Here is a 112,030-nt window from a genome sequence, read left to right as displayed (position 1 = left end):
TGTAGCAAGAGCTTTTTTTTGGTTAAGAAATAAAATAATGCTTGATCAAAATACTGAAAAAATTCCTACATTTGTTGAAATAAAGACATTGTTAGTACAAAATATCATTCAGTTGTGGGGAAAAGCTGGTCTGCCACATGTTAACATTGATCGTGTAACTCAAATGACAAAAGAACTTTTTGATCAGGTGAAAAAACATCAAACTCAGCCATTATCTCGTCTAAACTCCCCAGCATATTTAATGAAAGTAGCTGCATTTCAGAGTAAACTTGAGAACTTATTTGATGTGAGTTCCTGTAAGTGCAAAATAACAGTTGAGCAGCAATGGCACAAGAAAACAGTATGCAAATGTGATTTTGAAAGGCGCATTCCAGTGCTAGAAGCAGGGTTTTTAATTGATCAGATAAATAGGAGAATACAAGTGATTGGTGGTTTAGATATTCAGGAAACTGAAGCTAATATGAGAAGAATTAGCAAATACAGCTGTAGAAACAATAGACCAGAACCATGTAGAATTCTTTATGGACAATCAATACAGGCAAGCAGTTCAGCAATTGATGAAACCTAGTCAAATAGTGATGATAATTATGAAATGGAAAGTGCAGAAATCCAAGTTGAAGAAGATGAGGCTGGGCCATCTAAGCGTACAAAAAGGTTAAGTATTGTTAGCACAGATAACTGTATTATGGCGGATAAAAAACTGGCTTCAAACCGTTTATCATCATCACTATTGAACTCAGCTGCTGAAATATTTGGACATCCAGAAGCAAAACGATCCCATGTTACAGTTTATCGGCATAAGTTGGCGCTGAGGAACACGTTGCTTGGTGAAGTAGAAGAAAAAATGATTAATGCTGTATACTATCAGCTATGCTTTGATGGAAAGCGAATATTCAACAGAGAAAGACTAGTATGTTTGGCCAATTTCACTGATGAAGAAATCTTCATAGCTCTTAAAACTTTTAGAAGAAATAAGAGTGTTACCGGGCAAGCTTGCTTTTTGGCAATAAAGGAGTTGATCCAACCCAGCTTTTTCAAGAAGATTCTATGTGTTATTACAGATACAACATCTCTTAACACAGGACACAGGCGTGAAATTTGTGCAAGAATTTTACAGCATGTTAATACAGAGTATGAGCATGATGTGCTGTTATTGGAATGCTTATTTCACATAGTCGAATTGTATTTGGGAGATGTTATTAAAGCTCTTGATGGCGATACAACATCACCGGAGTTATTGCAGCATGGATCGGTTTTTAACTTTATTTCGAAGATTTCAAAACATCATCTTCTAGCTAATAATTTGACCACCCCTAATTTAAAACCAACTACAAAAAGTCAACAGATTTTATCTGACTTTTTGGATGCTGAGTCCACTAAACCTGCTTGCAAGAAATCAATTCGAGATGATCAAGCAGTTTTACTAGCATTGGCTTGCAATACATTCAGACAAGTTCCAAGTTCTTTCCAAAAATATTTATTTTACAAGCAGGAGACAGTGGGACATGCAAGATGGCAAACAACTGCAAATGGGTATTTGGGCATTTTATCATTTTGTCCATTTCAGTTGAATTCCTCGCAACATGTTGTTCTGAACCAAATTTCCCAATTTATTGTTGATGTCTACACTCCAATGTCTTGTTCCATTTTTAAAAGACCCAGTGCGGTTGAAGGACCAGCCTTAATGCTTCTGGCAAGAGATTTAATGCGAGTCGGATGCTAATATTGTTAAATATGCGAAATCTTGCTTCATTCGCCATTCGGTTCTTTGGCTTTCTCCTAAAAATGTTGCCATCTCTTGCCATTCAACAAAACCACCACTCACTTTAAATCAAATTAAAGACATATATATCAGTGCCAGCTGTTGATACAAGAAAACTTGTATGGTCAGCTAGACCCCTCAAAGCTTTCTTTGATATCACCAGTAAATGTTCTCCTTGTATTTCATTGGGTGACGGAGGAATATGGCAAAGTTTCAAAAATAACCAAATGCCAAATGAAAGACTGATTGGGAATGTTAAGAAATGCTTGGAGGAAAAGAAAATCAAGGATAGCAATGATGACATGAGTGACGAAAAACTGAAAAAGATTGATACAGCGATCAGAGGATATGTTACTTGCATGACCACCAGTCTCGAATATCTGTAGAACACTTGATTTTTTTGTAATATTTTGTATATATATTTAAAATATACAGATACACTAGTGAATTGTGGACTATGAGAGTTTGATATTATTTAGTAATACAGTGCACGTATTTTTAGTTGGCAGGAGGCGGACAAGGGGGGGGGGGGGCGTGGCCCCCCCTGGAATTTGAATAATCAATATGATTGTGAAACGTACTATTTCAATAAGAAATGCCCCAAATTTTCCACTTAGCCATGACCAGAGGTGTAAAGTAACAAAAGTAATTCTACTTATGTAGCTTACCCAAGTGGCGCCCCCCTAAAAAATGTCAAAATTACAAAAACGCCCCCCCCCCTTAAAAAAATTCTGCTGACGTCCTTGCATGTATTAGCCCATGTCTATGTTTCTTACCAGGACAGATTCAATAACATTACTTATACTGTTACTGTGTTGTTCATATGATAAAATCGCCAATATCGGGTGAATCGTTAATGCAAGTGTGGAACCTCAAAATATTATTTTAAGTGAAAAATAGTTTGACATAGTTTGTTTGAGTGCATTTCCCACCAAACAAACACTATATTGTAGTAGGTTTGAAAAAATGTAACACCCTAATATGTATGTTTAGTGTTAAATAACAGCCTAATAGAAAGTGTTGTGGATTGAATTTGCTAGTTCAAATATATTGGTTCCGGTGCCCAAAGCCTCAAATGAATTCACAAATAGCGCAGTTGTTAACGATGAAATATTAAATATTGAGGAAGTTAATGTAGACAAATGCCAGGTCTCATCTACTGTAGGCAACGAGAGGAGAGACACATGGATGATGATCTGGCCTAACAATAGTGGAAGTACCACAGTGTATTGAATATTTACACAACGTACAGGTACAAAAAGTTGAGCCAGGATTTAGACCTGGAGTTTCCAACCTTTTTACGATCTCGTACCACTTGATCGCTCTGTACTGCCAAGCGTACCACTTCTTGCAGAACAACTAATTTAATCGAGATTTTTGTTTACTGTCCACCAATTACTCAATGCCCGGTGTAAATTTGCTAACAGCGCATCGAAAGTCATTTCCGGGCGCACCTAGTCGGTTTCGTTTTTTTGACTTGGATGTTCATCATAACTGAAAATCGCTGCTCGCATTCCCACGTGGAAGCGAAAATCAGTAGCTGTGGAACAGCATGGGAAGCTAGCGTTGAATATGAAGAGGCCATACTGAGTCAGAAGTTCATTGGAGAACATTCCTTGTACCGTAACTGTTATTGAACATTTTATTCCGATCTATCTTTAGCTTACAACTAGCATTATTCCACGCTATTTGTAGCTTAAGCAATAAAACAGTAGATGATATTTATCAAAAGCAATCATTTGACCTAATTAATGCTCACTGTCCCACCGCGTTGCACGGCTTTTCGAAGCAACTGTGCTCCTATAGTTGACAATTGATATGACCTGTATTTTGAAGATGGTAATGATACGTAACAATAAGAATAGGCTTCGAGAATTTTTTTTGTGAAAAAAAACGGAAGCTACCCGCGTGCCACCTGAAAAACCTTCGCGTACCACACGTTGGCAACCCCTGATTTAGACAAAGGCAGTTGGAGTTAATTGAGCTAAACTGTTAAATCTTGCCGCAGACTAACACTTTTTAGCTCGAAATATGTTTGATTAAAGTAATTGCATAAAGTTATTGGTATTTGTAGTACCGAACATGCAGTTTCAGTGTTTAAATTTGACCTATAGCCAGTAGCGGTCTCAGGGTATTTCGGGCCCTGTGCGGAATATGCTTTGCGGGCCCAATATCAATTATCCAAATCATCCAATTCAGTAGCGTAGCTAGGTATTTTGAAAGGGGAGGGGGTTTGACGGCCGGCTGGCAAAGCTTGACGGCGTGTTCGCAGAAGGCGACCCTCAACAACGGGGGGTGTGAGGGGCCCCCCCAGAAATTTTTGAGAAATTACTTTAAATTTGGTGCAGAGCATGTTCAACAAAGATTTGGGTATGAATATTACTGTAAGTGTGAAATGATGCTGTCCGGTGGCATAGCAAAAGGATAAGATCATGTTTTCTTTGGCATTTTTCGGAAATAAAACTGAGTCTATGTTTTCTGCATTTTCTAAGTAAATTGCAGGCCCCCTAATTTGCGGGCCCTGTGCGATCGCACGGTTTGCACACCTCAAAGACCGGCACTGCCTATAGCGATGCAAATGCGACGCAATTTGACATAATAGCGACGATTTTAACCTCAAGTCTGTACAATGCGGATTTGACCATGCGTTGTGATTCCCAGTGACATTTTAGAAACATTTTTTGCGACTTGACACATAAAAATACAAACCTGATGTGCTATACAAAAAACGAAGGCATATTCAGAATCAGCGAAGCAAATCGATCTCAAAAAGTTTATTTGTGTTATTGGTACGATATGTAGCAGTTTTGGAACAACCCTACTGCTGAAATTGTGTCATTCAACATTATTGTTGTTCAGCAATTGATCTGTGAATGATCAGCTGTGAATCAAGCGCACTCGCGCAGACATTTTGTTCACGTAATGACGTCACAGGCAACGTAGCTTATGATTGGTTGGCGATTTCATTCTAGTCAATTTCAGTGGCAGAATTTCGACTTGTTAAAGTGGCTACCGTCACAAGCGGTAGGCACTTTAACATAGGACAGTTTTCCGTGCAAACCAGCTATACCACTATTGCGCCGCATTGGATAAGAAAGGTAGGACAATTTTCCTTATAAACTCAATTGATTACCGGTACAGTCATTAAGATCCTTCTTGCACTCAGTTCAGTTGCAGAAGAAAAAAGAACATTAGCAGAGGGTGGGAATCGAACCCACACAATCGAAATGACTATTCCCTTGCCCTAACCTTAACCCATTAGGCCACGCTGCTTGAGGCGATAGATTCACTTAATTTTCTTTGTATCAAAAATCTTTCGAGTAGATCGATCAGAATATCACGTGCTGAGTCGCATGACTGAAATCAGCTGATTCGCAAGGAAAACTGTTCTATGTCAAAGTGCCTACCGTCACAAGCTTACTGCGAAACAATATAGGCCTACTAAGTATGAGTCGTAGGCCAATTTTTTGTGCTTGTTCCACATCCACATCCAGGGGCTCCGAGAGGGGGGAAAGTCGGGCAACTTTCCCCCCTAGCATAATATTGTAAACGAAAAACGAGTAGTTTTTTGTGCTTTAACTTTTGAAGAGGGCTCATTTTTACTGCTAAAATGAAAATGTACCAACTTTATAATAATATAAATAAACGAAACAAGTGCTCTTTCATTTTCTCCTAATATAACTTACAGTAGACTATACATAAAATATGATATATTTTAACTTACCCTATTGTAGGCTAAATAACCTAGTTGTCCGCACCGATAGCTCAGTGGTTACGCGCCCTGCTCAAGATCACGCGGCGCTGGTTCGACTCTCGGGGGTGTGCGCTTGAGCAACGCATTCTAAGGCCTGCTCTTCATTCAGCGGCACCTAATGGATGGAATAATTTTCCGGCAACAACACTTCAACAATCGGAAAACTTCACTCTGCCAATCTCGGTAAATAACCCTGTGTCAAGAGCCTCTACAAGTATGCGAAACTACTAGGAATAACCTACCAATGCTTTGTGAGTCCGAGGATAAAGATTCAAAACCAACTAACTAACCTTGTTGCCAACAATTAGTGGAGTGGTTTTGGCACATCAAAACTCGTGAAAAACTGTTTGCGCTTCACCATGACCCACAACCCATTGAACAGCATATGCAACATGCATGTTGTGCATCAACTCAGGCGTTGAAGATCTATAGCCTATTATTTGATGCTACGATCCGTAACTTTACATTGCAAAAGATCCGGAAAAGAATGAATTGCGTTCGTTGCCTGTAGTCTAGGCCAGTGGTTAACAGCCGGTCCACTTTTCGCTTCGTTGTTTTGCCATTTTCCTTACCCAGCAAACATTGTACCTCGGCCCAACGTAGTGTGACAGTTGGTAAAATAGTGCTCCTCTGTTGACCTAACGTATCTTGCACCACTCGTCGCAGTTGGGACAACTTATTTTAAAATTTTTGGGCCAACGTAAAAAAATTAAGGGGTTACCGTAGTTCGCCCGCAAATAATGACTTTGGCCCAACGTTGTATTTTCATTGTCCCATTACAATAATTGTAAAAGGAATACCATGAAGCAAACTTAAACAATTCTTTGAAGGTATCTTCAATTAAAATATTTCAAAAGCTGGCAAAGTTGGCAAAACTATACTACCCTCAGCCAACCCGAATAACCGTCAGCCAACGTTGGGCCAAGGAAAAATGTTTACTGGGTAGGTAGCCTATGCATAATTTTATGCCATTTTTACTGTAATGTTCTTCTGTGAAGTTAGCAGTCGTGTTGTTCAACTGATCGTGGGCCCAGTGGGCCCAGTACTCGGAAGGGGGTCCGATACTTTACCTTCTGACGGCTGAAGTGGCTGTTTTAACCTCTGATGGCGATTCCTTTAGATCTGATTATATTAAGGTCTTGATAATGTTTGAAGTTGGGGGGAATCTTTTAAATCCGGGCCTGTCATATTCTGTCTGTTTACTGGTGTATTATATACAGAAATAACATGCATTTCCACTGTAATTAATTACTGACAACAGAATGAACTTCCGGGATACTTGCCAGGGTTGCCAAAAGATATTCTGGTAACCGGTCATAAGCATAACATAATAATCACATTTCAATACACTACATTCCTTCCTTCTCGGTTTAAAACGTAGTTTTCAAAGGCATTACTTCTTTTGATAAAAACAATTTTACATTAAATGATTATAACAGGTGATAACCATGAGCACTTGAACCAAAAGACGCGTCATCATTAGGTTTCGATTACGTAAGCATCATTCATGCAATCTATGGTATACACAGATTAACTTATAAGTACCAACATTTACTGTCAAAAGCAATATAGCCATACACTAAAGATCATGATTTACACGTTTGCTTCTACTTTTTACACTTTGAACTTGAAATTGTAATGGAGAACAATTAAATAGATTACCACTCAATTGACGTGACGTTTAAACAAATATACATGCATTCCAAAGCTAGTCTTTATAACGAAAGAACAAAAGGAATCATAGGCATACAAGTCTGCATTCTTAATAGTCACTTCAGGTTACATAATCATTAAAGCGGGCAGGTTTACTGACATTACGTGTCGGACGAGTACGTACAGGTATTGAGGACTCATTCAAATCAGCGTTCACGGTCATGTCAGCAGGAGGTGAGTTTACATTTTCATCACTGGTGTTCAATTTCTTAAAAAAAAAACGACGAATTTCGTGTCAATTGAACCCGTTCATTGTTTTGTACTGTCACTTCCCCCCTTTCCTTCCTAACTACCTGTTGGGTAGCGCTATCAAAATTTGGAGAAAGTTTATTTGATTTTTGACTTTTAACCAAAACTTCATCTCCAACCCGAATATCTGAGTCGACAGCACGTCGCTTAAAGTCAATAGTTTACCGTCTATTTTACCCTTCCAGTCTCTGTCTCGAATTCCTTCATCAAAAATCTGAGGTTCTCGGCACAGTTCAGGTAATTTAGATTTCATTTCTCTGCGAAACATCTATTATATTATAATAAGAAGTAGAACTGTAGAAACTTGCGGAGTTGAACGATATGCCATTAGAAATTTGTTGATCTCATAGCGCCAATCTTTCTTTTCAACTTGAGCAACTTTGATTGCCTTTAACAATGTTCGATTTTGTCGTTCCACCTCACCGTTTGCTTGAGGCCATAATGGTGTTGTTTTGCGGTGTATTACTCCATAATCTTCTAGAAAATTCTCAAATTCATTCGATACAAATTGTGGACCATTATCAGTTCGCAATGAGTAAGGTAGGCTACTCCAAACCTTGAAAACATGGGCAGAATCGCTTGAATCAATTTTTCGCTTGTGATTGATTTCAAGATTGCAATTTCGTAAAAACGACTAAAGTAATCTACCACTACCAAAATGTTCTCACCACTTGGCAATGGACCAAGAATATCTGCCGCACAATCTTGCCAAGGCCCACTTGGTGGCAATACCCGAGCGATTGGTTCTGGTCTGCAAAAGTCACTGGTGACTTGACATCCGTGACAAAGTTTACACATCTTTTCTGCATCAGCATCGATCTTTGGCCACCACACCTTTGTGCGTAATCGATTCTTTGTCTTGACAATGCCTTGGTGACCCTCTTGTGCCAAATTGAGCACCTTTTCACGCAATGTAGCAGGTATAACGAGTCTTGTCCCTCTGAGCAACAAGTTTCCACATGTACACAGTTCATTTTTTACATGCAAAAAGCTTGTGTCTGTACACTTGGACCAATTTCTTGAATTAATATAGTCCCTAATTTCTGACAACTGTGGATCAGCAGCTGATTCTTGTTCAAGTTCTTTTGTAGATAAAGCGACTGGCATACTTTGCAGAACAATAGATCTCACATAATCATAAGGTTCTTTCAAATCTTTGCTTTCTTCGTAGGGCTCTTTATTTAGCCTTGACAATGCATCAGCAATGTTAGTTTTCCCTGGACGATAAATAACACTAAAATCAAACGATTGTAAACGCAATACCCAGCGTTCTATTCTTGCTGATGGTCTTGATTTCTTCGTGTAAATGTATTGCAGGGGCTTATGATCTGTTTTAAGTTCAAAATGTCTTCCAAATACATACAAATTGAATCTTTCACAAGACCAAACCAACCCTAGAGCTTCTTTTTCCGTTTGGCTGTACTTCTTTTCCACATCAGACAAACTTCGAGATACATAAGAAATGACTCTCCACACTCCATCTTGTAACTGTGTCAACACAGCACCTAGACCAACTGGAGATGCATCTGTCACAATTCTTGTCTTACAGTCATTCCGATAATATGCCAATGTATCAGCTTTTGTGATCGCTGCTTTTAATTTCAAAAATGCATCTTGGTGTGCTTTATGCCATGCAAACTTTGCAGTCTTTTTGGTCAAGTCTAGTATAGGCCTTGCAATGGTTGCTAAATTTGGGATAAACTTAGCTGAAAACTGAACAAGACCCATGAATGATCTGACTTCACTAGCTGAAGTTGGAGGTTGTGCTTTTTGAATAGCTGCAATTTTCTCTGCACTGGGACCTACCCCTTGTTGGTGCAAGTCATGTCCAAAAAATGTAAGCTTTGACATTCTAAACTGACATTTTGTTTTATTCAAAGTCAATCCAGATTTTAAGAACTTTTCCAGTACAACATGTAATCGACTGTCATGTTCTGTCCTATCTTTTCCATAAATGACAATGTCATCTGCAATGTTAGCAACACCATCGCAGTTCTTCAATAAATCCCAAATAATTTTCTGGTATTTTTCAAGAGCAGAACTCAGTCCAAACATTAGCCTTTTGTATCTGTATAGACCTCGATGTGTAACAAATGTTGTAATATGGCGGCTCGTTTCATCCAACATTATCTGATGAAAACCCCATTTTAAATCCAACTTACTGAAAACAGTACTACCATTGAGTTGATACAACAGTGCTTCAACAGTGGGAATTGGATGTCTCTCTCTAACAATAGCCTGATTGGCTTGTCGCATATCAACACAAATGCGAATGTCACCATCACTCTTAGGTATGACTACCAATGGAGAGATCCAACTTGATGGTCCTTCTGGGACTTCTTCTATAATATCAGCGTCAAGCGATTCATTTAACTTTACATCTACCTTTTCTCTTAGCGGAAATGGTACTCTTCGAACAGGTTGAGCTACTGGCTTAAGAGAATCATCAATATGCAATTTTAACTGATAATCTTTTAACAAGCCAACACCAGTAAATAAACCATCATATTTAGACTCAATGTCATTATCAACTTGAGGCTCAACATTATTAGCACCAGATTTAACACTATTTACGTGTATTGGACCAACATGCAACAAACCTAAAGTCTCTAAAGTCTCAAACAAACCTAAAGTCTCAACCGGGCGTAATGCCAAGTGAAAAATCAAGAAAGTCTGGTACTTCTGTAAGAGAGGGCAATTCGGACAGCTCTAGTCAAGACAGTTTGGATAAAATGGTTGAAAAATGCATGCCTAGAATTGAAGAATTGATAAACAAAGCAATGGAAAGACTGGTAAAAAAGCACGAAGAAGAGATTTTACCACTTAAAACTGAAATTGAGCAGCTAAAAGACAGCCAAAACTTTATATGCAACAAATATGAAGAGATGAAGAAACAATACGAGACCGTGGTTAAATCAAACAAGGTACAGGAAACAGAAATTGAAAAACTAAATACTAGTGCAAAGAAATTAGAAACCAAAACAAACGAAGAATGTATCAAATTAGATAATCTAGAACAATATGAAAGACGACAAAATCTTGAGTTTGTCGGAATACCAGTGAAGAAAAATGAAGACATTTGCAATATCGTTGTTCAACTGGCCAGCAAGCACGATGTTGAAGTAAAAGAAGATGAAATTATAGCAGCACATCGACTACAACAGAAGGATGATGCGAAACCACCTGCGGTCATTGTGCGCTTCAGCAATCGCAACGTGCGCAACCGCATCTATAAAAATCGCAAAGCTGCTCGAGACCAAGTATTCCCAATAGAAGGAATAAGAGAACTGTACATCAACGAAAATTTAACACAGCAACGAAAGAGGCTTTTCTGGCTCTGCAAACAAAAAGCAAAAAGCAAAGAATACCGATATGTTTGGACTACAAATGGACGGATATATGTGAGAAAGAGTGATGGTTTCGATTCAATTATAATTAACAAAGAAGACGATCTAAAAAAGCTGTGATGGTGGGTGTATTTGTTATTCTTCTTGTCTTTTCTTTACTTATTACTTTTACCTGTTTTTAACTGTTTTGGAAATACCACAACGGTATGCTTATGGAATTAATAGATGAAGACTTTAGTAGTAACTATCGAAATGTATGTGAAAAACACACAACCACCAGTGTCATAAAAGAATTACTTACTAACACGACATCAGATCTAACTGTTTGTCATGTTAACATAGTGAGTCTAAATAAAAACATAGAAAAACTAGATCAACTCCTTTCTGACATTTTAAAACCAATAGATATACTCTGCTTGACTGAAACACGACTAACCACTAGCACTGAAAGTCTCGTTCGGCTTCCTGGGTACGAATTAATTAACGTGAATTTCAGCACAAAAGCAGGAGGAGCTGGTATCTACTTATCAAATAAATTAACTTTCAATAACTTAGACACTCTCCGCCTTAATTTAAAAAACTGCGAAGACGTCTGGGCTGAAATCTCGTTGCCTAACAATGAGTTCCTTATCGTCGGATCGATTTACCGCCATCCTTCTAGCGACATAGGCTCCTTTCAGGAAAGCTTTATTAATTTGATTAAATCATTCAAACCTAAACAGAAGTATCTGATCCTAGGTGATTTCAACATCGACTTTGGAAAGTATAAAGAAAACAATAAATTAAAATTTTACTTTGATGAAGTTACCGCTGCGGGTGCGTTGCAACTAATAAACATACCAACTAGAATAACTACAACTACCAGCACAATTATTGATCACATTTACACCAACTGTTTACACGCCCATAAAATGAAATCCTTTGTAATTTCAAGTGACGTATCGGATCACTTGCCCATTATGGTCAAAACAAACTTTACGGCATGACATAAAGAGCAGTCGAGGCCATTGATTAGAAAAATCACCGCACAAAGGCTTGAAAAATATCTAGCTGATCTTGACTCTAACCTTCAAACTTCAACCGCAATAAGCAGTAATGGTATTGAATGGCTTATTGCTAAAATGATCTTCTTAACAAACTTACATTTTCCTAAAGTTAAACAAACACGTAAACATTCCTCATCAGGTAAACCTTGGATTTCTAATCGTATCTTGAAGCTTATCAAAAAACAAAATAAACTTTTTCGAAAATTTCTCAAAAATAAGGATCCCACAATACACAATGAATATAAGCAATTTCGTAACAAACTAACTCGCATAAAAACCAAAGCGAAAAAGGCTTATTACAAAGAAATATTCAAACTAGGTAGAAGTTCCTCAGATACTTGGAAGACTATCAACAAAATAATACGTAAACAAAACAAAACTAATGAATTACCATCCAAAATCTCGCTTAACAATCACACAACTACAGAAAAACCAGAAGAAATCTGCGAGGAAATGAATAACTATTTTGTGAATATTGGTCATAAACTAGCCAAAGGTAAACAAATAAGCACAAATTACAGAAATACTCTAAAAAATGGACGGTCTAGCCCTGTTACTTCCGTCAGCCTGCAACCAACAGATAATAACGAAGTAATAAATATAATTGATGACCTCAAGCATAACAAGTCCCCAGGATACGACGACATTCCCTTGACTATTATAAAGAGCTCCAAGTTCCTAATAGCTCCTTATCTTACCCGAGTCTTTAATAACTGTATGATTAGGGGACACTATTCTGAAGCTTTGAAAATAGCCAAAGTCATACCTATCTATAAATCAGGCTCCAAGCAGGAACCTCAGAATTACAGACCGATATCGATTTTATCGCCTTTCAACAAAATATTTGAGACAATCATTCACAAACGCTTGGCTAATTTCTGGGACAAATATAAACTCTTCTCCCCTTTGCAATTTGGATTTCGCAAAAACTACTCAACCAACTTAGCAATTACTCACTTCCATGAAGATATCATAAATGAACTAAACAACAATCACATTGTGTGCTCAGTATTTATAGATCTCAAAAAAGCATTTGATACAGTTAATCACGAAATTTTAATCCACAAGTTGAATCATTATGGCGTAAGGAGAAACGTTAAAAACCTTATTCATTCCTATCTAACCAATAGGCAGCAATATGTACATGGCGGGGAAATCAACTCTTCTCGCTCAAATATTACTATTGGAGTTCCTCAGGGCAGTGTACTTGGCCCCTTTTTGTTTTCAGTTTACATAAACGATCTTCCCGATGCAACTAATTTGAAAACTCTACTCTATGCTGATGACACAGTTCTCTATTTGGCTCAAAAAACTACCAGCAACCTCCAGCCGATAATGAATAAAGAATTATGTAAACTCTACACTTGGCTTGATAACAATCAGTTGACACTCAACTTGAGTAAAACTAACTACATACTCTTTAACAATAAAAAGACTACACTCTCCGATATGCAAATAAAATTAAGTGATACAATAATTAAAGAAGTTGACCACACGCGCTACTTAGGAATCACAATAGATAACAAACTCAACTGGAATAAACACATTGATAGCCTCTCGAAAAAACTATCCTCTTCTTCAGGCGTACTCAGCAAACTTAGAAAATTCACTACTAGAAAAGTTCTAATCAATATTTATTATAGCATTGTACACTCGCACCTACAATATGGAATTATCAACTGGGGATGCGCACCCACAAAATACTTGAATAGAATTCAGGTTAGACAAAATAAGATAATTAAAATCGTTACAGGAGCATTTGAAATGAAAACTAAATTACTGCCACTCTATCAAGAAAATAAAATACTAACTGTTAATTCTACTTATAAACTAGAAATAAGCAAATTTATGTACAAATTTTATAATAATAAACTACCGAAAAACTTCAAAACTTTCTTTACACATGTATCATCTATTCATTCGTATAACACCCGACGTTCAAGTTCCAATTCACTTTATACTAAACTGGCAAATACCCAATTATTTCAAAAAAGTTTAAAATGCATGGGAATCAAGGTATGGGACTGTTTACCTCAAAATATGAAAAAAAACATGAACAAAGGCTTCAAATATTTCAGTAAAATGTGCAAAAAACACTTCTTCAATAATCAAGAGCTATAAAAACGACATCCACTACCTGACTATGTTAATTGTTATTATTGTTTGTAGTATCTGTATTTGTTTTGTTTTTTTCTGTTCTTCCTTCCTTCTTCTTTTTTGTGTCAATTTGCAACAATATTAACAACGCAATACTTTCTTTTGTATAACTATTTGAATGAGAGAGTGCAGACTCGACGACCTCCTACGCCTTCAGGGCTACGGTCTTTCGCACTCTCTCATTGGATGCACACTGTCAGTTTTTGTTTTATGTATGTTTCTGCGTTTCGCATCCAAACAAAAATAAAATGACCATCCATCCTCTGCAGTGTCTTTGCCCAATAGTCTGTGTCCATCGGTATCTGCTACAACAAAGTCAGCAACACATACTTTTTGTGTAACTTTTGATTCAACCTTTGCCGTAAATGTTCCTAATGTTGGAATTGGCTTCTTACTTCCATACGCGTACAATGTTTTAGCAGATTTCCTTGTAGTTGCATTAATATTACATGTCTTCAACCATTCCCAAGTTCGCTTGTTCACAATGTTGCATGATGCACCGGAATCAACTAACATGTCTCCCACAGACACACCACCAATGTTTAAATTTACACTGCACAGCCCATGTGCTGAACTTTTCATTGAAAAGACATTACTTGATGCACCAAATTCATTTTCACCCAATCCTGAATTATCTATTTGATTGGTATTAGATTTTAAAAAGGTCTTAGATTTTGCATTTCTTTGTTGATAAAACTGTGTTGTATTCCTTACTTTTGATCTGCATTTCTTTTGAAAATGTCCCAGATTTCCACATTTGTGGCACTTCTTCCATCTTGCAGGGCACTGTCTGTCAAGTTTGAAATGACCAAATAATCCACATGCAAAACACTCTTCTGTGTCTTTGCCATGTTTTGACTTAACGTGACTCTTTCTTTGTATAGGAACTGAATTTACTTCATGCTGCATGCTAGGTTCTAATGATTTTCTTTCCATCATCTTAACCTGTGAATTAACTGCTTCATGTGCTCTAGCAATAGCTAATATATCAGTTAACTGCACATCTCCTTTTTCCAAAAACTTTCGTCGTAAATGATTGGAATGACACTTATCAATTACTTGATCACGAAGTTGGGTATCCAATGAATCACCAAATTCACACATAGCTGCCTGTTGTCGCAGTCTGCAAACAAATTTATTCACCGGCTCATCATGTTTTTGCATCAATTGCCTAAAAACATGGCGTTCAAAAGGTACATTAGCCTTAGGAAGAAAATGACCATCCAACAATGTTAAAGTCTCTTGAAGAGTTTTACCTTCATTGTCTGGAACCAAAGAAAAATAAATTTCTTGCACATCCAAACCAGCAGTATGCAGCAGCAGAGCCTGTTTCTGCTCATCACTGGTGACCAGTGACGTTCGGTGGCTTAAACCGTTGGGAAAGCAACTTGGAAATATGCTGCAGCAAGGTAGTAGGCACGAAGGGCGTAACCGTCGGGCGAAGCCCGAAGGCGTGTTGCCGAAGGCAACACTTCCAGCGGGGGGTCTGGGGAGCCTCCCCCAGAAATGTTTGAAAAACACTTCCAATTTGGTGCGCTCTGAGAGCATTTCCAAAACAAATCAAAAATAAAAATCTGTCAAATTGTACTTCGCCTATGTCGTGATCATACATCCATTTAATGTTTAGAAGTCATGAACAATCTTAATTTTAACGTTGCAGGACCAAAATCCTGTGTTAGACATGGAATAATAGTTGTCTAAATGTTTAATTCGTCTTGAATGTTCATTCTCAGATATTCAGTTAAGCCTACACTACAAAAACTAACACTTAGGCCTAAACATTACAACCGCAAGCAATTTGTACAAAAAACTGGATAAGTTTGCCTGCTGCGTATAGAAGCTTAACAAACTAAATATTGCATCTGCACCTGAACGTTCATTGGCGAAGAAACGTTATATCAACGCTGTAAAAAGGGCAAAGGCATGACTATGAAAGCTAGTACAGTAGGCTAAAGTACATGGCGAAGAGACATCAAAAAACAGCAACAAGCTTTTTGGCATTATGATGCTGTGCGTGTACCGTGACGAGATACCATTCTGACGAGTTAGTCTAGTCGCTATAGCGAATGCACGCATTGACGTCACTGGGAAAGCACAACTAACCTACCATAACCATAACACATCTGATTGGCTAAGCTGCTGGTGACGTTTTGCAAAACGGGTGAGGATTGGTTAAAACGAAGGCGTTTTTTGACATTTTTGAATCTGGGAAAGCAAGTTTGATAGTTGCTTACCTGGAGCCTCAGTGATTGCTTCTGACAGAAGCGTTTGCGTCAATTGGCATTTATAGGCAAGACATGCGGTTTGGTGAGGACTTAGACTACTCACAAGCGTTACGAGTAATTCTAGTCACGAATACAGTAATTTTCAAGTTAAAATAGACGTGATAAAAATAATAAGTTAAACCTAGAATTCAGTCATTATATTTTGCATAGTTTTTGCTAAGGTAAGCACTGCTTTCCTTGCTTTCCCTCACCGATCGTCACTGCTGGTGACACCTTTTCCAGTGATATACAATGAGAACACCCGTTTCCATCGCTGCCAACGTTGTCCCTGGCTTTGTGCATCACCATTTACATCAAAGGGTAATACAGCTGACACCTCGCAGGTAACTGCAGCTCCATTCATGATGCTCACTAGTAGTTCGGACAACACGATAAGAACAATTCACTGTCTGCTCGGACCTCTTGAACGAATAGACCACAAATTTAAATATTTTTCTCGTCGCCAAATGTCATATTCTGTCTGTTTACTGGTGTATTATATACAGAAATAACATGCACTTCCACTGTGATTAATTACTGACAACAGAATGTACTTCCGGGATACTTGCCAGGGTTGCCAAAAGATATTCTGGTAACCGGTCATAAGCATAACATAATAATCACATTTCAATACACTACAGGGCCCCTTAAATATTCCGGGCCCGGGTCCAAAAGTACCACCTAGACCCCCCTGTCAACGCCCCTGTATACAATGCATTGTTTTACTTTTCATTTACTCTGCTTGTTTGTTTATATGTGGCGCTATTGAAACAAAATGAATTGACTTGACTTGGTGAGAGCACTGATCTCTTTCTATAAATTTGAGTTTCGACTTAACAGTTCGGTTAAGAAAAAAGGCTAGCATTGATGAGTTACAGAAGTTTTCACCTCATCTACAATATCTACAAATACAAGCAGGACCAAAGACGATATTGTATCCGCGGCGTTGGTTTGACTATTGGGGTGTACGCTTGAGCAACGCATATTTAAAACCAACCAAACCAATCCACTCCAGCAGAATTTATTGGCCACAGAAAGCAAAGTGACGTTTCAGAATATAAAAATGCTGTGCACAAACAAACTAAGTCTCTAAAAACACGAAAGTAAAGTGAAATCATTTATTTGTTTATCTGTTTTCATTTCTTATTTGATCGCACAGTATAACACAATGTGTCCGTCCCGCAACAGGCAGTTAAAAGTGAAAGTATGTATATATTTTTAGTGCAGGTAAGCTGGGTATATCCTCACAAAAATTAAAAGTGAATACTGTAGGCTATGTTAAAATATTGACAATGTTAGGCCTACTTGAGACTACAAATTCAAATCTATACATAGTTTCATAAAACAAAGTAGGGTTGTATTTTTAAGTATGTAAAAAGAAATTCTAAACTCAACATTGCTAAAAAATTGTTATCACTTCTCCTATAGTCCAAACCTAAACATCGGTATCCTAACTTGACTTTTTTTCAGTCATTTCAAACGCTGATTTAATAATGCATTTAAGATAATTTTTATTGAGTTTAACCATACAAACAGTGATATAATTAGTAAAACAGTGTTGTATGCGGAGTAGATTGCTTATCCAAAGTTAAAATCCACTTTTCTTTTCTCGGTCGATTTCTAGTAAAAAGAAAACAATAGTGATGTTAACTTTAGTCTTGCGTAGCTTCAGAAAACTGCAATTTATTTTAATAAGCGATGCGTCTGAGTGAAAAAAGTGAACCATATTTCGTCTTGAATTGCTTTAGTCTACGGCCTCCAGGCTTCGTGAAAATAAACTTTTTGTTTGAAATTATTCTTCGTTCCCAGATTTTTCAATATTGTCAGTAAGGAAGTTGTCAGGCGGGTAACGAATTTATACAACTACGTTTTGTTGAGGATTATGGGTAAGCTAGTTATCATGATTGCCATACAAACCAGGCTTTCTTGCCTGTTTTGCATCTGAGCATTTCGTTTTGCCGCTTTCTTTTTATTGTTCATGTAGTAGCAGATCTAAAAAAATGGATAGGGCACTGGAGTTATAACGAAGGAAAATTTGTGAATGAAAATGGGTAATGTAAAGGCTAATTTAAAAAAAATAAAACAGTTTTATATGGTGGAGGTAAGGGCGAAGCCAACACAAATTTGTTAGGGGGAAGAAAATTGAGTATTGTTGTACATGTCACTGTCAGTGAGTTTGGTGGGGCAAAACCGGCGACACACCCAGAAGGGTCTGGGAGTCTTACCCAGAAAAAATAAAATAAACCATAAAAATGCGCAATTTGAGAGCACTTTCAGCTTGAAGTAATAGTAATACTTTGCTAAACAGTGCTTTAACAGTGGATAAAATTTTATTTAAGGCCTTAGTTTACATAAACCCAAAATAGCTGTAAGAATAAATAGAGTAGGCCTGTAATGGTTGGTTCAATGATAGGCTTCCATTTGTTGATGGAAACCTTTCGCACAAAATGCAACCCAGTAGCCTACTTATCTAATGTTAGTATTAGATATGAGGTAAACAGACATAGGCGTAGCCAGGGGGGCAAAAGGGGCCATGCCCCCCCCCCAAATTTACCAACTTTGGATTCTGACGTTGAGCCCTTTGTTGAAAATGTAATAAAATTTGTATAAATTTATAACGTTTTCCAAAACATCTGGCTATTAACACCCCCAAGGACTTGTTTTAGACACACAGAAAGAGACCAATAAATTTTGCAAATTGTAAATCGCGCAAAATTTACGCGATTTACGTTTCTTTAAACTAATTTGTAGAAGCAATTTCAGAATGGCCTACTCTGTTGGATTTCTGTGTAGTTATTGAGGTTTTGTGTAGCTGAGTTTTTGGTGTTCTCTAATTTTAGCCGCAGTTTTTGCCCTTTCGTGTGTAAGAGCTACCTTTAATAAGTTAATAGCTGTTTATCTGCTAATAAATTTCATACAAATATTACCCTAAAAGTGTTCCAGAAGCGCTATAATCCATTATTTGAGTGTAATTTTTCAAAAAATTTCCAGGGAGCATGCCCCCGGACCCCCTAGAATACGCGTGCCTTCGGCACGCTCTAACCTCCGCCAATTTTATTGCTCCCTTGCTCAACCCACCAGGATACGCCACTGCACATCAAGTGGCGACGGCTTAAATCAAACACTTTGATCTTCGCTTTATCAAATATTTGGCCCCCCCAAATTTGTTTTCTGGCTACGCCACTGTAAACAGATTAGGCTACCTCTTACGTAGAAAAAAACATTCGACATTACAGTAGGCCATAATCTAACCAACGGTTGCACAATGCATTGTTTTGACAATTTCATTTACGACGGATCACCAATGGATCTCGGAGTGGAAGACCTTCTCAAGACTCCAAAGTTTCATCTCCGACACCGGCCCCCACCTAACCGGAATGCTATTGCCAATGGAGGCCTGGATGCGGGTCAACCACTTATGCAATGGCGTCGGACTATTCCGTTTCAACATGCACAAATGGGGGTGGTTCCATCGGTGCTTTATGAATGTACTAAGGAGGAGCAAACCACAGATCACACCATCTGCAACTGCGCCATTTATCATGCACTAAGTCAGGGGTTCTTAACCTTTTCTGTCTTGTTTACCCCTTGCCGAATGAAAAAAGTAAAATTTACCCCCACCGTTTTGGTGGCCCCTTGTGATGTCCGTGTCCAGACTTCGAGGTCAGAAATCTCGATGCGACTTCTACTGACCTTTCAATCGTCAAATGTTGGAAAGTTCGCGTAATTTTTTTTTTGTACTCTTCTACTCCACAGCTCTAATTTTGTCTAAAAGCCCTGAATTTTATCATGTAGGCTACATCTATAATGGTACCACTTTTTCCTTGCATTTGCATATTGAGCTGATTCAAACTTGAAAAAATGACTGTCAAGTAAGCCAATGCACCAATAAATTCGTGGTCGCCAAAGTGCTTACTCAACGGGGCTTTGCGTTCTCGAAGAAAAATCTCGATTTCACCATGTAGTTCGAAAACTCGAGACAAAACAAGACCCTCAGAGAGCCACCGAACTTCGGTGTAATAAAGGAAAACAGAGTGTTCTGATCCCATCTGATTACAAACCCCTTTCAAACGACGATGATTAAGAGCACGTGCCCTTATAAAATTCACACATTCAACCACATGCTTCAAAGCCTTCAATACTGCTTTCAAATATTCTGGAATTTTTTTCACCGCGTTTTTTCACCAGAGTTGTAAAGTCAGACTTAGCACGGAGCATAGAAGAGGCAGCGTCTGTGCAAAGTGAACCCACATGATTCCAGGATATATTATTTTGTTGAAAAAAATTATCCATTTTTTTTCCAGAACATTAACCGCTTTGGTAGTCGTCTCTAAACTTTCGCACATCAAGAATTCCTCTTTCAACTCACCAGCATGCACATATCGACAGTAAACCAACAAATATACACAGTTCGACACGTCAGTTGACTTGTCTAGCTGAAGACTACTTCTTTTTGCCGTACTAGCTCGAATTTCGTCTTTGTGGTCGAAGTCCTAATTAGGTTGTGTACTGTGAAAATGTAGCACACATAAGCTGCTGAAATGAAACTGGTAGTCTACTTGCGTGGAGATAAAAGAAAAAGACGAAAACTTACATTAAGCATAAATTTGAATCAAAATCGAGTGCAACACTACCAGTTTTTTTAATAACTGAAAAAGTAAAGTTTGCTTTAATTTATGATTCAGTAAATTTACCCCCTCGGTAGGTGAAATTTACCCCCAGGGGGTAAATTTACCCCCGGTTAAGAACCCCTGCACTAAGTGGTGTGCTTGGTCTGCTTGAACTGGATGCCAAATCATTTCAGTGGCTGCTAGACACCTGCCCAAACATCCATGGGCGCCGATCCCTATAGGACAGCGGGACATGTCCCCACCATCTTTTTATATGTCCCCACCATCTATTTACATGTCTCCGCCATCTTTTTACATGTCCCCACCATCTTTTTATATGTCTCCACCATCTTTTTACATGTCTCCGGCATCTGTTTACATTACTTTTATAACGTAAAAGGGAAAATATTAAACGAATGTCACAATTTTATTAGTCAGACATTTAAAATCTATTAAAAGAAGGGGACAACATTTTGAGGGGACTTCAGCATAAACATGGCCAGTGGCGTACGCAGGGGGGGGCATTGGGCCATGGCCCCCCCCCCCCTTAAAAATGGTTTAGTAGTTAACGACGTAGATTAAGGCATTTAATATGTTTTGCATTGCTTTGTCAAAGCAATCACTGTAACAATGTTGTTTTATAGACTAAGCCAATGCGAAATACATGGCCCAATCCACCTACCCCACCCTAGGTATGCCAATGTAGCATAGTGTTCTGTAAGCCTATTATAGTGATTAGTGAGAGAGAAATGGATAAAGTCTAAACTAAAACCATACTGGGGTATCATGAAGACATCTGGGGTTCAATGGCCAGTGGCGTAGCCAAAGGGGGGGGGGGGTTGGGGGTTACAACCCCACTTTGGCACGCGTGTGACGTCACGATATTGAGAATGATGCTTCCAGTCTCTTTATGCTTGGGAATGATGCTTTCAGTCTAAAAAAAACTTGCCTAATTTTAAACAAAACTGCATTAAAAGAGCGAGTTTTGCCAATACCAAACATTCAAACATCTCAGCCAGGAATTAACAACAAGAAAACATTGAGACTTAGCTTTATTTCCGAAAAATGCCGAAGAAAACAGGATCTTATCCTTTTGCTATGCCACCGGACAGCACCATTTTACAGGAATATTCATACCCACATTTTTGTTGAAAATGCTCTCAGAATGCACCAAATTCAAAGTAATTTTTCAAAATTTTCTGGGGGAGACCCCCAGACCCCCCGCCGCTGGGTGTTCTCTTAAGAGAAAGCGCTGACGGGCTTCGCCCGCCAGTCGTCAAAAACCCCCCTTTCAAAATTCCTAGCTACGCTACTCTTAATGGCCCCCCCCTTGAGAAAATCCTGCGTACGCCACTGAACATGGCCATGGTCAACCTCCTCAACTTCAAACACCAGAAACGAAATATCGGTCAGAGTATTTTGCACAATTTGCAGTCATTGGCAGCGCGCAGCACAATCTTACTGACAATTTCAAGTCGACTGATCTTGAGCACTGCAAAATTCTACAATAATAATAGCTCTTTAGTGAAAAGCTACAATCACATGTCCTGAGTCCTGAGTTCTCTGACACAGAGTCCCTTGCACAAGAACTATGCTTCTTTCGAAAGCACTTCAATGGAAAGTTGGTGGAATATTTTTTAATGATGTTTAAGAAGATGCTATCCGCTGTTCGGCAAAATGTTTCCGCAAGTGGAACTTTTTGTGCGACTTTTACTCATTTCACCAGCCAGCTCGTGTTCAGCTGAACGGTCATTTTCAACTTTCCGACATGTCATTGGTTACGATCTACCATGACATAGAAACGGCTAAATCATGCAATATAGACTGCCATGTGCACAATAAAGTTTTGAATTCGATCAACTTCCATAACCTCTACAAGGACTTCGTTTTTAATTCGCCGGAGACTCGTTGCCGAGTGTTTGGACGTCTGCTGTCCAATGCTGACACTGACAATTAAAATATATATATAAACTATATACATACACCGCATTAGACTTGTTCCTACCGTACTGTATTTATTTATTTTTCAGAACAGACCCCGATCTTTCTAGCTCGTCGCCCCTTCCTACCTTTCCTAGTAGCCTAAATGTCTCCACCAATTTTAGAGAGCGATCGGCGCCCATGCAAACATCTAGACTAGAGTCTAGCTAGACCACCGAGTAGCCGCTACTGTTCAAAGGTGGCAAAAAAAGAGTCTCTCGACCTTTGGAGTGGCCAAGAGGATAAAGTTTCATGCGAAGAAGAAGTTTAAATTTTCAGAGACTTCACATTTTGTCTTCGTAGCAATAATTCCTATGGAACAATTTTTTCCGAAACTTTAGCGGAACTGTACCTTAAAAGATTCTCTAAGGGAGGAGGGGGTCGCAAAGGGTTAGGCTGTTGCACTAGTACGCTACTGTATTGTACTAATCGTGATTATAAATGGTAGTAACAGCTTAACTTGTGTCACGATTATTGACTGGTAAGCTACTGACCTAGTTTTGACTTTAGTTCCTAGCGGTTGCTGTTTAGTCCACTGTTGTGTAAATATGGCTGTTTGTGACGTTATTGTGTGTGAAAGTGGTGTTCCCGACAATTTTCACCAAATCAAACGTCATATAAAAACCGTTATGGTCTACTTAACCTAGCTGGCATCTTACGTCATGGAAATTGCTAGAAAATGTCCAAATATTGCACCATCGGTCGTAAGACTTGATGAAATATTGCATCACTACCTTTGAACACCGGTTTGAATTGCGTGACAATGTCTTTCATTATTGCGTCACAGTTACTGTCTACGTGCATTTGAGATATCGCAAATTATTCTGATCATTCGTGAAATGGTTGCTTGAGAGATAGTCGCACATTTAACTGTTTGCTTAGTGCTTGCCAGCTGGATAAAATTTCCGTCTTTTATCCAAGTAATCTGTTCTGTAGTGACAGTTTTAGAGGCGTACGGTGTTGCGTCCCATTTTCGATAACCGCGGGCTAATTTTACAGGAATACACTTTTTGAATAGACGTTTCGAGGAGTGTTTCTTTTTCGGTCATTACATGCAGACGAACGGATCCGGGAACTTTATGTTACAATTTTCCCACGAAGAAATTATGGTTTACCGCTGTGACCATAAAAAATAAAAGACGTCGCTTGTTAGCTGGTAGGCCAAGAAGAACTTGAAGCAAGAAACAATAAAAGACGAAGTTGTTGGTTGGTAGTCTACAGAAGCAAAAGAAAATTAAAAACATTTCTTCTCAGTTGGTACTGAAGAAAAAACAACATTGACATTCATTTGAAGAAAAAAGATTAAAGACAATCGATCTGTGCTTGAAGATTCAAGTGAACGAATCCAAGCAAGTTTTGTGGAACTTTAGGACTTCATATACTCCTACATCTACGGTATCGTGCATTTAAATTCTTTTTGTATTTTACGGTCTTTGCAGTTAAGTTTTTTATAACTTAATTTTGTGTGTTTGTGTAACTTAATTTTTTAATTGTTAAATTTAGCCCCAACATTTAATATGTCTACACTCGGTGTCGACAGGGACTCGACCGCCGTCGACTCGACTGAGTTTAAGCCTGATGGTGTTCTTTGCGGTCGGGCAGGCCATTCTGGGGAGGGACCCAGTAACGATGAGGCTAAGTCAGTTCGAGAGGCCCGGCATCTTAGACGGGATATTTTGACTCAAATTGGGGAACTTTTTGTAGCCCTAGGTTCTTTGAGTGATAAGCAGGAACTGTTAATTTTTAGATCTAAGTTCTCTACTTTGGAAGAGGAATTACGGCATTTCCATGCTCTTTTGACTAAAATTTTTAACTCTGCAATCTTGGCAGAACTTCGTGATAAGGTAGATCCCGAATATAACTCGTTAAAAAATAACTTCGAACAAAAAGTAAGTGAGTTCTCAGATATGTTGGATGCTGACATACATCCTGAGGATAGCGCCTCAAATGTAAGCACTGGGATGTCTAGGAGCTCGTCACGAATAGTTGCACAAATTAACCTGCAGCTAAGACGAGAGGAGCTACAGATACAAGCTGAGGCTGAAGCAAGAGCTGCTGAGGCCATGGCGAGAGCTGAGGCCATACGAGCTGAGGCTGCCGCGAGAGCTGAGGCCGACGCGAGAGCTGCCGAGGCCGCCGCGAGAGCTGAAGCCGTACGAGCAGAGGCCATCGCGAGAGCTGAGGCCGAAGCGAGAGCTGCTGAGGCCGCCGCGAGAGCCGAAGCTAGAGCTGCTGAGTTCGCACTCAAAGACGCTCAGTTGAGGGCTGAACAACGTAAAGAGGTAGTTTTAGCTGAATATCGTTCAGAGTTGGGCTCCCGGCGTAGCTCTAAGAAGGGATCTTCTAGCCATTCCAGAAATGAACATCAATCGCAGTTTAATTTACATAACCTTTTCCAGACGCCTGTTCAATCTGTAAGTGGACCAGTGCAATCCACACGTTTTCAAGCTGTTTCAGGAGGTCTCGGGGCCGCGGCTAAGGGTCTTCCGAAGGACCTAGAGCCAAGGCCTGCGAATTATAGCCGAACTCCTCCCCCAGAGCGTGCAGGTCACGGGGCCGCCATTAGTAGTAATGCTTTGCCCCCTTCACAGTTTTCTGCGCCGCAAGTTTTTGATCGCCCAGCTACACGTAATTTGCGTGATTGTGAGAGGCGTAACGCGTCTCCTGATTTTAACGTGTGTGAGGATCGTGATCGGGCTGTGCATGTGACTGAGCCCCCTCAGCCCCTTAAGGGATATAGTTTGTCTTACCCCGCTAAATCGAGCTCTCAACAACAGGATTGCTTTTTTGAATACCAAAATAGTAGGACGTTTTTCGATAAGGCGGCCTTGATTGGTTATAATATGCCATTTATCTTCTTTACGATGGTAATAATATGCCATTTATCTTCTTTAAAAATCGTGTTACGGCCTTAATGGCAGCTTCACCCTTTAAAGGAACTCGTTTGACTTTGTTACAAGCAGCTTGTGTTAGAACAGCTGCGCAAACGATTGCTAATTTGGTTTCCGACACTCCTGGCTTGTCAGAGGAAGACAGGATAGAAATGTCATTAGCTCGCTTGTCTCAACGTTTTGGAGTTCGTGGAGGTCTTTTCGCCGAACCGGAAATTAGAAAGTATCGCTATGGTAGCAAATTGACTTCGATCTCTTCCAGTGATTTGAAAGAGTTTAAAGATGAATTGTCGCAGTGTCTGCTTTACGCGCAAGCTTATGGTCAGCGAGACAAATTGGAAGGACGTTTTGTTTTGGATTTGGCTAAGCGACTCCCGTTTGACGCTAAGCAGCGTTATCTTGACTTTTTAGGTGATCAGTATGGTGGTACTGATGAGCCTACTTTTCAGAGTTTGTTTGAATTTGTAGTACGGGAGGAAACGCGCAAGTCGACTGATTTTAGCATTATGCTAATGGGCGATTCTGGTGAGTCGCAGCATTTTAAAAAGTTTGGCAAAGGAAAATTGCCTTCTTGTCCGGTTAGGCAGACGTCGGTAAAACCCCATGATAATGTGATTTCAGGGAGTTCGCAGTACTCAACTGCTGTTGGCGCACCGCGCGGTGGTGTGGCCAGACGTAGAGACATACCGGCATGTTTTTATTGTTCGTCACGTGGTCAAGTTGAATATCATTTTTTGTCTAATTGTAAAGAAATTTTGCGCTTGACACCTAAAGATCGGAGAGATGTCATTGTGAAAGCTGGCAAATGCTTGAATTGTTTGCGCCAGCATATGGTTAGGGATTGCGTTCATGCAAACAACTGTCGTCAGTGTGGCCCTAACAACGATAGGAAACACTATTTTCTTCTGCATGATTTTTATGTGACGTCACGTGATTCTCTGGATTCGGTCGGTAAAGATGATGCTGGTGCCAGAGTTCCTGTGCGTAATGTTAAGATTGGAAATATTAAAGCAGCCTTTAACCGCGTTGCTGCTGCTCGTGTTTTGAATCCAATGACTGGCAAATCGAAGTTGGTGTATTGTCAGCATGATCCTGGTTCGCAGTTGACGTTTGTTTCAAGTGATTTGGTCTGCGAACTTGACGTTAAACCGTATGACAAAGCGTCGTTTAAAATGGATACTCCAGCTGGTCAGAAACGTACTTGTGCTGACCTTGTTAAACTCAACATTCAGTCGTTAGAGACGAATGAACTGTTTTGTGATATAACTTCGGTGGTTAACCCAGCTTGGGCTGACGATGTTAAAACTTTACCACATAAGCAGGATTTAAGTAGTTTTCGTCATTTTCATGACGTGAAAATATTTCATTTGAATGATTGTAGTACTGTAGATGTACTGATTGGAAACGACAACGCTTATTTGATGTGTGCTAAAGAAGAACGTGTTGGTGAGAATCGTAGTGAACCACATGCTTTGCTCACTCCTCTCGGTTGGTTGGCTTGTGGTGGTAAGTCACCCTTAGATGAAAGCGTTGCTAACGTGTGCAGAGTGCAAACGTCTTCAGAGTCGGATGTCATCTCTAGCTTTCAGAGTAAAATTGAGTCTCGTGATATGGAAATAGCAGACCTGAATAAAGTCATTCAGGATTTGACCTTGCAAAATGAAACCTGTGAATTGTCTCGCAATGATATTTTGGCTAGAGAACTTGTTGAACCGAATATTGAGTTGAAAGATGGTCGATTTGAGATACCTGTACCGTTGAAGGAAGATATTGATTTACCTAACAATTTTGTGCTGGCGTCAGATAGAGCTGCTGCTTTAAGGAAGAAGGCTTTAAAACAACCTGAACTTCGTGATTTCCTTACCGACACCATGAAAGATCTTAAATCTACTGGCTATATTGAGCGTGCTGGTGAAGCAGAAAATGTAAAAGGATTTCAGTGATATTTACCATACTTTGTGACGTCACAATTAAAAAAGCGTATTGTTTACGATGGCAAGTCTGAATTTCGAGGAACTTGTGTTAATGATGTAATGTTTTCGGTTCCTGACTTGTTAAACCCTCTTGTAGATGTCTTGGCTAGATTTCGGCTTGGTAGATTTGGTCTCATGGCTGATGTGACTAAATGCTTCTTTCAAATAAAGTTACCTGAGTCGCAGAGGGATTTGTTTCGTATATTGTGGTTTGAAGATGATGACCTTGAAAATGGTAGAATGGTACCCTTTCGTTTTTGTGTACACCCTTGGGGAATAAAGAGTAGCCCATATATCGCTTGCTTGGCCATAAAGAAAATGATCGAGCAGAATCCCAGCAGTGCTGGTGAACTAACTCTCTGCAATATTGCAAATAATATGTACATGGATGATTTTATATTTTCGGCTGATAGCTTAGAGGAAGCTCAGCAAATCACTCATGAATCAATTGCTTTGTTTGATAGCCGTGGGTTTAAGCTTGTTAAGTGGAGTGCTAACAAGGAGGCTATGATTGTCTTGTCAAATTTGGATAATGAGATGCTTTCACCTTTGATTCGTGACATTGACTTTCAGACTGAAAATATGACTTTGCCATCAGCGAAGACATTGGGTTGTGTGTGGCAAACCGAGTCTGACGAGATGCGTATCGCATGTTCCTTAAAGCCCTTAGCTAAACACACGCGCAGAAGTATGCTCAGTCAGCTTGGACAAAATTTTGATCCGCTAGGCTTTGGAGCGCCATTTTTTCTAAAAGCACGTCTGATACTTCAGCAATTGGCGATAGACAAGTTTGATTGGGACACCGAGGTCCCTGATAGCTTTGTTAAAGAGTGGGAGTCGTGGCTTCGCTCTTTGGACCTGCTTAAGGATTTTTCGTTACCGAGATGGTATTTTGCAAACTCTGGTGTGTGTAGTCCGGATGATATTGTTTCATATCAATTGCATGGGTTTAGTGATGCTTCGAATCAAGCTTTCTCTTCGGTTGTTTACTTGCGTAGATTGGTTAATGGAGTTTCTAGTGTGTCTTTCGTTCTGGGTAAATCTACCATTGTTGTAAAAAATCAGTTTTCTTGGCCGATAGCTAGGAAAGAGCTTGTTGCCGCTTTGAATACAGCAAGACTCGTGAAGCAGGCCTACGAGGCATTGAAGATGCCTGACTGCATTAAATATTTTTGGTGTGATTCTCGGACCGTGTTGCAGTGGGTTAAAAACCCTGATTTACGTTTGAATAAGTTTATCACGCGTCGAGTTGAGCATATTTTATTGTTGTCTGGAGTCCAGGGTTGGCGTTTTTGCCCTATCGATATGAACCCAGCTGATGTTGGCACACGGCCAAATCTTATTACTAAGAAAGAATTTCGAGAGTTGTGGTTGAACGGTTCTAGTTTTTTCTATCGGTGTGAAGAAATTCCATCTGTAGAAAATGCCAGTTCAGTACCTGTCCATAGCCTATATCTTCGTAACGAAGAGGAGTCGCTCGACGTTGGACAGGATGGCCTTCACAGATTGATCGAGGCCGCACTTTCTTTGTATGTTATGAAAAAGAGAATCGCTTATTTGGTTGCTTTTGTTGAATTTTTGTACTGTAAAACGAAAAAGCGTAGCTTTGTGAAGCCAAAATTGGACGCGTCTTATCTTAATAATGCTTTGGAGTTGACTGTGAAGTATGTTCAGAAGAGCGTGTATGGTGATGTGGTACATTTAATGGCCAAGCGATCGCCGGATGCCCTTGAAGAAGTGATAAAGCGGGGTAGTGTTGGCGCTTCGCAACGTGAGAAGGAACGCTTGAAAGAATTGCGTTCACTTAAAAAGTATAGACCTTGTGTAGATGATGCTGGTGTAATCCGCATTGAAGGGCGCTTAAGTAATTCTCCCGAGATCTCTCTTGAAGCAAAGCATCCGATTGTTTTGCCTTCGAAACACCCCTTCACTAGGCTTGTTGTACTGTCGCATCATAATGGAAATGCGCACTGTGGAGTACAGCACACTTTGTTGTCTACGCGACAGAAGTTTTGGATCGCTAATGGTAATGCCTCCGTGAAGAGGTATCTTAATGACTGTGGTGTATGTGCAATTGAGAAAGCTCGACCTATAAGGCAGCTCATGTCTGATTTACCTTTGTCTTGCACAACTGCGCATAGGAAACCCTTTTTTGATTGCGGCTTAGACTATCTTGGACCATTGACCTTTGTTGAAGGTAGAAGTCACAAAAAAGCTTGGGGACTCTTGTTCACATTTATGGCATCTCGCGCTATTCATGTCGAGCTGGTTAAGTCATTGTCGCTGAGTGATTTTTTACTTGCCTTTACTAGGTTTACAGATTTACGTGGGCAGGTTTTTGCTATCTATTCCGATAATGGAAGCACCTTTCAGGCAGCATCTAAGAAGTTACCCGAGTTGATAAAATCAACTGAATTGCACAACGCCCTGAGACAGAAGCAGATAAACTGGGAATTTATACCTCCGTATGCTCCGGCGCAAGGTGGCGCTTGGGAAGCAATGGTAAAACAATTTAAAATTGCATTTTTTCACATTTTAGACTCTTCAATACGTAAGCCCAATTTTATTGAACTGCTTACGTACACCAGCAGTGCCGTTCGGATCGTGAACGAACGCCCCTTGGTACCTTTGAGTGACGACTCTAGGGGTTTTACTGTCATCACCCCTGCCTCACTTTTGACCCCATACTTGGACCCATACTGTGCTGTTGGGCAACCACATGATCGTGACCAACTAAGAAGGGATTATCGGTTCAATTTGTCACTTTCTCAGCAGTTTTGGAGCAAATGGATAGATTTTTACTTGCCAGGGCTTCAGGGCCGGAAAAAATGGTTAAAAATGGCCGAGAATTTGGAGCCTGGTCAACTTGTAGTGGTGGGTTCTCTCCAAGACATTGGTAAACGTGGGAAGTATCAACTTAGGAGGGTGCATGAGGTAGTTCCACAAATTAGGAAAGGGAAGCCTGTGGTTCGTAGAGCTAAAGTTGGCGTCTGCAACTATGATGAGAGTACAGGGAAAGTGAAAGTAGACTACGTGTTGAGGGATATTTCGTGCCTCGCCCCCGTAAAGAACACCTAAGTGTTAGGGTTTGAGCCTGGTTCTGTCTGCGGTGGCCGATACTTGTCTGAGCCCAGAACAGTCGGTTATTATCGCAACCATTGTACATAGCGTCATTTTAGCGTGTACCTATGGTACCAATTTCATGTATCGTCGTGTATTATTCGTATTGCTGTTCATTCTTTGCATGCCCTTTGTATTTACGTATTAACTTAAACGTGAGTGATTCAAAAAATTTGTGTATCGTGTGTTTTTATTCATTGGCTCACAATTGTCGTCAATTCTTTTTAGTTATGCCATGTCAGACTGTCATAACTAGGGGCCGCTATGTTCCCGACAATTTTCACCAAATCAAACGTCATATAAAAACCGTTATGGTCTACTTAACCTAGCTGGCATCTTACGTCATGGAAATTGCTAGAAAATGTCCAAATATTGCACCATCGGTCGTAAGACTTGATGAAATATTGCATCACTACCTTTGAACACCGGTTTGAATTGCGTGACAATGTCTTTCATTATTGCGTCACAGTTACTGTCTACGTGCATTTCAGATATCGCAAATTATTCTGATCATTCGTGAAATGGTTGCTTGAGAGTTAGTCGCACATTTAACTGTTTGCTTAGTGCTTGCCAGCTGGATAAAATTTCCGTCTTTTATCCAAGTAATCTGTTCTGTAATGACAGTTTTAGAGGCGTACGGTGTTGCGTCCCATTTTCGATAGCCGCGGGCTAATTTTACAGGAATACACTTTTTGAATAGACGTTTCGAGGAGTGTTTCTTTTTCGGTCATTACATGCAGACGAACGGATCCGGGAACTTTATGTTACAATTTTCCCACGAAGAGATTATGGTTTACCGCTGTGACCAAGTGGCTTTGCACTTGCAAGTGTAAAAAAACAAGCTCACAACAGACTTAGCTGTAAACCTGACATGCGATGTGCATTGTCTTCAACTAAGCCACGAATTAAACTGCTGGCTTCAAAAACGCAGCTACATCCTTCTCATCAATGGGTGAAAAAGTATTTTATGTTCCACTTAATCTTTGATTGATGCATTATGAAAATAGAAAATAAACTTTTTTTTATTTGAAAATGTAAAAACACGTAAAGTTATTTTTTAGTTTGACTTTCATTCATAAGTCAAAGTGACGTCAAGGGGGCGCAGCCCAAAAAGTGTAAAATCCCTGGCCTAAACCCCTAAAAACTGAATAATTTAATAAACAGCAGTATTTCAATTGCAGTCCCACCTAGAATCCGTGCAAAACGCTTTCTTATTAACAAAAAAAGCACTTTTATGGCTCAACGGACAACAGTTTTTAATCAATTAGTGCAAATACCATAGCAGATAACTAATATATTTTATCGTTCTTATAATTTTTACTACGTCCTGGTTGAATACACACATTAGCCTACTGCGTGAATTAGACATGTACATGTTCATTCAAAACTGTTCAATTGTTTTACCCTTTCGCATTGTTTCCCATGGTTTTGACTATAACAAATCTGAAAATGACAACTATTTTGCTCTCAGAAAATTGGGTACCCTGCCTCAAGAGCATAACCGTACGAGACCAAACCATTTTGGGGGGGGGCGGCAGAACGTAAATTTGCCTAAATGTGCACGCTTTTATAGGAATTGCCCAAATATAATGTATGTGGTGCATGATAACAGCAAAAAATTAACATAACAAGATCACCAGCAGTGGCGTGGCCAGGAATTTTTAAAGGGGGGGTTTGATGGCGTGTTTCGCTTATGACGACACCCATCGGCGGGGGGTCTGGGGGCCCCCCAGAAAATTTTGAAAAATTACTTTGAATTTGGTGCATTCTGAGAATATTTTCAACAAAAATGTGGGTATGAATATTCCTGTAAAATGGTGCTGTCCGATGGCATAGCAAAAGGATAAGATCATGTTTTCTTCGGCATTTTTCGGAAATAAAGCTACAAGTCTCAATGTTTTCTTGTTGCTATTTCCTGGCTGAGATATTTGAATGTTTGGTAATGGCAAAACTCGCTCTTTGCATGTTTCATTTAAAATTAGGCAAACTTTGTTTTAGAGGCATAGACTGAAAGCACCATTCTTAATATCGTGACGTCACACACGTGCCAAAGGGGGAGGGGGGTGCAACCCCCCCCCCTTGGCTACGCCACTGATCACCAGCTAGCTAGAATTTCTTACCAAAGGAATCAAGATAGAAGAACTGAATTCATCTTTGAAGATACCTTGCTTGTGCATTGCTCGATGCTTCTGCACTTTGGCATGGTAGGCAGGAGCAACAAATATTGTTTTACACACCACAAATAAAAAACAACTTCACTTAAATATTCAGTTGTGATGTCATAAAAGACTCAGAAAATAAACATTGCAGGAAACCGGCTGAGTGTGACCATGCAGATTCAGAAAAAAAGTACATAACAATAGAGAAATTATAATTAAATGTAATAAAACACAGACATACTACTTCTGTTCAAATAAACTTTGTTCAATCAATTAAAGTAGTTTTGATAATACGAATTTTAGTACAAAAAATAAAAAGGTCTGGCAGCACTACTTCGAAAAATATAGTTAGGCTAGGTAATTTGATGACAAAAATAACTAATATATTCTAAGGTTGCATACAGACGGTGACGTAGGATTCAAAGAACCCAATTAGCCTAACAGTTCGTATTTACATTGATTCAATGTCTGAATATTAAATAATATTCAATCGTCGGATTTATTTGCAGAAGGCGTCGTTGGATTTTCAAAAAATCGCCGAATAAGGAACTCGCCGAATAGTAGCAGACCCTTTTATAAAAGTAACCAAACAAAGCTAAGCAACACCTTAACGTTACTTTTAACAGGTAGGCTATAACATTTTTTTGTTAAATGTTATGATGTTGCTTAGCTATGTCTGTTTATGATTGAAAAAATACTGTAACCTCTCCACCCGAACTGTTTTATAAAAGTATTCACCAGATTTATATAAATTCATATTTTGTAGTTGCCCAAATCAAGATGATGCATTTATGGATATTATAAAAAAAATTAAAGACTTTGTAAATTTTGATGCGAGGCAACTGTATCATGCCAATTTGGGCAGTTTTATAAATAGACTATGATCAGATAATTTAATATTTTTTTGTTGCCCAAATCTAAACGATACAGTTATGTAAATGGGAAAAAGTAATGAATTTGTTCATTTTGGGGAAACTGCCTCACGCTAATTTGGGAAGTTGCATAAACAGACTAATCAGTTTCATAAAATAATTTCATGTTTTCAGCTGCCCAAATCAACACGATGCATTTTCGAAAATTAATAGAATTAGCTATATAGCAAATTTTGCGTTTTGATTTGGGCAGTTTCACAAAAGTATTAGAGACATATTTTGGTGGCTGCCCAAATTGGCATGATGCTGTTGGTTAAATGCATTTCGTACTACAGTTTGATCACCATGCAATACAATACATCAATACGGGTGTGCCAAATGAAAATTTTGCGGCACATTTCTTGTGCAAATAAGAGAGAGAGAGAGAGAGAGATATTGCTTTTATTTGCCTTTCTAATACGACTCGATATAAAGAAACACAATTACATACAAATCAAAATATGGCAATAGAAAGGTCTGGCAGCACCGAACAACCTTGCGGTTCACCAGTCAAGGTGCTGCCTGTCATCAGTCATCTTACATTGCAGCATCAGACATTATAACTGTATCAATAAAACATAATGATGGATGGAACAGTAGCTTCGAAATCGAATTGAATATATAAGGTTTTGTAGAATATTGAATCAAGACCAGCTGGGAAAACATGAGCATATAATGAATCATATCGTTTTAGAACACAAATACGAGGTTACATGAGATAAAATAATTTAACTGAACGATTTTAACGATTTAATAAGAACTTAACAAGGTAATTTTATAAAGTTTTTTAAACAAAGCAAGGTGTTTGCTTTTAATACATTCATCCAATTCACTCCACAATTTAGTACCCCGATGTGTCAGAAGATTGTGTGCCACGGATTTGTTTATTTGTGGAAGAAAATACTTCATTTTATTTAGTTGTCGAGTGTTGTGCGAGTGAATATTATCAAGTTTTATAAAACGATCTTGCAATACAGGCGGTAGATTATTATTGGAAACTTTATGCATAAATTTTGCAATTTCGAGTTTGTAAATATCTTCACGTTGTAAAATATTCAAAGATTTGTATAAGCTAGTGACGTGACTGAATTTTGTACTTCTAGTGATTGCGCGAATAATATTATTGTGTCTTACGTCAACTTCCTTGATTAGTGTTTTACCTGCAGTACCCCATATAGTAATACCGTATTGAACACGACTATATACTAGACTATAATATAACATAAGCAATGTTTCCTCTAACACATAGTTACGAAGGCGATAAAAAATTCCGGAATATCGAGCCAACTGCAGCGACAAATGTTTAATGTGTGACGACCAGGTTAGATTTTCATCGACATGGATTCCCAGGTACTTAACTGTTTTCATTCTTTCAATCACTGTTTGGTTTATACACAACCTGAAATTAGTTTCAACAGTACGCTTTGGTACTTTGTTTATTAAAATGTAGCTTGTTTTAGAGTAGTTTAAAGAGAGTTTGTTTCTTCGTAGCCAAGCATCAATTTTTTGTAGTTCAGTATTGGTTTCTGTTTGTGAAGATTCTTAGTCTTCACCACGTAAAGCTAGATATGTGTCATCCGCAAAAAGCACGGTAGAAAATTTAGACATTAAAGGAAGATCGTTAATATACATTAGGAAGAGAAGGGGTCCCAATGTTGAACCCTGAGGGACTCCACAAAGGATTTTTTGCATGCTTGAAGCAGAATTAGACACTTTGGTATATTGGTATCGATTAGTAAGATAACTTTTCATCAGCTCAAGAGCAGTGCCACGTATTCCGTAGCAATGTTGAAGTTTATTTGTCAGTATGTTGTGGTCAACTGTATCAAATGCCTTTGACAAGTCAAGGAATATGCAACAGGTATAGAAATTTTTGTTCACATTGTTTAACAGATCGTCATACAGCGTGCTTATTGCCATTGCAGTGGATGTATTTTGACGAAATCCAAATTGTTGAGCACTCAAAAGGTGGAATTTTTCTAGATATGTGTAAATTCTAGTGTGAAGAAGCTTTTCAAATATTTTACTAAATGGAGATAGCAGTGATATTGGTCGATAGTTGGTGGAATTATGAGGATCACCTTTTTTATAAACCGGAATAACCTCAGCAATTTTTAAGGCATCAGGGAACACTCCAGTAGTGACGCACAAATTAAATAGTTTACTTAGGAAGAAAGAGATCACAGGGCTGGCATATTTTATAAATTTAGTTTCACAGTCAGATTTCCTTGTTGACTTTTTGTCTTTCAAATTAGAGATTAACTTATATATTTCTTCTGGACTTGCGGGATCAAGAAAAAGAGAGTTTTTGACACTGTCTGGAGACGAAGTTATATTACGCTGGTCTTTTGATTGTTTAATTGTTTTTGCCATGTTTGGCCCGATGTTAACAAAATAATTATTTAGTTCCTCTGCTATATCTTTTGGAGACGACAGAGGTTTGCCATTTGTAGTAATTACTTTAGAGGGCATTGTTGTTTTTTTCTTTTTGATACTGGATAATTCATAAATACTTTTCCATATTTTGTTGGAATCGTTTTTGTTTTCTGTTAGGGTGTTGTGATAATATTTACGTTTAGCAGCCTCGATAGTACGGTTTAGTAGATTACGGTAAGTTTTATATCGTTCATGCATTGCATGCTCAAATTTTTTATGTAGACGCTTAAACATGGAATTTTTCGTTTTAATTGATTTTAGCAGTCCCCGACTGATCCACGGTTTAAGCTTGAGGCGCTTTTCTTTACGGGTAGCTTTTCTGTAAGGGGCATGATTGTTTACTACTTCAGAGAAAATGCTTTCAAATTTATCAAAGCATTCATGCACTGAAAGATCGTTGAGATTATTATTATAATTGAGTTTACGGTCTAATTCGTCAATGTAAAGTTCAAGATTAAAGTTATGCATGTCACGAACATAGTATACATAGTCATTATTCATTGTTTTTATTGGAGTCTGTATCAGGGTAAATACAGGAAAATGATAAGAGGCTGTATTTAGTTTGATAGGTAAAAGATGTTAATTTATAGTTTTTCTTAATTTATGCAATTTTATAGCTTTTCATATAGCAATTTTTGCCCTAATAATTGCAAGATTTTGCCCGAATTTGCGACGTTTTGAAACAACAGGGGGGCGGCTGCCCCCCTGCCCCCCTGGCTCGTACGGCTATGCTCAAGAGCCCTAAACATTTCATTCTTGCCAAAATCAACCATTTTTGACTTCTTTAGCCTGACGGTTGAACTCTTTATTTCAGGGATGTCCAAAGTCTGGCCGGCTGGCCAAATCCGCCCTGCAAGACGTTTTCGTATGGCCGCGTCTGTTGTTGCACAATAGCTTATGTTATTTTTGGCACGCAGATACACAGAAATCATGCAGATTCAAATAGCATTTTGTGGAAAAATAATGGAGACAGTATTTTCTCAGACATTGAAGCGATAAAAGAAAGAATCATTGTTGCGTCATAATTGTAAAATCAACTATTATTGCCTGGAGAGAATGGTAGTGATTGGTAGAGACGGGCATTGTTCATTCATTTTCTTGGGAGCAAATTTAACAACTGCTTTCGCAATTTTGTCGCAAATGTAAAAGACTTATAGCTATTCACTTCTTTCTACTTGAACCCTGATGACGCTCCAGCTCACACGCAGCTAGTCGAGCTTCTCTGCGAAACCGACAGCTACACTTTTCCCTGGAGCTTTTTTTTACCAGCAGCTGAAATCTAATTCATCTAATTCTAATGCCTTACACCAGGGATTGGGCCATCGTACTGTAGTTATGTTGAGCTATCGTAGGGTACCAACGACTAACTAAGTTGGGTGTAGAGTTAGGATAACGTTGGCCCAAAGATTTTAAAACAAGTTGTCCCAACTGCGACGAATGGTGCAAGATACGTTGGGTCAACTTCGGCCACAACGTAGTGCCAACGGAGGTTTTACCAACTGTCACACTAACGAGTAGTTTTTCGTTTTGTCACTTTTGAAGGTGTTCCCGACCAGTGTTTTTTTTAAGGTTTGGTTTGGGTGACCGCTAAGTAGTTTTAAGAGACCGCAAGTGTTTCATTTAAATACCAAAAAATAGCCATATTTGCTTAAACGAATTATTTATTAGGCTACTGGCAGTGCACAATCACAGAACAAATTTTTCAGGTTCTATCTCATGCAACAAAACAGATTCGCAATCCCATTCCCATCCGCCAGCTTCTATTTCTTCGTTGTTTGCAGATTCCAACGCCTTCAATGCTCGCACTGTCACTGTTCGTCGGTCCTTTGTTTTTTGCCACTTCTCAGCTATCTTTTGTGCATCCTCGTCAGTGAGCTGCTCCGGACCGTTCATCGAAATGTTGATTAGAGCATTCAGGGTGATATCTAGTAGCCTATTTCGTTGCTTGGTTTTAACACGACATAGAGTCGAAAATCCTCGCTCTGGCCAGGCGGTTGCTAGAGGAATTGACAATGCAATGCAGCAAAGTCGATGCAGCTCTGGAAACATTTGCTGGAATACGTTGTCTCGAGCAATTTTGCTGCAGACATCACCGGGATCTTGGCAGAACTCAAATTCTGGCATTGTCATTCTATCTTTCAACGTTTGATAGTCATTTAGTACTTTCAAGGTTTGTTCAGCAGGAACAATGTCAAATCTTCTGATAAGCAGCGAGAGATCATCATTCCCATAAAGCTGGCGCTGAGGGGTATCAAGAGGAATCTCATTAGCATCAAAGATTCGAAAAGCAGAGAGTACCTCAGGCTCAGGGAAACGTTCTTTGAGATTACAGAGCAGTGCCTCACAGTATGTTTCTGTGGTCAATCGCAGCAGTTTAAAATCATCTTCAAGAAGTGTATTTTGAGATCTTGGTAAAATTTTTGAAATCTTCTCCCAGTCAAGTTTTATGCTGTTTAAAACCTGATCTGAATTGGCAATGCTCCTAATCTCTTTTTTGCATATTGAAAGTGCCGACTGCATGTGAGAAAAGTGAAAACTACCTTTTTGAAACAACAATGATAACTTGTTGAGATGGACCAAAGCAGCATTCAGCAAGTAAAGGGCGAAAAGAAAGCGTTTGGAGCAAATTAAATGAAGAATACCAACTGCTGTGCAATCTTTCTTCTCGGTAGCAAAATATTGGAGCGTAGCGTGTACAGCAGGCAGTTCTGCTTTCATTGCGATTACAGCCTGACCATGAGATAGCCAGCGAGTACGGCAGGCTTTAACTAATTTTCGCGCAGACGAATCAACATCAATAGTTTGCATTTCTTGTAGTTTTGCGGTCTTGAGCGGCGAAATTGAAAAGTACTTCCACGTTTGGACTAAGCCACGTTCGCAATCCTGGATGTGTTGTAGCTCCTTTACCGTGTCTGTACATGCCAAGGCTAAGCGATGCGCATGGCAGTGCACTGTGTAGGTAATCGGATTTTGTGCAGTCAATTTCTGTGAGAGGGAATTTCGGCGGCCTATCATTGCAGCAGCTCCATCGCATGCATAGCGACATGTTTACCCACATCAAGACTGTGGTCAGCAGCGACCTCTTTCCAGAGTCGGAATAGGTTGGCAGCAGTTGCCCCGCGAGCGTCTATCCGACGGATATCCAAAAATACAGTTGCCTGGCGTCCCTTTTTATTGACGTACTGAACAAATGTAATATATTGCTGCAAAGTAGCAATATCGGTTGTCTCGTCGACCATGGTAGCCCAGCATAGGCTTTGCTTGACATCAGCAACGATGCGATCAGTCAGATGGTCGGAGATGAGCAAAATAAACTCCGTCACTACTGTTGAACTGGTATGTCGCAGGTCACGAAGCCGGTCATTGTGACCAATGCGGTCAAGCAGTGTTTGCAAGGAAGCAACTTTTCGATTTGCTACTTCCTCTTTCAGTACCCAGTAAATTAGGTGTACTCTCTCAGCCACAGTTTTGGTTTTATTTAATACACGATCTTTATACTGTGTGTGAAATAGCGAGACACGTTGGTTCTGTTCCAGTTTAACTGCTTGCTGGTGTTGCTCCGAGCTCAGATGCATATCCAGACGAGAGGGGCGCTGAGGTCTGGCTGGTACACTGGTGTAAACATCAGCAAACTTGCCTCGGCCAGTGATAGCTACTGGATGCTTAGAGCAAAGCAAACAGATTATGCCTCCGTCAGCATGGAGTTCTCCGTCAGATTATGCCTCCGTCAGCATGGAGTTCTCCGTCAGGAGTGCCTCCGTCAGCATGGAGCACACGTTCATTCGTAGAGCATCATCAAAACCTTTCAGTTTAATCCACGATTGAAATATCTTGTTGGATGGTGCAGCTGGAGCAGTCGTCGACGATGCAACAGGAAGAGTCGACTGCTCTTGAACATTTTCAGCAGAATTGCGGTCATTCAGTAAAACACAATCAGAACTTGTGGTGCTGTTGGCAGATGCGGTTTCGGGGGTTAGAGCAGCAGTACGTGTTTTCGGTTTACCAGAAAAGAACTGCTTTATACTTCGATTGTTAGGTTTATCAGAGGATAAGCGTTTACGCTGCGACATTTTCACCTGAAATAACTCACAAAAACTTAAAATTTTTAAGCTAAAAAATAGAAAGAGTATTTAAGAAATAGCCTATTCTAAATTTTATTGCAAAAACAATCTTTCTATTTCAAAAATGCTCAAGATAGCGACTGTCACCACGTCTTCCTTTTCTTTTACCAGAAAAGAGACGTTGAAAGAACGTGAACTAATTTAATGGAAGAAAAATCAACGCACAGCAATCAATTAACGACTGAATAGCCTAGTTCTACTTCTGAGATCGCTGATCAACATCTTCAGAGAACTGGCAAAAAGGGCGATGCAATCTACAATAGCACTTGCAAATAACGCACTAAAACTTGATAGCAACTGTCAGCACTTCAACGTATTTCTTAATTTCTGTCCTTCCTCTCTTTTACACTCAAAATATGCCGCCTTGCACAATGCCAAAAATATTCTCCCACCTACGAGAAGCTTCGGTTAAGTTACGTCACAAACAATTGTTAAAACTAAACGTCAGGTTGAGTAAATACGTTTATGACATCATAAGCTTCATAATATTCAGTTTAAGTCAGAGAAGAGTCCAGAAGGAATAGAATTACCTCGAATCTAGGTTTCGCAAGAAAAGCAATTATTACGTTATTTCTGATTTCAAAGGTTACTTTAGGACAAACAATCATCTCTAAAGATGCGGTACAAACCTAGGCATTTAAACTACATACAATCAACGCAACATAAAATGAATGATTGTGACAACTGACAAGGCACTGTAGTTGCAAGTCCAAATTTTGGGAAACCGCTGGAGAAATTTGGGGGGCCGTTTCGGTCACCCAAAACACCTTAAAAAAAACACTGTTCCCGACAATTATTCACCAAATCAAACGTCATATAAAACTGTTATGGTGTACTTAACCTAGCTGGCATCTTACGTCATGAAAATTGCTAGAAAATGTCCAAATATTGCACCATCGTTCGTAAGACCTGATGAAACATTGCATCACCACCTTTGAACACCTGTTTGAATTGCGTGACAATGTCCTTCATTATTGCGTCACAGTTACTGTTTACGTGAGTTTGAGATATCGCAAATTATTCTAGTCATTCGTGAAATGGTTGCTTGAAAGTTGGAGGCATATTTAACTGTTTGCTTAGTGCTTGCCAGCTGGACGAAAATTCCGTCTTTTATCTAAGTAATTTGGATTATAGTGACAAGTTTTTAGTGGTGTATCGCGTTGCACCCCATTTTCGACAGCCAGGTGGCTAATTTTACAGCAATAAAATTTTGAATAGACGTTTCAAAAGAGTGTTTCTTCGGTCATTACATACAGACGAACGGATCCGAGAATCTTATGTTACAATTTTCCCACGAAGAGATTATGGTTTACCGCTGTGACCATAAATAATAAAAGACAAAGTTGTTGGTTGGTAGTCTACAGAAGCAAAATAAAATTAAAAACATTTCTTCTCAGTTGGTACTGAAGAACTTCAAGCTAAAAATTAAAGGCATTTCTTTGTTGGTTCTGAAGGAAAACAACTTTGACATTCATTGGCAAAAAAAAAGATTAAAGACAATCCATCTGTGCTTGAAGATTCAAGTGGACGAATCCAAGCAAGTTTTGTGGAACTTTAGGACTTCATATACCCGTACAACTACGGTATTGTGCATTAAATTCTTTTTGTATTTTTACGGTCTTTGGAGTTAAGTTTTTTATAACTTAATTTTGTGTGTTTGTGTAACGTAATTTTTTAATTGTTAAATTTAGCCCCAACAGTTAATATGTCTACACTCGGTGTCGACAGGGACTCGACCGCCGTCGACTCGACTGAGTTTAAGCCTAATGATGTTCTTTGCAGTTGGGCAGGCTATTCCAGGGAGGGACCCAGTAACGATGAGGCTAAGTCTGTTCGAGAGGCCCGCCATCTTAGAAGGGATATTTTGACTCAAATTGGGGAACTTTCTGTAACCCTAGGTTCTTTGAGTGATAAGCAGGAACTGTTAATTTTTAGATACAGGTTCTCTACTTTGGAAGAGGATTTACGGCATTTCCATGCTCTTTTGATTAAAATTTTTAACTCTGCAATCTTAGCAGAACTTCGTGATAGGGTAGATCCCGAATTTAGCTCGTTAAAAAATAACTTCGAACAAAAAGAAAGTGAGTTCTCAGATATGTTGGATGCTGACATACATCCTGAGGATAGCGCCTCAAATGTAAGTACTAGGATGTCCAAGAGTTCGTCTCGGATAGTGGCACAAATTAACCTACAGCTAAGACGAGAGGAGCTCCAGATACAAGCCGAAGCCGAAGCGAGAGCTGCTGAGGCCATGGCGAGAGCGGAGGTCATACGAGCTGAGGCCGCCGCAAGAGCTGAGGCTATACGAGCTGAGGCTGCCGCGAGAGCTGAGGTCATACGAGCTGAGGCTGCCGCGAGAGCTGAGGCCGAAGCGAGAGCTGCTGAGGCCGCCGCGAGAGCTGAGGCCATACGAACTGAGGCTGCCGCGAAAGCCGAAGCGAGAGCTGCTGAGTTCCCACTCAAAGACGCACAGTTAAGGGCTGAACAACGTAAGGAGGGTAGCTTTAGCTGAATATCGATCAGAGGTGGCTCCCGGCGTAGCTCTAAGAAGGGATCTTCTAGCCATTCCAGAAGTGAACATCAATCACAGTTTAATTTACATAACCTTTTCCAGACGCCTGTTCAATCTGTAAGTGGACCAGTGCAATCCACACGTTTTCAAGCTGTTTTAGGAGGTCTCGGGGCCGCAGCTAAGGATCTTCCGAAGGACCTAGAGCCAAGGCCTGCGAATTATAGCCGAACTCCTGCCCCAGAGCGTACAGGTCACGAGGCCACTATCAGAAGTAATGTTTTGCCCCTTTCACAGTTTTCTGCGCCGCTAGTTTTTGATCGTCCAGCTACACGTAATTTGGGTGGTTGTGAGAGGCGTATCGCGTCTCCTGATTTTAACGTGTGTGAGGATCGTGATCGGGCTGTGCATGTGACTGAGCCCACTCAGCCCCTTAAGGGATATAGCTTGTCTTCTCCCGCTAAATCGAGTTCTCAACAACAGGATTGCTTTTTTGAATACCAAAATAGTAGGACGTTTTTCGATAAGGCGGCCTTGATTTGTTACGAATTACGATGGTAATAATATGCCATTTATCTTTTTTTAAAATCGTGTTACGGCCTTAATGGCAGCTTCGCCCTTTAATGGGAACTCGTTTGACTTTGTTACAAGCAGCTTGTGTTAGAACAGCTGCGCAAACGATTGCTAATTTGGTTTCCGACACTCCTGGCTTGTCAGAGGAAGACAGGATAGAAATGTCATTAGCTCGCTTGTCCCAGCGTTTTGGGGTTCGTGGAGGTCTTTTCGCCGAACCAGAAATTAGAAAGTATCACTATGGTAGCAAATTGACTTCGATCTCTTCCAGTGATTTGAAAGAGTTTAAAGATGAATTGTCGCAGTGTCTGCTTTACGCGCAAGCTTGTGGTTAGCGCGATAAATTGGAAGGACGTTTTGTTTTGGATTTGGCTAAGCGACTCCCGTTTGACGCTAAGCAGCGTTATCTTGACTTTTTAGGTGATCAGTATGGTGGTACTGATGAGCCTACTTTTCAGAGTTTGTTTGAATTTGTAGTACGGGAGGAAACGTGCAAGTCGACTGATTTTAGCATTATGCTAATGGGCGATTCTGGTGAGTCGCAGCATTTTAAAAAGTTTGGCAAAGGAAAATTGCCTTCATGTCCGGTTAGGCAGACGTCGGTAAAACCCCATGATAATGTGATTTCAGGAAGTTCGCAGTACTCGACTGCTGTTGGCGCACCGCGCGGTGGTGTGGCCAGACGAAGAGACATACCGGCATGTTTTTATTGTTCGTCACGTGGTCAAGTTGAATATCATTTTTTGTCTAATGGTAAAGAATTTTTGCACTTGACACCTAAAGATCGGAGAGATGTCATTGTGAAAGCTGGCAAATGCTTGAATTGTTTGCGCCAGCATATGGTTAGGGATTGCGTTCATGCAAATAACTGTCGTAAGTGTGGCCCTAACAACGATAGGAAACACTATTTTCTTCTGCATGATTTTTATGTGACGTCACGTGATTCTCTGGATTCGATCGGTAAAGATGATGCTGATGCCAGAGTTTCTGTGCGTAATGTTAAGATTGGAAATGTTAAAGTAGCCTTTAACCGCGTTACTGCTGCTCGTGTTTTGAATCCAATAACTGGCAAATCGAAGTTGGTGTATTGTCAGCATGATCCTGGTTCGCAGTTGACGTTTGTTTCGAGTGATTTGGTCTGCGAACTTGACGTTAAACCGTATGACAAAGCGTCGTTTAAAATGGATACTCTGGCTGGTCAGAAACCTACTTGTGCTAACCTTGTTAAACTCAACATCCAGTCGTTAGAGACGGATGAACTGTTTTGTGATATAACTTCGGTGGTTAACCCAGCTTGGGCTGACGATGTTAAAAATTTACCGCATAAGCGTCTGGTTATGATAATATATCGCCATATTTTATCCGACCTGTAACAAGCATTATCGCACCTCCTTTGACAGCTTTGATCAACTATTCATTCTCATATGGCATTTTTCCAGACAAGTTAAAAGTTGCCAAAGTTATACCAGTTTATAAGTCAGGTAACAAACAAGATGTATCTAACTATCGACCTATCTCGTTGTTATCGTGCTTCTCAAAAGTATTCGAAAAGATAATATTTAAACGGATTTCCTGTTTTATTGGTAAAAATTCTGTACTCATTCCTACGCAATATGGATTCCGTACTAATCGCTCTACAACACATGCCGCTCTCGATATCATCAGCACTTCCTATGATCAAATGAAGACCAAAGATTTTACAGGGCTTGCTTTCTTGGATCTAAAAAAGGCTTTCGATACTGTTTGCCATAAACGACTCTTGCGCAAACTTGACCACTATGGCATCCGGGGAGTAGCAAACGACCTTGTCGCATCCTATTTGAATGACCGTCAACAATATGTTGAGATTAACAATTACTCTTCCACTCATCAGCTTATTGAGTACGGCGTTCCACAGGGATCCACACTAGGCCCACTGCTCTTCTTGTTATATATAAATGATTTGTCCAATAGCATATCATCAATACCAAGATTGTTTGCGGATGACACTTGTCTCATTGTCAAAGCTGAAAACTTACGTCTGTTAGAAAACAAGCTCAACTCGGATCTAGTCGAAATTAATAGCTGGATAAATGCCAACAAGTTAACTATCAATGCTTCCAAATCAAACTTATTAGTAATTCCGCCAAAAAAAAACTACAGTAATCTTGATAAAATCAATGTTCTCTACAACGGTGATAAATTAGAAATAGTTGACCACGCTAAATATCTTGGAATAACTATTGACAATCAACTTTCATTTAAACCCCACATTGATGATATAAAATTGAAACTTGCTCGGTCCGTCGGCATCTTGTATAAATTGAAATCTTTCATTCCTCCGAAAACAAGACTTCAATTATATCACTCGCTTGTGCATCCTCATATACAATATGCAATATCAATATGGGGTTCCACTTTTAAGACGCATGTCGACAAACTCCAAACATTCCAAAACAAAGCAATAAAAATAGTCGCGGGAGGTCGATGGTCCGATCACGTGACTCCATATTTTAAACAACTAAATGTTCTTAAAATAAAAGATTTGTTCAAACTCGAAACTTCAAAATTAATGCACAAATATGAAAACAATTCACTACCATGTACTTTTTCTAATTATTTTAAAAAAGCAAAAAATGTACATTCTCGCAATACCAGAAATGCAATTGACAAGGATAATTTTTATGTTCCTCAATATTCATCTTCAATACTTCAACGTAGTTTCAAGTATACAGGAGTGGAAATTTGGAATTCAATCCCATTGGAAATAAGAAAAAAATCACCTAATTCATTTAAAAAAATTTATAAAAGTTTACTACTATCATTTTACCAATGATGATCTTCAGGACTATGTAGAACTTATATTACATGATGTATTTTGTGTTCATTCAAGCAATTATACCGTAAATTTATGTTTTAGATTCTTTTGCCTCGCTTCATTGATGTTTAATTTGTTACTTTTTCTTTTGTTGAGGGTGGCTGCTCGACTAGAAGACCTTCCAGGTCACTTCGCAGCCACCCGTTGCAGTATCCACACATAACACATTTTACGTTATCGTTTGTTTTATCCGATTTTGTTGAATATGTGTGTTTATACTCGCAACAAATAAAATGTCAATCAATCAATAAGCAGGATTTAAGTGGTTTCTGTCATTTTCATGACGTGAATATGTTTCATTTGAACGATTGTAGTACTGTAGATGTACTGATTGGCAACGACAACGCTTATTTGATGTGGGCTAAAGAAGAGCGTGTTGGTGAGAATCGTAGTGAACCACATGCTTTGCTCACTCCGCTTGGTTGGTTGGCTTGTGGTGGTAAGTCACCCTTAGATGAAAGCGTTGCTAATGTGTGCAGAGTGCAGACGTCTTCAGAGTCGGATGTCATCTCTGGCTTTCAGCGTAAAATTGAGTCTCGTGATATGGAGATAGCAGACCTGAACAAAGTCATTCAGGATTTGACGTTGCAAAATGAAACCTGTGAATTGTCTCGCAATGACATTTTGGCTAGAGAACTTGTTGAACCGAATATTGAGTTGAAAGATGGTCGTATTGAGATACCTGTACCGTTGAAGGAAGATATTGATTTACCTAACAATTTTGTGTTGGCGTCAGATAGAGCTGCTGCTTTAAGAAAGAAGGCTTTAAAACAACCTGAACTTTGTGATTTCCTTACTGACACCATGAAAGATCTTAAATCTAATGGTTATATTGAGCGTGCTGGTGAAGCAGGAAATGTAAACGGATTTGAGTGGTATTTACCATACTTTGTGACGTCACAATTAAAAAAGCGTATTGTTTACGATGGCAAGTCTGAATTTCGAGGAACTTGTGTTAATGATGTAATGTTTTTGGGTCCTGACTTGTTAAACCCTCTGGTAGATGTCTTGGCTAGATTTCGGCTTGGTAGATTTGGTTTTGTGGCCGATATGACTAAGTACATTTACACATTTTGGACACTTCAATACGCAAGCCCAATTTTATTGAACTGCTTACGTACACGAGCAGTGCCGTTCGGATCGTGAACGAACGCCCTTTGGTACATTTGAGTGACGACCCTAGGGATTCTACTGTTATCACCTCTGCCTCACTGTTGACCCCATACTTATTACTTACACCCATACTGTTCTGTTGGGCAATCACATGATCGTGACCAATTAAGAAAAGATTATCGGTTCAATTTGTCACTTTCTCAGCAGGTTTGGAGCAAATGGATCGATTTTTACTTGCCAGGGCTTCAGGGCCGGAAAAAATCGTTAAAAATGGCCGAGAATTTGGAGCCTGGTCAACTTTTAGTGGTGGGTTCTCTCCAAGACATTGGTAAACTTGGGAAGTATCAACTTGGGAGGGTGCATGAGGAAGTCCCACAAATTAGGAAAGGGAAGCCTGTGGTTCGTAGAGCTAAAGTTGTCGTCTGCAACTATGATGAGAGTACAGGGAAAGTGAAAGTAGACTACGTGTTGAGGGATATTTCGTGCCTCGCCCCCGTAAAGAACACTTAAGTGTTAGGGTTTGAGCCTAGTTCTGTCTGCGGTGGTCGACCCTTGTCTGAGCCCAGAACAGTCGGTTATTATCGCAACCATTGTATATAGCGTCATTTTAGCGTGTACCTATGGTACCAATTTCATGTATCGTCGTGTATTATTCTTATTGCTGTTCATTCTTTGCATGCCCTTTTGTATTTGCGTATTAACTTAAACGTGAGAGATTCAAACAATTTGTGTATCGTGTGTTTTTATTCATTGGCTCACAATTGTCCTTAAATTCTTTTTTAGTTATGCCATGTCAGACTGTCATAACTAGGGGCCGCTATGTTCCCGACAATTATTCACAAAATCAAACGTCATATAAAACCGTTCAGGTCAACTGAATCTTAGCGTATTACGTAATGGAATATTTCTAAAAAATGAGCAGATTGCACCACCGTTTGCAAGACCTGTAAAACATTGCAGCTGCAGCATAACATTACATCATCGTTAAATCTTTAATTACTTGAACAGGTGTAAGCCAAACTTGAACAGGTGTAAGCCAAACTTGAACAGGTGCTTAAATAGCTTATCATTGCTTATGGATTATTACGTCACAGTAGCTGCCTACGTGCGTTTGAGATATAGCAAGCTATTCTCGTCATTCTTAAAATTGTTGCTTGAAAGTTGGTCGCATATTTAACTGTTTTGCTTAGTGCTTGCCAGCTGGACAAAATTTCCGTCTTTTATCTCAGTAATTTGTATTGTAGTGACAAGTTTTTAGTGGCGTACGGTGTTGCGTCGCAATTTCGACAGCCTTGGGGCTATTTTTACAGAAATACAGTTCTTGAATAGACGTTTCAGAAGAGTGTTTCTTTTCGGTCATTGCATACAGACGAACGGATCCGGAAATCTTATGTTACAATTTTCCCACGAAGAGATTATGGTTTACCGCTGTGACCAATGTTACAAATATAACAAGCATAACTATGAAGCAATATGGTGTTTCAAACCAAAATCTACAACCACTCTCCTCCATTAAAATATTGACTAATCCAGAAAACAAATTTCAATACATGTGAATGCATAAAATAATGACGGATTCACTTCAATCGCGCCACTATGCAGTTTTAAACATTATTTGCAAATTTTCTACAAATAATGAATAGGTTTGAGCTGGTATAGCCTTCACTAGTGAGCAAGTTAAGACCTGCAAAAACAGATGTCGATACAAACAAAAAGACTACTTTATGAAATCATGACGTATTTGCATTTCATTAGCATCGCCTTCTACAAAACAAGACATAAAAAACATAGGATGTAAACAATGAAATTAATTTTGAAATTAGTTAAACAATGAAATTAGTTTCCCTAAAATATGGCGTAAAACTTCAGTGATGACTATTCTCAAACCAAAAAAGCCTTGCCGATGACACCAAGAGCTATAGACCAATATCTCTCCTTTGTGTTCTATTTAAACTTCTAGAACGACTGCTTCTTTCACGTCTTGAACTTATCATTGATACCGAAGGAACAAGCTGGTTTCCGTCATGGACGATCTGCAGTTGATCAAGTTGTAAAACTGACTGACGACATTGAAGATGCTTTCGAACATCGAGAGAAAGCTGGCCTGGTACTGGTTGACCTAACTGCAGCCTATGATACGGTATGGCATCGTGGACTGACTCTCCAGCTTCTTCGTTTTATCCCTAGCCGCCACACAGTTCGATTCATTTTGGAGATGATCTCTAATAGACGCTTCACACTTTACACCAGCGATGGATGAGTAGCCGACCTCGTTCTTTGAAAAACGGCGTGCCTCAAGGATCAACCTTGGCACCATTGCTATTCAATATTTACATCAGCGACCTCCCCTGCACAAAGTCAAAGCAATACGGTTATGCCGACGATTTAGCCTTACTAGCCACTAATAGAATCTGGGCCAATGTAGAGCACTCACTGGAGTCAGATATGAAAAGAATTTCGAAATACTTAAATACGTGGAGACTGCAACTCAGTGCTACAAAGACTACCGTCAGTACTTTTCATCTCAATAATCACCAAGTCGACAGGAAATTGAAGGTCGAAGTCAATGGTTGTCAGCTACCGTTCAAAAGTCAACCAACTTATCTCGGGGTGAAACTGGATAGACAACTGCCGGCAGCAGTGGCCGAGTGGTTAGCGCGTTGGGCTCGCAGTCGAGAGCCTGCATGTTCGACTCCAGCCACCCGCACTTGCTGTTGTTTCTCTGGGCAAGAAACTTTACGATAATTGCCTATACCCAGTGATCGATTTCGAGTAATGGGTAGTACCAAATTTAAGTCATAAGTAGAGTAGACAACCGGAAACTGACATTGCCGTCGGCTGCAGCGTGGGTCAGGTGTATGTCGGAAGGCGTACACCGATGCATAGCGCTCAAGTCCGCTTTCCCGCAATGCAGGATAAAGATAAAAAAAAAAAAAAAAAAACTGACATACAAGCAGCACATCCAAGGCCTACGTGCAAAAGTAACCGCACGCAATGGATTTTTGAGGTGCTTGGCCGGAATTACATGGGGGGAAAAACCATCTACCCTTCGCATAGGTGGCCTGGCGCTCGCCTACAGTGCCGCGGAATACGCAGCTCCGGCATGGTGTCGCAGCAAGCATACCAAAAAATTAGACGCCTGCCTGAACGAGACAATGCGCATTGTTACTGGATGCTTAAAACCAACACCACAACAATACCTATACCAGTGCTGTCAGGTATCCTACCCGCTAATGTACGCAGAAAAGCGCTGGTGTCTTCATTAGTAAGTAAAGTCTGTGTTGATCCGAACCACATACTACACGATCGCGTATCCACTCTCAATGTCCCAATCATACAACGCCTACCATCACGGCGCCCTTTTGTAAGGCATGCTGCAAAACTCCACCTCGCTGATTTCAGCACGTCAGATGCCTGGTCCGAGGAATTGAGCACTGTACCAAAAATAAAGTCCCGCCTCTTTGTATTCAATGTCTCTCCTGCCTCTTCACTCCCACTTGGTTCTGAGCTTCAGAGACGGGAGTAGGTGACACTGAACCAAATAAGAACGGGAGTTGGCCGCTTCAATGCTTGCTTGACACGCTGGGGCGTAAGGGACTCTGCTGCGTGTCAGTGCAGTGCGACGGAGCAAACAGCCAACCACACAATCTTTGGGTGTCCCATCTATTCCCCTCCCAATGGAATAACAGGCCTCGCACACTTGATGATCTGACGAAAAGTTGGCTCCAAGTCCTTCCATTCGGCTGACCACAAACTTTCTGCTTCATACGAACGACGACGACGACGAATGAAATTAGTGTTAGCCTAGGTTTTTTTAGATCTACCACAGACGGTCTTAGCAAGTTTTGCTTAGCATTCAAGTTCTTCTACTGTACACAGATCTACCATTTTCATTGCGCGTCCTTATTACAAAAAAAGTTACTTTCTTGACAGCGCGTAAAGTCCCTTCCTTGTCTCTTTTAGACTACCTACGAGCGCCTTGTTTATTTCCTTCAAAGGTCTGTTTACAGGCGGAGGATCGGTCCTCTGGATCTCTAAACCTCCGAGGACTTCTTTTAGTTAATCTAGTATGCATAAATTACTGCTAAGGTTTTAATAAATGGATAAAAGTCACACCAGAGCTCTTAGTTTTGTAGCAGCTGAAGAGGCTTACGCGTGGAAAGTCGTTCACAAACTGAGATTACTGTGCGTATATAAAAGAATAGTTCTTAGATGAGAAACTGTGTGTTGATCTATTTTTACAGAACTACCACGAAATACAAAGGCTATATTGTAATTTATGGCTCTTTGCTGATCATATCAGTTGAAGGATATGGCAAAATGGCCTTTTTGTTAAAAACGGTTGCTGACCCCTGGTCAAAATCTGATAGAAGGAAACAGATTTAATTCTGACGATGAATAAATCTGATGTATTTTTCTGTCAGACTAGACCCATTAGGAAAGTTCAAAAATGTGTATTGGTTGTCTAAAATAAGAATATGCGTTTTCATCACTGGTAGCGCTAAGTGCTGCTTCCTAATTTCCCCACCTCTCAAGATCCGTGCACGGACATTTTGTCGAAAGGACATGTTGCCGAAAGACATTTTGCAGAAAGACATATTGCCGATGGCCAAATTGCCGAAAGGACTAAGGTTGTGAACGATAGACTAAAACACACTGTGGAGAATATCGATACATATAACACAAAAAGGAGTTTCGGTAAAATGTCCATTCAGCAAAATGTCTTTCGGCAAAATGTCCTTTCGGCAAAATGTCCGGGTACCCTCAAGATCATACCAACTAGCTAAAAATTGATTTTTCATTTGAACTGAACATTATCAGTAAGGCATTTATTATATAAAAGTTTTCGGTTGAAATATAGACTTCAAAAGTCAAGCTTAAGAGATCCAAAATGAGAGATTTTGACAAAAATGAAATGGTTGGGCTCTTGAGGCAGAGGACCTCATCATCTGAGAGCAAAATGGTTATCATTTTCGGATTTGTCGTAATCAAAACCATGGGAAACAATGAAAAAGGCAAAAAATTTGAAAATTTTTGCATTTGGAACAGGTCTATTAAGTGATAATAGACCTATCTGGTAGCACCCTTGATTGCTTTAAGTAACGCATTACCAGTATTGCAGATGTTAAACCCAGATATAGAGCAACGTACAGCAATTTGTCCTCCCGATAGCTCAGTTGGTTAGCGCGTGACTTCTGGAACGAAGAAGCTTCAAGATCAAGTGGCGCTGGTTCGACTCTCGGGGTGTGCGCTTGAGCAACGCATGTTAAGGATTGGTCTCCATTCAGCGGCATCTAATAGATGGAATAATTCCCCTGCAACAAGACTTCAACAATCGGAAACTTCACTCTGTTAATCTCGGTGACCGGGCCTGCGTCAGTGATTCAAAACCTCTACAAGTATGCTAAACTGCCAGGATTAAGCTCTGCAAGAAGCTTTCCCAGTCCGAAGATAAAGATTCAATCAATCAATTAATATATTGGAAAAACTTGAAATCCTACCATCTTGTGTGGGAAGTCTATTCTTCTCGTCTATGTCAACGTGGTTTAAAGTGTCTTTTTCGAAGCTCGTCAGTTTTTCAAGCGTTTTTTCTTGAGCATAACCTAAATATATCATCAATAAATATTTTCAATTTTGTTGGTTACTGATTTCAATACTCCAAAATGAATACAGTAGTCCGTACCATAGAGAGAAGAGGGTGTTCCTCACGAAAAAAACGGGTTTAAAACTACAGTGTTGAAGATAACTACTCCTTGTTTTCGAGGATGATGGTCTTTGCTTAAACGTTATGAGTTCTTGAATGACTAATGAGTCCAATCTCAGCTTTAAAAGTTCGGTTGCATTTGACATTTTAGATATCTTGGAAGAGCTGGGTGTGGGTGCAGTTGACGTTATTTTCTGTGTTTTCTTTTAACTTTTGAGATCTTCTTTTTTGAAACGAGGCAGCACCTTTATGAATGGCAGATGTTCAACATCGGCCTATCCTCTTCCGCTTTCTTCCAGTTTGTGTGGTCGATATTGCACTTTTTGAGATTACTATGAAATGTCTTGTTCAGTAGAATAGACATCTACTGTAGTAGAAAAAACATCTATCGAATAGAATCGGGGAACACTTGTCCAGGGAAAGGTTTGTGTATCAAACCAAAATTTTGGAAGCACTGCAAATAAAACGCTATAATCCACCTTTAAAATGACAATTGATGCTTACGGCTAGTCTTTTTCTCTCTCTGTGTATTTTAAGATTACTTTTTCGCAGTAGGCCTATCTATACATAGCACATCATATAATCTGTTCAACGCTGTTTAATGCAGTGACCTTTGAGATTCTCGTGCTTATTGTTGAGTGTTGGTCGTCATTTTGTGATCCTCTGGGGGCGAAGGTTTATCTTTTTACCACTCCATTAGGTGGCTTGAAGGTGGTACAATTGTTGATGATGTGGTCTGCGGTCTGTTTCTCAGCACCACACCACATCCGCCCCGTTAGCTCATTGGTTACGCGCCAGGCTCAAGATCACGCGGCGCTGGTTCGACTCTCGGGGTGTGCACTTGAACAACGCACGTTAAAGACTGCTCTCCATTCAGCGGCGTCCAGTGAATGGAATAATTCCTCGGCAACAACACTTTAACAATCGGAAAGCTTCACTCTGCCAATCTCGGTAACCGGCCCTGTGTCAAGAGCCTTTACAAATATGCGAAACTACCAGGAATAACCTATCAAGGCTTTGTCAGTCCGAGGATAAAGATTCAAAACCAAACCAACAGGAGGAAGAAGAGCCCAGTCCCCACTAGTCCACCGTTGATCGGAAAAGCTTGATGCCCGTGCGGAAATTGTTGAAGTGCACCCATGCTTGTCTTTGTAGTGTTAGGCCGATAGGACGTGTGTCGGTGTCGGAAATAAACGAATGGAGTCTGGTGGTGATTGACTTCCATTGAGAGTTCCATTTATAATCCGCCCAATTAGTCGCAGAGATTTCTTGTTCATCAGCTTCGTTAATCAAGAGTTGAACGGCTGACACGAATGGGTGTCTTGATTTTAGTCGACGGGATGCTCGTTTAAGGGAGCAGAAATCTTGGAATGGAGAATATGGTTGGGCTGTAGGGCCTGTTGACCGAGGGACAGACTGACGACGAAGCTCAGCAAGTTAAATATCAGCGAAAATGGGAAAATTATCCAATGCTGTGATACGCAGGCATCCGGCCACTGTGCGCAGAGCTCTGTTAATGGCAGTGTCGATATTGTGACTGCGAGCACTGCGGCACCAAACATGTGCCCAGTACACTTCTGAGGAATAAATAAGGCCTGGGGCTGCTATATAAAAAGTGTTAGTCTTCGTTCCCCAGCTGGAGCCTGTCAGGCGCTTGAGCAGCAGCGTGCGATGACAGTTTCTTGCGCAGTGACATAAAATGGTGGCGGTACGAGAGCGATCTGTCAGAAGGACAATGATTTTTCGTTATACTGGACATTCAGCTCATAATTAGCTTCCCGGTTGCGTAGATGGAAAGCTGCTACAGTTTTGGTTTCGCTGAATTTCAGTCGCTATTTCTGGAGGTAAGCTGAGAGGGTTTTTGAGTCCTGGGTCAGGTTGTTTTCTAGGTTTTTCCACGACTTTGTGGAGTGGAGAATTGCCAGGTCGTCCGCATATGCGTATTTTGCGAAGATTGTGCTTGGAAGGTCGTGGGTGTAGAATGTAGATGTTAAAGAGAAGTGGAGCAAGGACTGATTTATGTGAGACGCTATTTTTCAGGCGTCTCAATCTGCTATGCCGTGAGTTTCCGGTGGTGAGGGTGAAGCTTCGATTCCTGATAAGTTCCATAATCATATGAACCACATATCGGTCTGCAAGCAGACGAAGCAGCCTGCAAGTATAGCCGTGATGCCACACGGTGTCTTAGGCAGCTCCATCTAAAAAGACAGCGCCGGTCTTCTGTTTTACCTCAAAGCAATCCTCGATGTCTTGGGTCAAAAGTGTGACATGGCCCACAGTGGATTTTCCGATCCGGAATCCAGCTTGCTTCTTTGGAAGGAGCGGGTCGATAATTGGGTTGACACGGGCATAGATCCGCCTTTCAAGAATTTTTAAAGGAACACTGGACACCTGTACGATTCTGCGACTGGGAAACTTCTGTAGTGCCAGTTCGCAAGGCTTCTACTGAAAGTAAGAAACCCAAATTAAGAGTTTGTGGTGACTATTCCTCGACGGTTAATCCACAACTTAGAACTCTCAGGCACCCTTTGCCTCTTCCAGAGGATTTAATGCGTAAACTAGGGGGTGGCCACGGGTTCACTAAGATTGACCTGGCAGATGCTTATAACCAGATTAAGCTAGGTCCAAGGAGTCGTAAAGTCTTGGCATCAAGTACCCATAGAGGGGTTTTACTACAAAATGCTATGTCGTTTGGCATCTCTTCTGCCCCAGGCAATTTCCAAAAGATAATGGATGATCTAACTAGTGACTTTCCAGGTGTAGCACTCATGTAGCAGTCTACCTGGATGACATTTTGATAAGTGGAGCTACAGCAGAAGAACATTTCCAGAACCTTAAACGACTACTTGATCGTTTATCTTCGAAAGGTCTTAGATGTAGGAAGGAAAAATGTAGATTTGCCCAGGCAAATGTCGAAAACCTAGGCCATGGTACTTCTAAACAGGGGACTCCTAAGCCGACAGCCGACGAGGTTCCTAATCCATCCACGCCGATTTCAATCGAAAATTCTTCCACGCCGATCGCAACCGAGGAATCATCATCGTCATCGGTCTCGAACCAAGGACATATATTGAGGCGGTCACAGAGAAGACGCCAACCACCCCTTCGTTATGGGCGGTCATAAATTTTATTGGGGAGGTGTGTATTTTGTTTGTTTTTGTTGAAACAATGTACCTTGCTTTCGTTCCCCTTAGGTCTTCCCTTTTGCGTTTTTGTTGATCAGCGCATCTCGTTTTGTTTCACCATATTTTTTGGTTGCACAGTATGCACACCTTTTTGATGGGTAGTTTCATTCTTGCGATTTTGAATACAAGTAGCAAACTTTTATATGACTCTTGTTGAATGAGTTAAAAAGACTACAGAAACGTTAGCAACACTGGAGAGAAACGGAGTCAGATTTAATGGACAAATAGTAAACAACATATTAAGATATGCACGCAGATGACACTGTCATTCTGGCTGACACAAAGGAAAAATTGCAGAAAAGTATGGACAAAATCAATGAAATCAGTAAAAAGTACAAAATGAAACTATTTAAACAAAACAAAGACAATGCTGATCGAAAAAAGCAATGGAAACAAAAAATAAAGATTAAGCTGGAAGGAGAACAATTGGATCAGGTCACCAAGTACACATACCTAGGGTCCCTCATTACACAAGATGGAAGATGCACCAATGAAGTAAAAAGAAGAATCGGTCAAGCAAATGCGTCATTTTGGAAATGCAAGGAATTTTTAAGAAGAGGTATAGATTTGCAATTAAAACTGAAACTATTGTCATGATATCAAACCAGTTAAAGTCACATGGAAGTGAAAGTTGAACCTACAACAAAAAATTCACAAAAAGTAATGCTTTTCAACTCTGGTGTTGCAGAAGAATATTAAAATTATCATATAAAAACACATTACAAATAAATTAATTGAAAAAGATACGAAGTGCAAGATAGATGGGCCGACGATTTAACAAAACAGAACATAAAATTCGCCGGACACATTTCGAGAGGATCGACGCTGATCATGATCAAAAAAAAATCAAAATTGAACAGCTGTCGAAGAGAAATCCAAAATAGTAAGCTTTGCTTGTCTGATGTGAAGCCTCGAATCAAGATTATATTTGTGCACAAAAACAGGCCAATTTTCATATTGCAGTAGATGTAAATAATTTTATTGTTGTGCGTTAATTAAAATAAAGCTAACTTAGCTAGAATGAAGTTGGTGAAAATCAAAATTTGAAAAGAAGCACAGAGGCACATTACTAAACTAATGTGCGCAGTAGATCCCAACATTTTCTATTGTGTCGCGAGGTATGTGACAACCAATAGATAAAAAATATTTTTTTTTATTTCTAAGGTGGTCTTTTGTACGCTTTTAAAAATTCGTTTGCCGCTGCTGGAATGCTAAGTATTTCATCTATGTGAGCAAAAATGTAAAACAAATTTTATTGTTTTGGCAGGAAATACGTGCAGTGTCTTGCCTGCAAAATCTGAGAAGGAAATGGTAGACGGCGAATGTATAGAATGCGTATTGACGTCATTCTTCAAAACACATGCAGGTTAGGTTTTTTTTTGTGGTAGGCACACAGATCACTTTTATAACAACACTAGGTGCGTCTCTAAACAGTAATACTCGTGGACAGTAGCTTATGGCATTAATATTTCGTGACGCCTTCCATCAACAAACGTATTACTGGTAAACTGTGTACAGTAAAATAATTTGGTCAAGTGATATATTTCATCGTGTCTGCTGCTCGAGACTCATGCCAGGTGAATGTGCTGCACGAAAAACAACTTGTCTTGCCAACAGGATGTTCCTCAATAAATTCATTAGGTTCGCACACGATTGCAAGATTTTTGGTCACTCTTCGTGATCAGGATTGGGGATTTTTGGCGGTACTTCCGTTCTACACTACCATACCTCTTTAGTATTGAATTCAAGGACGGCTCTTATTGGGTGTTTGAGCAAGATGCACGGCCAAGAGCCATAGCCGTAGGAGACAGGGGGCAAGGGGGGCGGTCGCTCCTCTGCTGGAAAAAAGTCGCAAATTTGGGCAAAAATGTCCAGTTATATGGGCAAATCAATCTTACCATGATGTTTCGACATCTTACCAGTTTACAAACTTTACACAATTGTTATAATTTAATGAGATACGTTGATATTTTCCAATAAACGTAAAATGTATTATCATCTACTGTATTTTGGAAACTAATTGCATGTGGTATTGCAATTTGAGCAGAATAAGTTTCGATTCAACATTTGCAAAAAGTAAGTGTAAAAGAGCACAATTGGTGAGCAGAAGTAGGCCTAAGCTTATTCACTAAATAAGGTGCATTTCTTCACAGGTAGGATTCAAAAGCCTGCTCCATATCCTACTATAATGCAGTTACTAATAGAATCATTTGGTCGAAAATGTTTAGTTATTTGGACAAATAAATTTTTGTTATCAGTTTTCAACATTTTACCAGTTTAGGAACTTTGTATAGTGTTGTATTTTGAAGTACATTAACGTTTTAAAATGTAAAATGTAGCATCATCAATTTTTGAAGCGTTTGTATTGCAGTTTGGGCTGAAGCTTCGATTCAGTATCTGCAAAGATTAAATTTAAAAGAATGCAATTGGGGAGCACATGTAAGCTTATTTCAGATTCATTAAAATACTAGCCTACCGGTACCTTTCTTCATCCGTACTATTTTGAAAGCCTGCTGGGTACTGGTAACGTTATGAGGCTTTTGTTTTAGCATAGTAAACCTGTTTTGGTTTTATGATTTTTGTCAATATCCTATTAATGAAGTTATTTGTAAAAATATTTGGGCAAAAATGTCCAGTTATTAACGTAATGATGGTAGGCTACTGAAAGTAGATATTAAAAGCAGTTTTGTTCAAAGGTGCAGGTTTGATGCAAGAAAGATACAACTTGATGGTTTGTGTACGGCAGTGGTTCTTAACCGGGGGTGAATTTACCTCCTGGGGGTAAATTTTACCCAGGGCCTGATTAAGGCTTACGGGGGCCCGAGGCACAGCTAATTTTAGCGGCCCCTATTGGCAATCGCTTTCGATGCAGAGTAGCAGTGTTCAACTTTTGCCTAGCATTGCCAATAACTTCGCCCAGGGACTTCGCCAAAGCGTGACGATTCGGAATCGTTATTCCATTTAGCAATCGTTACAAAATTTGAAATCGTTTCTCAAAAATAACAACTGGTTTGGTTTGGTTTTGAATCTTTATCCTCGGACTGACAAAGCCTTGATAGGTTATTCTTGGTAATTTCGCATACGTGTAGACTCACTGTAGAGGCTTTTGACGCAGGGCCGGTTACCCAGATTGGCAGAGTGAAATTTTCGATTGTTGAAGTGTTGTTGCCGAGGAATTATTCCATTCACTAGGTGCCGCTGAATGGAGAGCAGACCTGAAATGCGTTGCGCAAGCGCACACCCCGAGAGTCGAACCAGGCACAACAACTTTGCTCACTGCAATAACAACTGTGGTCACACTGACACAACAACTTTCACTACCTACGCCTACGGTACTAAAGTAAAAAAAATGGGGGCCCTCAAAACCAGGGGGCCTGAGGCCTGTGCCTCGTGTGCCTCATGGTTAATCGGGCCCTGATTTTACCTACCGAGGAGGTAAATTTACTGAATCATAAATTAAAGCAAACTTCATTTTTTCAGATTAAAAAGCTGGTAGTGTTGTACTTAATTTTGATTCAAATTTATGCTTAATGTAAGTTTTCGTCTTTTTCTTTTATCTCCACGCAAATATACAACCAGTTTCATTTCAGCAGCGTATGTGTGCTACAGTTTTACTGTACACAACCGAATCAGAAGTTTGACCACAAAGTGGGTTGCGACTCTGGATGGCAAATAAACAACTTGTTTTTGATATTTGCCATATTTTGCCATAAAACAATTTTACTCGTAAGCAACCTGGTTAAAGGCAGTTGGTGTTTTCTAACTTTTGCTTTTAATTGGCACTGGCCTAAGAATTGTGGTAAGTTAGTCATTGTTAATCTAACAAAAAATAAAGAGCCCAAAATGTAGCCTAGATACTAAACTCATGTTCAGCAAACAAACGTTTCGAAAACTATACTGTTTTCATCTTCAGTGCTATAGTGATTTTTGTTTAGTTTTTATTATTATTATTATTAGTTTATTAGTATTATTAATAAGAAAAGATTGGCATCACCTGGATGAGAACAGCAATAGACAGAATGGTGTGGAAACATATGTGGAGGCCATCTGCCAGCAGTGGTATGACCGGCTGATGATTATTATTATTATTAAGTTATTATTTATGAGTTTTTTTTAATTTTATTTGGTTTAGCTTGTTGTTGTTTAATAATTAGGGATTGTTGATGTTTGTAAATGTTTGGTGTAATAGATATTTTAGTGATTATTGCTATTTAATTGTCAATCGTTGTCGTAATTTGAATGGAACTGCAGCGTCATGCCCAAGGCGAATGTTATGTTTGACCACCTCGATCATGCATAACCCGACTGGATGTCTGAGCCTAATGTGGGGTGCCATGCAATTATATCTTCATCAAGGATTTTTGACCATGCAGCTTGGATGGAGGTAGGCACAAATGGTTTTCTTAATTTGCGTTGCTGTCTTTTTCCATTCGCTGGAATTCCATTTATTTATGAATCAAGTAAATTTTTTAATGTTGTTGATTCACTGAGTAGATTGCAACAAATCATAAACCGGTTTTTATGCTTTGAAGTAGTTTTTTTTTTTTAAGAAAAGTTATTTTTGTCTTATTTTTTTATTACTCCACCTGTCGTGTGTTTTCGCTACGTTTCGAAATTGATAAAAAAAAAACTGCGCGAAGACTCGACATAGCCTAATTAAAGAGAATCCATTTGTAAAGCAAGAGGACAGCATTACTCTTTCTTGGCAATGAGCATTCTGAAAAAATCGCTCGCCTCGCTGTAAGCATGATAAACAAGTGCCTTCGTTTGTTTAGCATTATTAAAGAAGTCAAAAGTGTTGAAGAGTTTGGTCTGGCAGTAGTGTTGCTCAATTATTTTTGCTGTTGCGGTTTTCTAAGTTAAATAGCCTACTAACAACATGCTGCTCTGAATACAACGCACGAAAATTTGTTCTTTTTTAGAATAAGAGTCAGTTTAAAATTTTATTATTGCGGCCCGCTACAGTTTTCCTAATACCCAGTTGGCCCACATGCAAAAAAGGTTGACAACTCCTGAACTACCGGTACATCAATTTTTACCAGATTTTTGTTTGGTCCATATTCTAAGATCTTTGTTACTAAGCAGTTTTAACTTTGACTGGATTATATCACCATTTACCTATCTGGTTGCCGTGGTACTGCTGTCTGCCAACAAAAAAGTTCAAAAGGCTGAGATGAGACAAACAGCTTCAAACAAAAAAAGCTATACAAAAAAGGAAGCAGCGCATATTTTCATGGTTAGGCTAATGTTATTGTTTATATCCAGATCTTAAATAGTTTTTGATCCGGTGGATTTACGGCAAAAGCCACTTTGCACGACCAAAGTCGATTAGAGCCAGGTTTTTGTTACATTGCACTTTAAATTTTGAAACATCAAAGATTGAATAAAAAAAATCAAACATTTTTTAGAATTCACAAAATAAAAATGTGAAGAAATTTGAGTAACTTTTTATCGTACGTCAGCATAAAGTATATTCGTCAGTTCACTTTTGTAGCCTATGACTAACACAAAGCTTTTCAATTTTGAAATGGCAACACTGGCCAAACTAGATTGAGACTCAATCCATTTTTGGCACACACACATCATTAGCAGTGGCTTAGTCTTAATAGTTACCGCTAATTACTTTGCACAGTAGTCTACAAGTTCAAAAAATGCCTCAATCAAGTAACTTAACTTAATTTCCAAAGTGATCTCGATCTTATTGATTTTCAAGATCAAGATCACACAAAGAGTGATCTAGATTCTAGTCTAGAAGATCAAGATCACGCCCTCTGCACCTATGCAGATATACAACTTGCTACGTAAACTATAGTTTCAAAATAGTTGTTTCAACTTGTCTAAGAAAAATTATTAAAAACTTGAATCTTTGCCTATAGCTTAAAAAGTTTAATCTTAGGGCTTCGCTATATTTCTTACCTTCAACAACTCCTGACTTTTCCATGGTTTCTGTTTTTTTGAGTCCTCCTTTGTCAAAGGCTGTAAGCTCTTCAAGGTTTGGTCTTACTTCAACCATGATAAACAAGTCCTGTATAACTAAGTCCTAGCTACGTACATAGAATATCAAAATTTTTGAAAATGTTCAAATGAAGGTAGTTCATATGACAACTCACTGCGAGCGATACAGCTGACAAAAGAAGCCCTAATATATAAGGTTAAAGTTGAAAGGCATTGTATAAATACAAAACAAATTTGACATTAATTAGTGACAAGGGGCAAAGGCAAATGCGTCAAGCATTCTTGTTTGCTTGTGAGGATATTACGTTTCAGACAATATAAAAGCTACTATCAGTGATAGATGACTCTGATATAACTCATCCGGCACTGGCGCCTCGATTGCTATACACAGGAAGTGACGTAAAGCAGGCTTGTCAAGAAACCGCGTTATGTGGTTAACTTCTGGCGCGATGCCTCAGGTGAGATTCGTTTGCTAAGGAAGCCAGTTATGAAATTTTACGTTTCGCTTCTGTTGGATTACATAAAATAATGATAGCAAAATCCATTTGCATTGCTCTCCAAGAGACGGTCAACTGTTTCGATAAATAGTTCGTGACTGAATAGTGCAGTGGTTCCCGTGTTTCCTTGTTAGCACCTCTTTGAAATTACCAACAGTTCTCGTACTCTTTCCCAGAATGATTCAAAAGGAATGTTGTTTGCGTGTGTAAATAACGAAGCCTTTATGTTCCTTTAATTTTTTTTTCATGCACAGTAGCCCAACTGACAAGGAAATAACACAATATGTAGCCTACAAATATAATCTATATAGGCTACATGTACAAAAATAAATCTGTACAAACATTTGCCACAAGTTTGTACAGATTTATTGCCTTGAAGTTTAACGTTAAGATTTTTCCCGTCTATAAAACATTTAAAGGTGGTTGATATTTTCAGTTGAAGCCTTAAACTCCTTTCCGCTTATGTTCAAACGTCGTGTTCACTTGCTCGCATGATGCGAGTTCGACATACATTGTGTATGACCACGTGACATTTGGCGACGAGAGTGGGAAAGCATTTGAATTTAGCTAATTTTAATAAAAACAATGCAATTAAAAATCATATTAGAAACTGTCAATCGTGTTCAAACAATAAACCCTCATTGGAGTCCTTCGAAATTGTTCGTAAATATTTGTCCGAGTTCGACAACAAGATTCACGACGCATTAATCATCAAATCTTTCAACCCAGGGCTCAACAGGCAATTATTCGCTGGCGGAGCCTCCTACCTTTTAACAGTTTTTGATTGAATTGTCACGTCTTGTGCTTCTCGTATTTTTACTTTGTTTGTGCCACTATCTTGTGCTGTGCTTCTGTCCATCTTGCATAATCTGCTTGCAGTGGCGTAGCTAGGGGGGGGGAGCGGACCGCCCCGGGCAGCACGTCTGGGGGGCGGCACTTTCAGACAGGACGTTTTTTTTTGTTGTAGTTGATAATGCAAAAATACACGGAAAATAATACAAAGTCAAGGAAGCAAGACACTATCATGCAACCCACCCTTAAATATTCGAAAAAACAACATAGAACAAGTTGCCTCAATAAAGTTTCTGGGAATAATTGTAAACGAGCATTTGTCATGGAAATCTCATATGGAAATCTTGCTTCAAACAATAGGATCAACACTCTGCGTGACAAAAAAAAATTAAGCCTTTCCTAAACAAACAAGCACTTCTCTCCATTTACCATTCTCTAGTTGAGAGTCAGATATTATATTGTATCTCAACATGGTGTCATGAAAACAAAACTACATTGCAAAAGCTGCAACGTACATGCAATAACTTTCTTCGTATTATATTTGACATTGACCGCAGAGAAAGCATAAAAGGTGTAGCCTAATGGAACTCAATAATTTGAAATCAATTAACCACATGAAAAATACAGAGATTGCAACTTTCATGTTTAAATATTCAAAAAAGCTACTTCCCACAGTAGTAATAACTATATTTGATTCAATGATATAATTATGTGTAAACAATCAAGTAGCCTAACAACAAGCCCAAATTGTATAACAACAAGAAGTACCCAAACAAGAAGAACTACCCAAATTGTATAACAACAAGAAGTAATTCTCCTTATATTCCGATATATTGCAGAATTAACACTTGCAAACAATCAATACGGTACATGGGGACAACAGTTTGGAACAAGCTTCCCCCTACTATAAGAAATGAATGCAAAACTGTAAAAGGCTTTAAATCAAAAATGAACAAGCTAAATCTTCCTTGAAATAATCCTATCTAAGTATAACATGCACCAAACTTACTGATATATATACTTTTTTTTTTGCCCAGCAATGATAGGCCAATGTGTGTAGATTTATTAGCAAAATAGTAAGTTTGTAAGTACTCCTACTGGCCTTCTGGTTCTTGTGTTTTTTTGTCCACAGAATTTCGACAGAGTCTGCAGAAGTTTTTCCATCCTCTTCGACCAATCACCATCTTTCGGTGAAGCGGTGGCCATGTGCTCCAACCAGTTGTTTTATATCAATATCTTGGACTGGATCGTCATGCTATTGTCTGATTGTTTATCTATTTTTCTAACATGCCAAATTTAATTTTTTTTTCACTTTTGTTATGGTTTAACGTGTAAAACATACGGTAACCCAAATTTATCATATTACTGTGACATGCCACTACTACATCCCAGCTGGCGATGCCTGTCGTTTTTGCATTAATGCAACGTTTGCTAACGTTGGATCAGTGTGGAGGTGACGAGTTTAGCTGACTGGGGTCTAAAATTATCGCTTTATCAACGCAACTTTTATCAAAGCACGCTTGATATCTTCAAGACATAACTTCCCTGGGTATAATTGAATTTCCGCAAGATGATGATGTTGTTTTTGTTAGTTTGTTTTATTTGTTTTTGTCATTGTTTTCATGTCGTCAAGTTATAGCCTATCTATTTTGTGAGTCGTGCAAGGCCTATGGTGCGTTGCGCTTGAAATGGCTTTGCCCGTGGTAGGATTTCTTTGTGGGGTTTTCTTTGCCTGCCTTGCTCTTCTTTGCTATGAGCTAAACGCATCAAGACGTGTTCCCCTTACGACCATCAGCACTCTTGATAACGCACCATGGCCGATCTTCATAGCAACTGTCCATACAAATCTTAAATATATCAGCTAAAGCTATGTGGGCTAATAGTCTGGGAGCCTACGACAGAAGATTTCACCCCATAAGGTACAAAAGGTTTGACCCCTTGAAGTTACTGGGGTCAACCATGTCACTCACAAAAAGTATGGAAGATTGACCGCGCCGGGTGGATCTGGTCCCTAGAGCCCCGTAAAAAGCCCAAAAAGGGGGTTAATTTCACCCCATAAGGTACATGGACCAAACTTGGTGAAAACGAAGTTCTATGTCAGGACATCACAAAAATATCAAATCTAACAATATTTTCGAGTGGAAAGGTGATGTAAGACCCCCCCGAAAGTGACCCCCCGGGGGGTTAATTTCACCCCATAAGGTACATGGACCAAACTTGGTCAAAACGAAGTCTTATGTCTGGACATCACAAAAATATCAAATCTAACAATATTTTCGGGTGGAAAGGTGATGTAAGATGCCTTCAAAGTGACTTCCCTTAATGTGACCCCCTCGGAAGGTTTATTTCACCCCATAAAGTACATGGACCAAACTTGGTCAAAATGAAGTCTTATGTCAGGACATCACAAAAATATCAAATTTAACAATATTTTCGGGTGGAAAGGTGATGTAAGATGACTTCAAAGTGACTTCCCTTAATGTGACCCCCTCGGAAGGTGTATTTCACCCCATAAAGTACATGGACCAAACTTGGTCAAAACGAAGTCTTATGTCAGGACATCAAAAAAATATCAAATCTAACAATAGTTTTGGGAGGAAAGGTGATGTAAGACTCCCTTAAAGTGACCCCCCAGGGGATTAATTGCACCCCATTAGGTAGGCTACATGGACTAAAGTAGGTTAAATCGAAGTCTTACTTCACGGCATAACAAAAATATCAAATCTAACAATATTTTCGGGTGGAAAGGTGATGTAAGATGTCATCAAAGTAACCCTAAGAGGGTTTATTTCACCATAGAGTACATGGACCAAACGTGGTCAAAACGAAGTCTTATAGGACATCGCAAAATATCAAATCTAACAATACTCTCAGTTGGGAAGATGATAAAAGACCTACCCAAAAGTGAATCTCCTCCTATAGTTCAATTTACTTCATTCCTTACTCGAACCAACCTTGGTGTAACGGAAGTGCTATGCCAGGACAGTACCAATGGATTAAATCTAAAAATATTTTTATTTAGGTTTTGGTGAAATACATTTACAAGCTGTCCCATGATGCATGAAATGGAACTATAGCCTATTTTACAAAAAGTTTTTGTATAAATCATGTTCAGTCAATCGAAAAAAAGCAACAGGACATGACAATACATGGCTTTGTAACACCAAAAACAGAAAGTACATGAGAAGCATATAGGCTACAGTAGCCAGAAAATTGATCGAAGATCTTGATACGATCACTAAATGTTGAATTAATCGAACAACTGACTATCCAAAGCAAAACGTTTCGAAGTGAATCATTTGGAACGTTAATTCAGGCAGTAATGAACATTTTCCAGCTGCTACAATAAATAACCCAATAAACCCAATGTAGTAATTTTTTGTTTAATGCCATTTGCTTCATGTCTCTAATCAGTTATTGTAACTGTTCATTCATAAACAGAGATTGTTTGTGTAAACGTAAACGGTCGTTTCTTTATTCTTCATTGTCACTGCTGTCGCTTTCACTTTCTTCGTCTTATTCTTCGTCTTATTTGGATAGTCAGTTGTTCAATTAAGTCAACATTTAGTGGTCGTATCAAGACCTTGGATCAATTTTCTGGCTACTGTAGCCACGGGCGCCGATCCCTATAGGACAGTGGGGACATGTCCCCACCATCTTTTTACATGTCCCCATCATCTTTTTACATTATTTTTGTAACGTAAAAGGGAAAATATTACCCGAATGTCACAATTTTACCAGTCAAACGTTTAAAATATATTGAAAGGGGGGGACAATATTTTTGTTTTATGCGAGGAAGCCCCAACCGTAGTAGAAATGTTTTATTAGGCAGAGAAACCCTGGTGTAACTCGCAAATTGTATTTAATTTGGTTACGCCAGGGCCACACAGTGCAGAGTTTTAGAATTACTTTGAAAGAGTCGTACAAGCATGTAGTGCAGTAAGTGTAGCTTGTGTTACTTTTGTATAAGAAAAAAGCTATTTTTTCAGTTATTATTACATTGAGGTGAAGAGCTGTTGAAATGTCTTTACCGGTTTGGCAAAAAATTGTATATAGGAAAATCAGCAGTTGGAAGGCTGGCAGGCAGCTTTTTTTCAATTGAAAAAACTCTTACCCTACCCAATTTTTAAAAGACTTGTCACGTTCCAAATCGTCTTCAGTATGGACATTGGACATGGCCATGGTCAACCTCCTAAACTTCAAGATCGATCGGTCAGAGTATTTTGCAGTCATTGACAGCTCGCAGCAAAATCTTACTGACTATTTCAAGTCGACCGATCTTGAGCACTACAAAATTCTACAAGAATCACTCTTTAGTGGAAAGCTACAATCACATTTGGTAGACGATTATCTTCAGTTCTTTGACACAGAGTCCCTTGCACAAGATTTTCGAATGATATTCAAGAAGATACCATCCGCTGTTTGGCAAATGTTTCTACAAGTGGAACTTTTGCTCATATCACCAGCCCGCTCGTGTTCAGCTGAACGCTCATTTTCAACTTTGCGACGTATCAAAACTTTGTTACCATCTACCATGACACAGAAACGGCCAAATCATGCAATGGTCTGCTATGTGCACAATAAAGTTTTGAATTCGATCAACCTTCATTACAAGCCAAGGATCAACCAAGGACTTCGTTTTTAATTCGCCGGAGACTCGTTGGCGAGTTGCAGTGTTTGGACTTCTGCTGTCCAATGCTGACACTGACAATTAAAATACATCGCATTAGACTTGTAGCCTATATCTACTGTAGGCCTATTTGTTTGTTTGTTGAACAGACCCCAATCTTTCAGCTCGCTTCGCTCGTCTGCCCTTTCTTTCCTAGTAAATGTCCCCACCAATCTTAGAGAGCGATCGGCGCCCATGACTGTAGCCTATATGCTTCTTATGTACTTTCTGTTTTTGGTGTTACAAAGCCATGTATTGTCATGTCCTGTTGCCTTTTTTCGATTGACTGAGTATGATTTATACAAAAACTTTTTGTAAAGTAGGCTATAGTTCCATTTCATGCATATGCATCATGGGACAGCTTGTGAATGTATTTCACCAAAACCTATATAAAAATATTTTTAGATTTCATCCATTGGTACTGTCCTGGCATAGCACTTCCGTTACACCAAGGTTGGTTCGAGTAAGGAATGAAGTAAATTAAACTGTAGGAGGAGATTCACTTTTGGGTAGGTCTTTTATCATCTTCCCAACTGAGAGTATTGTTAGATTTGATATTTTGTGGTGTCCTATAAGACTTCGTTTTGACCACGTTTGGTCCATGTACTCTATGGTGAAATAAACCCTCTTAGGGTTACTTTGATGACATCTTACATCACCTTTCCACCCGAAAATATTGTTAGATTTGATATTTTTGTTATGCCGTGAAGTAAGACTTCGATTTAACCTACTTTAGTCCATGTAGCCTACCTTATGGTGTGCAATTAACCCCCTGGGGGGTCACTTTAGGGGGGTCTTACATCACCTTTCCTCCCAAAACTATTGTTAGATTTGATATTTTTGTGATGTCCTGACATAAGACTTCGTTTTAACCAAGTTTGGTCCATGTACTCTATGGGGTGAAATACACCTTCCGAGAGGGTCACATTATGGGAAGTCACTTTGAAGTCATCTTACATCACCTTTCCACCCGAAAATATTGTTAGATTTGATATTTTTGTGATGTCCAGACATAAGACTTCGTTTTGACCAAGTTTGGTCCATGTACTTTATGGGGTGAAATAAACCTTCCGAGGGGGTCACATTAAGGGAAGTCACTTTGAAGTCATCTTACATCACCTTTCCACCCGAAAATATTGTTAGATTTGATATTTTTGTGATGTCCAGACATAAGACTTCATTTTGACCAAGTTTGGTTCATGTACTTTATGGGGTGAAATAAACCTTCCGAGGGGGTCACATTAAGGGAAGTCACTTTGAAGGCATCTTACATCACCTTTCCACCCGAAAATATTGTTAGATTTGATATTTTTGTGATGTCCTGACATAAGACTTCGTTTTGACCAAGTTTGGTCCATGTACCTTATGGGGTGAAATTAACCCCCCGGGGGGTCACTTTCGGGGGGGTCTTACATCACCTTTCCACTCGAAAATATTGTTAGATTTGATATTTTTGTGATGTCCTGACATAAAACTTCGTATTCACCAAGTTTGGTGCATGTACCTTATGGGGTGAAATTAACCCCCTTTTTGGGCTTTTTAGGGGGCTCTAGGGTCCAGATCCACCCGGTGCGGTCAATCTTCCATACTTTTTGTGAGTGACATGGTTGACCCCAGTAACTTCAAGGGGTCAAACCTTTTGTACCTTATGGGGTGAAATCTTCTGTCGTAGGCTCTCGGTCTATAATAAAGCTATAGCCTAAATATATGCTGTTTTTGTAACATTTTCTTTTTTTATTTTCCCTTTATATCTTAAATTTTTCTGAAGGTGTTGCGACCGTGTTAAATTTCTTTCAACTCAATAACTTACTTCGGTCTCAAGCACGTTTTAACGTTCGCGTTTTGTCGCTTCTACCATTTTCTCGACCTTTGCTATGCTGACGTGTATTGTTTTGATATGATGGTCAGAAATAAAAACAACTGAACTAAAGTTACCGAAAAATTCCCAAGAAAACATGGTCTTATCCTTTTGCTATGCCACCGGACAGCACCATTTTACAGGAATATTTATACTAGGGGATTTATACCCACATTTTTCTTGAAAATGCTCTCAGAATGCACCAAATTCAAAGTAATTTTTCAAAATTTTCTGGGGGAGGTCCCCCAGACCTCCCGCCGCTGGATGTCGTTTTTGGCGAAGCCCGCCCTTAAAACCCCCCCTTTCAAAATTACTGGCTACGCTACTAATTCAAAACATACAATAATTCCACTTTAAGTCAATTAAAACAATTTTATTTTCACATGCTTTTTCTTGAAGAGGCGGCAAAATCTGAATCCGCCCCGGGCGGCACATTCCCTAGCTACGCCACTGTCTGCTTGAGTCCTTTTCTGAACAATTAATTAATTTTACCTTTCAACTAGGCTACTCGTCCCGTTGTGCTGCGTAATTTTTTCAGTTATCAGTTATTCGGCAGCAGGTTCCACGGAAAATTACAGAATCATTAGGAAATAACATAGGCTATTATAGGTTAAACTGGTTGACTATAGTTAAAGAAAGGGAAACTTATTTGACGCAATAATGGATCGCTATAGCATCAACTACACAATGAACGATTTTCTTGAATTTCTGTTCGCAGATGGGGTTTCAGTTTGCTACAGAATAATGGAAAAATTTCGATTTCAGTAATGTGTTTGGGAAAATCGTTCCAGACTTTAACTCCACTGAATTGGATGGATTGTTAACTTTTGGGAGTAAAAAGGAAGAAAAAATCGATTGCTGTTTCTAGTTGAGGTGTAGCCTAATGGTATGGGGGATCGTCGTCGTGTGAGCCTCTGGGGCCGAGGGTCTATCCTTTTACCACCCCGGATTCACGATGCTCCCGGACTACACTGGAAGGCTACTACAGAGCAGCCAGTCTTTGGTTTCATCATCTATAACACGCAGACCTTCCACTCCGTTAGGTGACTTGAAGATGGAACAGTCATTAATGATGTGGTCTGCGGTCTGTTCCTCGGCACCACATTCACAGGAGGAGGAAGAGGCCATTCTCCATTGGTGCATGGTTGAGCGGAAAAGCCCGACGCCCGTACAAAGACGGTTGAGGCGCACCCATGCTTGTCTAGGTAGTGCTAGGCCGATGGGGCGTGTGTCGGCGTCGGGGATAAACAAATGGAGTCTGGTGGCGCTTGACTTCCATTCAGAACTCCATTTATGGTCCGCCCAAGTAGCCTCAGAGATGTCTTGTACATCAGCTTCGTTGATAAGAAGTTGAGCGGCTGGCACAAATGGGTGTCTTGATTTCAGTCGACGAGGGTGCTCTTTGGGAGAGCAGAGATCTTGTGGTGGAGAAGGTGGTTAGGCTCCAGAAGGACAGAGTGGTTTCTTCGCGACGAAGCTCAGCGGGTTGGATGCCAGCGAGAATGGGGAGATTGTCCAATGGTGTGGGACGCAGGCATCCGGTCACTGTGCGCAGGGCGCTGTTTATGGCAGTGTCGATATTGTGGCAGTGAGCACTGCGGCACCAAACAGGTGCACAGTACTCTGCTGAAGAGTAGACAAGGGCTAAGGCTGCTTTACGCAAAGTGTCAGCCCTCGCCCCCCAGCTAGAGCCTGCCAGGCGCTAGAGTAGCACAGCGCGGGATGTGAGTTTCTTGCGCAGTGCCACTAAATGGTGGCGGTATGTGAGCGATCTGTCCAGTGTTACCCCCAAGATATCTTGGTTCGGGGCAGAAGGACAGAGATTTTCCGTTGTTGTGGACGTGTAGCACACGATCAGCTTCCCGATTGTGGAGGTGGAAAACTGCTGCCATAGTTTTGGTTTCGCTGAGTTTCAGTCGCCAGTTCTGGAGATAGGCTGAGAGAGTTTTTATGTCCTGGCTCAAGGTGTCTTCTAGATTTTCCCACGACTTTGTGGAGTGAAGAATTGCCAGGTCGTCCGCATAAGCGTATTTTGCGGAGACCGTAGTTGGCAGGTCGTGGGTGTAGATGTTGAAAAGAAGTGGAGCCAGGACCGATCCCTGTGGGACGCCGTTTTTCAGGCGTCTCAGTATGGGGAATGATATGTGAAGTATGTAGGTTGTAGCAGACGTCGAGTAGCTCAAAGCATCTGTGTAAGAAACGCCACTTTTTGTGCGTTATTTTTCTGGTGAGAAGCGCCTCTTTTGTTTATTTATTGTTTTACCCACAATGCCTTTCGTGTGTCGAAACCAGTTAGCTACTATAAGGACCTCGTTCTAAAATATTGGAGTTGAGAAAAAGAAGTAATCTTGGCTGGAACTAGGATTCTATATTGTTTTACATCTTGACCTGTAGCTACTTGACTGAATTAGTTTAAACTTGATCTGCAATCTTGCTTAGTGCCAGATTCGACTAATGTAACGTAGGCTACTTGAATTGATTAATCGAAGACAACAAAATACAGTTATACTAGTTTCTAGTGCTGTTTGGTCTGTAGCGGAAAGTCAGTGTACATCTTAACGTTAGACTTGCCCGCTGTTCTAAACTCCTGACAATACAGGTGTGCCTGTCAGAGTGCCAGCGACGCATAGTTTACAATCTGCTTATACCTAGCTCTAAATCATTGCAGCAACATCCCGAGCACATCGGTGGTGGGGACGAGAATGATGTTTACCGTACATGTATGAGATTATTGCGGAAAACAAATCTTTAAACCATCAGGACGCATTAACTCAAAAGGTTGCAACCGAAAAATGCCTAACTAACAGAACGTGATGAACTGAATCAAATCATGACTTGTAACATAAATTAAACTGATACCACAACTAAACTGGTAGCATGACGGCAAACAAAGCGTGGTGGACTGAAAGATGCCACGACTTAATGACTAAAAAAAATCATAATTATGAAATTCAACGCTAGACGCGTCACGCGTTGGTTTAAGAGAAAACCCAGTGTGGTTGGAATGCTCCAAGCGATGCACTTAATCACGACACACAAACGCACTGTGGCATGCAGCAGGTGCACAACGCTAAAAAGATGTAAAACTATGTATATGTGTATCAAACTGCCGATTGCAAGAATGCACTCAAATAATTAGTTAGCGTTTCAAATTCCTAATGATGACGCACTTGACTTATAGCGAAACTACAGGGAGGCCTCCAGGTTTTCACGACATCAATACGGCACAAGAGAACACAATAATGCCGCAAAGAAAAAGCCACAGCGGTCACCAGTCGCTTAAATGGCGCAATTCATGCACTTTTCTGTTTTGAAAACTCGAATGCAAGACAAACAAAAGGAATAGTAAGTTTTAAAATATTTTCCAATAAATGTAAAATGTCAATTTTGAAAACTATTGCATGTGGTATTGTAATTTGGGTAGAATGATAAGTCTCGATTGCACATTTGCAAAACATAAGGGTTAAAGAACACAGTTGGTGAGCAGAGGTAAGCTTATTTACTAGCATGTAAGCTACATTTCTTCGCCAGTAGGATTCAAAAGCCTGCTAGGTGCTTGTAACCTTATGATTTTTTTCTATACTCTACTAATGCAGTTGATATTAAATGATTTGGGCAAAAATGTCTATTTATTTGGACAAATCAATTTTTACCATTAGTTTTTAACATTTTACCAGTTTACGAACTTTCTATAGTGTTGTATTTTGAAGTACATTAACATTTTTCTTAGAATGTAAAATGTAGCATCATCAATTTCGGAAGCGTTTGTATTGCAGTTTGGGCTGAATGTTAAGTTCCGCCAGGTTATCTCAGTTGGTTACGCGCCAGGCTCACGGGGCGCTGGTTCGACTTTCTGAGTGTGCGCTTGAGCAACGCATTTCAGGTCTGCTCTCCATTCAGCGGCACCTAGTGAATGGAATAATTCCCCGGCAACAACACTTCAACAATCGAAAACTTCACTCTGCCAATCTCGGTAACCGGCCCTACGCCAAGAGCCTCAACAACAGGGCTTCCCGATTCGTTTATCACCTCACACCCCATGGGATTGATGAAGCCAATCTCGCACTCCCTGTTTTGTAGCGGAGTGGTGCTGAGAAAAAATTCAATATACGTACGAAAACAACGCAGAAAAGCAGCTCACCGGCCTTTATATGGGTAACGAATAGGAAAAAGGGCAGCCTTCAACAACGCAATCACACAAAATGCAAAACGAATAAATAAAGAAATAACACAAACTGATAATATAATGGCGTTAATCAAGATCTTTGACTTTTCTCCTGCCTATTTGCAATTATCTGTTCGAAACGCGGAGCCTTGTGGGACAATGCAATGCGCAGATCATTTTTGGCGTCCAGGGCGTTGCGGTATTTATTCTTTATGTAAAGTAGAGATGAAAATCCCGATTCACACAGCCAAGTGGTGGCAAATGGAACCAAAACTTGCAATGCTTTCTTAGCCAGAGTTGGATTCCCAGTTTGAACGCTGCACCAGAAAGTTTCAAGCCACTGCAAGCCAATTGTAAAGACAATAGAAACAATGCCCATTATCAACAACAAACAGACTGAACCGACGGATTTCTGACTTCGTTAGCACGGTACCCGGACATTTTGCCGAAAGACATTTTGCCGAATGGACATTTTGCCGAAACTCATTTTGCCGAAAGGACTAATTGCCGAAAGGACTAAATGCCGAATGGACAAATTGCCGAAATTATACAAATGCATTTTATGTATTATCATAACCTAATAACACATAAATGTCATTCACAAACAGATTTCACTCACAAATTATGTGCGACAGCGCGTAAGTATCCGACAGAAGTGTTATATGTATATAAGCAAACGTCTAATAGCCTACTGATCTCCAAAACCTGTGGAGACTGCATATATACTTATAGATGAGACTTGGTATCACTTCAAACTAATACTGATTTCCAAAAACTGTGGAGACTGTATATAAAGCAATTTTTAGGCAAACAACAGCAGCAAAGTAATTACTATTTCAAAGCCACTGCTTACATGGTAACGAGACTTGGTATCACTTCAAAATAATTAGCCTAATAGTTCAAAGGCACTATACTTGCATAGCAATGAGACTTGCGACTTGGTGTCACTTCAAAATAATTACCAGTTCAAAGGCACTGCTTGCATAGTAACGAGACTTGGTGTTGCTTCAAAGTAATTTTTAGGCAAACAACAGTAGAAAAGTAATTATTCTATTTCAAAAGCATTGCTTGCATAGTAACGAGACTTTGTGTCACTTCAAAGTAATTTTTTTCCAAATTGTTTCGGCAATTTGTCCATTCGGCAATTAGTCCTTTCGGCAATTAGTCCGTTCGGCAATTAGTCCTTTAGGCAATTTGTCCATTCGGCAAAATGTCCTTCGGCATAATGTCCTTTCGGCAGAATGTCTTTCGGCAAAATGGGTTTCGGCAAATTGTCTTTCGGCAAAATGTCCGCGCACGGTTAGCACCTCCAAAAACGTCAGTCAACTATTCGTAAAAATCGTTCCTTTATTGCAAGGGCCACCGGCGTGTAATGCCAATGGCCAATCAGCTCAACTTAGCTCACTCAAATCGATAGAAAAACCAATCCAGTTGCTAGTCAGGCCAATAGCAGTTCTGTTTTTAGCCTGACCTGTTGCTGACACTTTCCTTTTCGTACGTCAATCCACAGTCTACAACGTAAAACTTCGTTCTCGCTTAAAACGCGTTCTTTCCCAATGTGTGCGATAAGAAATCGCCAACAATGAGCAAATTGCTGACACAACATTTGTGCATTATCTCCCCACCAATCACACGACGTTCGGACCACAGCCTTATTATTATCAGCAACTTGTGGGGTGGTATTTTCTTGTTGTTGTGCATTGTGCTGTATAGGCCAACATAGAATGCTCAAAATGATAATCACCACCTCCCACGTTAAACAAAATCCATCTCTATATACACTATACAATATAGCTCTTCTTCCTTGGTGGATTCTCGCACTCCCAATCGAGAAGCCCTGCTCTACAAGTAGAAGTAGGCTATGCGAAACTACCAGGAACACCTATCAAGGCTTTGTCAGTCCGAGGATAAAGATTCAAAACCAAAACCAACCAAGTTTCGATTCAGTGTCTGCAGAAATTAAGTGTAAAAAATGCACTTGGTAAGCAGATGTAGCCTAGACAGATGTAGCCTATCAAAAACTAAAATTAGTTTTGTTCAAAGGTGCAATTTGATGATTTATTGGGACTACACACACGTTTGAGCGGTAATTAGGACACATAGCCTACATGTCTATGAATGTAGATTAAAGTTAAGTCAGCCTTGAGTTCTTTAACTAGCCTGCAAGTTGAATGTTTTGTTGCCTGTGTTTTCGTACACTATCAAATTGATGACTGTGGAATTATTCGTGCGCGGACATTTTGCCGAAAGACATTTTGCCGAAACCCATTTTGCCGAAAGACATTTTGCCGAAAGGACACAGGGACCTCAGAATACCGGGACCGCTCACTGGAGAATTTTCGGTGCTTTAGTGGCCACTAGTAGGGTAAAAAAAACACACACGTTTTTGAGAATTATGAATGTGATTCTTTGAGGTCGATAGTGGTCTGTTTTTTGCAAGCAAGTGATGAATCCTCATGATGTGTAATTTTATTATAACAGATGGTATTCCTAACATATGAGTACAAGCAATAACGTGGTGGTTCTTGGTTTAAGAGATTTAGCTGAAGACTAATTGCTACCCTACTGACTGAGAGATGACTTTTAAGCTTATGATTTTCAAGCTAACTTAAATCTGTTTCTAGCTGTTTCAGTGGCAAGTACTATTATTACTTCACTAGCTGGTACAAACAGGTTATTTTAAGCATAGATTGTAGTCATGGTCATCCCTTTTACATCAGCAATAAACATGTGTTGGGGTGGGTACCGTACTGTTTCTCCAGTTCTGATAAACTTCCTAATAATTTTGTAAACTTTTGATCAGCAATGTTGCCTTTCACCTATCAGGCTACATACCTTAGAAGTTTTACTCCAGTAGACTATACTTTTTTTTGCAGGTTCTCGTAATGGTAAAGTGATTTTTTTTTGTACTGTAGTCAACTTATATTTAATTGCAAGGTTTTAGCTGTTTTTTTGGTTGAACTATCAATGTCGCTGTGCAACAATAGCAATATCAAGTGAATTTAAGCATTACAGTTAGGCTACACACTACAGGATAAAAACAGTGCACTTTTTTCTTCTCCTCTCGTCCTTTGCTTTAAAAGAGAAAAAGAATACGTCATAACCAGTCAAATAGTGTTTCAGATTAAAAGACCGGAGCCGGTCAAATAGCCACTGCCTTCAATATGCGTTATATCACTAGCCTATCAGTTACTTTACATGATTTTATTAGGTTAATAATTTGGAAGTGGCTATTTTTCCACAATCAGGTGTTGCCAGAGTTAGGATTAAAGTTAGGAAGAGTTAAGGTAAGGATTAGAGTTAGGAATAAGATTAGGGTTTTGATCTTCCCAGGACTAAAAAAATTTCCAAAATACAAGTACAGTAGAACTCGGTTAATCCGGATTCGGTTAATCCGGATCTTCGCCTAGTCCGGATGAAACTGGAAGTACAAATGATTTGTAATCTTTTTCTTAAGAAACAGCTTCGGATTATCAGGATTATTTAATCCGGATCTTCGCCTATTCCGGACAAAAGTTGTGCTTTCTCTATCGCTTTATCCGGATTTTCCCGACAGTTTTGCCATTTTATGCAAAAACGTAACGTGGCTTATTGCGAGAAATTTCTTATCTATTGTTCCGTTAATGTGACGCAATAAATTATTGCGGATTTCTTCTTTTCATGAACAGTAATCCCTCCTAACGCAAAATTCGTGCGCAAATGCCTGTTCCAGACGGTTGTTCGCCTGGTCAAACGTCATGTAGAAACCGTTCGGGTCTACTGAATATTACGTCATGGAAATTCCTAAAACATGTGCCAAAATTGCACCAGCGTTCATAAGAATTGTGTCAAACCTGTTTGGGCCTGTTTGGGCCTGTTTAAACAGGAAATATTACATCAGCTTTAAACACCTGTTGGAATGACTTCATAATTGTCTTTCATTATTGCGTCACAGTACTGCATACGTGAATTTGAGATATTGCTATCTATTCTGGTCATTCGTAAAATGATTGTTTGAAAGTTGGCCGCACATTTAACTGTTGGCTTAGTGCTTGCTAGCTGGACAAAGGTTCCGTCCTTTATCCAAGTAATCTGTTCTGTAGTGACAGTTTTTCAGTGGTGTAAGGCGTTGCACCCCCTCGTTTTCGGTAGCCGCGGGCTAATTTTACAGAAATACACAGTTTGAAAAGAAGTTCAAGTGTGTGTTTCTTCGGTCATTATATACAGACGAACGGATTCGGGAACTTTATGTTAAAATTTTCCCAAGAAGAGATTATGGTTTACCGCTGTGACCATAAAAAAAAAGGGACGATTCTCTGTCTAGTGTTTGGCACAGAAGCACTTAGAAGCAAAAAAAAATAAAAGACGAAGTTGTTGGTTGGTAGGCTACAAAAGCAAAGAAATAATAAAAGAAGATCTTGTTAGTTGGTAGTCTACAGAAGCAAAGAAACTTGGAGACATTTCTTCTCGGTTGGTACTGAAGAAAAATAACTTTGACATTCATTGGCAAGAAAGAAGATTAAAGGCAATCCATCTGTGCTTGAAGATTCAAGTGGAAGAATCCAAGCAAGTTTTGTGGACTTTAGGACTTCATACTCGTACAGATACGGTATCGTGCATTTAAATTCTTTTTTGTATTTTTGCTGTCTTTGCAGTTAAGTTTTTTATAACTTAATTTTGTGTGTTTGTGTAACTTAATTTTTTAATTGTTAAATTTAGCCCCAACATTTAATATGTCTACACTCGGTGGCGACAAGGACTCGACCGCCGTAGACTCGACTGAGTTTAAGCCTGATGATGTTCTTTGCGGTCGGGCAGGCCATTCTGGGGAGGGACCCAATAACGATGAGGCTAAGTCAGTTCGAGAGGCCCGGCATCTTAGAAGGGATATTTTGACTGAAATTGGGGAACTTTCTGTAGCCCTAGGTTCTTTGAGTGATAAGCAGGAACTGTTAATTTTTAGATCTAAGTTATCTAGTTTAGAAGAGGAATTACGGCATTTCCATGCTCTTTTGACTAAAATCTTTAACTCTGCAATCTTGGCAGAACTTCGTGATAGGGTAGATCCCGAATTTAACTCGTTAAAAAATAACTTTGAACAAAAAGAAAGTGAGTTCTCAGATATGTTGGATGCTGACATACATCCTGAGGATAGCGCCTCAAATGTAAGCACTAGGATGTCTAAGACTTCGTCTCGGATAGTGGCACAAATTAACCTGCAGCTAAGACGAGAGGAGCTCCAGATCCAAGCTGAGGCCGAAGCAAGAGCTGCTGAGGCCATCGCGAGAGCTGAGGCCATTCGAGCTGAGGCTGCCGCGAGAGCTGAGGCCGAAGCGAGAGCGGCTGAGGCCGCCGCGAGAGCTGCTGAGTTCGCACTCAAAGACGCTCAGTTGAGGGCTGAACAACGTAAAGAGGTAGTTTTAGCTGAATATCGATCAGAGGTGGGCTCTCGGCGTAGCTCTAGGAAGGGCTCTTCTAGGCATTCCAGAAGTGAACATCAATCGCAGTTTAATTTACATAACCTTTTCCAGACACCTGTTCAATCTGTAAGTGGACCTGTACAATCCACATGTTTTCCAGCTGTTTCAGGAGGTCTCGGGGCCGCGGCTAAGGGTCTTCCGAAGGCTGTAGAGCCAAGGTCTGCAAATTACAACCGAACTCCTCCCCCAGAGCGTACAGGTCACGGGACCGCCATTAGCAGTAATGCTTTGCCCCCTTCAAAGTTTTCTGCGCCGCTAGTTGCTGATCGCCCAGCTACACGTAATTTGGGTGGTTGTGAGAGGCGTATCGTGTCTCCTGATTTTAACGTGTTTGAGGATCGTGATCGGGCTGTGCATGTGACTGAGCCCACTCAGCCCCTTAAGGGATATAGCTTGTCTTCTCCCGCTAAATCGAGTTCTCAACAGCAGGATTGCTTTTTTGAATACCAAAATAGTAGGACGTTCTTCGATAAGGCGGCCTTGATTGGTTACGATGGTAATAATATGCCATTTGTCTTCTTTAAAAATCGTGTTATGGCCTTGATGGCAGCTTCGCCCTTTAAGGGAACTCGTTTGACTTTGTTGCAAGCAGCTTGTGTTAGAACAGCTGCACAAACGATTGCTAATTTGGTTTCCGACACTCCTGGCTTGTCAGAGGAAGACAGGATAGAAATGTCGTTAGCTCGCTTGTCCCAACGTTTTGGAGTTCGTGGAGGTCTTTTCGCAGAACCAGAAATTAGAAAGTATCGCTATGGTAGCAAATTGACTTCTATCTCTTCCAGTGATTTGAAAGAGTTTAAAGATGAATTGTCGCAGTGTTTGCTTTACGCGAAAGCTTATGGTCAGCGTGATAAATTAGAAGGACGTTTTGTTTTGGATTTGGCTAAGCGACTCCCGTTTGACGCTAAGCAGCGTTATCTTGACTTTTTAGGTGATCAGTATGGTAGCACTGAGGAACCTACCTTTCAGAGTTTGTTTGATTTTGTAGTACGGGAGGAAACGCGCAAGTCGACTGATTTTAGCATTATGCTAATGGGCGATTCTGGTGAGTCGCAGCATTTTAAAAAGTTTGGCAAAGGAAAATTGCCTTCATGTCCGGTTAGGCAGACGTCGGTAAAACCCCATGATAATGTGATTTCAGGGAGTTCGCAGTACTCGATTGCTGTTGGCGCACCGCGCGGCGGTGTGGCCAGACGTAGTGACATACCGGCATGTTTTTGTTGTTCGTCACGTGGTCAAGTTGAATATCATTTTTTGTCTAATTGTAAAGAATTTTTGCGCTTGACACCTAAAGATCGGAGAGATGTCATTGTGAAAGCTGGCAAATGCTTGAATTGTTTGCGCCAGCATATGGTTAGGGATTGCGTTCATGCAAATAACTGTCGTAAGTGTGGGCCTAACAACGATAGGAAACACTATTTTCTTCTGCATGATTTTTATGTGACGTCACGTGATTCTCTGGATTCGGTTGGGAAAGATGATGCTCGTGCCAGAGTTCCTGTGCGTCATGTTAAGATTGGAAATGTTAAAGCAGCCTTTAACCGCGTTACTGCTGCTCGTGTTTTGAATCCAATGACTGGCAAATCGAAGTTGGTGTATTGTCAGCATGATCCTGGTTCGCAGTTGACGTTTGTTTCGAGTGATTTGGTGTGCGAACTTGGTCTTAAACCGTATGATAAAGCATCGTTTAAAATGGATACTCTGGCTGGTCAGAAACCTACTTGTGCTGAACTTGTTAAACTCAACATTCAGTCGTTAGAGACGAATGAACTGTTTTGTGATATAACTTCGGTGGTTAACCCAGCTTGGGCTGACGATGTTAAGACTTTACCACATAAGCAGGATTTAAGTAGTTTCCGTCATTTTCATGACGTGAATATGTTTCATTTGAATGATTGTAGTACTGTAGATGTACTGATTGGAAACGACAACGCTTATTTGATGTGGGCAAAAGAAGAACGTGTTGGTGAAAATCGCAGTGAACCGCATGCTTTACTCACTCCTCTCGGTTGGTTGGCTTGTGGTGGTAAGTCACCCTTAGTTGAAAGCGTTGCTAAAGTGTGCAGAGTGCAGACGTCTTCAGAGTCGGATGTCATCTCTGGCTTTCAGCGTAAAATTGAGTCTCGTGATATGGAAATAGCAGACCTGAATAAAGTCATTCAGGATTTGACTTTGCAAAATGAAACCTGTGAATTGTCTCGCAATGATATTTTGGCTAGAGAACTTGTCGAACCGAATATTGAGTTGAAAGATGGTCGATTTGAGATACCTGTTCCGTTGAAGGAAGATATTGATCTACCTAACAATTTTGTGTTGGCGTCAGATAGAGCTGCTGCTTTAAGAAAGAAAGCTTTAAAACAACCTGAACTTCGTGATTTCCTTACTGACACCATGAAAGATCTTAAATCTAATGGCTATATTGAGCGTGCTGGTGAAGCAGGAAATGTCAAGGGATTTGAATGGTATTTACCATACTTTGTGACGTCACAATTAAAAAAGCGCATTGTTTACGATGGCAAGTCTGAATTTCGAGGAACTTGTGTTAATGATGTAATGTTTTCGGGTCCTGACTTGTTAAACCCTCTGGTAGATGTCTTGGCTAGATTTCGGCTTGGTAGATTTGGTCTCATGGCTGATGTGACTAAATTCTTCTTTCAAATAATGTTACCTGAGTCGCAAAGGGATTTGTTTCGTATATTGTGGTTTGAAGATGATGACCTTGAAAGTGGAAAGATTGTACCATTTCGTTTTTGTGTACACCCTTGGGGAATAAAGAGTAGCCCATATATCGCTTGCTTGGCTATAAAGAAAATGGTCGAGCAGAACCCCATCGGTGCTGGTGAACTAACTCTCTGCAATATTGCAAATAATATGTACATGGATGATTTTATATTTTCGGCTGATAGCTTAAAGGAAGCTCAGCAAATCACTCATGAATCAATTGCTTTGTTTGATAGCCGTGGGTTTAAACTTGTTAAGTGGAGTGCTAACAAGGAGGCTATGATTGTCTTGTCAAATTTGGATAATGAGATGCTTTCACCTTTGATTCGTGACATTGACTTTCAGACTGAAAATATGACTTTGCCATCAGCGAAGACATTGGGTTGTGTGTGGCAAACCGAGTCTGACGAGATGCGTATCGCATGTTCCTTAAAGCCCTTAGCTAAACACACGCGCTGAAGTATGCTCAGTCAGCTTGGACAAAATTTTGATCCGCTAGGCTTTGGAGCGCCATTTTTTCTAAAAGCACGCCTTATACTTCAGCAATTGGCGATAGACAAGTTTGATTGGGACACCGAGGTCCCTGATAGCTTTGTTAAAGAGTGGGAGTCGTGGCTTCGCTCTTTGGACCTGCTTAAGGATTTTTCGTTACCGAGATGGTATTTTGCAAACTCTGGTGTGTGCAGTCCTGATGATATTGTTTCATATCAATTGCATGGGTTTAGTGATGCTTCGAATCAAGCTTTCTCTTCTGTTGTTTACTTACGTAGACTGGTTAACGGAGTTCCGAATGTGTCTTTCGTTCTGGGTAAATCTACCATTGTTGTAAAAAATCAGTTTTCTTGGCCGATAGCTAGGAAAGAGCTTGTTGCCGCTTTAAATACAGCAAGACTCGTGAAGCAGGCCTACGAGGCATTGAAGATGCCCGACTGCAGTAAGTATTTTTGGTGTGATTCTCGGATTGTGTTGCAGTGGGTTAAGAACCCTGATTTACGTTTGAATAAGTTTATTACGCGTCGAGTTGAGCATATTTTATTGTTGTCTGGAGCCCAGGATTGGCGTTTTTGCCCTACCGATATGAACCCAGCTGATGTTGGCACAAGGCCAAATCTTATTACAAAGAAAGAGTTTCGAGAGTTGTGGTTAAATGGTTCTAGTCTTCTCTATCAGTGTGAAGAAATTCCATCTGTAGAAAACCCCACTCCAGTACCTGTCCATAGCCTATATCTTCGTGACGAAGAGGGGTCGCTTGACGTTGGACAGGGTGGCCTTCACAGATTGATCGAGGCCGCACCTTCTTTGTATGTTATGAAAAAGAGAATCGCTTATTTGGTTGCTTTTGTTGAATTTTTGTGCTGTAAAACGAAAAAGCGTAGCTTTATGAAGCCAAAACTGGACGCCTCATATCTTAATAGAGCCTTAGACTTAACTGTGAAGTTTGTTCAGAAAAGCGTGTATGGCGATGTGTTACATTTAATGACCAAACGATCGCCGGATGCACTTGAGGAAGTGATAAAGCGGGGTAGTGTTGGCGCTTCGCAACGTGAGAAGGAACGCTTGAAAGGATTGCGTTCACTTAAAAAGTACAGACCTTGTGTAGATGATGCTGGTGTAATCCGCATTGAAGGGCGCTTAAGTAATTCTCCCGAGATTTCTCTAGAAGCAAAGCATCCGATTGTTTTGCCTTCGAAGCACCCCTTCACTAGGCTTGTTGTACTGTCGCATCATAATGGAAATGCGCACTGTGGAGTACAGCACACTTTGTTGTCTACGCGACAGAAGTTTTGGATCGCTAATGGTAATGCTTCCGTGAAGAGGTATCTTAATGATTGTGGTGTATGTGCGATTGAGAAAGCTCGGCCTATAAGGCAGCTCATGTCTGATTTACCTTTGTCTCGCACAACTGCCCATAGGAAACCCTTTTTTGATTGCGGCTTAGACTATCTTGGACCATTGACCTTTGTTGAAGGTAGGAGTCACAAAAAAGCTTGGGGACTCTTATTCACATGTATGGCATCTCGCGCTATTCATGTTGAGCTGGTTACGTCATTGTCGCTGAGTGATTTTTTACTTGCCTTTACAAGGTTTACAGATTTACGTGGGCAGGTTAATGCTATCTATTCCGATAATGGAAGTACCTTTCAGGCAGCATCTAAGAAGTTACCCGAGTTGATAGAATCAGCTGAATTTCACAACGCCCTGAGACAGAGAGAAATAAACTGGGAATTTATACCTCCGTATGCTCCGGCGCAAGGTGTCGCCTGGGAGGCAATGGTTAAACAATTTAAAATTGCATTTTTTCACATTTTGGACTCTTCAATTCGTAAGCCCAATTTTATTGAACTGCTTACGTACACAGGCAGTGCTGTTCGGATCGTGAACGAACGCCCTTTGGTACCTTTGAGTGACGACCCTAGGGATTTTACTGTCATCACCCCTGCCTCACTTTTGACCCCATACTTAGACCCATACTGTGCTGTTGGGCAACCACATGATCGTGACCAATTAAGAAGGGATTATCGGTTCAATTTGTCACTTTCTCAGCAGTTTTGGAGTAAATGGATCGATTTTTACTTGCCAGGTCTTCAGGGCCGGAAAAAATGGCTAAAAATGGCCGAGAATTTGGAGCCTGGTCATCTTGTAGTGGTGGGTTCTCTCCAAGACATTGGTAAACGTGGGAAGTATCAACTTGGGAGGGTGCATGAGGTAGTTCCACAAATTAGGAAAGGGAAGCCTGTGGTTCGTAGAGCCAAAGTTGCCGTCTGCAACTATGATGAGAGTACGGGGAAAGTGAAAGTAGACTACGTGTTGAGGGATATTTCGTGCCTCGCCCCCGTAAAGAACACCTAAGTGTTAGGGTTTGAGCCTGGTTTTGTCTGCGGTGGCCGACCCTTGTCTGAGCCCAGAACAGTCGGTTATTATCGCAACCATGGTATATAGCGTCATTTTTTGCGTGTACCTAATACCTATGGTACCAATTTCATGTATCATCGTGTTTATTCTTATTGCTGTTCATTCTTTGCAAGCCCTTTGTATTTGCGTATTAACTTAAACGTGAGTGATTCAAACAATTTGTGTATCATGTGTTTTTATTCATTGGCTCACAATTGTCGTCAATTCTTTTTTAGTTATGCCATGTCAGACTGTCATAACTAGGGGCCGCTATGTTCCAGACGGTTGTTCGCCTGGTCAAACGTCATGTAGAAACCGTTCGGGTCTACTGAATATTACGTCATGGAAATTCCTAAAACATGTGCCAAAATTGCACCAGCGTTCATAAGAATTGTGTCAAACCTGTTTGGGCCTGTTTGGGCCTGTTTAAACAGGAAATATTACATCAGCTTTAAACACCTGTTGGAATGACTTCATAATTGTCTTTCATTATTGCGTCACAGTACTGCATACGTGAATTTGAGATATTGCTATCTATTCTGGTCATTCGTAAAATGATTGTTTGAAAGTTGGCCGCATATTTAACTGTTGGCTTAGTGCTTGCTAGCTGGACAAAGGTTCCGTCCTTTATCCAAGTAATCTGTTCTGTAGTGACAGTTTTTCAGTGGTGTAAGGCGTTGCACCCCCTCGTTTTCGGTAGCCGCGGGCTAATTTTACAGAAATACACAGTTTGAAAAGAAGTTCAAGTGTGTGTTTCTTCGGTTATTATATACAGACGAACGGATTCGGGAACTTTATGTTAAAATTTTCCCAAGAAGAGATTATGGTTTACCGCTGTGACCAATGCCCAAACTCGTACTGTTAAACTTGAAAAGATGTCGGTGGAATTTTCGGCAGGATGTCGGTGATGTTTTTCCAATAGAAGACTTTGTTTGATTTTTTGTAAGTTTTCCAAAGAAACTCGTCTTCCGTACCGTAACTGTTTTCAAAAGTTTTGAGTGACTACAGATTATTCCGACACGCATGTCTGAAGATATAACTTTTGCCAGTGTGTTCTTGCGTTAGACGCAGAGTCTACAAATACAATCGTTTTACATGCATTGGCTACTGCATTTCAAAAGAATTCTATCGCTAATATGGTGATCGCGCGTCTCGGAATTGACAGATGACCACACTAATGCGTTCAATTTCGGTGGTTTTTACCGATACCCTTCTATCTAGGTAACGTCAGGCTTGATAAAAACCGTCATCGGTTAATCCGGATCTTCGCCTAATCCGGATGGAATCGCCGGTCAAATCGAATCCGGATTAACCGAGTTCTACTGTAGCCTATTTGTTTTCAACAGCTTTAAACTTTTCTCAAATTAGGGCAGAATTCCTTATCTGGCAACACTATTGAGGCTATTATTACACTATATAGTGTAAATATAGCCACAGCCTAATAATTTTTGCTTAATGTCTAAATAAATATATATATACAACTAAGGATAGTGCTGTTATGCCAGTGTTTAGATACCATGGTGTTTACTTGCTGTATTCCGAAATGTAAAACTGGATGTAAAACAAATAAACCAACCACCACTGAAAAAATCACATTGTTCAAATTTCCAGCTGGTAAAATTCTACAACGAAAGTGGATTAGAGCAATTCCTCGTCAAGATTGGAATCCAACAGAAAAACATAGAGTGTGTGCAAAACATTTCAATAATCATGATTTCATTACCACTTCTCATGATACAAAAAAGAGTCGAAAGATTACTCGCAAATCTGATAAACTGCAACGGATACGTTTTTAACCTACGGCTGTTCCACATGTTTTTCTGTGTCTTCCTAAGTATTTATCTACGCCTGGGATCCCATCTCAACCTGCATCTGCAAGACTTAACTTAGGAAATGCAGCAATAACAAAAATGAGTGAAGATCTGTTACAACAGGAAACATTTAATGATTTTGCATCATTCCAGCAGAAAGTAAAGGATGAACCATTGATAAGTGGGTACATTACAATAAAGAAAGACAATTGTATGCAATTTCATTACATGAAATGCTCAGGGAACTTCGTTGATGCTCCACAGTTGCTGGCATCAGTAATTATTACTGATAGTATGGAAATTAAAGCATGTAGCTGTATGTGCAGATAACCATGTTTGCAACAGGTAAGCTAAAATATGTTCTTATATTGATACATGTGCAGCACAGGAAATTGTTGTTTAGGCAATTGACATTTTTCGTGTGCAAGAAATTAGCTTGCTTTGGCAGCTAATGACAGTTAGTTGTCGCTAATCTCACCACACTCTTTGTCTTTAATCTCAATGTAGAGTTTGAAATTTTTTGATAAAAATGATTTAACTTAGTGACATTTTTTCTTTACAAAAACCTATGAGCAACTCACATTTGTTTCCGGCTTTGTGCAAAAGTGACACTGCACTTATATATTATATATATACATAATGTATATACAGTATGTGAAAAGATTTGGAGTTTTAAATAGCAAATGTGGAGTTAAAAAGTTTAATTGCATCTAGAATTTCTATCCTCTAGAGTGTGGTGTTCATATGGTATGATTCCAGTGTGGTTTGGCATTTTGGTTTTGTCAAAGCAGTGTGTTGCACTGCTTTTAATATTTGGTGCATACATAGCATCATCCGATGATAACAGTTATAAGCATAATTTTAATGCTCTTTTTCTCTGTGTGGGTTAGTTTGTTGTGTTATGGTAATTTATAAACTGTACTAACTACTGGTACTGGTGTATGTATATTATATATATACAGTATTTTTAGGAAGCTTTTTGTGGACCTTTGTGATGGGAAGTTGTCACACAGCATTGACCACCCAACACGGAATGGAGAACGTTTGTTTATTTTATTCGACTTTACACACAACTTCAAAAACATGTACAACAACTTTCTTAACAGGAAAATAATGTATCTTCCCACTGTTGGCCATGAACAAATATTGGGTGAAGCCTGTTGTGCTGAATTCTCAAACACCAAGAAGCTGTAGGCCTATGCTCTGGAAGAAAATAAGACTCTGAAAATAGCCCACAGCTTGAAGAAAGTATCATTAAATCCAAGCAGTATAGCACGAACTTCTCAACATGCTCTGGGTAAGTAGATATGTTTGTTATACCTTGGTTACCTGTTTATTTTACTAATAATTATGGATATATTTATTATTATTATTTATTTGCTTCAAACAAAGTTGTCCATATCCAAAACAAAAACAACGAAATAATACACAAACTGCAAATGAACAATACATAGACATAATTTAATGTATTGTTAGTTAAAATAGCGGTTACTGTGTTATACAGTACCAGTGCTGTATTTCCATAAAAACAACAAATTTTTGTAAGATAGCAGCTTGATGTCAAGCCTTCTTGGTAAATGACAACCTCTGGTTATATGAACAGGTTTGTGCTCTTTTTACTGCATGATTAATTATTGAATGACTATATAATTATTAATTAGTTAATCATTAAATTCCTTATCCATTAAGTTTGTTGTGAACAATTCAAAAGAGCTTCATGAATATATGAAAGTATGAAAGTATATTATACCACAATGTACTTTCCAGATGTATTCAGTGAATCCACTGCCAGAGGTTTGGAATACTATCCCAGCACCTACCCTCCATTCATGCAGACTGCTCGGTACGTGAAATTTGTGCACAACATAATTATGGAAAATCATGTCAGTAAAAGCACCATATGAAGATAAGTCTTGTTTCTGAATTAAATAGGTACTGTCGCTAAGAACAGTCACACAATAGTTATGGTTTTTAAGCATTTTTTTAATCTGGCCAGAACTCAAAATCCAGGTCTGGTATATCCCTAATAGTGTCTACTAAAGTATATTATACACAAAATAATTCTGGCTATGTTTTGGTAGATTTAAGAAAAAGAGACCAAATGCATATGGAGATGAAGGTAGTAGATGGTGAAAATGATGCAGCAATGGCATACTTGCAAGAAGCAACACAACTCTTAAAAGAATTGCAAGCATGACTTACAACCGAAACATTCACAGCGTGCATACAAACTATGGGGGCACTCCCTGAATTAACTCGGCATTTGCAAGATAAACACAGTTTCCAGTATGTTCTGTCTGGCAAACTTTGCAATCATCAGTTTAAGCAGAGCCACAATAGTGGGTAGATTGCTTGACCTACGTGCTCCGTTGAATTCTGTTGTTTGTACTTTGTATGCTTGTGATATTTGATGCTTTGGATGCTTGTGATATTTGTATGCTTTGCTACCGCTTATTGGTAATATAGGCTACTTGTGATAATCTCTAAAATGTGGTCTGACGAAGTGAGTTAAGTTGCCCTCAAAACATCAAAAAATAAATGTGGTGGATCAGCGTTATGTATTGACCTCTTAAAACATCAATTTAAGAGAACATTAACAAGTTTGCTGGGTTTCGAAAATCTACCCTACTAGTGTCCGGGGCAAAAACAAGTGAGCCATCCCGTACTTCAGAGATCCCTGAAAGGACATTATGCCGAAGGACATTTTGCCGAATGGACAAATTGCCTAAAGGACTAATTGCCGAACGGACTAATTGCCGAAAGGACTAATTGCCGAATGGACAAATTGCCGAAACAATTTGGAAAAAAATTACTTTGAAGTGACACAAAGTCTCGTTACTATGCAAGCAGTACTTTTGAAATAGAATCACTTTGCTACTGTTTGTTTGCCTAAAAATTACTTTGAAGCAACACCAAGTCTCGTTACTATGCAAGCAGTGCTTTTGAACTGGTAATTATTTTGAAGTGACACCAAGTCGCAAGTCTCATTGCTATGCAAGCAATGCCTTTGAACTGATAATTATTTTGAAGTGACACCAAGTCTCGTTACCATGCAAGCAGTGGCTTTGAAATAGTAATTACTTTGCTACTGTTGTTTGCCTAAAAATTGCTTTATATACAGTATCCACAGTTTTTGGAAATCAGTATTAGTTTGAAGTGACACCAAGTCTCATCTATAAGTATAGGCTATAGGCTATGCAGTCTCCACAGGTTTTGGAGATCAGTATTAGACGTTCGCTTATACATATAACACTTCTGTCGGATACTTACGCGCTGTCGCACATAATTTGTGAGTGAAATCTGTTTGTGAATGACATTTATGTGTTATTAGGTTATGATAATACATGTAATGCATTTGTATAATTTCGGCAATTTGTCCATTCGGCATTTAGTCCTTTCGGCAATTAATCCTTTCGGCAAAATGAGTTTCGGCAAAATGTCCATTCGGCAAAATGTCTTTCGGCAAAATGGGTTTCGGCAAAATGTCTTTCGGCAAAATGTCCGGGTACCGAATTATTAAACCAGGGTTGGGGAACCCATGGCTCTTTGTGACAGCATCTGGATCACAGAGAGTCTTATTGCAACTTTTCATTGCAACTACGCTGGAACTTTGACACTGCACCGCACGGTGTCCGACGTTTTCTTCGTAAACAGTTTTTCGTAAAACAATTGTTCGTAAGCAATTCTTCGTAAAAGCAATTCTTCGTAAAGCAATTCTTCGGGCATGCAATTGACCGTAATACTTGTTCGTAAACAAATGTTCATAAAAGTTAGGCTACAGCTTTTTTTTTAAAAAACAGTTACAATTGTTTACGAACAATCAATTAGGGTAGCCTATATGCTAGAGATGTGCTAATTGTGCTTAAACACATAATTGTGCCACTGAAAGAAATCTGCAGCTCCTTGCCCGTTCAAAGCACTGGTATGCTGACGGCACCTTCAAGACAGTGCCTTCACTGTTTGAACAGCTTTACACAATACACGGACTGACGGAAAACACTTCAGTGCCTCTGGTGTATGCCCTGCTGGGGGACAAAAGGAGAGGGACATACATTCATGGAGTTGTTACCTGCTGTTGCTGTTCCAGAGACAATCATGACTGACTTTGAGATGGCCATGGTCAATGCAGTAAGCAGAGAGTACCCACTTTTAACTCACCGTGGCTGGTTCTTCCATTTGTGCCAGTGCATTTGGAGAAAAACGATGGGAATGTATTACCAGATGTTGCTCAGCCAGTAATTGACTACTTTGAAGACGCTTGGGTTGGGCGCCCAGATCGTCGTCAAGGGCGCCGTCCTCCAATGTTTGCAATTCAAATGTGGAACTGCTATGATGGCGTCCTCAGTGGCCTTCCCAAAACTAATAATAGCATTGAAGGATGGCACAGAGGGTTCATGTTCCAGGTATCTGCAAATCATCCAGATATTTGGAAGTTCATATCTGCAATCAAGCGAGAGCAAAACCTAAATGAGGTTCGCATTGAACAGTATGTCAGTGGCCAGGCAGGACTCCCTCCAAAGAAGAAGTACAAGGACAGTGCAGAAAGACTAACTAGAGTCGTCCGAACCTGGCGTCAAGACTTTCAAGATGATGAAATTTGTGATTAGCCTACTTGCGTGGAATTGCACACAATACTTCATACTAAACTTGGCTTGTGGACAATTTGTACGAAGTTACTTAAAGTAGTATTGGTAGTGTAAGCAAAGAATTGCTAAACACAGACAATTGTTGTATTCCAAGAAATAACAAAAAATGCGCTTTTTCATTGCGCTTATTTGTTTATGTCTTGTAACTTGGTTATTCAGGAAAATTTGCATTATGCACCTTCATCGGAAATTGCAAGACAAACCTTGCTGTTGCGAAAAATTGTTCACGAACAATTGACCTATCACCTGTTTACGAACAATTCACCTATACGAAGAATTGATGTATACGAAGAATTGCTTTACGAAGAATTGCTTTACGAAGAATTGCTTTTACGAACAATTGTTTACGAACAATTGTTTTACGAAAAACTATTTACAAACAATTCACCTATAACCGCACCGCACACCGCAAATTACAAAATTTTAAAAAAATACTTAACGCATTATTTTTTTAGAAAGTCGATTGTGGCAAAAAGCACCCATGGCGTATAATTGGTAACCTACCACTACCAGTAGCCTACAGTTGTGCACTAATTGACTAGGCTATTAGGCTAACCAGATCATATTCTCTTATCAGCAATGCATCTAAGTTTTAAGACATCATACTTTTTCAAATAGAATGTTCCTGGATCCAGTATCACGACTTTTGAACACTTTTTGTAAGCATTAATGCAATTTTAATGTCAGTGGCTGTATGAACTACACACACAAGAGTAAAACTTATAGCCTGAACTCACTGTTATAGTAACTAATGCGGTAGTTGCGCTAGGCCTATAGCCTGGTAACTGAGCTGATCAGCTAGGCTATTACCCAAAAATACTCGTACAGCTTCCCTCACTTGTACGCCAGCCCCAAAACCCTGTCAACTGCAAGCCATTTGCATAGCTTTCCAGACCACCGTCATTCTGGCAGAATAGTTTCTCCGCTTTCCGCCTAAAAAGTTATCCGTGAAAAAGTGCGTGACATAAAATGCGACCTGACATACCTTCGAAAAAACTTAAATAAAACTATAATCCGCAACACGTGCCACTTAAATTTTACATGCATCGGATTCAGCATTGAATTACCTTTCCGGGTATGTGCATTAATAGGTCGGCATTTGGGAGGGACTCCCAGCAGAACGGTTCAAAGATGGAAGGTATTTTAATAATATTCAAGAAAATAATACGATTTTTGCATAAAAAACTCTCTCCAAACATCTTCGAATAGAAGTATAATCCGCAACACATGCCACTTAAATTTTATATGCATCGGATTCAGTATTGAATTACCTTTCCAGGGATGTGCATCAATAGGTCAGCGTTTGGGAGAAACTCCCAGCAGAACGGTTCAAAGATGAAGAATTTATTTTCGACAGTCAAGAAAATAATACGATTTTTGCATAAAAAACCCTCTCCAAACATCTTCAAATAAAACTATAATCCGCAACACATGCCACTTAAATTTTATATGCATCGGATTCAGTATTGAATTACCTTTCCAGGGATGTGCATCAATAGGTCGGCATTTAGGAGGAACTCTCAGCAGAACGGTTCAAGATGAAGAATTTATTTTCGACAGTCAAGAAAATAATACGATTTTTGCATAAAAAACCCTCTCCAAACATCTTCAAATAAAACTATAATCCGCAACACATGCCACTTAAATTTTATATGCATCGGATTCAGTATTGAATTACCTTTCCAGGGATGTGCATCAATAGGTCGGCATTTAGGAGGAACTCTCAGCAGAACGGTTCAAGATGAAGAATTTATTTTCGACAGTCAAGAAAATAATACGATTTTTGCATAAAAAACCCTCTCCAAACATCTTCAAATAAAACTATAATCCGCAACACATGCCACTTAAATTTTATATGCATCGGATTCAGTATTGAATTACCTTTCCAGGGATGTGCATCAATAGGTCGGCATTTGGGAGGAACTCCCAGCAGAACGGTTCAAAAATGAAGAATTTATTTTCGACAGTCAAGAAAATAATACGATTTTTGCATAAAAAACCCTCTCCAAACATCTTCGAATAGAACTATAATCCGCAACCAGAGATAGGCAAGATCACCAGTATTGGTGATCTTGAAGATCAAGATCACCAAGAATAGGTGATCTTGAAGATCAAGATCACCAAACTATGTGATCTTGAAGATCAAGATCACTTTTTGTGTACTTGAAAAAAAAATGAAGTTTTTGATCAATGATGTTGCAAAAAATAATAACTATAAGCAATCTGGGTAAAGGTATATAGTTGGTACAGGGATACCTAGACACTAACGGGATGCGAAACTCAAAATCCGTCCGTCCAACTGAAGGGCTAACCATGTTGCCTACAATGAATTGCACAATGCGGTGTTACTACACGAGAAAATGTTTGTTTTGCACTGGCTGTTTTATTCGTCGTTTCACAAAAGTTGTATCTGTACATTATTGTCAATCTTATGTTGATGACAAAATTATTAATATTGTAAGTTATAACCAATTCATTAAGCTACATGTAGAATCCACAAAAGAAAAAAACGACCAATGGCTTATTGTTCATAAACTTGGCTACTAGGCTATGTACACAAACAAAAATAATACCAATAAATATCACTGGACAATCAGATATCATAATTTCACACTGTAACCACAATCAGGCAATGACACAAATTCAAGTATTTGCAGTCTTGCGTGAACCACCACTCGTACGCTTGCGTACTGTTCAAGCCATCTTCGCGGGTTCCTCGCGCCTGGAAGCGTTCAAACGTTTTAGTTCATTTTTGGCAAAACAATTAAACGAAGTTTTTCCAATCAACACGAAATTGCAGTGGCCTTTTGAACAAGCCACATCAGCCTGCAAACCCAATGACGTCTCTGCTGCATTTTTAACGGCTCGAATAAAAGCAGAGCGTGAGTTTGGTAGGGTGAGCATTTTTTTTTTAGCAGAAGGATTGCTGAGTACGACATCGTAATACTGAACAGCCATTGTCGTTACAGCAAAGCACAACTCTGTTGGCACTGAAGAATGTACATCAATCCCAAACTGTCATGCAAATACTGAGCAAGTTCGGGCACTGCCGTCATCGTTTGAATGTATGCCAAGAATGTTTGGTTGATCCTCTCCTTCTTTAGGAAATTTCCTTGGCATGCACATGTCATCCTTTTTTGCTACACCTTCAAAACACACAATGCAGTGAGTTAAGTGAGCATTTCACAAACAAAAAATAAAAAATGTCATCAATAACATTGCTTTAATATGTAAACATTTATAAGAGAGTGCGACGCCTGGAAAGTAACATGTCGAATCGCTATCAGTAGCAAATGTTTCCTCGTGTAGTCTACAAGTCCTGAATTTGGCTATTAATGTGTTGGAATAGTTGCTGGTGATAGTGATTCAACCACTTGCTCATGATCTAATTTGATTGAAAAAAAACAGAAAATTTTCACAAGTAATGTTGTGGACAGGAAGCATAATAAACTTTAGAACAGCTTTAGGGTCGTATGCAGTATGCACCAATAAGATTGATCCAAATATGCTGGTTCACTGTTTTTAACTTCTTCCACTGACTTCTGTAAACTTTGCAGAAAAGCTGTTGTTGTTGGTAGTACGAAGTCTGCTTTATATATATGTAAAATTTGCGATATCAGTATAGTGACATGACATACCCTTAAATGCTGATTTAACGGACATGATTTTCCAAATGTTCTATATGAATTTCACAAATCTTGATGTTTCCAGGAACCCAGCATTGCTTTCAGCATACAACTCCAAGGCATGCGCACTGCGCAGTTGATTCACAGAACACACCTGAAAATAGCAAAGGCCATCGTTGGGTTGCGGCTGGCAAAAATAGTCTTATTCAGTATTTTTTATTCTATGACTTTAATTTCGTACACAGTTTCCAGTAATAGTGCTAACCTAAGTTACTAGCATATTATTACTTCCTTTTATATTACTTCCTTTTATATATGTCTTTGTGATGTCATAACCGACCAATTTCAAATGCTATTTTAAAATGTTGTTGTGCTCAATGCTCATATCATCCGGACAAAACCTTTCTGCATACAAGACAGAAACTACACCAGTTGAGCACCATTTATGTGTATGCATTACAAGGCAGTGAATTCTATACTCAATTCACAGATGGGTCTCTGTGTCATTAATACCATATTTTACAACTTTACTTACTTAAAGCATGTTGCCAGGTGATGTACGTGCTATGCTGCTGGGATTTAGCGATGCTTTCCTCAGTGCAAATGCAGTCTTCAGAGGCTTGTGTTCCTCAAGAGCATACAAGCGTTTTATATGCTCAAAACGAGCAGTGCATTTTTCACCAAGGACGTGTCTATGATCTTCACCAACAGGAGGAAAGTGCATTCTCTTTCTATTCAGAAAATTATTGAAACTATTTTTAAAATTGTGTGTGAAGTCAAATAATAGGTACAAATGCTTTTCTTTCCTTGTAGGATGCACAATGCAACTTGACAATTTGTTGTTCCTGCACATATCCATAAACATTTTTCTAAATAAAAGAGTATGTACATTGTTAGTTAATTTGAACGATGTGAAGCAAGGCATTACCACCAATAAAATTACACCTTTTGTCCAATAAATTTGTATATACATTCAAACTGCATAAAAGTACACCTAACTTACAAGGGTCGACGTCTTTTAGGTGCAGACAGTTAGGCGCCGGTCAAATAGGCGCGCACATGCGCAAACTATTATCCTTTAACGACACTGGGAACTACCCTGGGTCTAGTGATAAATTAAAGTATGTCAAAAATATCATTACCCAGCTCTCATCACAACCAATTCATGCAGACATAAATACCTGTTGCAAACATGATTGTCAACAGAGACAGCAACAACAAAGAAGATTTCATCTAGTGCATTCATCACTTTTTTCAAATCATTAAACGAGTCTTGAATTGTAAATTGTTCGGTTAGTTGTTAAATCATTTTCCTTTTTCAGTCTTGCAGACGCTGTAGATGTAGAAGTGGATCTTTTAGGTGGCTGTTGCTTTGTCAGATAACCAGAAAATATTCTTGTTACAGCTAACGGCTTTAGGCGAAGCTTTTTCAGTTGCAACAATTCTCTTTTTGCAACTCTTTTTTTCCGGACATCGGTAGTACTTGTTATATAAAGTCTGAATCATAAAAATGTTTTGCACAAACTCTACTGGAGGAAGTGACTGCATATTGTTCTCTAGGAATAGCTTTAATCCAAGCTTGAATTGCATCTTGATTGCGAGGAAATCGAAAAAGTTACACTTTTGGTCTATTACTTTGAGATAAACGATAACCAGTATTACAATTAGGAACGCAACAGGTAAACCCCATATTGCTAAACAATTTGAATGACCTATAACATTCAAGCACAAGTACTTAGTTTCAGGTATATGCACAATGAGATATGAAAAAGACTTGGTAGCATTATATCATACATTGGCACGAGTAGAAATGATGTGTAATTGTGTATTGTTAGCCTACCTACCAGTGTTGGGTCCACGTCTTTTAGGCGCAGACAGTTAGGCGCCGGTCAAGTAGACGCACACACTGTGGCGTCTGTATATTTAGGTGCGGAGCACTGTGGCGCCCGTTCATTTAGGTGCTATTCCTAGTAAAGTCTGCAGATTGTATCAGCTTGGCAGGTAGGGCAATGCTTTTCACACAAAATGCTATATTGAAAAGGAAAATATCTTGTTTTGTTAATGCGCGTGTGGATATGAGGTGCGAGACAACGCTCTACTATTCTTGATTTTAGCTCATCTCCACAGGACATTTGCTATTCATCCTGAACACAGGTTGCAGCCAGACGGACCTTTACTTAATCTGTTATCTTTCGCAATTACTTCTACTCGGATGGATTGGTCGTGTTGCGAGTACGTATGAGACAATGCTCTACTCTACTACATGAATACACTTCTAATCTATAGGGCATGTGAACCCTGGTTACAAGTTGCAAGCATAATGGTGCGACTTTGCTCGTTATTCAACCTAGTCAGGGTTTTGACAGAAAACTAAGTTACTCTTCACTCAAGCCTACCATCCGCTTGAATATAGGCTACGGTACCGGTATATTTTTTACTGATGTTTAGTGTAGCCTAGTTATTATTTGACTTAACTAAAAGTGAACTCAGTAATGTTCGGAAACTTGAATAATTTATTGATAAAACTTTCGCCGACGCAAACCTGGACTAACAACAAATAAATGCCAAACACGCGCATTAAAATACAATATAAGTCAAGTGGGGTAATTACCGGACATTTTGTGAAAACGTTGTAATATTTTGTACAAGGACTCAAGCTATTTATATGTAAAGTATCTTGATTGCAAGGGTTGGCCTTCATCTTTACATTACAAATTAACCTGATTCTCTACCATGTGTATTTTAGCAGAAATCACAAATTTTCTTTGTCCGATAATTACCCCATCAAATGAGGGAATTATTGGACAGGGTAGGGGTAATTGCTGGACACTGTCCAGTATTCACCCCTTATGTAAAAAAGTACCAGGAAGTTATTATTATTTGAATTCCTTGACCATTCTGAAGTGAAATTAGATGTGATGTAGTTTTATGTTTTGTTTATCTATTGCAATAAATGAAATTTTGTTTAAAATACAAGCATAAGGTTCTATCTATTATGCATTAGGGTGCGCCGTGTGCCCTCAAAAATTTAAAAAATGATTGCAAACAAAATTATTTTTTTGTGGGTGAGGCTTGGCTAAAAAAGAAAAATTACAAATTTTCAAAGAATTTGGTCAAGGTTTAGGTGCTCCACATCCCAATCGCCCGAATCCCCTTGTTTGCTTGACAATAGGGTGGAGTGAAAAAAACTGCTTTTTTTAATTAAAAAAGGGGGTCTATACCCCTGACAAATTGGTAAAAAATAATAGCAAAACTAGTTTCAGGGAGTGCACCCCCTATTGGCAATGCTATGTTCTGGGCAGTGGCGTAGCCTGGGGGTATCTTCACCAAAGGCGACACCCAGTGGCGGGGGGTCTGGCGAAATTCCTCCAGAAAATTTTGAAAAATTACTTTGAATTTGGTACATTCTGAGAGCATTTTCAATGGGTATAATTAGTCCTGTAAAATGATGCTGTCCGGTGGCATACCAAAAGGATAAGATCATGTTTTCTTAGGCATTTTTTGGTAATAAAGCTAAGTCTCTATGTTTTCTTGTTGCTAATTCCTGGCTGAGATATTTCAATGTTTGGTATCGGACCATTATTGGCAAAACTCGCTCTTTTAATGCAGTTTCATTTAAAATTAGGCAAACTTTGTGTTAAGAGTCGAGACTGAAAGCATCATTCTCAATATTGTGACGTCACACGCGTGCCAAAGAGGAGGTTGTAACCTCCAACCCCCCCCATTGGCTACGCCACTGGTTCTGGGCATTGTTAAAAAGCTAGCTACTAAAAATACGCTATTTAAAATAAGTCTGCAGAGTGCAGAGGCAATATTTCATGAGCTATCATTCAGTGTTTCTGGTGAAATTACAACCTTCAAGTGTCCAATAATTACCTCAGAACCGAGAAATTGTTATGGGGTAAATATTGGACACATTTTGTGGAAAAGTGGATACAGCTGCTGCTCACACTCTGGCATTTTTAGAAGGTTCCATGCTTTTCTAGTTAGTATTGCCAGTTTGAAAATCCAAATACCTAATAATGTTGCCTACATTAAAAAATTACTTTTTTCACTTAGCTTCAAATTAATGCAAAATTTGACACCATCCATTCCAAGTCTTGCCAAAAAAATGTAAAGTCAGATAAAATAAGAGTTGCAACTGATTCATTTAGTTCAAAGCTTTGTCTAAATAGATGACTAACTTGCAAGGTCACATTGCACACAGGAAAAAAGTAAGCAGGGTGTCCACTAATTACCCCGTCATTTTAACTGTCCAGTAATTACCCCACTTGACTAATATTTTTCTGTTCAATATAACATTTTGTGGGAAAAGCATTGCCGGCATAAGCAGCTTCACTTACGGAAGCCATGACATATTTTTTAGTTCAATATAACATTTTGTGTGAAAAGCATTGCCCTACCTGCCAAGCTGATACAATCTGCAGACTTTACTAGGAATAGCATCTAAATAAACGGGCGCCCCTGTGCTCCGCACCTAATTATATCCAGACGCCACGGTGTGCGCGTCTATTTGACCGACGCCTAACTGTCTGTGCCTAAAAGACTTGCTCCCCCAGTGTTAGCCTACTAATCTCATTGGTCATTCGCTGCTTCCAGCTGATTAGTACTAAACTCAAGTATGTTTTTATTATGAATAAACTTGGACCGTCAGTTTATAATGAAATTAACTATTTCAAGATCAAGCGGCGCTGGTTCGACTCTCGGGGTGTGCGCTTGAGCAACGCACGTTAAGGATTGCTCTCCATTCAGCGGCATCTAATGGATGGAATAGTTCCCCGGCAACAAGACTTCAACAATCGGAAACTTCACTCTGTCAATCTCGGTGACCGGGCCTGCGTCAGTGATTCAAAGCCTCTACAAGTATGCGAAACTGCCAGGATTAAGCTCTGCAAGAAGCTTTCCCAGTCTAAGGATAAAGATTCAATCAATCAACCCTCCAACATACAAACATACCGTACTGGTACCCTAAGGCCTAGAAAATGACCACTCCAGGCAATAGCAGATTGACACTTCACCCAATCAACATAATTTTGAAAATTAAAAATCTGCTCGGTCTAACCTATCTGACAGACTGACACTAGTCACAACTTTGTCTTCCATATCCATAACCTACTAGCTTAAACCAAACTAAAAACGAGCACACCACGATTTAGGCATGCCCTTCAGTTGGACGGAATAAATGAAAAAACGGATAAGCTTCGGATCCCCTAAGTCCAATATCCCTAAGTTGGTATTGCTAACTTTTACTTTTAACTACTCGATCGCTGGCCTAAGAATTGTAATAAGTTAGTGACTGTTGCTGTTATAGGCCTATATCAATTGTTGACGTAGTTTGCTTAGAATCGCAACGTCACCCCCAAGGCCGAGGTTAATTACAGTAGTTCTGAAAAGTCGCAAAATTTGCAATTAGTTTTATACATTTTATTTATAATAAATAAATAAAAATAAAGTTTAAACCGCATCATTTTTTACCAAATTTTTGTCTGGTTCATGTCGGAGTTTTTATTCGTGTTACTAAGTAGTTTTAACTTTCACTGCATTATGTAAATGTTTATTGCACCATTTACCCACCTGGCAACTTTGATACTGTTGTCTGCTATCAAAAAAAGTTCAGAGGTTTGCGCTCCGACAAACCGCTCCATACTCAGACCCTAAACAAGTCTTGGTCTGGTTGATTTGCTGCAATAAACCACTTTACATGACCAAAGTCGGCTAGAATCCAGATTTTTTAACACCGCCATTCTAGACTTTTGAAACATCTAAAATTGGGTCAATAAAAGCAAACATTTCTTTAAAATTCACATTAAATCATTTTTTATTATTCGTCAACATAAAGTACACGGAAGTTGACTTCTTCATTATGACCAACACAGAAAACTTTTTCAATTTTGAAATGGCAACACTGACCAGATTTGATGGAGACTTTAAATCGTCTTTTGTTGGGCACATATCATATTAACAGTGGCTTAATGTTAGTAGTTGCCACTAACTACTTTGTACAGTACGAGTTCTAAAAAAATGCCTCTATGTAGGAAGTAAAATTCAATTTTAAAGTGATCTTGATCTTATTGTTCTTCAAGATCAAGATCACACAAAAAAAAGTGATCTTAGATCAAGATCACCAAAAAAAAAGTGATCTTGAAGATCAAGATCAAGATCACGATCTTCAGGATCACTTGTGATCTTCAAGATCAAGATCACGCCCATCTCTGTCCGCAACACATGTCACTTAAATTTAAAACAATGAAAACTATTAATACTACAAAAAGTGCTCAATGTCAAGCAAAAAGGCAAAGCAGAGCGAATTAAATCAAATATAGTTATTACTATCTGAAGCCTTTACAAATTGTTTCACCTAACGGATCATCAGAAGGTCTGAAAAAACATGCAAACAGTAAAGAATCGATAATTCTGAAAAGATATTAAATATTACACCTGTAATTTAATCTGCCAAAAAAACCTCTAAACCTGTACTTCCTGAGAAGATATTAAATATTACAACTGTAATTTAATCTGCAAAAAAAACCTCTAAACCTGAATTCCTGAAAAGATATTAAATATTATAACCGTAATCCAATCTGCAGAAAAAAACCTCAGAATTACTAAGGACAACCTCCATCCGTTACGACAAAGTTTCAATCAATTTGTCCCAATGGAAACCAAGCAACATGGTGGCAACATCTATGACATCACAAAGAAGCAAAATGCATTTGTGATGATCAGCGCAACCTGTAGTAACCTGAACAAAATGAATAAAAATTGTTTTTAAACCTGTAAAAATTAAATGAGATTTATAATCTGTAAAAATCAAATAAAATTTAATTTTTTTCAAAATTATAACCTGTGAAAATCCCAAGGAATTGTGATGATGCAACCTGTAGTGACCTGAACAAATGAAATAAAATCTGTTTATAAACCTGTAAATATTAAATGAGATTTATAGCCCGTAAAAATCAAATGAAATTTTTTTAAAAAAACCTGTGAAAATCAAAAGAAATTTATTTTATTTTGAAGTACTTGAGTTTAAATTTGTTTCCATGACGACATTTGCCGACCAGTTCCGAACGCTTGTTCTAAAGGTGGCCACTATCAGCCTTCAGAATGGCCAGCTTCTCAGCCAAACATAGGCGATAATTGTTACGACCACCTCCACTATAAGGCCGAGCACAGCTGTGGATGGACCAAGTTATTTTAGGATCAACACCCTTGTCCTTAAGGTCTCAAACTGCCTTAGATAGTTCGGTGCTGTTTCGTTTAGACCTATCCATGAAGGAACATTTATGGTTGGAAAAACGTTTTTTAAAAGTAGTTTCACAACAACCAATGTAATTAAGAACCTTCGGGCCGTTATCAATGGTGGCTTTGTAAACAACAGCCTTCTGCAAGCATTGCCCATTCAAAGGACAATCTGGCTTTACCCTACAATTGCAACCAGGCTGCGATGGTTCATTATCAGCCTGCAATATTGCTTTATTGTGGGAGGATATAATTCTTGCAACATTCGGAGTACAACTGTAGCTCAGCCTAATAGTATTACGGTTGAATACTTTGTGCAATCTATGATGGGGCGGGAAGTGTATGGAAACAAGCCTGAAAAATTCCCTACCAATATTGCTATCAACCTGCAAGCTGTAAGGAGCGATGTAATGATTGCAAAGCGATTGTAATTGCAAAGCGAGTAATGATTGCAAAGCGATTGTCCGCCACATCATTTGGCCAAAATGAATTTGACAAGACCGCATCTGTTTATAATGATGCCCTTTTGAAAAGTGGTTTTGCGGAGAGAGTTTGCTACAACCCTGCTAATAACTTGCGAACATCTAGGAAAAGGAGTCGGAAAATTTTATGGTTTAATCCTCCTTACAGCTTGCAGGTTGATAGCAATATTGGTAGGGAATTTTTCAGGCTTGTTTCCATACACTTCCCGCCCCATCATAGATTGCACAAAATATTCAACCGTAATACTATTAAGCTGAGCTACAGTTGTACTCCGAATGTTGCAAGCGTCATATCCTCCCACAATAAAGCAATATTGCAGGCTGATAATGAACCATCGCAGCCTGGTTGCAATTGTAGGGCAAAGCCAGATTGTCCTTTGAATGGGCAATGCTTGCAGAAGGCTGTTGTTTACAAAGCCACCATTGATAACGGCCCGAAGGTTCTTAATTACATTGGTTGTTGTGAAACTACTTTTAAAAAACGTTTTTCCAACCATAAATGTTCCTTCATGGATAGGTCTAAACGAAACAGCACCGAACTATCTAAGGCAGTTTGAGACCTTAAGGACAAGGGTGTTGATCCTAAAATAACTTGGTCCATCCACAGCTGTGCTCGGCCTTATAGTGGAGGTGGTCGTAACAATTGTGGCCTATGTTTGGCTGAAAAGCTGGCCATTCTGAAGGCTGATAGTGGCCACCTTTTGAACAAGCGTTCGGAACTGGTCGGCAAATGTCGTCATAGAAACAAATTTAAACTCAAGTACTTCAAAATAAAATAAATTTCTTTTGATTTTCACAGGTTTTTTTTAAAAAATTTCATTTGATTTTTACAGGCTATAAATCTCATTTAATTTTTACAGGTTAATATACAGATTTTATTTCATTTATTCAGGTCACTACAGGTTGCATCATCACAATTCCTTGGGATTTTCACAGGTTATAATTTTGAAAAAATTAAATTTTATTTGATTTTTACAGCTTATAAATCTCATTTAATTTTTACAGGTTTAAAAACAATTTTTATTCATTTAGTTCAGGTTACTACAGGTTGCGCTGATCATCACAAATGCATTTTGCTTCTTTGTGATGTCATAGATGTTGCCATCATGTTGCTTGGTGTCCATTGGGACAAATTGATTGAAACTTTGTCGTAACGGATGGAGGTTGTCCTTAGTAATTCTGAAGTTTTTCTCTGCAGATTGGATTACGGTTATAATATTTAATATCTTTTCTGGAATTCAGGTTTAGAGGTTTTTTTGCACATTAAATTACAGTTGTCACTTAAATTTTATATACATCAGATTCAGTATTGAATTACATTACCTTTCCAGGGATGTGCATCAATAGGTCGGCATTTGGGAGGAACACCCAGCAGAACGGTTCAAAGATGGAGGATATTTTTATGATATTCAAGAAAATAATACGATTTTTGCATAAAATACCTCTCCAAACATCTTCGAATAGAACTATAATCCGCAACAGGTGCCACTTAAATTTTATATGCATCGTATTGAGTATTAAATTACCTTTCCAGAGATGTGCATCAATAGGTCGGCATTTGGGAAGAACTCCCAGTAGAACGGTTCAAAGATGAAGAATTTATTTTCGATATTCAAGAAAATAATACGATTTTTGCATAAAAAAACCCTCTCCAAACATCTTCGAGTAGAACTATAATCCGCAACACATGCCACTTAAATTTTATATGCATCGGATTCAGTATTGAATTACCTTTCCAGGGATGTGCATCAATAGGTCGGCATTTGGGAGGAACACCCAGCAGAACGGTTCAAAAATGGAGGATATTTTTATGTTATTCAAGAAAATAATACGATTTTTGCATAAAACACCTATCCAAACATCTTCGAATAGAACTATAATCCGCAACACATGCCACTTAAATTTTATATGCATCGGATTCAGTATTGAATTAACTTTCCAGGGATGTGCATCAATAGGTCGGCATTTGGGAGGAACACCCAGCAGAATGGTTTAAATATGGAGAATTTATTTTCGATATTCAAGAAAATAATACAATTTTTGCATAAAAAAACCGTCTCCAAACATCTTCGAATAGAACTATCATCCGCAACACATGCTACTTAAATTTTATATGCATCGGATTTAGTATTAAATTACCTTTCCAGGGATGTGCATCAATAGGTCGGCATTTGGGAGGAACTCCCAGCAGAATGGTTCAAAGACGGAAGGTATTTTTATGATACTGAAGAAAATAATACGATTTTTGCATAAAACACCTCTCCAAACATCTTCGAATAGAATTATAATCCGCAACACGTGCCACTTAAATTTTATATGCATCGGATTTAGTATTGAATTACCTTTCCAGGGATGTGCATCAATAGGTTGGCATTTGAGAGGAACTCCCAGCAGAACGGTTCAAAGATGGGGAATTTATTTTCGATATTCAAGAAAATAATACAACTTTTGCATAAAAAATCCCTCTCCAAACATCTTCGAATAGAATTATAATCCGCAACACATGCCACTTAAATTTTATATGCATCGCATTCAGTATTGAATTCAGTAACTGTTCTGCTGGGAGTTCCTCCCAAATGCCGACCTATTGATGCACATCCCTGGAAAGGTAATTCAATACTGAATCCGATGCATATAAAATTTATGTGGCACGTGTTGCGGATTATACTTCTATTTGAAGATGTTTGGAGAGGAGTTTTATGCAAAAATCGTATTATTTTCTGGATTATCATAAAAATACCTTCCGTCTTTGAACCATTCTGCTGGGAGTTCCTCCTAAATGCCGACCTATTGATGCACATCCCTGGAAAGGTAATGTAATTCAATACTGAATCCGATGCATATAAAATTTAAGTAGCGTGTGTTGCGGATTATAATTCTATTTGAAGATGTTTGGAGAGAGTTTTTTTTGCAAAAATTGTATTATTTTCTTGAATATCGAAAATAAATTCTTCATCTTTGAACAGTTCTGCTGGGAGTTCCTCCCAAATGCCGACCTATTGATGCACATCCCTGGAAAGGTAATTCAATACTGAATCCGATGCATATAAAATTTAAGTGGCCCATTTTGCGGATTATACTTCTATTTGAAGATGTTTGGAGAGGTGTTTTATGCAAAAATCGTATTATTTTCTTGAATATCATAAAAATATCCTCCATCTTTGAACCGTTCTGCTGGGAGTTCCTCCCAAATTCCGACCTATTGATGATCCCTGGAAAGGTAATTCAATACTGAATCCGATGCATGTAAAATTTAAGTGGCACGTGTTGTGGATTATAGTTTTATTTAAGTTTTTTCGAAGATATGTCAGGTCGCATTTTATGTCACGCACTTTTTCACGGATAACTTTTTTAGGTGGAAAGCGGAAAAACAATTCTGCCAGAATGACGGTGGTCTTTCCAGCTTAGGGTTTCCGATCCGGTAACGTCTAGAACATCACACAACTAAGGCGAGAGGGCCATGTACATTGAGTCCTGTCTTTGTCATGAGTTACCAAGGGGGGTGGGGGGACTTGTATACCTGGGACTGGTATATAAGTCCCCCCACCCCCCTTGATAACTCATGACAAAGACAGGACTCAATTCAATTTACTCTTTCGCATTAGTTGTGTGATGTTCTAGGTTTTTCCTTCCGATCCGAAGGAAAAAAACTGATCCGTGTTTCCAATTCAAATTTAAAGTTTCATAACTGATTTTCTTGAAAAGTTGAAAGTTTACGTTTACGAAAGTTTAACTTCTTGAAAGTTTACGCGGCAAGCGGCGCGGCTTTGTCATTTCAACCTTCCACGCGGCGCGGCACGCGGCGAAAAAGTCAAAAGCGGCTGCGTACGCGGTGCGGCTTCAATCAATCAATGTTTTATTTGTCAGTAACAGGAAGATAGGTACATGTTTGAAATATGCAATATACACAATACAAAAGTTACACAAGTTCCCATACCGACAGGGAGACAACGAGACGACCATACGGTCTACTAGTCAATTGCCACCCTACGGAAATTACGATTTTGCCATTTAAAACAAGCTTACAAGAGAAAAAATAAAATAATTGAAACGTTCCCGCGCTTCAACAACAACATACGCACAAAAAAAACAAAACATACTGATGATAATGTATGCCTAAACACAAAATTCCATGAAGCAAGCAGAGAATAATCAAGTTTCCGAAGAAACTGACAAGTTGGTTTCCATAACATATCACTTACGATGCACTATTGCTTTGTAAAATTAACGTTTTGATCTCTTTTTTGAAACAAGAAAATGATAAGTTTTTTAGCCTACTTGGAACCTCTGACCAGAGCATTGGTCCCAATACCTGCATGGACTTTTTGCCAAATTATGTGTTTGATCTATTTATAAAATAGTTGTTACTTGTTTGATATCTTGTGTTATGCTGATGAATAGATGAAGCATTGTAAATAAATCACAATACGTAGATGGATACTCATTCATATGAACTTTGTACATATGTTTTTTTATTTCAATGTTAAATCAAATATAGTTATTACTATCTGAAGCCTTTACAAATTGTTTCACCTAACGGATCATCAGAAGGTCTGAAAAAACATGCAAACAGTAAAGAATCGATAATTCTGAAAAGATATTAAATATAACAACTGTAATTTAATCTGCCAAAAAAAAATCTCTAAACCTGTACTTCCTGAGAAGATATTAAATATTACAACTATAATTTAATCTGCAAAAAAACCTCTAAACCTGAATTCCTGAAAAGATATTAAATATTATAACCGTAATCCAATCTGCAGAAAAAAACCTCAGAATTACTAAGGACAACCTCCATCCGTTACGACAAAGTTTCAATCAATTTGTCCCAATGGAAACCAAGCAACATATGATGGCAACATCTATGACATCACAAAGAAGCAAAATGCATTTGTGATGATCAGCGCAACCTGTAGTAACTTGAACAAAATGAATAAAAATTGTTTTTAAATCTGTAAAAATTAAATGAGATTTATAAGCTGTAAAAATCAAATAAAATTTAATTTTTTCAAAATTATAACCTGTGAAAATCCCAAGGAATTGTGATGATGCAACCTGTAGTGACCTGAACAAATGAAATAAAATCTGTTTATAAACCTGTAAAAATTAAATGAGATTTATAGCCTGTAAAAATCAAATGAAACTTTTTAAAAAAAACCTGTGAAAATCAAAAGAAATTTATTTTATTTTGAAGTACTTGAGTTTAAATTTGTTTCTATGACGACATTTGCCGACCAGTTCCGAACGCTTGTTCAAAAAGTGGCCATAACACAAGATATCAAACAAGCCACTATCATCCTTCAGAATGGCCAGCTTTTCTGCCAAACATAGGCCACAATTGTTACGACCACCTCCACTATAAGGCCGAGCACAGCTGTGGATGGACCAAGTTATTTTAGGATCAACACCCTTGTCCTTAAGGTCCCAAACTGCCTTAGATAGTTCGGTGCTGTTTCGTTTAGACCTATCCATGAAGGAACATTTATGGTTGGAAAAACGTTTTTTAAAAGTAGTTTCACAACAACCAATGTAATTAAGAACCTTCGGGCCGCTATCAATGGTGGCTTTGTAAGCAACGGCCTTCTGCAAGCATTGCCCATTCAAAGGACAATCTGGCTTTACCCTACAATTGCAACCAGGCTGCGATGGTACATTATCAGCCTGCAATATTGCTTTATTGTGGGAGGATATGACGCTTGCAACATTCGGGGTACAACTGTAGCTCAGCTTAATAGTACCTCTGATAGTATTACCGTTGAATATTTTGTGCAATCTATGATGGGGTGGAAAGTGTATGGAAACAAGTTTGAAAATTTCCTTACCAATATTGCTATCAACCTGCAAGCTGAAAGAAGGGTTAAACCATAAAATTTTCCGACTCCTTTTCCTAGATGTTCGTAAGTTATTAGCAGGGTTGTAGCAAACTCTCTCCGCAAAGCCACTTTTCAAAAGGGCATCATTATAAACAGATGCGGTCTTATCAAATTCATTTTGGCCAAATGATGTGGCGGACAATCGCTTTGAAATCATAGTCGGGATTTGTCTGTTAATGTTGGGTGGGTGATTGGACTGGGCATGGATGTAAATTGGATCATTATTGGGTTTTCTATAAGGCCAGAATTTACCAGATAGCAAATTCAAAGTGACGTCAAGAAAATCAGTTTCAATTAGTCCAGTATCCACAGTAATATTTAAGCCATGTTGTTTAAATAATTGAATGATATTTTTTCTCAAACGATCAATTTTAGGGCCGGATAAATTACGCAAAATAGCCAGACCATCATCACGATATAAGCCAAGCATGTCTCTGTCAACAATAGCAGAAAGTTCGTTCAAAAGAAACAAGCCGACCAACTCACAAATCTCAGCACCATCAAATGAGCCCATTGTAACATCAAACAAACCATCTTTCTTAGCCCAAGTTTCACCACCATCAAAAAGCAACGATTTGCTAGCATGGAAAATTGTTTGTATGATACAATCATCCAAATACATAAATGATTTGGCAAACTCAATTGCTTTACACAAAAGTTCTTCCGAAATGGATGGATAAAAATCAACAATGTCAAATTTCATAAACGTGCATTGACGTTTAGATGGAATAGCCTTAAACCAGGATAACACAGAGTCTGTGTCTTTCCATTGATTCAGTCGTGATGCATCACAGATGGTTACGTTAATAGAGTCCAAGTATTGTTTACTTATACGGCCAATCTGGGACTTGGAAGGGTTAATCAACCTGCATTTAGGGTTCAATGTAAAGTTAGGTTTATGATCTTTTAGCGTAATAAACGCTGGGTTGCTTGATACTTTTTCAACCCGATCATCAACCTTTAACGCCTTGGCAATCATTTTAGCCTCAGTATTGATCGTGTCACTGATAGCAGGATTCACCTTTTTGTATTTTGCCGATACATTATCATTAAGCAATTTTTTATAATCCTGGGTTTTAACTTTGTATAAGTTAGTAGTTTTATCTGCTGATATCAACAGATCCGGAGAGTTAATAATGTTCTTAATGTCATTAGTTAGTTTTCTCTGAAAAGAATTGTAAATGGGTTTGAACTTAATATTACGAACCATCTCGTATAAACCATTCCCAAATGGTATCAAAGCACCATGCTGTGGAGGTGTTCTTTCGGTTGTAAAGCCAAAGTTATTAAAATGCTCAGACTGAGAAACATCCTGCTGGTTAAGATCGAAAAAATAAGCCTTCCAACGTAAACGTTTAATAAAATTTTCAATCTTACCTAACATCGTCTTCAAATATCGATCCTTACTTGGAATAGCAATGTTTTTTAAAGAATAACCGTAGTTAATCTTTTCCAAATTCATAATAACTGGATAGTAGCATCAAAAGAAAGTGCTCAACTGGCTCAGTGCTAGGAGCAATATTAAAACAATGAAAACTATTAATACTACAAAAAGTGCTCAATGCCAAGCAAAAAGGCAAAGCAGAGCGAATTAAATCAAATATAGTTATTACTATCTGAAGCCTTTACAAATTGTTTCATCTAACGGATCATCAGAAGGTCTGAAAAAACATGCAAACAGTAAAGAATCGATAATTCTGAAAAGATATTTAATGTTACAACTGTAATTTAATCTGCCAAAAAAAAATCTCTAAACCTGTACTTCCTGAGAAGATATTAAATATTACAACTGTAATTTAATCTGCAAAAAAAACCTCTAAACCTGAATTCCTGAAAAGATATTAAATATTATAACCGTAATCCAATCTGCAGAAAAAAACCTCAGAATTACTAAGGACAATCTCCATCCGTTACGACAAAGTTTCAATCAATTTGTCCCAATGGAAACCAAGCAACATATGATGACAACATCTATGACATCACAAAGAAGCAAAATGCATTTGTGATGATCAGCGCAACCTGTAGTAACTTGAACAAAATGAATAAAAATTGTTTTTAAACCTGTAAAAATTAAATGAGATTTATAACCTGTAAAAATCAAATGAAATTTAATTTTTTCAAAATTATAACCTGTGAAAATCCCAAGGAATTGTGATGATGTAACCTGTAGTGACCTGAACAAATAAAATAAAATCTGTTTATAAACCTTTTAGTATGTCTTTTAATTTCAAGATGTTTATTTGGAAAAATAAAAAATTAGTGTAAGCATAGTAATTTTGTTTCGTAATTATTCTTATAACCCTTTTTTGTAATTTTATTAAAGGATCCAGTGCACTGTCACAGGCCTTTCCCCAGCTTGAAATACAATATTGCAAATGACAGTAAATCAAAGCGTGATACACATCTTTTAAAGTGTCTGTGTTGACATAATTTCTGAGTTTAAGCAACGCCCATGAGCCTTTTGCTACTTTTCCGCAAATTTTATCTATGTGATATTTCCATGTTAATTTGTTATCTATGTAAACGCCAAGGTATTTTATTTGATCTTTTTGTTGAATGCTTGTGTTACCAATGTTAATGTTAAAATTTTTTATGTGTTTTTTATTTGTTATTAGCATGTATTCAGTTTTTGAGAAATTTAACGATAATCTATTAAGCTTCAACCAGTTGTAAACTTTTTGCATTTCGGCATTCACATTGTTCTGCAAATTTATTTCACATTTGTCGCTCATCGTAAGATTGGTGTCGTCAGCAAATAGTTTAACATTCATGTTTGTTGAATTTGGTAAGTCATTAATATACAGTAAGAAAAGAAGGGGTCCCAATGTCGATCCTTGGGGCACACCGCAGGTAACCTGTCTTGAGTTTGAAGAGATTCCATTGACGACCGTGTGCTGTAGACGATTGCTGA

General features: G+C 39.1%; 2 protein-coding genes across 2 annotated transcripts; one reads left to right on the top strand and one right to left on the bottom strand.

The window, feature by feature from the left end:
• The first annotated feature begins 10,126 nt into the window (after positions 1 to 10,126).
• On the top strand, positions 10,127 to 10,945 carry LOC145772606 (uncharacterized). The gene has a single exon (XM_082584466.1). The coding sequence runs from the start codon at positions 10,127 to 10,129 to the stop codon at positions 10,943 to 10,945; it is 819 nt and encodes a 272-aa protein (XP_082440592.1).
• Positions 10,946 to 17,297: 6,352 nt separating this feature from the next.
• On the bottom strand, positions 17,298 to 62,499 carry LOC145772259 (uncharacterized). Its single transcript, XM_082584119.1, has 3 exons — positions 62,351 to 62,499; positions 53,047 to 53,148; positions 17,298 to 17,912 (listed from the first exon to the last, which is right to left on the bottom strand). Exons 1-3 carry the CDS (start codon positions 62,445 to 62,447, stop codon positions 17,881 to 17,883), a joined length of 231 nt encoding a protein of 76 aa, XP_082440245.1. The 5' UTR covers positions 62,448 to 62,499; the 3' UTR covers positions 17,298 to 17,880.
• Positions 62,500 to 112,030: the final 49,531 nt, after the last annotated feature.

The sequence above is a fragment of the Aplidium turbinatum genome, chromosome 6 (assembly GCF_918807975.1).
Source record: "Aplidium turbinatum chromosome 6, kaAplTurb1.1, whole genome shotgun sequence".
In the NCBI taxonomy this organism is placed as follows: domain Eukaryota; kingdom Metazoa; phylum Chordata; class Ascidiacea; order Aplousobranchia; family Polyclinidae; genus Aplidium; species Aplidium turbinatum.
The sequence above is the reverse complement of the archived record's forward strand: the minus strand, read 5'-3'. Positions and strand labels throughout refer to the sequence as shown.

Excerpts from the sequence above, each read along its gene's own strand:
- LOC145772259 (XM_082584119.1), bottom strand. The coding sequence starts at position 62,447 with ATGGTTGAAGTAAGACCAAACCTTGAAGAGCTTACAGCCTTTGACAAA. Across the intron at positions 53,149-62,350 it reads AAAGTCAGGAGTTGTTGAAG|GTTATGCTCAAGAAAAAACG; the intron begins GTAAGAAATATA and ends TGATATATTTAG. Across the intron at positions 17,913-53,046 it reads TAGACTTCCCACACAAGATG|AAATCGACCGAGAAAAGAAA; the intron begins GTAGGATTTCAA and ends TCTTTTTACTAG.
- LOC145772606 (XM_082584466.1), top strand. The coding sequence starts at position 10,127 with ATGCCAAGTGAAAAATCAAGAAAGTCTGGTACTTCTGTAAGAGAGGGC.